The 140,119-nt window shown below is 49.2% G+C and overlaps 6 protein-coding genes across 10 annotated transcripts; 1 reads left to right on the top strand and 5 right to left on the bottom strand.

The window, feature by feature from the left end:
* Positions 1-36,736: 36,736 nt before the first annotated feature.
* On the bottom strand, positions 36,737-62,206 carry ALS2CL (ALS2 C-terminal like). Its single transcript, XM_024245423.3, has 26 exons — positions 62,129-62,206; positions 57,850-57,977; positions 56,606-56,804; positions 56,127-56,192; positions 55,491-55,656; positions 54,818-54,949; positions 54,035-54,154; positions 52,499-52,557; positions 52,296-52,362; positions 51,168-51,364; positions 50,068-50,133; positions 49,540-49,638; positions 49,286-49,447; positions 48,470-48,581; positions 47,250-47,327; positions 46,339-46,469; positions 44,937-45,110; positions 44,730-44,826; positions 44,335-44,492; positions 43,708-43,776; positions 42,655-42,828; positions 41,431-41,473; positions 39,907-39,968; positions 39,651-39,800; positions 39,219-39,315; positions 36,737-38,797 (listed from the first exon to the last, which is right to left on the bottom strand). The coding sequence occupies exons 2-26, from the start codon at positions 57,950-57,952 to the stop codon at positions 38,717-38,719; spliced, it is 2,862 nt and encodes a 953-aa protein (XP_024101191.3). The 5' UTR covers positions 57,953-57,977; positions 62,129-62,206; the 3' UTR covers positions 36,737-38,716.
* Positions 62,207-62,916: 710 nt separating this feature from the next.
* Positions 62,917-78,876, top strand: TMIE (transmembrane inner ear). 2 transcript variants are annotated; one of them, XM_054551135.2, is made up of 4 exons: positions 62,917-63,104; positions 73,747-73,864; positions 77,076-77,225; positions 77,529-78,876. In XM_054551135.2, the coding sequence occupies exons 2-4, from the start codon at positions 73,813-73,815 to the stop codon at positions 77,636-77,638; spliced, it is 312 nt and encodes a 103-aa protein (XP_054407110.1). In that variant the 5' UTR covers positions 62,917-63,104; positions 73,747-73,812; the 3' UTR covers positions 77,639-78,876. The 2 variants fall into 2 exon arrangements, with proteins under 2 accessions (XP_054407110.1, XP_009237377.2); XM_009239102.4 differs by lacking the exon at positions 62,917-63,104 and adding an exon at positions 69,804-70,059 and having other exon boundaries at positions 77,529-78,867.
* A 906-nt stretch (positions 78,877-79,782) lies between these two features.
* Positions 79,783-86,024, bottom strand: PRSS50 (serine protease 50). Its single transcript, XM_024244978.3, has 6 exons — positions 85,437-86,024; positions 85,155-85,355; positions 83,256-83,418; positions 81,901-82,184; positions 80,568-80,734; positions 79,783-80,149 (listed from the first exon to the last, which is right to left on the bottom strand). Exons 1-6 carry the CDS (start codon positions 85,540-85,542, stop codon positions 79,913-79,915), a joined length of 1,158 nt encoding a protein of 385 aa, XP_024100746.2. The 5' UTR covers positions 85,543-86,024; the 3' UTR covers positions 79,783-79,912.
* Positions 86,025-86,064: 40 nt separating this feature from the next.
* Positions 86,065-106,308, bottom strand: PRSS46P (Putative serine protease 46). Of its 3 annotated transcripts, XM_063722107.1 has the most exons (7): positions 104,668-106,308; positions 102,366-102,543; positions 101,940-102,199; positions 100,993-101,156; positions 87,622-87,721; positions 86,567-86,594; positions 86,065-86,471 (listed from the first exon to the last, which is right to left on the bottom strand). In XM_063722107.1, the coding sequence occupies exons 1-7, from the start codon at positions 104,747-104,749 to the stop codon at positions 86,393-86,395; spliced, it is 891 nt and encodes a 296-aa protein (XP_063578177.1). In that variant the 5' UTR covers positions 104,750-106,308; the 3' UTR covers positions 86,065-86,392. The 3 variants fall into 3 exon arrangements, with proteins under 3 accessions (XP_063578177.1, XP_054408165.1, XP_054408167.1); XM_054552190.2 differs by lacking the exons at positions 86,065-86,471; positions 86,567-86,594 and having other exon boundaries at positions 87,299-87,721; XM_054552192.2 differs by lacking the exons at positions 86,065-86,471; positions 86,567-86,594; positions 87,622-87,721 and adding an exon at positions 95,598-96,090.
* A 4,149-nt stretch (positions 106,309-110,457) lies between these two features.
* PRSS45P (Putative serine protease 45) lies at positions 110,458-119,275 on the bottom strand. Of its 2 annotated transcripts, none has more exons than XM_054552186.2 (6): positions 119,104-119,275; positions 116,983-117,009; positions 113,012-113,159; positions 112,235-112,509; positions 111,280-111,449; positions 110,458-110,950 (listed from the first exon to the last, which is right to left on the bottom strand). In XM_054552186.2, exons 1-6 carry the CDS (start codon positions 119,210-119,212, stop codon positions 110,717-110,719), a joined length of 963 nt encoding a protein of 320 aa, XP_054408161.1. In that variant the 5' UTR covers positions 119,213-119,275; the 3' UTR covers positions 110,458-110,716. The 2 variants fall into 2 exon arrangements, with proteins under 2 accessions (XP_054408161.1, XP_054408162.1); XM_054552187.2 differs by having other exon boundaries at positions 119,099-119,248.
* A 2,078-nt stretch (positions 119,276-121,353) lies between these two features.
* On the bottom strand, positions 121,354-125,266 carry LOC112132656 (serine protease 44-like). Its single transcript, XM_054552185.2, has 6 exons — positions 125,157-125,266; positions 124,788-125,012; positions 124,428-124,584; positions 123,796-124,058; positions 122,874-123,034; positions 121,354-122,305 (listed from the first exon to the last, which is right to left on the bottom strand). The coding sequence occupies exons 1-6, from the start codon at positions 125,257-125,259 to the stop codon at positions 122,069-122,071; spliced, it is 1,146 nt and encodes a 381-aa protein (XP_054408160.2). The 5' UTR covers positions 125,260-125,266; the 3' UTR covers positions 121,354-122,068.
* Positions 125,267-140,119: the final 14,853 nt, after the last annotated feature.

Here is a 140,119-nt window from a genome sequence, read left to right as displayed (position 1 = left end):
CCATGTGTCCATTGTGCCACTCTATTCCATATACTGGTGACAGGGTGGCTGATGACAAAAGCTGGCTAATGTCAGGAGTTCCAGTCATTTTATCTACTTAGCTCTTCAGTGCCTCTTCCTTGGTGAGAGCTTTCTGAAGGGCTTTAACATTTAACACAAAAATCTCCACATTTTATTTCAGGTCCCTGATCAGCCAGTCCTGCCACTGTCCATTGCTCAGGAATCCATATATATTCTCAACTCAAACCACTTTTCCTACCATACAAACTGGGTGACCCAGACGTACTGCTTAACCCAACTTCCAATGGAAAGATAATCCCTCTCCACTGTCTTTCAAGACCAACCAACTGTAATGCATGCATCACCCACTTCAGCTTGATCATACATTTCAAAATGACTGATCTGTAAATCTCCCTTCAACCTTTTCCCTCTTTTCCTCTTCCTTCAGCTCCCTCTAACCCAATGCAGCCATTGGTGCTGGCTGGGTATAGGTGACCTGTGCATGCACTTAGTCGTGCCTCCGATTCTGTTCAGGCTCAGCCTCACATACACTGTCCCCATCTTCTGATGGCTGCTGCTAGAACTCCCTGACTTTATGACTTAGCAAGTACACAGTGCCCAGCTCATAATGGGCAGTTCCAGTCATATGGTGACTTGGTGCCCCGTGGTCAAGTGTTTTATAACACGCCAATAATTGTTTCCCAAAAGTTATATAATTCATGGCTGTGGATGATACAGATGGCCTTGCCTTAGACTCCCAGGTGCCTGTGTTGTGCTTCTCCAGCTGGGGCATGCCATAGAGCCACAAGGCATCTTTTTCCACCACTGAAACATCCAACACTGTGGCATCTACTGAACCATACGGCCCAAATTGCAAAACCATCATCTGGGCCTGCCATAAAGACTTTGTCTGTTCTAGATCTTACTCAAGGCTTTCAGCCTTCCCTGTCACCAGTATATGGAATAGAGTGGTATTCCTAGGTGTGGAATGTGTTGCCACCAGAAACCAAAGAAGATACGAGATGCTGTATTTCCTTCCCTGTGGTAGCAGATGCATGATGCCCCCCATATGCCTGTCTCAGTATTCCCTGACCACAGGACACCAAAGAACTTCACTGAAATCGCAGGTCCTTGAATCTTCATAGGGTTTATCTCTCACTAAATGTGGAACTAATGTGTCTTAACAAGGCTTCCTGTGTACTAGCCCTCTTTTGTTAGTTCTGACTGATCAGCATGATGTTATCGATATAACGATTTTCATGTGATGTTCTCTGGTAGATCTGGACAATCCAGATCTTGTTACACTATATTATGACAGAAGGCAGGAGAATTCACATGGCTGTGAGGCAAAACCATAAATGAATATATTTGTCTAGTCTACCTAAATGCAAACTTTTTTTTATTCCTTTTCCTATTTGGAAAGGAAAAGAATGAATCCACCATATTAATAACCACATACATGTTCATGAGGTCTTATTAATATGCTCTAGCAATGATATCACATCTGGCACAGCAGCTGTAATCAGGGCTACTATTTGATCAAGTTTGTAGAAGTCTAAGTTTACAGAATCCACTCAGTTTCTGCAGGGTCCAGACTGATGAGTTCAATGGAGATCCAATAGGGAATACCACCCAGGTCTTTAGTGGTGACACTAATCATCCTCAGGATGTGATATTATTTTTTATTTACTCTTGTGGCTGGGAGGACTGTTTTAGAGATTTCCATGTGGCTTTTTTCACTAAGATAGTTCTTATCCCACAGGCCAAAGACCTTGTGTTGTGATTACTCCAACTGTGAAGAGACCAATTCCAATTATGCCCTCAGGAACTGTAGAAATGACCACTGGCTGGCTCTCCAGATCCAATAGGCCTACTGTAAACTAGACTTCATTTATTGAAGCAAGGACTTCACTTATTACCTGGACCTCATAAGTCCCCACTCTAACAGGAAGACCATAATGGTGCTTTGGGTCCCTGAGTATTAATGTCAACTGAGACCCTGTGTCCAATAGCCCTCAAGATGTCTAGGGATTCTCCTTTCTATACAGTCATCCAAGAAAATGATCATATGTTCCTTTGAGAAGAATTGGGACAATCATTACAGTATATACTTGCTGTGGTAAACGAAATCTTCATCCTAGAGACTCAGCAATCTCTTGAGTCGACAGAATCTGAAAATTAGCTATTGTTGTTTTTCAGTCTTCTAAAATCCACCCTAGCCATGAGTTTGACCTATCCCCTGGGATTTTTGCCAGGGTGTTAAATCTCCTGTTTCAAGACAGTGCCTTCAAGTCAATGAATTCTTTCTTACCCAGCCTACATTCCAACCTTCTTGAATAAGCACATTCAAAATTCAATACTAATGATAATCCTTGTTCCCAGCCAGCTAGCTAATTCTTTCAACTCCTTTGGTGGGTAATTTCTTTCTTCTCTTATCAGACACACCGCAGCTCCAGTCAGGTTATGCTGGGATTTAACACTAGTCATTGGACTGGCAACCAGGAAAGAAAGTAGGATAGATAAATAGGGAAACACCTATTGTCTTGTTGGGGAGAGGGCTCTTTAGTATCTTGAGCATAGCGGGAAGTGCTAGCTCTTACTAGGGAAGGGTAGGCCACCTCTGCAAGTTCTATGTGTTTGGGGATGGGGGTGGGGTGGGGTGGAGTAGTCTTCAGAACTCACATCCTCAAAGACATTAATCCAGGTACCCCCATCCCATATTTCAGTACCAGGATTCCCCAGCCAAAGTCCTCACCTTAGCATAAGGGAGCTGCTTTGGCAATCAAACTTCCTGGACTTCTGTGGCTCTATCAGATCCTAGGTCAGCCACTCAGCTGTGTCTGGTGTCCTACTGCAGGAGATAAGGCCTCTCTGTAAGCTACTAAATATGTCCTTTAACTCCAACACTTAGCCTTTAACTGCTAGTTAATGACACTCAGTTTCTCCTTATCCTCTATAGGACATCAATACAACTCAACAATAACCATACAATGCCTGTCTTTGTAGGCACTTTCCCCCCATATATATCAACCTGAAAGACTCCTGTTAGTATTTCATTGTCATATCTGGGAATGAACTATCTCAGTTTTTATTCATCATCTGGGAATGTCTTAATTTCTCCTTTATTTTTGAAGGATAGTTTTGCCAGATATAGAATTCTGGACTGATAAGGATTTTTTTCTTTGAATACTTTGAATATGTCATCCCACTATCTTCTGGTTGCCATGATTTCTGATAAGAAATTGGCTGTTAATCTTATTGAGCAGCTGTCCCCAATATTTTTGGCACCAGGGACCAGTTTCATGGAAGACAATTTTTCCACAGACCAGGGTGAGGGAATGATCTGGGGATGATTCAAGTGCATTACATTTATTGTGCACTTTATTTCTATTATTATTACACTGTAATATATAATGAAATAATTATACAACTCACCATAATGTAAAATCAGTGATAGCCCTGAGCTTGTTTTCCTGCAACTAGATGGTCCCATCTGGGGGTGATGGGAGACAGTGACAGATCAGCTGCCATTAGATTCTCATAAGGAGTGTGCAACCAAGACCCCTCATGCAGATTTCCCACTCCTATGGGAATCTAATGCTGCTGCTGATCTGACAGGAGGCAGTTGGTAATGCCAGTGATGGGGAGTGGCTGTAAATACAGATGAAGCTTCACTCACTTGCCTGCTGCTCACCTCCTGCTATGTGTCCCATTTCCTAACAGGCCACAGAAAAATACCAACTCGTGGCCCCAGGGTTAGGGACCCCTGTTATTGAGGATCTCCTGTATGACAAGTCACTTCTCTCTGGCTGCTTTCAAGAGTCTCTCTTTAGCTTTGGCTTTACTCAGTTTGATTATCATGTATCTCAGTGTGACTCTCATTGAGTGTATTCTACTTGGATTTCATTGAGTTTCGTGGATTTGTAGATGTATGTTTTCCATCACATTCAGGAAATTTTTGACCAATTACTTTTTCAAATACTTTTTCTTCCCTTTTCTCTCTTTCTTTTATTTCTAGGTCTCTCATAGTGTATATGTTTGTATGCTTGATGATATAACAAAGTTGCTTAGGCTCTGCTCATTTTTCTTCATTTTTTTTCTTTTTCCTCCTCAAACTGAATAGTTTCATTGTGCCATATTCAAGATCACTGATTCTTCGTTCTGTCTGCTCAAATCTGCTGTTGAAACCCTCCATCAAATTTTTCATTTTAGCTATTGTACTTTTCAGCTCCAGAATTCCTATTTGATTTCTTTTTCTTATTTCTATCTTTTTGTGTTTTGGGGGGGATTTTTTGAGATGGGGTTTCACTATGTTGCCCAGGGGCTAATCTTGAGACAGACAGACCAAGCCTGGACACCCAGCTGCAAAATTCCAGAGATTACTTCAAGGCAATTAGTTAACAACCCAGCCATAGTTGAGATGACACCAGCCCATGATCCAGGTAGACTGGGACCTAAATAGCCACCAGAACAAGACACACAGGCATTCTACTCAGCACAATTCTTGCATGCCTTCCTTATCAATGTTTCCCATTTTAAACCCTGCCTTCCCCCTGACCTCCACCCAAAATCAAAATGGTTGCTTTGGATGGAATCCAGCCACTTCCCCTTTACTAGTTTTGGTTAATAAAATCACTTTCTTTCTACCAGACCTTGTTAATTGGACTCTGCAAGCAGTGAGCATCTAGACCTGAGTTCGGTTACATAGGTAACATGTATTTAAATGTTTTTGATAGACAGACACCTGCAAAGCCAGACCAAGGGGATTAAAACAGAGGTTAGCCTCATATCAATCCCTCACAGATTGCCAGATAAGTCAAAAAGCACAACCAGAATTTTTTAAGAACAAGATCTGTATTGCCACCCTTTCCAGCAGCAGGAGGCTGCCCTAGGAATATGGGCCACCTTTCTTGTGGCTGTGGCTGAGCTGGGGATAGTAAACACTTAAGTAAAAATGCCACAACACTCTGTTGCAAAAATTTAGCAGCTTCCTTCTTCATTAAGCACTCACCTGGCTGTTCTGTTTTTGATTAGATTCCAGAATTCAGAAAAAAAGTTGATTGTGATCATTTTTGCTACTTGGTAATTGCTTCACTGAAGGGACCAATTCTTGGAGCTCCCTACTCTCCCATTTTCATGTCACTCCCTTAATATATATAGTCACATTCCTAAGTGATCACACCTGCAGAGTATTCCTTTCCACAGGATGTCCTGTCAGGTCACCACCAGGGAAACCTTTAGCAATTGAGCTGTAACATTTTTCCACGAATTACCTGAGCCTTTCTCACCACAGAGAGCAGCATTCTCCTTGCCTGCCAGATATTGAGTGAGCCAGTTCCAAATCCCCAGCTCACTGCCTGCTGTCTATACATTAATTTGTGTCTGCCAAGAAACAGACATCAAAATGGGATTAGATATAACAAATTTTTGGAGATAAGGGAGCAGAAGAAGGTGGGAGAAACTTCAGACCATACATCAGATGTGAAACCTGTGGGACAAAAGAGAGAAGGGAAGATGATTGGATAGGAAGAATCTTTTTTTTTTTTTTTTTTTCATTTTCTTAAAGACAGGGTCTGGCCCAGGTCTGCCACATAGGCTGGAGTGCCAGTCCCAATCATAGCTTATTGCAGCCTCAAACTCTTGGGTTCAAAGGATCTTCCTACCTCAGTCTCCTAAGTGGCAGGGACTACAGGCATGCACCACTGAATCAGAGACAGAGTTTTGCTGTGTTGCCCAGGCTGGTCTCAAACTCCTGGCCTCAACGCATACTCCCACTTTGGCCTTTCAGAGTGCCAGGATCACAGGCATGAGCCACTGTGCCTAGCCTTTAGGAAAAATCTTATACTGCAGCACTGTTTCAGAAATATGCACCCAGGGCAATGAGGAGTCTTCAAGCCAGAATCACCCACTGCATGGATCCAGCATCTCACCAACACAGGCCTGGCTTAACACTCCTGCCACATTCAGTGCTTTGCTGGGAGCAGCCGGCCGAAGCATGACCTCAGCACAAGTGGAGGGGTTTATCTTACTCAGAGGGGCAGCAGGCGAGACCATCAGTCAAGCAGGCTGTCCTCAGAGGAGATCACAGCAATGCATTTTCAGGGTCATCACAGATTTAAATGTTTGTTTTTGGGTTTTGCTTTTTTGTTTTTTGTTTTTGTTTTTTTTTTTGAGATGGAGTCTTGCTCTGTTGACCAGGCTGGAGTGCAGTGGCATGATCTCGGCTCACTGCAACTTCCGCCTCCCAGGTTCAAGTGATTCTCCTCCCTCAGCCTCCTAAGCAGCTGGGATTACAGGCACCCACCACCATGCCCAGCTAATTTTTGTATTTTTAGTAGAGACAGGGTTTCACCATGTTGGCCAGGCTGGTCTCGAACTCCTGATCTCAGGTGATCCACCCGCCTCAGCCTCCCAAAGTGCTGGGATTACAGGCATGAGCCACCACACCTGGCCTAAATGTTTTACTTTTTATCTCTTTCTAGCAACAACAAAGTCATAGAGAATGGCCTTATACCGCTCTCAAAGTAGACAGCAGAATTATGCAACTTTCTTGGTCTGGTGGGTATTTTTTGAAGTACAGATAAGAAGTAAAGTATTGAGCTTCAGGATGAAGACATGGTCCAGTTGAGTTAAGCCTCAGGCATTTCTGAAAAATTGTTTTACTGTGCTCTCTTAGAAGTCTGATGAAAAATCAAATATGGAAAGGAAAAAAAAGTCTTCTTCCTCCCATTCTTCTTGTTTTAACATGCCGTATATCCACTGGGTTCTTCCCCTCTTGTTAATGGAAGTTTGAATGTCTATGATGTAAATTTCACACTGTTCTCCTTTGAATTACTTCTAGTCCACAAAAAACTGATCATCTTTCCTCTCACATTCAGAACACATGTAGTCCTTTTGATCTTCTCCTACGTGAAGAAAGCCAGTTTCTATCTGTTTATTAGATGGTACCCAGGGAGGCCTCTCAGGCTGTAGGCATGGTGTTGTTACTGCTGCGTTTTGGCTGGACCTGGGTGAGCCTGTTGGTCTCAGATGACATGAAAGGTGAGCAGTGCCCCTGGGAGCTGAGAAAAGAAATGACCTGGAGAGATATCTGCATAGCCTTCATGAAGAAGATGCCTATTAATAAGATATATCAGAGTCCTATGGACATTAAATTTTTCATCAGCCTCATAGACCTACCAGCAACTGTAACTACTGTTTACGGTAATACCAACTCACTAAGAAGCCTGTTTTACTGGAAATGTAGTTTCAACCATGAGGAAGGTGTGCAGCATAACCTCACATTGGGATTTCACCATCAATGAGAAACCAAACTTGCCTAACATTTTCCAGGGAAGTTTTGCTTTTTCACACATGAAAAAACCATGAAATTCCAGGTTTCAAACAATTTCTACAAACAGTTAACTCTTTAAAATACCCAGATGATATTTTCCTTAGTCAGCAATGGAGCTTTCTTTTTAGTTGCACATGTTCTGAATTTGACTATGAAGTTTTGCAGGGGATGTTCACTAAATGCTTCCTTGGAGGCCATGCCTCTGAACCTTCTTGTCATGACCATGTCTGACTCCAGACACCCTGTGTACAATGCTGCGTGTACTTTCACCCGTGGCTTCCTACAGCCCCTGTTCATAGTGAGAGAAATGGAATCTGTGGCTACGGCAGAAAGTTAAGTGTTTCCCTCTGGCAAGTAAAGTTTTTCTAAATTGTTTGATTCCCATTTTTGTCTAGTTGGCCAGAAAGCCTATAGGTTTTCTTTTTTCTTTCTTTTTTTTTTAAGAAGGAATCTTGCTCTGTTGCCAGGCTGGAGTGCAGTGGCGCGATCTTGGCTCACTGCAATCTCCACCTCCCAGGTTCAAGAGATTCTCCTGCCTCAGCCTCCCGAGTAGCTGGGACTACAGGCACGCACCACCATGACTAGCTAATTTTTTTGTATATTCAGTAGAGATGGGGTTTCACCATGTTGGCCAGGATGGTCTCGATCTTCTGACCTCATGATCCACCTGCCTCAGCCTCCCAAAGTGCTGGGATTACAGGCATGAGCCACTGTGCCAGGCCAAGAGCTTATAGTTTTTCAACAAAATAATCATTTGTAGGACTTTTTCAGAGCTCAAAAGGAGATCAGATTGATGCAGGGCAAGTGAGCCCCAAAACTGGGGCTTAGCCTGGGTGGGTTCTTGGCTTTGCCTGCGAAAGGATTCAAGGGTGAGCTGGTGGTGGTAGACAGCAACTTTTACTGAAGCGGCCGTGTATACAAGCAGCAGAGGTATGACTCCTTGTGGAGCAGGGCTATCCCATAGGCAGTGTGTCAGAGTGACAGCTCAGAGATAGGTCTGTAGTCATATTTAGACCTACTTTTAATTACATGTAAATTAAGGGGCATATTATGCAGAAATTTCTAGAAAAGGGGTGGTAACTTCTGGGTTATCAGGTCATTGCCATGGAAAGGGGTGGTAACTTCCAGGTGTTGCCACAGCAATGGTAAATAGACATAGCACACTGGTGGGCATGTCTTATGGAAAGGTGTCTCCATCCCATTCCTAGTTCCTATTTTAACTAGTTCTCAATTTGGTCCAATGTCTGAGCCCTGCTTCCAGAATTGAGTCCCACCTCCCACCTCAAGATGAAAGGGTAAGTTTTATTTTTTCTTAGTTATAGGAGGATCCACATTTGTTTCACTTTTTAGATGAGCTCTAGGTCTATGCCAATGTGGTAGCCATGAGCCACATGTGGTTCCCTAAATTTAAACTTAAATTTAAATTAAATAAAAAAATTAAGCTCCTCAGTTGCAGTCGCCACATTTCAAGTGCTCAGTAGGTAAAGATGGGAGTGGATGCCATCCTGGACAGCACAGGCACAGGACCTTCCCATCACTGAAGAAAGTTTTGCTGGACAATGCTGTTCTAGAACATCAGTCACCTTGATATGAACATTTTCAGGTGGTAATCTTCGTCAGAAAGAACACAGTTCTTCTAAATGATTTAGAAGACCAGGGTCAGGGTCAGGGTCGTCTCTGCTACACACAGCATTCCCACACTTGCCTGCACTACTCTCTTCAGGGTGAGGATGTCTCTGACTTTACCCATGAGATCTTCAGGTGACTGAGTTAGAGGGATGAGCTCCTTAAGCTTCTCCTTTGTGTAAGACATCCTTTGGAATCCTTTACAAAATGTATCTCAATTAATCCTGTACCATATTAGGAAGTAGTTATTATTATTCTCATTTTACTGATGAACTATCATCTGGCTCTGAAAGAGTGCGTCAACTACGTAAATTGCAGGCTGAGGTCAATGGTTACCTTCATTTCAATCTCGATGTTGATAAATACAGACTGTTTGCCCAGGGCTACTTATCCTCAATAATGAAGGTGCCACTGACATTTAAATAAACATTTACATATCTATAAATATGAATATTCATGTATGTAGTAACATAAGGTTTTCGTTTGAGTGTTTCAGATATGACATTTTTCTCCCTCCCTCCCCCCAGATTGTGGCACAATATAAACACAAATTTTCTTTTCCACATTTAGGACTAAAGGAAGCAGTGATTTTCCACAGGTCTAGAGAGTAAAATACTCAAAACTGTGGATTATTCCACATCTATGTAGACTATAGATGACCACATGCTAGTAAGTGATAGAAGGGGGATCTGAAGTCAGGTCTGAATCTCAGCCCTGCTCTTTCCACTGCGAAACAGAGTGCCTGGAAGAAACACTGCACAGCATGAACAAAATGTCTGCAAGTCTGAATGATTCCAATGCGCCAGTCTGTCCCGTTGAGTTGAAGGTGTTTCAATGGGTTTTATTATTCTTTAGGTGTGATGAGGCCAAGATCAGGAGATGACTGCTATTGAAAACATAGCTTATCATGCCCACAGGTCCCAAGAGAGGGAGCCTCCATGACGCCATGGTGGGACCACATGGGGAGGCACCAGGGTCAGTCACAAGGCAGAGAGGCTGGGGAACTGTGGGCAAGAGTCTGAGTTGTGTTTTCTGCAGGAAGAAATGGGTGAGGCAGGGTGAGTAGGTAATCGCAGGCTCTGGGGCACAGGTGCTGTCCTTGGTTGTCTGGTACCTGGCCCTGAGGTGATTAGGGTAGGAGGATGGTGGCCTGGAGTATGAGAGCCCAGTTAGTAAGGTGGTTGTGTGTGGACTCTGGATTGGTTGGTTTGTATTTGGAAAGCACATTCCTGGGAGGATGACTCCTCCCTAAGGAGGGAGAGGAGGCAGTGAGCAGGGAAGGGCCAAGGCTGGGTGACTCAGGCATGTCACAGGGTTGTCCAGAACAAGGTGGATCTGGCGTACGCATGCAGAGCAGATGTTAAGCTTCCATTTATAGAAACTAGAGACGTGGTTGATCCAGAAGGGCTATTTCTGAGGCTTCACCCTTCGCTACACTGCACAGGCATCCCCTTAAATGCCAGTTCTGCAGGTATCAGAAAAGAGGACATCCTCGTTCCAGGAGATTCCTGTGTACAAGGTCTCCCCAGAGCTTGGCCTTCCAGAGGGTCTGTGCTTTCCCCTCCTGAAGTAGGCCTGGGATTTCCATTTCTAGCCTCTGAAGCTGACAGGCTCTGTGTGTGACGGGCACCCATTCCAGGGTCCTAGTGGTCTCAGCACACACAGGGCTCCACTTCAAATGTGATTTGGTAAGTGCTCAAGTCCTGAATGTCCTCCATGACCTTGGAGAGAAAGAAACAGGTTTGGAAAATCCTGCCTTATTCCCAGAGTCAGCATTTCACCTGCACACTTCCTTACACTTTAGCAGGCCCTTTTACGCTCCTATTTTCACAATAATTATCATAATAAATATGTAATACAAACATTCAAATAATGCAAAAAAACATAAGAAAGTAAAAGTTTCTTTTATTGCTTTAAAATTACTATTTATTGTGTACTTATCATGTTCAGTCTACTTTGTATATATCATCCCATTTATTACTTGCAACAATTCTACATAAATGGGCATTATTATTCCTATTTTGGAGATAACAACAATGAAGCACACAGGGTTTATATAATCTACCCAGAATGTCTGCCAGACACCAAAATCCATTCTCTTAACCATTGCACTGTCCTGTGTTTCATTCTCACTGAATTTACTCTTATGCTTTCTCTCTTTGGCTCTGTCGCTTATGGTCTTTTCTCTCCATCATTTGTTTTGGTACTCCCCATACTATTGTTTTATAGTGGCAATATCATTCACATACCATCAAATTCACCCTTTTAAAGTATAAGATTTAGTAGCATTTGGTATATTCACAACATTGCGCAATTATCCCCACTAATTCCAGAACAGTTTTAGCATCCCCCAAAGACGCATTAGCAATCACTCCCCATTTCCCCCCATCCCCAACCCCTGTCAGTCACCAATCTACTTTCTTTCCTTGTGGGTTTGCTTATGCTGAGCATTTTGTTAAAATGGAATCATACAATATGTGGCCTTTTGTATCTGGCTTCTTTCACACCATAATATTTTCAAAGTTTACCCATGTTCTAGCATGAATCAGTACTTATTTTTTGTGGCTGAATAATAATTTATTGTATGAATATACCACATTTTGTTTTAGGTGACATTTGTGTTGTTTTCACTTTTTGGTTGTGATGAATATGCTTCTATGAACATTTACGTACAATTTTAATGACAGACACCAAACCACAGATCCTGAAAGCTCAGAGAACACCAAACAGGATAAATACCCAAAAAACCTATACCTATACATATCATATTCATTTGATATAAATATGATTCATGAAATCAAAGATATAGAAAAAAATAGTGAAAGAGGCCAAAGGGAAAAAAATACCTTAACTATAAAGGAACAAAGATAAGAAAGAATTACATCAACTGCTCAGAAACCTTGCAAGCAAGAAGAGAGTAGAGTAAAATATTTAAAGTGTTGAGAGAGAGAAAAATCCACTAATCTAAAGTTCTATACCTTGCAAAACTATCATTCAAAAGGAAAGGAGAAATAAAGACTTTCTCAGACAAACAAAAATAGGGGGAATTTGTTGCCAACAGAATTTCTTAACTTTGTAAGAAATATTAAAATAAGTTATTGCACATCAGAGAAAACTGAATAAAATTTTAAAAATTTAATGTAAAAAATAGAAGTTATTCAGAGGAAAGGAAAATGAGATAGGTCAGAAACTTAGATCTCCATAATGGAAGAGCATTGAGAAAGAAATAAGTGGAGATAAAATAAAAACTTTGATTTTTCTTATTCTTTTTTTTTTTTTTTTTTGAGACAAGAGTTTCGGTCTTGTTGCCCAGGCTGGAGTGCAATGGCGCAATCTCAGCTCACTGCAACCTCCGCCTCCCAGGTTCAGCAATTCCCCTGCCTCAGCCTGCCGAGTAGCTGGGATTACAAGCATACGACACCACGCCTGACTAATTTTGTATTTTCAGTAGAGATGGGGTTTCAGCATGTTGATCAGGCTGGTCGCGAACTCCCAACCTCAGGTGATCCTCCCACCTCGACCTCCCAAAGTTCTGGGATTACAGGCATGAGCCACTGCACCCAGGTATTTTCCTTATTCTTAATTGATATAACAGGAAACCATTTGTTCAAAATAATAATAGCAATGCTGTATTTGATTATGTATGTGAAATGAATGACAGCGCTGACGCAAGGGACAAGAGGGAGGAATTAGGATTATTTTGTTATTATAAGGTACTCACACTACCTTGAAGCAGTATAGAATTATTTCAAAGTGGACTTGGATTAGTTGTAAATGCATATTGCAAACTCCAGAGCAACCTTTTAAAAAGTAAAAAAATAAGTATAAATGATACATTAAAAAAGGAAAGAAACTGGGCTCATATAAAATCCTCAATTAAAACCACAAAAGGTAGAAAAAGAGTGAAAGACAAAACCGAAATAAAAAAATAGAAACCAGTAACAAATATGGTATATATTATTATTAATAATCACATTTTTTTTAAGAGACAAGGTCTTGCTATGTCACTCAGGCTAGAATGTAGTAGCAAGATCACAGCTCACTGTAGTCTCGACCTCCTGGGCTCAATTAGTCATCCCGCCTCAGCTTCCCAAGTAGATGGGACTACAGTCATGAGCCATCACACCCAGGTAATTCTTTTTTAAAATATTTTGTAGAGACAGGGTCTTACTATGTTGTCCGGGCTGGCCTTAAATCCTAGCCTCAAATGATCCTTCCACCTTGGCCTCCCAAAGTGCTTGGATTACAAGCCTGAGCCACAGCACCTGGCCATAAATAATCACTTTAAATGTCAATGATCTAAATACACCAATTAAAAGACAGAGATTGTTACAGTGGATAAAAAAATAATGCCCAACTATATGTTGTTTCTAAGAAATCCACTTTAAATACAAAGACATGTATAGATTAAAAATAAAAGAATGGAGAAATTCTTTTATTTATAAGAATGGAGTATGCTAACACTACTCAAGAGAACTTGAGTAAGTATTGCCTTTGCTCCTCTGTAAAAATTCAGTTAACTATATCTATGTGGGTCTATTTCTAAGCTCTCGATCCTGTCCCATTTATCTATTTTTCTCTCCTCTCACCAATACCACACTGCCTTAATTACTGTAGCTTTATAATGTCTTTTTTTTTTTTTTTTTTTAAATGGATTCTCACTCTGTCACCTAGGCTGGAGTGCAGTAGTGTGATCTCAGCTCACTGCAATCTCCACCTTCTGGGTTCAAGAAATTCTCGTGCTTGATTCTAAAGTTTACATATCAGACAGAGCAGACTTCAAAGCAAGAAAAATTATCAGAGATAAAGAGGGCATGACATACTAATAAAGGGGTCAATTGTCCAAGAAGACATAACTATCCTTAATGCGTGCACACCTAATAATAGAGTGGCAAAATACTTGAAGCAAAAACTGACAGAACTGCAAGAGAAATAGATGAATTCCGTTAATATAGTTGGACTCAACACCTCTCTATCAGAAATGGACAGATCCAGGTCATGAAGAGATTTATCATTTGTCTGATGTATCTGGGGTGGGGAAAAGAAAGAAAGAAATGGACAAATCCAGCAGGCAGAAAATCTGTAAGGACATAGTTGAATTGAACAGCACCATCAATCAACAGGATATAATTGACATCTATCAACTACTTTATCCAACAACAGTAAATACACACAAGATCACATGGAATATTCACCAAGATAGACTACATTCTAGCCCATAAAAAAAGTCAGCAAATTTAAAATAATAGAAATAGCAATCAATAACAGAAAGATAGCTGGAAAATACCAAAGCACTTGGAGATTAAACAATACACTTCCAAATAACACATGGGTCAAAGAAGAAATATCAGGAGAAATTTTAAAATCTTTTGAACTAAATTAAAATGAAAATACAACTTACCAAAATGTGTGGTACGCACCAAAAGCTGGGCCTACAGGAAAATTTCTAGTATTAAATGCATGTATTAGAAAATAAGAAGGATCTAAAATTATCTAAGCTTCCACCTTAGAAAACTATAAAAAAGAGCAAATTAAATCCAAAGCAGAAGAAAATAAATAATAAAAATTTTAACAGAAATCAAAGAAATTGAAAACAATTCAAATTGAAATAAATGTACTGAAAACAAGGAAATCAACAGAGAAAAATCAACAAAATCAAAAGCTGGTTCTTTGAAAAGATCAATAAAATCAATAGGCATCTGGCCAGCTAACTAAGAAAAAAAGAGAGAAGACACAAATCAGGAATAAAAGAGATGACATCACCATAGATCTTAGAGACATTAGAAGAATGAGAAACAAATACTATGCCCACAAATTTGATAAGCTAGATGAAATGGACCAATTTCTTAAAAGACACAACTACTGAAACTCACATATGTAAAAATAGACAATCAAAATAGGCCTATATCTATTAAAGAATTTGAATAAAAAATTAATAACCTTCAAAAACAGAAAGCACTAGGCCCAAATGGGTTTACTGTTTAACTGTACACCCAACATTTAAGGAAAAAATAATACTAATTCTCTACAATCTCTTCCAGAAGATATAAGCAGAGGAAATAGTTTCTAACTCATTCTATGAAGCCAGCATTTATCCTAATACCAAAACCAGACAAATAAATTACAAGAAAAGAAAACTACAGACCAATGTCTTTCGTGAACATAGGTGCAAAAATCTTCAACAAAATATCAGCAAATAAAATCCAACAATGTATGAAATGAGTCACACACTACCACAAACTGGGCTTTATCACAGGTATGCAAGACTGCCTCAACATACAAAAATCAATTGATGTAATCCATCAAATCCACAGACTAATGAAGAAAAATCACATGATTATATCCATAGATGCAGGAAAAACACTTCACAAAACCCAATACTCATTCACGATAAAAACTCTCAGCCAACTAGGAATAGAAGAGAGCTTCCTTAACTTGATAGAGAACAAGAATTCAACTTGATAAAGATATACAAGAAAACCTACAGCTAACATCATACTTAATGGTGAGAAACTAGAAGCTTTCCTGCTAAGATCAGGAACAAGGCAAGGATATCCCTGATATCCCCTTTTCACCACTCCTTTTCAACATCATACTGGCAGTCCTAGCTAACGCAATAAGACAAGAAAAGGAAATAAAAGGTATAGAGATTGGGAAGGAAGAAATAAAACCATCTTTGTTTGCGGAGGGCATGATTGTCTGTCTTTGTAGAAAGTCTGAAGGATTTGACAAGTCTATGGCCTTACCACCCTGAATGCACCCAGTCTTTTCTGAAAGAGTTCACACACACCCACACACACACACACACGATCCTCCTGGAACTACTAAGCAATTATAGCAAGGTTGCAAGACATAAGATTAATATGCATAAGCCAATCACTTTCCTGTATACCAGCAATGAACAGTGGAATTTGAAATTAAAAACACATTACTATTTACATCAGCAATCAAAAAAATGAAATACTTTGGTATAAATCTAACAAAATATGCACAAGATTCAGGAAAACTACAAAAGCCTAATGAAAGAAATCGAAGAAGTAAATAAATGGAAAGATACTTAGTCTATGTTTATGGATAGGAAGACTCAATATTATCAAGATGTCAGTTCATCCCAGTTTGAACTATAGAGTCAGCATAATCCCAATCAAATCCTAACAAGTTATTTTGTGGATATGGACAAACCAATTCTAAAGTTTACATATCTAAAGGCACAAGATCCAGAATGGCCAACACAATATTGAAGGAGAACAAAGCCAGAGCACTGATACTACCCAACTTTAAGACTTACTATAGGTCAGCACAGTGGCTCATGCCTGTAATCCCAGCACTTTGGGAAGCTGAGGTTGGTGGATCACCTGAAGTCAGAAGTTCAAGACAAGCCTGGCCAACGTAGTGAAACCTCGTCTCTACTAAAAATACACGCCTGGGACTACAGGCGTGGTGGCGTGTGCCTGTAGTCCCAGCTACTTGGGAGGCTGAGGCACGAGAATTGCTTGAACCTGGAAGGTGGAGGTTGCAGTGAGCTAAGATCACACCAGTGCACTCCAGCCTAGGTGACAGAGTGAGACTCCATCTCAAAAAAAAAAAAAGGCATATGATAAAGCTACAGTAATTAAGGCAGTGTGGTATTGGTGAGAGGAGAAACAAATAGATAAATGAGACAGAATTGAGAGCTTAGAAATAGACCCACATAGATATAGCCAACTGATTTTTTACAGAGGAGCAAAGGCAATACAATGGAAAAAAGATAGTCTCTTCAACAAATGGTGCTGAAACACCTGGACATTAACATGCCAAAACATGAATCTAGACACAGGCCTTACACTTTTTGCAAAAATTAAAACAAAGTGGATCACAGACCTAAATGTAAAACTGTGAAATTCCTAGAAGACAACATAAGAGAAAATCTAGATGACCTTGGGTATGGCAATGACTTTTCAGATACAATCCACGAAATAAATAATTGATAAGCTGGACTTCATTAAAATTAAAAACTTCAGCCTGGTGCAGTGGCTCATGCTTATAATCCCAACACTTTGGAAGACTGAGGTGGGAGGATCACTTGAGCCCAGAAGTCTGAGATCAGCCTGGGCAACAAGGCAAAACCCCATCTCTACAAAAAATACAAAATTTAGCCGGGTGTAGTGGTATGCGCTTGTAGTCCCAGCTACTCGGGAGGCTGGGGTGGGAGCATCACCTGAAGTCATGGCTGCAGTGAGCTGTGATTGTGCCATTGCACTCCAGTCTGGATGAAACCCTGTATCAAAAAAAAAAAAAAGATTTAAAAACTTCTAGCCGGGCGCAGTGGCTCACACCTGTAATCCCAGCACTTTGGGAGGCCGAAGTGGGTGGATCATGAGGTCAGGAGTTCGAAACCAACCTGACCAATATGATGAAACCCCGTCTCCACTAAAAATACAAAAATTAGCTGGGTGTGGTGGTGCACGCCTATAATCCCAGCTACTCAGGAGGCTGAGGTAGGAGAATTGCTTGGAGCTGGGAGACAGAGATTGCAGTGAGCTGAGATTGCGCCATTGCACTCCAGCCTGGGCAACAGAGTAAGACTGAGACTCCGTCTCAAAAAACAACAACAACAACAAAAAAAAAAAACCAAAAATACCTTCTGCTTTGTGAAAGGCACTGTCAAGAGAAGAAGAAGAGAAGTCATAGACTGGGAGAAAATATTTCTGCCAAATATATGCCTGACATAAGACTGTAATGCAAAACAAAGAACTCTTTAAAAAACAATAAGTAAAAGAACGGTTTGATTTAAACATGGGCAAAAGACCTGAAGACACCTCACCAAAGGAGAATACAGATGGCAAGGGGTTTATTTCTGGGCTTTTCAGTCTGTTTCATTGGTCTATGTCTCTGTCTCCATGCCAGTACCACACAGAGAATTTTTAGGGCAGTGAAACTATTCTGTATGATTCTATTAATGATGGATCTATGTCATTATACATTTGTCAAAACCCACAGAATGAACAATACTAATATAAATTTTAGACTTTGGGCAATAATGACATGTTAATGAAGGTTCATCAGTTGTAACAGGCACCATTCTGGTGCATACTGTTAATAGATGGGGAGGCTATGCATGGATAGGGGCTAAAGGTGTGTGGGAACTCTGCACTTCCTGTATACTTTTGCTGTGAACTTAAAACTACTCTAAAAACTATATATGTGTGTGTGTGTGTGTGTGTGTGTGTATTTTGAGACAGAGTCTAGCTTGCTCTGTTGCCCAGGCTGGAGGGCAGTGGGGCATCTAGGCTCACTGCAACCTCCGCTTCCCAGGTTCAAGCAATTCTCCTGCCTCAGCCTCCCGAGTAGCTGTGATTACAGGCACCTGCCACTGTGCCCAGCTAATTTTTGTATTTTTAGTAGAGACGGGATTTCATCACAGTGGCCAGGCTGGTCTTGGACTCCTGACCTCAGGTGATCTGCCCACCTCAGCCTCCCAAAGTGCTGGGATTACAGGTATGAGCCACCACACCTGACCAAAAAAATAAATCTATCTCTTAAAAGTCTAATGAAAAGCTGATATGCAGCCAAGAATACGAAAGATGCCAGTGAGTTGCCTTTTAATCCATAAAAATTAATTAGGTATTATCATCATCAACATTTTTCTAAACAGAAGTTAAATGTTGCATCTGATGTTAAATGTTGTTGAAGTAGCAGAGTGAGGCTTTAACTCTTAGACTATGTGATTCCAAATTCCCTGCTAGCTCAATAGCATTGGAATAGCATGAGATTTCATGAAAAATGATGAAGGCAAGTAAAGGCATCCTTTTGCTAAGGAGTAGAAAGTTCTACCAGAGGGATATCCAGGAAGCGAGGAAAGCCAGAGGAGATAAATGTGGCAGCCTCAGCTGGTCAGAGAATAATTCCCAAAGGAGATGATGCATGTGCTAAGAGTTTCTCAGCAAGTAGAAATGAACCTGTGGAACTCAAACAAATCAGCAAGAAAAAAAACAAATAATTCCATCAAAAAGTGGGCAGTGGATAAGAATAGACAGTTCTCAGCTGGGCACGGTGGCTTACGCCTGTAATCCAGCACTTTAGGAGGCTGAGGTGGGTGGATCATGAGGTCAGGAGATCAAGACCATCCTGGCTAACACGGTGAAACCCCATCTTTACTAAAAATACAAAAAATTAGCCAGGCGCGGTGGTGGGTGCCTATAGTCCCAGCTACTCAGGAGGCTGAGGCAGGAGAATGGTGTGAACCTGGAAGGTGGAGCTTGCAGTGAGCCGAGATCGCACCACTGCACTCTAGCCTGGGCAACAGAGTGAGACTCCACCTCAAAAAAAAAAAAAAAAAAAAGAATAGACAGTTCTCAAAAGAAGATATACAGTCAACAAACACATGAAAAAATGCTCAACATCACTAATCATCAGGGAAATGCAAATTAAAACTACAATAACATACCACCTTACTCCTGCAAGAATGGCCATAATTAAAAAGTCACAAAACAATAGATATTGATGGTGTGGAAGTAGTGAAAAGAGAACACTTTTACATTGCTGGTGGGGAAGTAAATTAGTACAACCATACTGTAGAAAACAGTGTGGAGATTCCTTAAAGAACTAAAAGTAGATCTACCATTCAATCCAGCAATCCCACGACTGGGTATCTACCCAGAGGAAAAGAAGTCATTACATGCAAAAGACACTTGCACACGCATGTTTATAGCAGCACAATTCACAATTGCAAAGATATGGAACCAATCTAAATGCCCATTGACCAACAAGTGGATCAAGGAAATATGGTATATATACATCATAGACTACCTCTCAGCCATAAAAAGGAACAAAATAATGTCTTTTGCAGCAATTGGATGGAGCTGGGGGCCACTATTCTAAGTGAAGTAACTTAGGAATGGAAAACCAAATACCATATGTTCTCACTTATAAGTGAAAGCTAAATTATGAGGACGCAAATGCATAAGAATGGTATAATGGACTGTGGAAACTTGGGAGGGAGACAGTTGGGAGAAGAGTAAGGGATAAAAGAACATATACTGGGTACAGTATACACTGCTTTATGGATGCACTAAATCTCAGAAATCACCACTAAAGAACTTATCCATGTAACCAAAGCCCACCTGTACCCAAAAAACTATTGAAATAAATATAAAAACAAATCCATTGAAGAGGCAAGCTGGATAGCTCCCATTTAGCCTTTTAGATCTGCTCTACACCCTTTTACATCTCTCTCTGTTACCAGATTCTGGGGGCCTCTAGCTCCAACCTGGGTGCAGCATATGGAGTGGTTGTTTTATTCTGGGCCGCCCAGTGCCAACACCAGCACATACACCAGCCTCTGCAGGGGGCCCTCTTTCAACCCTTCTCTCATCTGTTTCTCATTAAAGTCCTTCTCTGTTGCTCCATCAGGGCTAGTAATACTAAGTGTCTCATCATTATTGCTAGCCGCAGGGTGATTCCTCTCCTTGTTAGTTTCTCTAAACACAGCCCACACTTTTGGAAAGATGCCCTATGGTTCCATCTATCAAGAGGACCATCTGTCTCCTGCTGCAAACTTGACCAATACAGAATAACATTAAAATCAGAAGAACAATATTAAAATCAGCTAGGCATTGAGGAGTGAATGGGCATGGAGAATTAGGGTAAATTCTGGAACAGGGGTCCCCAACCCCCTTCACGGTACTGGTCCATGGCCTGTTAGGAGCCAGGCCACAGAGCAGGAGGTAAGCAGTGGGCGAGTAAGCAAAGCTTCGCCTGTATTTACAGCCATGCCCCATCACCAGCATTACCACCTGAGCACCTCCTCCTGTCTGATCAGCAGCATTAGATTCTCATAGGAGTGCAAACCCCACTGTGAACTGCACATGCAAGGGATCTAGGTTGCAGGTTCCTTATGAGAACCTAATGCTTGATGATCTATCACTGTCTCCCATCACCCTTTGATAGGACCATATCTACTTGCAGGAAAACAAGCTCAGGGCTCCTGCTGACTCTGCATTCTGGTGAGTTGTATAATCATTTCTTTACATATTACAATGTAATAATAATAGAAATAAAGTGCACAATAAATATAATGTGCTTGAATCATCCCGAAATCACCTCCCCGCCCCGCCCCTAGTCTGTGGAAAAATTGTCTTCCACAAAACTGGTCTCTGGTGCCAAAAAGGCTGGGGGCCACTGTTTTAGAAGATTCATATGGCAGAATTATAGATTACAAGGTTTAATAAATGCCAGGATTGTGGCTGGAAAGGAGGGTAGAAGTCAATTCCAGAAGGTGCCTTTCCTGTTGTGCAGTTGACTCAGAACTGGGATGCTAGAAAGTTGCTCTGTGATTTGTGGGGGGAATCCACGCTAACCACAGGAAATCACCCATGACATTTGCAAGACAGAAGGAAGGAGAACCTGAACTAAGGGGTGCTAGCAGAACTGGACAGGAGGTAGTGCGGAGAAGAATTATTTACATGTTGAACCAATGGAGTTAAGAACTAAATGTTGGACCTCTTTTTTTTTTTTTTTTTTTTGGTGGAGGCAGGATCTCACTGTTGCCCCAGCTAGAGTGCAGTGGTGCAAACAAGGCTCACTGCAGCCTCAACCTCTTGGGCTCAAGTAATCCCCTCACCTCAGCCTCCTGAGTAGCTGGGACTACAGGCACATGCCACCATGCCCAGCTAATTTTTAAAATGTTTATACAGATGAGGTCTCACTATGTTGCCGAGGCTGGTCTCAAACTCCTGAGCTCAAGTGATCCTCCCACCTTGGCCTCCCTAACTGCTGGGAACTACTGCACCCAGCCTACTGGGCATTTTTTAATGCCCAACCTTAGCAAGGCATCTGCCTCACAGCAGACACTCAATGACTAGTTTCATGCGTGTCCGTGTGAAGAGACCACCAAACAGGCTTTTTGTGAGCAATAAAGCTGTTTATTTCACCTGGGTGCAGTTGGGCTGAGTCTGAAAAGAGTCAGCAAAGGGAAATAAGGGTGGGGCCGTTTTATAGGATTTCGGTAGGTAAAGGAAAATTACAGTCAAAGGGAGTTTTTTCTCTGGTGGGCCGGAGTGGGGGTCGCAAGGTGCTCAGTGGGGGTGTTTTTGAGCCAGGATGAGCCAGGAAAAGGACTTTCACAAGGTAATGTCATCACTTAAGGCAAGGACCAGCCATTTACACTTCTTTTGTGGTGGAATGTCATCAGTTAAGGTGGGGCAGGGCATATTCACTTCTTTTGTGATTCTTCGGTTACTTCAGGCCATCTGGGCGTATATGTGCAGGCCACAGGGGATGCGATGGCTTGGCTTGGGCTCGGAGGCCTGACATTCCTGCCTTCTTATATTAATAAGAAAAATAAAACAAAATAGTGTTGAAGTGTTGAGGCGGCGAAAATTTTTTGGGGGGTGGTATGGAGAGAGAATGGGCGATGTTTCTCAGGGCTGCTTCAAGCGGGATTAGGGGCGGCATGGGAACCTAGAGTGGGAGAGATTAAGCTGAAGGGAGGTCTTGTGGTAAGGGGTGATATTGTGGGGATGTTAGAAGAAATATTTGTCATATAGAATGATTGGTGATGGCCTGGATATGGTTTTGGATGAATTGAAAAACTAAATGGAATAAGAGAAGGAGAAAAACAGGTATAAAAGGACTAAGAATTGGGAGGACCTAGGACATCTGATTAGAGAGTGCCTACGGAGGTTCAGCATAGTCCTGCCAGCAAAGATTATTTATTTACTTCAAGAGTTAAGAGTGGCAGTTTGGGGATAGCAGGAGGAGATATCAGCTGTGATGGCTTGGAGAAACAGTGTAAACCGGCAGTGTAAACGAGAGCAGGGCATGTATGAGTAGTTGAGAATGGTGAATAGGAGTATGACTAGACAGAAGATAGTAGGGATGACAAGTTTTTTTTGGGGCACAGTCTAAGTTGGTCTGGTGTCAAATGAGACTGGGGCCTAATAAAAAGGAGCATCTATACAGGAGCTTAAATGGGCTGTAACTTGTAGCATTCTGAGGACAGGCCTGAATTCTGAGAAGTGAAAGTGGTAAAAGTATTGTCCAGTCCTTTTTAAGTTGGTAGCTGGGCTTGGTGAGGTGTTTTTAAAAGACCTTTAGTCCATTCTACTTTTCTTGAAGACGGAGGACCGTAAGGGATATAAAGGTTCACTGAATACTAACAGCCTGAAAAACTGCTTGGCTGATTTGACTAATAAAGGCTGGTCTGTTATCAGACTGTATAGAGGTGGGAAGGCTAAACTGAGGAATTATGTCTGACAGAAGGGAAGAAATGACTGTGGTGGCCTTCTCAGACCCTGTAGGTAAGGCCTTTACTTATTCAGTGAAAGTGTCTATTTAGACTAAGAGGTATTTTAGTTTCCTGACTCAGAACATGTTGAGTAAAGCTAATTTGCCAGTCCTGGGTGGGGGCAAATCATTGAGCTTGATGTGTAGGGAAGGGAGGGGGCCTGAATAAGCCTTGAGGAGTAGTAGAAGAATAGCAGATAGAATAGCAGATGGAACACTGAGAAGTTATTTCCTTGAGGATAGATTTCCATGATGGAAAGGAAATGAGAGGTTCTAAGAGGCGGGCTAGTGGCTTGTACTATAGCATAGCCTGCCTTTGCTGGTGTGTGGTGATTAGGCCTGGTGGAACTGCCATCAATAAATCAAGCGTGATCAGGGTGAGAAACAGGGAAGAAGGAAATGTGGGGAAACGGGATGAACATCATGTGGATCAGAGAGATGCAGTCATGAGGGTCAGGTGTGGTATCTGGAATAATGTGGGAGGCTGATTGAAGTCCGGGCCAGGAACAATGGTAATTGTGGGACTTAACGAAGAGTGAGCACAGCTGAAGGAGCCAGGGAGCAGAAAGTATATGCATCAGGTATGAGGAAGAAAATAGATTTTGGAAGTTATGAGAAATGTAGAGAGTGAGTTGAGCATAGTTTGTGATTTTGAGGGCCTCTAAAAGTATTAAAGCAGTGGCAGCCGCTGCACGCAGACATGAGGACTAGGCTAAAACAGTAAGGTCAAGTTGTTTGGACAGAAAGGCTACAGGATGCAGTCCTGGCTCTTGTGTAAGAATTCTGACCGCACTAACCATGCCTAGGAAGGAAAGGAGTTGTTGTTTTGTAAGGGATTGAGGTTTGGGAGATTAATTGGACACGATCAGCAGGGAAAACATGTGTGTTTTTATAAGAATTATGCCGAGATAGGTAACAGATGAGGATGAAATTTGGGCTTGACTGAAGCCTTGCGGCAGTACAGCCCAGGTAATTTGCTGAGCCTAATGGGTGTCAGGGTCAGTCTAAGTGAAGGCAAAGAGAGGCTGGGATGAAGGGTGCAAAGGAATAGTAAAGAAAGCATGTTTGAGATCCAGAACAGAATAATGGGTGGTGGAGGGAGGTATTGAGGATAGGAGAGTATATGGGTTTGGCACCACGGGGTGGATAGGCAAAACAATTTGGTTGATAAGGCACAGATCCTGAACTAACTTGTAAGGCTTTTCTGGTTTTAGGACAGGTAAAATGGGGGAATTGTAAGGAGAGTTTATAGGCTTTAAAAGGCCATGCTGTAGCAGGCGAGTGATAACAGGCTTTAATCTTTTTAAAGCATGCTGCGGGATGGGATATTGGCGTTGAGTGGGGTAAGGGTGATTAGGTTTTAATGAGATGGTAAGGGGTGCATGATCGGTCGCCAAGGAGGGAGTAGAGGTATCTTATACTTGTGGGTTAAGGTGGGGGGATAAAGAGGAGGACGCAAAGGAGGCTTTGGATTGGGAATAAGGGCGGCAATGAGATATGGCTGTAGTCCAGGAATAGTCAGGGCAGCAGATAATTTAGTTAAAGTGTCTCAGCCTAATAAGGGAACTGGGCAGGTGGGGATAACTAAAAAGGAGTGCTTAAAAGAGTATTGTCTAAGTTGGCACCAGAGTTGGGGAGTTTTAAGAGGTTTAGAAGCCTGGCCGTCAATACCCACAACAGTTATGGAGGCAAGGGAAACAGGCCCTTGAAAAGAAGGTAATGTGGAGTGGGTAGCCTCCGTATTGATTAAGAAGGGGACGGGCTTACCTTCCACTGTGAGAGTTACCCGAAGCTCGGCATCCGTGATGGTCTAGGGGGCTTCTGAGGCAATCGGGCAGTGTCAGTCTTCAGCCGCTAAGCCGAGAAGATCTGGGAGTCAGTCAGAGAGCCTTGGGCCAAAGTTCCAGGGGCTCTGGGAGTGGCTGCCACATGAGTTGAACAGTCCAATTTTCAGTGGGGTCCCACACAGATGGGACGTGGCTTAGGAGGAATCCCGGGCTGCGGGCATTCCTTGGCCCAGTGGCCAGATTTCCGACACGTGTAGCAAGCTCCTGTGGGAGGAGGTTCTGGAGGAACGCCTGGCTGCTGCGGTTCAGGCGTTTGGAAGTTCTTGTGTGCTGGAGATGTGGCTGGGTTTGTCTCACAGTGGAGGCAAGGAATTGCAACATTTTTCTATTATTGTACACCTTAAAGGTGAGGTTAATTAAATCCTGTTGTGGGGTTTGAGGGCCGGAATTTAATTTTTGGAGTTTTATTTAACGTCGGGAGCAGATTGGGTAATAAAATGTATTTTGAGAATAAGACGGCCTTTTGACCTTTTAGGGTCTAGGGCTGTAAAGTGTCTCAGGGTTGCTGCCAAACAAGTCATGAACTGGGCTGGATTTTTATATTTGATGAAAAAGAGCCTAAAAGCTATCTGATTTGGGATAAAGAAAAAGGAGCATTAACCTTGACTATGCCTTTAGCTCCAGCCACCTTTTTAAAAGTAAATTGCTGGGCAGGAGGGGGAGGGCTAGTCATGGAACGAAACTGTAAGCCGGACCAGGTGTGAGAAGGGGAGGTGATAAAAAGATTGATTATAGGGTGGAGGAGCAGAGGCTGAGGAAGAATTGGGACCTAGCGAGGAGCAGCCTGGGGAGGAAGGGAGAGGTCAGATGGGTCTGTAGAAAGGAAGATTAGAAAGACTCAGTGACGCTTGGGGTTGGGACTGAGGGGACAGGCGGGAGGGAAAGAAGGAAGATTTGGGACGAGTTGCACTGGGCACAGAGACTAGGCAGGGACCGATGTGTAGAAGAATGCCTGGACGTCAGGCACCTCAGACCGTTTGCCTATTTTACGACAAGACTTATTTAGATCTTGCAGGATGGAAAAATTCAAAGTGCCATTTTCTGGCTATTTGGAACTACTGTCGAGTTTGTATTGGGGTTAAGCAGCTTTGCAGAAGAAAATAAGGCATTTAGGTTTGAGGTCAGGTGTGAGTTGAAGAGGTTTGAAGTTTTTGAGAACACAGGCCAAGGGAGAAGGAGGGGAGGAATGGAGGGTGGAAGGTGCCCATAGTGAGGGAAGCAAGCCTAGAGAAAAGAGAGAGTAGAGAAACGGAGGGAAGGGGTTCGGGGGTTCTTACCTTCCAGAAAAGTGGGAAAAGGGGTTGGGGCACAGAGATAAGAGGTCGGGGCACGGAAATAAGGGATGAGGTGCAGAAATAAGGGGTCGGGGCATGGAAATAAGGGATTGGGGCACAGAGATAAGAGGTTGGGGCACAGAAATAAGGGATTGGGGGTTCTTGCCCCCTAGAAAAGTGGGACTTGCCGCTAAGGGAGAAGGGGTTGAGGGGTACTTGCCCTTCTCCCAGAAAAGCGGGACTTGCCGCTAAGGGTGAAGGAGAAAGGGTTGAGACAAGGAGAGAAGGGGTTGGGGTACCTGCCCCTTCCCCAGAAAAGCGGGACTTGCCACTAAGGGTGAAGGACCAAGGCAGGCGTCCCTGCGTGGTCTGACACCCTTGAAACGTGGGTGTATAATCAGAGAGGCGTCCCTGCAATGATTAAACACCAAGGGAAGGCTGCCTTCCCAGTCTGTGACCAGCACTGGAGTTTTGGGTCCACGGATAAAACGTGTCTCCTTTGTCTCTACCAGAAAATGAAAGGAATTGAAATTAAGAGAAGGGAGAGATTGAAGTGTGGCGCCAAGATTGAAAGGAGAAAGAGGTTGAGGGATAGTGAGAGAGGTTGGAGAAGAGAGTAAAAAGAGGCCGCTTAATGGATTTGAAATTGGTGAGATGTTTCTTGGGCTGGTCAGTCTGAGGACCTGAGGTCGTAGGTGGACCTTTCTCACAGAGCAAAGAGCAGGAGGACAGGGGATTGATCTCCCAAGGGAGGTCCCCCAATCCAAGTCACAGCACCAAATTTCATGCGCGTCTGTGTGAAGAGACCACCAAACAGGCTTTGTGTGAGCAATAAAGCTGTTTATTTCACCTGGGTGCAGGTGGGCTGAGTCCGAAAAGAGAGTCAGCGAAGGGAGATAAAGGTGGGGCCGTTTTATAGGATTTCCGTAGGTAAAGGAAAATTATAGTCAAAGGGAGTTTGTTCTCTGGTGGGCAGGAGTGGGGGTCGCAAGGTGCTCAGTGGGGGTGCTTTTTGAGCCAGGATGAGCTAGGAAAAGGACTTTCACAAGGTAATGTCATCACTTAAGGCAAGGACCGGCCATTTACACTTCTTTTGTGGTGGAATGTCATCAGTTAAGGTGGGGCAGGGCATATTCACTTGTTTTGTGATTCTTCAGTTACTTCAGGCCATCTGGGCGTATATGTGCAGGCCACAGGGGATGCGATGGATTGGCTTGGGCTCAGAGGCCTGACAACTAGCACCTGGTGAATCTAGTCCAGTTGCGCCTTGATCTCCACCCAGCAGGTTATCAGTATTTGACTATACCAAACATTTCATTTAAAGAATGCTTTGAGCCCGGGCATGGTGGCTCATGCCTGTAACCCCAGCACTTTGGGAGGCCGAGGCGGGCAGATCAGCTGAGGTCAGGGGTTTGAGACCAGGCTGGCCAACATAGTGAAATCCCGTCTCTACCAAAAATACAAAAATTAGCTGGGCGTGAGGGCGCACACCTGTAATCCCAGCTACGTGGGAGGCTGAGGCAGGAGAATCACTTGAACCCGGGAGGCAGAGATTGCAGTGAGCTGAGATTGCGCCACTGCATTCCAGCTTGGGTGACTGAGACTCTGTCTCAAAAAAAAAAAAAAATGCTCTGCGTGCCCGCCTGTAACCAAAAATAAATATTAATTGCTGAGTTATTTTTCTGTGGAAAAACTACTCATCTGCTTGACATTGCTCTTTCACCAAGGGGCATTCTGTTGTTTCACCTCTGCAATTTAAAATTTCTAGTGAAATTAAATTCTGTTACTTGTGGCTGTGTACCATCTTAAACTATCATTAATCACAAAGACAGATAATACCAAGGAATGATTTCAATGCCGCACCTCCAAGCAGCGGAGAACTGCAAGCTGGAATCAGCCTCTGCCGAGGTGCAGACCCCAAGAGACAGCAGCATCTGTGTAGAAACCAAACACATGCATTTGTTTCCTCTGTGTTTATAGAATTGCCTTCCGTTTACAGTCATTGATGCTGGATTTCCACGTACACAGGGATATGAAGTTTCCCATTTTAATAGATTCCCATTTTTAAGTAGAAGTACAGAAAAACTCTAAAAGTTAAATGATGAATAGTAGGTTTGGCAAGGACTGTTCTGTTTACCTAGTGCTGCACTAAAAAGCCATCCCAAAACAATGGCTTGAAACAATAGCCGGAGTTTATTTTGCTCAGGAATCTGGGGCTGACTGGGCTGCTAGGCAGCTGTTGCCTGGGGGCATCTCTAAGGTTCCAGTCCATGGAGGCTGCAGTCACACGCGAGTGTCCTCACTGACGCGCCCAGTGTCTGGGCTGGTAAGACTCCAGGCACTGGATGCTGGATAGGCTGGGCCTACTGGGTCTCTCTCTCTGAGGTGTCCCCACATGGCAGCTCAGGGCTGCCAGACTCCTAGCATGATGGTTAAAGGCTCCCAGAACAAGCATTCCAGGAGAACTGGCAGGACCTGTGTGGCTTTCTATAAGCAGCCTCAGAAGGCACTTGGCTCTCTCCTGCTGCAGTCATTAAGGGCCATGGTTTAAGGTGAAGTTCGTGGCCTCTGCGTCTTGATGGGGAAAGTGTGGAAGAATTGGTGGATATGTTTGAAAGCCACCACCAGGGCAGAAAAAAAAATACTGAGAGGCTGAACATTAGGGGATATGGGGAAATGCCCCTGCAAGTTTTGAAAGTCTTTCTCACTTGGGGTTTGCCTGACCTCCCTGCAACTCATTTCTCAGCTCTCTGCATTCTGGAAAGTCAGGCCCTTCTACCTCTGGGCCTTTGTCTCTGCCTTCCCCCCAGCCAGGCAAGCCATTCCTCCCTCTGGCAAATTCATTCTTCAAGATCCAGTTTCATGGTGCTGTCTGCTAAGACAGGGCCTCCACCTCTGCCGTCTTCCTGCTGTGACCACACACACTAGGCATATTTTCCAGACTCTCCAGCAGGACCGGGCACACAGGAAACCAATGACCACTCACTTCCCCAAGGTCACCTTTCCTCAGAGGCACTGGCAAGACTCACTCTGTAAGCACAGGTTGATTTCAGCTCACCTGCTGTCACCCGTGCTTGTCCCTGGGGATGCCTTAGCCAAACCTGAAAAAAATGCAGGAACTGGTGATGAATAGTCCTGTGCTAGTGCCTGAGACAGGCCAGGGGCCTCCTGCAGCCACTTGTCCGCACTGCTCATGTACAGATGCGTGGGTGCACCTGCTTGCTCGTATGTCCGCCTGGTTTGGCTGCGTGGCAGCAAGGTATAAAAGATCCTTTCTGGTTTGAAACAGTGGTTCCCTGAGGTCAAGGTATCTCCCATGTGCCTGCTGGCCCCTTTGTCTCTCCTCCAGTTCTCTCTGCTGCCCCTTAAAAGGGCCCACCACATTTCCCACGAGGATCAAAGCAGTTGTGTGGGAAAGAAGAGCTTGCCTCTGAAGGCAGGCCTTGGAGATGGCCTCTTATTGATGGTGCTCACCCCTTCCTCATGGTCCTGTGCTAACGAGGCCACACAGACCCAGAGTCCTCACTGCACCAGGCACCGCTGCCCCAGCTCCAGGCTGCCACCCTCTGGGCTCTAGCAGCTGGGGGTGCAGAGAGCACCTGGCTCCTCAGGACACAGAGGAAGCACCTCAATGCTCCCCTGGGCAGCTCGGCCATGCAGGTCCTTTCAAGCTATCAGAGCAGGGAAAGATGTCACTGTCCCCAGAGGAGACAGTGGGCAGGGTGCATCTGTCCCAGCCATCAGCAACCTCCACCCAAAGGCACCCCATGCACTCCAGTTAGCTCTGTCTTCACATGCCCTGGCATGGGCTGCAGCACTGCTCTGAGCCCCGAGAGCCGAGGAAGACAGCCAAATCCCCTGGGGCACAAGGTCACATGGCCCTGCATCTCAGTCCCCATTGCCCAAGCTGTGACTTCCCACTCCTGTTCCCTGCCCTCCAGGAAAAGCCACATGTTATACTCACCCTCACCTGCACCTCCCTTCACCCCTGGGTCTGGAATTGCTGGTGGGTCCAGGGATGAAGGGTTTCCCACTGAGCACACCTTGGGTGTGGACTTGATGCTTCAAATCCTCCTTGCTCACTTCTCGGCTTAGTGCTGGGGCAAACAACCTGAAAACCGACCTGAGTCTCCAGGAGTGCTGCCCTCCCCCACTCCACCTCCAGCACAGAGGGGACCAGTGGGTCTTATTTCCATTGGAAATTTCACTGCTGGGTGGTTTAGAGTCCTTGTCATTCTCTTCCCTGTCCTAGGGCATGGTCTGTGTCTTACTGTTTCAATTTGGAGCAGGGTCCTTAAAGGGGCAGGGTCATGGCTCCCCAGCCTCAGGGGTGTCATCAATAATGTTCTGGGCCAGGTGTGGTAGCTCACGCCTGTAATCCCAGCACTTTGGGAGGCTGAGGTGGGTGGATCACTTGAGGTCAGGAGTTCAAGACCAGCCTGGCCAACATGGTGAAACACTGTCTTTACTAAAAATACAAAAATTATCCAGGTGGTGCATGCCTGTAATCCCAGCTACTTGGGAGGCTGAGACAGGAGAATCACTTGAACCTGGGAGGCAGAGGTTGCAGTGAGTGGAGATCATGCCATTGCACTTCAGCCTGGGCAACAGAGTGAGACTCTGTGGCAAAAGAAAAAAAAACAGTGTTCTGAATTATTCAAGCCCTGTCCTGGAGTCAAACTGAACCCTTCCCTCTAACTCCCCAACTAGCGCCACACTGAGGAGCAACAGCTGCCTTGAATCCCCCACTGTTCCATTCACTAAACTAGATTAGATGGGGAGGGAGAGGGTGTAGAAGGTGCTGGGGAGCTGCAACCTCATTGTTGTGATTCATTCACTTAATGGATCTTGTGCAGAGCACAGTTCAAGGCCCTGGGGATGAAGTAGTGACCAAGACAGAGAAGGCCTCTCCCCAGGCACCCAGTCCAGCAAGGAGTGGGGGATTTAGCGAGGAGAGGGTATCAGTGAGGACAAAACGTGCTCAATGACAGGATGCAGGGAGAGGGCAGAGGCGGCAAACGGCGGGTCAGGGAAGCCTCTCATGGGAAGCACTGTTTAGCCTGGAACCTGAAGGACAAGAATGAGCCTGCTCCAGGGAGAGTGAGGGCCAGGCAGAGGACACCAGTGCAGGCCCATGAGGTAGGAGAGGCTCAGGGGGCTCCAGGAACATCAAGACAGGTGGCAAGAGTGATGAGAGCACAGAGAGGAAAGGGGGTAGGAGTTATGAGGGGCTGGCAGAGGGATTCCAGGGTGACCCCAGGGACCGGGCCTGTGAGTCAAGAGAAAGAGGCTGGATTGATTCTAGGCACTGGGAAGCCATGGAGGGATGTGAGCAGGGCTGATTTCATGAAGCTGCCTCTGGCTGCAGTGTTGGCACCTGGCTGGGATGGGGGCGGGAGAGGCAGCAGGAAGACCAGGGAGGAGGCTGGGGCAGGAGGTGTCCAGCTGGGAGGGTACCAGGGCCTGGAGAAGGGTGTGCATGGGCACGGAGAGAAGCAGATGTGCCCAAGACCCACGTTGCCTTCAGGCTGACAGAGGTGCTGATGGAACAGAGGTGGGGGTGAGGAGAGAGGAATCCCAGATCAGAGTGCTCAGCACTGAGGGGTGCATCTCAATCAGGGCCTGACCAGGGATGAAGGGAAGCTCTGAAGATGGGTGAGGGAGGAGTGTCAGATCTCCGTTAGGAAACGGAGTGGAGAAAGGGCTGTGACTCTGCACAGCTCCCTGGGAATCTTGCACGTATCCATGCAGGCCACATAAGCAAGGCTCAACTGCAGTCCAACCTGTGTCTCAGCTGAATGCCCTGCAATTCCTCCTGCAGCCAAGGGAGCTAAGACTTGGGAGAAGCCACTGAGAGGTCTTTCTCAGCTGCAGGCTACAAAATTGTTTGGCTGTAATATGGAGGCAGCTCCTAAATGGCTGAGTGACCCTCTGCTCACACTGTCATCCGATCCCTCTGGGTTAGAGTCAGACTGTGGGATGAGGGACAAGGGAGCTGACCTCCTGCCCATTTAGCTTCTGCTGTTCTCATAAATAATAAACTGTCTAAATCCACATGGGCTCATTGTCTCATCCCTGGCTGGATGCATGGAAGTGCGCCAAATCCACCAGCAGCTACAATCATGTAGCCACCCATGTTGTCGCTTGGAAATGGCTTCACAACATGGAAGAGTTGGTCCCAAATGTGGGGCCAGTAAGGGTACAATGCCTTTCTGGAGAGAAGACAGAAAAGGCCCATGTGGCCGACCAAATGAAGAGATGTGGAAGACCCCAGGATCGCCCAGGCATGCTGTCACCCAGGGAGGGTGAGAGGAGGGGGACAGGGTACCCCTCTGTCCTACCTCCTGAGGAATGTTTGCAGGCTGAGTAGCAAGAGGAAGAATTGAAACCAGCCACCCAAATGCTGCCCCTCCTGATGTCCAGAGAGTTCTTGGGCTCAGGGAGATGTAAAAACGAAAACAAAAACAAAACCACACAGGATGAAATAGAGGAGGAGGCTGGGTCAGGGGGCCTGGAAAGAGACAGCAGCTCTGCACATCAGCCGATGCTGTGACTCCTGACTGCAAGGTCTGCTCCCAGAGGGGAGGGGCCACAGTTAGGACAGTGGCCGGTGGGACAAGCACACACCTGGGAGCCCACCAGGCTTCGCCTGCCCAGCCACTTGGTGGCAGTAAAGCAGCATAGAATAGAAGAGGGCAGGGGCCACAGCACTAAAGAGCTGGAGAGGAAGAGGTGTGTAAGGAAACCATCCAGCAGCTGTGCGGACTGCCCTCCCCAACCAATTAGTCCTGAAGGACCTTGAAAATTATGAGTGTGCGTGGCGGACAATTACTCAGCCTGGAGTCGGTTGCAACAGGATGCTGGCAGTCAGCAAAGGTGACCCCTGGTGTTCTGAGTACAGCAGTCACTTGACAGACAGGGCCCAGCACACCCCGTTGAGTGGCAATTACTGGCTTGCAGTTGGGTGTAGGTAGACACTGAGCTCCCCATGCATGGTTCCTCCCAGGCAGCCCCTTATAGGGTGGGTCTAGAGGAAAGACACCAACACAGTGGACACTGCCCAGCAAATGTCTGTCATCAAGTGACAGGGGGACAGCCAAGAAAGGAGGAAGCCAGGCATCAATGGACTCTCCCACCAGCCTGAAAAAGTGGCCAATCACCCGCCAGGCGCAGCTACCCCAGACCTGGGGTCTGCACCAGCACCTCAGTCTCCTTGTGAACTTCACCACAGCGCAGTCCCTGAGGAGGCCTGGGCCTGATTCACAGACAGATCAGCCAAGCTACAGGACCCACAGAAAAAACTGATGAAAGCTGCATATGAAGAAAGAAGTCTGTCCAGGGGCAGTGGTGCAGGCTGTGGTGCTTGCCCTGGAAACTGCCCCCACCAAAGTTCACAGCCAGTGGGCTGACCGTGCCGTCTGGCACTTGACAATGGAACAACTGGATGTCAAGTCCTAACCCTGGTTGGGACAAGCATTAGGCTGCAGATTGCACACGGCCCAGGGCCTCTGAAAACCCAGGGAAAAGGACCCCTTGGCAGTGAACGTCAGTGAAACCAACAAGCTGACCAATTCTTCATAGCCCAGGTAAGCATCAGAGCCACCTGGATACACCATCACACGAGGCCTGGCCATCTGTCTATAGCTCAGGACTGGGGCCCACGTCAAAGGCTAGTGAGGCCAGCACACGAGGCCAGGCAAGCCTGCAAGTGTACCAGCTCCACAGTCAAGGGACAAAGTGACTCCAGTGCACACAGCGACCTGTGCACTCCAGTACACTGACCTGGCCAGTCCTGGAAAACAGACTCCATGGACCCCTTCCCCTTCTGCCAGGAGCACCACTGGGTGCTGATGACAGTAGATGCCTTTCTTGGGTATGACACAGCAATTCCCATCTGCGGGGAACGTGGGCCGTGCTGCTTGACAAGTCCTAAATGTACTGCTGCATATCTGAACTCCTGGAGCACATCCAGTCAGACAATGGTGCCGCCCTCATAGCCAAGAGAACCAGCAATAGGCAGCTATCTGGGGGCTGCTGTGTGGGACATTTCATGTCGCCTACCACCCACAGACAGCAGGTGCCTTAAAAGATGAACTAAAAAAAAAAACGAAAAGATAAGCGGACTCTAATTGTGGCAGTTCTCCAGGAGGGTACCACTCATTTAAATAAAATATTTAGTTATGAGGTAGGGAGGGGGAATAAGAAAAGACCCACACTAGCTGTGAGAGACCCTGCTGCATAATTCATCCTCCTCACTCTCCTCTGCCCATCTCCATCCCTGCATGGAGGAACCTGGGCTACTGACCCGTGGGCTGCAAGGCGGGGGTTGGTGTGGGAGATGCTAATCCGGTCACTCTTACCTCCTGGCTCTGTGGCACTGGGCAGTTGTGGATATTGATGATAATGATCATGATCATTATCTCAGGAGTGATCACTCCTAAGATGGTGCTGCTGGCGCAGCCCGCATGTCTGGGATGATACATAGTAATCACCTCCAGAAGAACCCAGCTGGACACTGTGGGTTAGGAATGGTGAGGATTTCGAAAAGCGGAGCAGCTCCGCTGGAGGAGAAGGAACACCTTAGGCTCCTGGAGGCATAGAGAGGCCAGACCATTAGCGTCTTTTGATTCTCGCCTGCAGGACACCTGGCCCACCTGTCATCTCAGAATGCTGTGGTCACCTTGTCCCAGAACATTACCACTGCCCTCAGTCTAACTCCTGGACACCCATTCTCTCAAGAGAGCCTCAAATGAGAGCTGTTGACTTTGGAGGCAAGACAGCCCCCACCAAAGCAATGAAACATGATTAATTTTCCAGACACTGATGAGGCCTCCCTTAGCCTCATCTTATTATTGCTGGTACCCTTCTGCCAAAACAAACGAACAAACAAACCAAACACTCTCTTGTGTGCTTTTCACAGATCATAGCTACTGCTCTGAATTTAATGAGCCACTGGACCTATCATCCTCCACCTGACTCTGACGACTGGACCACACACCCTCATTTCTACCTCTTCCCAAATACTTTTGGACGTGAGGGGCCAGGCGTCAGCCAGGGGGCATATGAGAAGATCACTTTGGGAGAAACTTGCCTGTCTTGAAGGCAAGGAACAGGGACAGGTGGCCAAACACCTGGGCTCCAGCTCTGCACCTGGTAGTGCTGGAGTCGTGCAGTCACCCAGCCTCTGGTGTGAGGCCATGTGGGTCCAGTCCAACATAGCTACTCAGCCTCCTATTTATTGGGGACAGAGTGTGTGCTTCTGCTTGCCCCTGAGGGCCTAGGTTTCCTGGGTTGTGATTCCTGGGGCTTTGGTCATCAGGAAGTTGAGATAAAGTCCATAAAGTGCTTAGCCTGCACATGGGTCCTCTTCAATGCATCCAGAGCCCAAGCAGCATCTCTTGCCTGCCCTTTGCAGCAGAGGGTGCTCCTGATGGCAGAACAGGGTGTCTGGGCAGCTTCTTTGCTTACAGACAACAAACAGGACCCAGTTAGGAAAAGGACTTGGCCAAGGTCCCAGAGAGACCAAGACCTGGCAGCCTGGACCCCATCCCAGGTTCTCGCCCGCAGCAAGAGTAAATACCAGAGTATGTGTCTGTACAACCCTTGACAAAGCCAACCAGAAAAGCCCTGACCCGATCTGAGTTTGACCTTGACCCTTACTCTCACTCCAGTCCCTAAATCTAACTTGATACTGACCCTGACTTCAACCCTAATCCCTAATTCTATCCCTCACACTGACTTTAACCCAGACCCTCGCCTTATCCTTTCCCAGGCGGCCATAAGAGGGCAGCCCCTGTCCCCTGCTGGGCCCCAGTGGTCAGCCGTCCCTCTGGGAGGGCCTGGGACTCAGCCCTTACAGGAGAGGAAACTGCCTGAGTCCGTGAATGGGCCGTGTCTTCCTGGGCCTCTCGCCACTCTGTCCCAGGTGATTGTGAAGTGCCATTTGGGATTGATTAGGAAGAATCTTACCACTTCCTCAAGATCACGGCTGAAGAGCAAATCCTCATCCCGGGAAGGAGGTGGGAATTGGAATGGTGGAGGGACTGGAGCTGGGCCCTGCCAGGCTGCTCTGAACATCACTGAGATCACTGAGGTGCTAGGGTCCCTGCTGGCCAACCCTGCCATCCAGAGACCAGGCACCAGCGTGCTCTCTGGGCAGACAGGGACTCCTGCAGCAGCTGGGAGAGGTCACCCCTGGAATGTGGACTGGGCGGGTCTTCTGTACATGAAGCACTCACTGCAGTGGCCAGGCTCATCTACAGGAAGGACTCCTGCCTGCCTGCCTGCTCTGTGGGTTTTGTTGTAAGGGTCTGATATAGCCCTGTCTGCCCTTGGACTCTTCCAGGACCCCTTTAAAATATTGCAGCCCCCAAGGCTCTGTCCAGATGCTCTTTTTTATTTATTTATTTTATTTTTATTTTTATTTTTATTTTTGAGGCAGGGTTTCATTTTGTCACCCAGGATTGAGTGTAGTGGTGCAATCTCCACTCACTGCAACCTCAACCTTCCAGGCTCAGGGATCTTCCCACCTCAGCCTCCCGAGTAGCTGGGACCACAGGCACACACCAACACACCCAGCTAATTATTTTATTTTATATTTGTAGAGACAGGGTCTCACTATGTTGCCTAGGCTGGTCTTGAACCCTCAGGTTCTGGCAGTCTTCCTGTCTCAGCCTCCCAAAGTGAGCCACTGTGCCCAGCCAGAGGCTCCAGTTCCACTGGTGTTGAGTGAGGCCTAGTGAGAGGGTGGGCAGAGGGCCTTGTTGAATCTGAACTGCAGCAAGGGCTCGCAGATCTCAAAGGAGGCAGGGAAGTGTGCTGGGGTCCCGTCAGCATCGCATGAACTCAGGGATGGCTGCATTTGAGGCCAGGGTCAGGCTGTCCTCACTTGTCAGGGGACAAGAGCTAGCTGATGCCGATTGAAAAGAATAGAATCCTAGTGAGCTGCCCCAGTCCCGGTAAGCATGAGTGCCTGTGCACCCTGCATATCCTCGCTCTTCCTCAGTTCCACCCCCTTCCTGGGAGTGTTGCAGGCTCTTGGCAGAACCAGAGCCCGTGCCCTGCATTTGGGCTGGCACACTTAGTAGAACCAGCCAGAGAAATGCTGTCCCTCCTTCCTGGGGAGGTGGTGGCAAACAGAGGCACCAAGGCTCTCTCTGCCCACTGCCCACATCATCTCTGGGATTCTGCAGCTGCCCTCTGCCCCAAGGCTACTGCCGGGGACTCAGGTGTGGCTGGGCTTTCCAGAGCCTCCCTCAACCCTCCCCTCACAGGCTGAAGTCAGTACTTCATTTGGGGGAGCCACACCCAGAGCCAGGAGCCTGACTTGCTCAGGGCCTAGGGAATGGGACCAAGAGTGATCCAGCTTCTTCTCCAGAGCTGCACCCTGCACAAATCCACCCTCTCCTTACGCTTTGCCCTGGACCCTTTCAGAACACATCACACTGCCTGTCATCATGCATCTCCTGCTAGGGCAGAGGGAGACCGTGCATGTCACCTGGCACAATGTGACAGAAGAGAAACTGTGTGGGGAAGAGAAACTGAGGCCCAGCAGGAATAAAGCTGCCCCAAGACCCAGCTCCTGCCTCTCTTGGTCCCACCCTAGAACCACTAGTTTAAATAAAGTCCTCCCCTCCCAAAGGTACTCCTGCTCCCCAACTACAGCAGGGTCCTGGGTCTGAGGGTTTATTGGTCAGGGCCCAGGCAGATGTCATGTGCCCCTGTTGTCCCCACGCAGGCCTACAGATGTCACAGGAGAATGATTTACAAGCCACTTGGGGCCTGCTGGCAGTGAGGGTTTACCCATCCCCCGCCCCAGCTTGTTCCAGTGCTGCCGTTTACGTCATGGGTACATGGACTGCAGTTCACGGACCTCCAGGCCTATTCTGTTGACTGCATACCCAGCGAGGCTTAGAGCCTGCCAGAGGTCAGTACAGCCCAGCAGACTAAAGTCAGTCTTCAAAAAGGACCCTGGAATTCAGCAAAATGGATGGAAGGTCCTTTACAGCGTACTCACTCCACCATTGTACAGATGGCAGCACTGAGGCCCAGAGAGGCTCCGGAACTTGGGAGAAAGGCTCAGGCTAAGAGAAGCCAGGGGCTCCTCACCCTCAGCCTGTGAGCTGCTGCAGATTAAGGGGTCATTGGAGATGGGCTAGTGGCCAAGGGAAAACCACCATGTCCAGGGCCACACCCATCACCCCTCACCCTCATCCCAGTCAGGGCAGCAGCAGCATCTTCCTGTGCAAAACAAAATGCTCATCTCCTCCAAGAGCTGCTTCCAAGGGCCTGTCCTGCCCCTTGCCTTGGGTAATGAGGGACGGGCCGGCAGTGCCCTGCTCAGCTCTGCAGTCTGTCCAGGAAAGGCCAAGCTACCAGAGCTCTCTGGAGTGCCAGTGGCCAGGTAAGCGGTGCAGCCTCATGTCTTCTTTCTGGATGTGCTCGTAACAGGACTGGCGGGAGAGAGGCAAGGCTGAGGCCAGTTGACCTGCCTGATCCCAACTACATGCACAGGATCTAGGGCCCAACAGCTGTGTGCACCCACCTCCCAACCCAGAGGAGGCGTGTCTCTAACTCAGCCCTCAGCCAGTCTGCAAGGAAAATGGGGCCCTTCCTCTCCCACTGTGCTTGGGAATGCAGCCTGGAGCAATCATGGCCCCAGGGTCCCCAGGGCTGGGATGCACTGTGGGACCCCTCCCTGGCTCCTTTAATAAGGGCAGGATCAGGGACACTTTGAGGACCCTTCCCAGAGTCACACATGAGCTGTGAATTTGAGCTCCCTCCCACGATGGTGCTATGATGTCTGGGAAGGGAAAAGGGTCTGCCTCAGGGGCCAGGGCATTTCCATCTCGGTCCACAGCCCCTGTCCCTCACCTCCAGGGCAGTGAGCAAGAAGTCATACAGGCCTCCTGTGTGGTTGGGGTCCATCATGTCACGGATCAGATGGATCTCGGCTCCCAGGTGCTGAATTCTGGAGAACACCGCCCCACCAAGAGAGCGAGGGAGACAAGGAGAAGAGGGCTGTCGTGGACAGGCAGCTGGGGAAGGAGCCCTGGCCTGGATGGCTGGACACCTAGGGTGTGGTCCTCACTCTGCCTCTAGCACCCCAGCACCCTGGCTGGGACCCTCCCTTTTCTGGGCCTTGGCTTCCCCAACTGTACTGAGAGAAGCTGCATCCATAAACCCTGGGGTTCAGAGGTGTCAGAAGATATTGTGGTGGAGGGTGGGACCCTGCCCCTGCCCCTGCCCCTGCCCCTGCCCCTGCCCCTGCCCCTGCCCTGCACCCCCAGCTCCTGTCTGCCTCACCGGGCGCGTGACACCACGTAGATGAGAAGCGGCAGCAGGTCGTCCATGGGCAGCTTGTACTCCCGGCCCAGCACCCGTGACACTGTGCCCTCAATTTCCCCGTATGTCCTCTCCAGCACCTCCAGCTTCTCCCGTGGGTCCACCGTGGTCCTGCAGCAGGGTAGCTGGCTCCAGGTCAAGGCCCTTGATTCAGTCCCAACCAGGAGCACCCCACACTCTGCCTCCGGACCCCCAACCCACTACGGCTCACACTCACATGATCTTCTGCAGGCACTCGGTGGCTGACAGGAAACACTTGTCCCTGACCAGGGAGTACCTCTGCATGGTGGAGGGAGTGGGGTGGATGAGGCCATGGCCCCCCAGCTCTGACATGCCCTCCTTCCCAGGGCCAGGCCTGAGTCCCCGGCCACCCTTCCCTTCACTGCTGGTTTTAGTGCAGCCCCACCCTTAGGGCTGAGTGACCCAGGGCAAATCACAGCTCCACTATGGGCCTGAGTTTGAGCAACCATAAAACGGGGTGCCTCAGTTTGTGCAACCATAAAACGGGGTGAATAGTCTCCAGGAGGTTGGGAGGGTCCAAATGGATAAGAAGATAATAATCATAACAGGCACTGGCCACTGGGTGCCGCCCAGTTCTGAGTGCCTATGTCGATGGTTCTCAAACCCAAGAGCTTGGTGAAACACAGGTTCCCGGGCCCACTCCCTGCGTTTCTCACTCCGTAGGTCTGAGGCGGGTCCAAGAATCTGCTTTCCTAACAGGTTCCCAGATGATCCTGATGCTTCCAGCCTGGCAGGCACATTTTAAGAATAGCTGCCTCATGTGCCCACTTCACCCTCACAACAATTTTGAGGTGGTTCTGGCCAAGCTCACACCTGGAATCCCACCACTTCGGGAGGCCAAGGTGGGTGGATCGCCTGAGGTCAGGAGTTTGAGACCAGCCTGGCCAACATGGTGAAATCCTGTCTCTACCAAAAATATAAAAATTAGCCAGGCGTGGTGGCACGTGCCTGTAATCCCAGCTACTTGGGAGGCTGAGGCAGGAGAATCACTTCCACCCGGGAAGCGGAGGTTGCAGTGAGCCGAGATCGCGCCACTGCACTCCAGCCTGGGCGACAGAGCAAGACTCCATCTCAAAAGACAAATAAATAAAGGCCAGGCGTGGTGGCTCATGCCTGTAATCCCAGCACTTTGGGAGGCCAAGGCAGGCGGATCACTTGAGGTCAGGAGTTTGAGACCAGCCTGGCCAACATGACGAACTCCCATCTCTACTAAAAATATAAAAATTAGCTGGGCATGGTAGTGAGCGCTTGGCAGGCGCCTGTAATCCCAGCTACTCGGGAGGCTGAGGCAGGTTAATCGCTTGAACCCGGGAGGCGGAGGTTGCAGTGAGCTGAGATCGCACCACTGCACTCTAACCTGGGCGACAAAGTGAGACTTTTTCTCGAAAAGTAAATAAATAAATAAATAAATAACATAAGAACTTTGAGGTTGTTGTAGTGTTGGCTCCCTTTTACTGATGAGGCAACTGAGGCACGGTGCACGAGCCTCTTGCACACGGTCACACAGCCAGGTAAGAACCTGTGTTTGAGCCTGGTGGTTTTAGGCCAACAGCTTTCCTCCACCACACTGGAAGGTCAGAATGACGGTGTCTCCTCCCTACCCACCCTGCCCCTCCCAGCTCCTCTGCAGCCTCCGCCCAGCAATCATGAGGCAAAGGGCTCCTCAAAGCCTGCAGGACCTCTGGGGGCCCCTGGCTTGGGGCTCTGGCTTCCCTCTCACCTGATTGCTCGTCAGCGTGAGGTCCTTGAGGGGCCACAAGTGCCTGAAATTGAAAAAGTGAGACAGGAGGCTCTGCCTCGACAAGGGGCAGAGTCTGAGGTCAGAGGGCAAATGCCCTATGCCACTGTGTCCCCCGGCAGATCTGGGTCCTGGAAAGGGGAAGGAGATCAGCCTAGGTCAAGGGGAAGACGGAAGGATTCCTGGAGAAGGCAGAGCTCCGGAAGCTCCAGGGAGGTGAGGGCGGCCCAGGGGATTGTACGAGCTAGGTCATGGTGACCAGCAGAGAGGGAGGGGTGAGGAGACTGCACTCCATCCAGGAGGCTCTGCTGAGCCAGCACAGGGCTGTGAGCAGGGGGATGCAGCCCTTATGCAGCAGAGCTGGAGGCTGGTGTGGGGAAGCGACACTGAGGTGGTGACGGAGGCAGGGCACGCTTGGGAAGCACTGGCAGCCAGGTCTCTAGGCTGGTGGCTGGTCAGATGCAGGACGCAGTCACCAAGATAGAGGAAGAAACAGGGATTTGCAGGGTGGGTGGGAAGCACCATCCCTGTGTAACAAAGGAGACCTGGATGTGGGAGCAGAGACAGTGCCCGTGCCCTCTACTGGGGACAGTGGGGTCACTTGTGGCATCAATGGATAGATGGGACACTGAAAAGAAAGGACATTTTGGAGACTGAGGGTGGAAGGGAGGCCCTGGGGTGTGGTAAACACCTCCCGACGTGCACCCAAAGCAGTCCTCAGTTTCCCTTGAGGGACCTCCTCTCCCCTACTCTCAGCCCAAGTGCTCAGAGCAGGTGATCTTGCCCCAGCCTCAGCAGTGGATATTCAGGCAGGCCTGGTCAATCACGGCTGGCATTCAGGGGTGGGCTCAAGACCCAAGCCAAGCCAGTGAGGGACTTCAGGGGCTCTGAGGGAGCTGTTGGAAGGCAATGCCAGCTCCTGTGGGGACTCTGGGAGTGGAGCTGGGAGGGTATGAACCTTGAGTGGTTGGTGCTTATGGTGTTTGTCACCACAAGGGGGAGCCTCAGAAAGACCAACAGAGAGAAATGAAAGGTGCTTCCCTCTGTCATTCAGTTGAACACCTAGATCCAGCCACACCTGAATGCATAAGCTTAGAACTTGGTGGGTACATGCACCTATCAACCCCAGCCCCACCTTTTGGCTGAAGACAGTCTGAGTCGAGTTTGAGTCCTGGCTAACACGGCACGGGGGAAGGGAAGGCTTACTTCTGCACATCCAGGAACTCAAGCAGTTGGGTATCAGGAAAGAGGCTCAAGTTGGCAATGCCCTGGCTGTAGAAGCTGTCCTCCCGCTCATGAAGCAGCAGGTAGAGCGTGAAGAGCTCTGAGTAGAAGCTGGGCAGCATGAGGGGCAGCACCAATCCATGTACCTGGAGGTCCCTGATGGAGAGACCAGAACAGGTTGGGATGAGCAAGGTGGGGTCTGGGATTACTACTTGGAGTCTCCTCTCAAAGAGCTCCTAGTTCCACAACAAACAGTGTCCCAGCCTCCAGCCTCCTCCTCCCCAGAAAACCTTTTCCAAGCCTGTTCTCACTCATCATTTGCCCAATTCAATTCATAACTTCATTCCCTCCTTTGACTTTGACAACCAAGATGGCAGGTGGGGCAGGAGTTGGATCCCCATTGGACTGAAAGCAAAACCAGGGCCCCAGATGGACCAGCAACTTGCAGCCAAGCTCTCAGCAGCCATTCCAGGCTGATTCAGTTCCACCTCCTGGTTTGCTGTGCTAGGACTCCGGGCGGGGAGTTCTCCCTAATGTCTAACTCCATTTCCCTTGCCTCCTGCAATGCAGTGACAGGAAGGCCTCTCTGATCAGGAACACTTTCAGGTCTGGAATCTAAAGGCGAATTATAAGGTTTGCTCCAGGGACTGGGGGAGACAGATTTCATGACCCACCTAACTCCTGTATAACCTCAGGCTCATCCCTGCCAGCCCTCGGTTTCCCCATCTGTGTGCAGGGAGAGGAGGGTGCCTCGGGGAGCTACTCACCTTCTGCATGCGAAAGATGAGATTGGGATCATACATTTAGAACAAAGATGCATTCAATGCATTGTAGCAGTGCCCCATCCCTGGTTCCTCACAGAACAGAGGTCATGGGTCATTCTAATCCACAAACGATCAATGCACAATGCTTGGTCAATAGAGTGAATGCCCAGCACTTCCCCAGAAGCACCTCTTTTCCCAAGGGAGGTCCTAGGAGCAGACGCATGAGGCCTCCCTGGACTCGGCAGGCCCCAAGGAGACCTGCGCCAGTCACCTTGTCTCTGTGTCTTCATCCTCCTCCAGGGCCTGGCCCTTGTGCTCTAAGGCAACTCGCAGCAGACCCCTGTGAGTCAATGAGAGAGAAATGGTGTGGCTGCCACTTCCCACAGAACTGGAGCTCCACCACCAGTCAACAAAGGCAAGAGCAGGTGGCCTCTCAGAACTGTGGACATGGCCTGCAGGGTTCATCCTCTCAAACCACAGAAGTTAGAAGGCTGGAGCTCCAGGATGTTATCCTGAGAATCCAGCAGCAGAAGGAACTATAGTATCTAAGGCTTCTATTTGCAGTGTTTCATGGGGTCACAGCCCAGCCTGGGACTGCAGGTGTGTTCCGAGTCCAGGGCCAAGCTCAGCCTACAGTGGGGTGAGAGTGCCCCTGGGGTCAGAGTCAGCCCAGGGCCTGGTTGGGTCTTGGACTCTAGCTGAGGGCTGCAACTGGGCCTTTGCTCTCACCTCCCCACCCTCTAACCCTTTTGCTCAGCAGCTGCACACTGACCAAGCCTCTGGTTCGTTGTTGAATCAGACACTTGGCATTCCTCCCAAATGCAAGGCAGAACTGATGCCTGGAAAGGGCACACTAGTGTCACAGGGCAGTAGCTGTCCCGTTTGCCACGGAGCTCACCTGTAGGCAGCCCAGAGTTCCTGGGCATGCTGCTTCACCTCCTCCTGGGCCAGCTCCTGCAGGTGCTTATTGGCCCCGACACCTGCGTAGGTAGCCTGGAAGGTCAGCATCAGTGTCCGGAGCAGCTTTCCCAGGGGGTGCAGTGAGTTGCTCAGAGCCTGGGCCAGTGCGTAGGCAACAGAGAGAGACTAAGCACCAGGGTCTGGAGCACAGCATGCCCACACCAGCCTCCCAACACTTCTCCCATCTCATAGGCGGGAACACAGGTCCTCCAAGGACAAGGGACCCACAGGCCTGTCCCCTTCAGTCAGCACCCTGCTATGAAAAATGGGAGCCCTTCCCCACCAGGGACAGTGAGAATGTCACCCCCTTGGCCACCCCGGCAGGGCTCTCACCTTCCTGAGGTATGGCTGCAGGGCCTTGGGCTCCCGGTGCTGCAGCAGCTCCTCCAGGATGTCTTCCATACCGCCCACACTGTCCTCGGGGTGGGTCCTGGGCACCACGCACAGCGTCCCTCACCCACACCTGGGCCCAGCCCCCTCCCCCCAGGAAGCCCTCCCCGGCCCACCCTGACCTGTGCATGCGCACACAGCCGGCCTCACCTCTCACAACACAGGTAATCCTGAGACCTACGCAGCTCCCTGGAGCTCTGCACGTCGAAGCCCAGCAGGGCCTCCTGCAGGTCCCTGGGGCAACCAGCACACACAAAGTCCCGGAAGGGGCTGTAGACTCCCTGCCAGCGGCTTTCCACGGGAAAGGCACCCACGCCCAGCTGCCTGCGATGGGGATGGAGGGTGGGTGATGGGGCAGGGAGAGATGGAGCTGAGGTAGGCAGGACTCTGCCCAGGCCCTTGGAGGGGTGGGGGTACCAGCCTGGCCCAGGATCAAGCCCCAAGAAGGGTGGATTGAACCATGCAGAGGGGGCTGACCTCCACAGCTCCAGGAGGAAGAGCAGCAGAGAAAGGGACAGAGAGAATCTACCCTGCGACGAGAAGACAGACAGAAGCATATGGAATCCTGCAAAGATGGAGACAGAAAGGTGGACAGATCTGGAGGCCAAGCCAGAGAGTGGGTCTTGGCTCAAGAGAGACCAGTGCCCAAAGTCTGGGATTCCCCTCTAAGACATCCCCCTCTGCCCTCCCTTACAGCTGGTTCCTTCCTGCGGTTGATCCCACCTTGGCCAACAGGCTGGGGCCTGGCTGCGCGTGTCTAATGGAGCCCTGCACTCCAGTGTCATGCTCATAGGCTACACGCAGCCCACACCCACACCCGGGCTGGGGCCTGCCCCTAGGGATTGCTGTCCACTCCCAGCTCCTGCTGTCAGGGAGAAGAAGCATGCAGGGACAGCCAAGTAGTCAACTGTACTCCCTCCCACATCTGAAATGCTGCCTGGGACCACTTCCCATTAGAACTGCCACCCACACAGATTCCTTCCTCTGTGCAATACTGAGTCTTCCTCAACAGACGCAACAAGAGTAACTGTTTTCCAAGGAGGAACTCTGTTCCTACAGGAAAAGAAGTCTATCGTCCTCTGAAATACTCCTTGATAATGACTGTGATTCCACTTAGCAAGTTTCCTTCTTTACCTTGGCTGCCAGGAAACTCAGAGCCAGGCTTAATGATCAGTTGTAAAGGCTGTAGGACATGTCTACCTATCCCTTTCTTTTAAGGTTAACACATGCCCTTATTTTCTATTTTTTTTTTCCTGTATGTTTGGTTTGTAAACCTTATTGTATCCTTTCGAGATAAAAAAAAAAAAAAGCAAGACCTAAGCAAAGCCTACAAATAATATTTCTCTCCAGTTTTGTGGTGTACCGCATTATATCCACACAGCCCCTGATTCCAAGAGTCTCTGACTGGAGTTGTACACCCTGGGCTCTCTGAACTCTCTAGAGGGCTAAGAGGTGGGTGCAAAAAGGCCCCTCTGAGGAGACCTGAGTCTTTGGCATGGAAACACAGACACATCCCCAGATAGGCCCAGAGCCAGAGGGGCCAGGCACTCACCTCTTGCAGGTGCTGCTCGGGTCCGGTGGGAGGGCAGCCGTGTCCAGCACACCCTGTGTGTGCAGTCCTCTCCCTGCTCCACTGCCAAATGAGCCCTCTAGGGTGAAGCCATTGGGGAAGGTGACCTTGCCCTGGGAGTCAGGAGAAGGAGCAGGGATGTCTGTCTGCCCAGTTACCCTTCCAGCCAATCGTGACAGGCCACATGCCTGTCCATCAGTGTCAGAGAGGCTAAAGACTGATGAATGCACTTCCCGCCATCCATTCAAGCTGCCCATGCTGAGGGGTTCATAATCCTCTACGCCTGCCAGAGCCCCCCACCAACAGCTGTGCCCACATCTCAGGGGCTCGCTCGCCTCTGAGGTAGGAAGAGGAAAGAGATGGAGGGGCTGGGGTGGGGGTAAGCCCAGGGACAGGCAACGCCTGAGGAGGTCGGTGTCTTGCCACATGGGGCTGTCCCATTCACAGCAAACCAATCTCCACCCCTTTGCTCCAGTCATTATGAAACCAAAACAGCCCCTACGTTTCCAAAGACCCCAGCGGGGACACACTGCCTTTTCCTGGGTTAGCTCAGGGAGGCACACACTGAAGGCCAGTGCCTCCAGGGACAGCTGCTCTAGGCACTGGTACTGGTGGAGGGTGTGTATTCTGAACTAGGAGGGTATGGAGGGACACAGCCAGGAGACCACCAGTACCCTCTGGATAGCAGGCAAGGCCACTAGTCCCCTCTCACCTCACTCCAGAATCAATTGCAACTCTGTGGCAGGGTGGAGTCGCTGTGCCCACTCCTTGGCTCCAAGGGAGGTGGGACAGGCCCTCCCCTACCTGCCCCCAGCCCTAAGTCTAAGTGGGGAGATTACAGACACCAACCAAGGCCTCGGCAGGGTGTGGAGGGGGGCCTCGGTTGTCCTCACCTTCCCCATGAGGGTCAGGTCCCTGGTGAAGGTGCCCTCATACAGGGAGTCGTCTTCAGAGAGGAGGATGCCTGGGCCCTTGGGGAGAGGAAGCCAGGGAGGGTAGAAGCGGTGGGTGAGGAAGGGCCAGGAAACTCGGGATGGAGAGAGATGGCCAAAGAAGGGAGGTGTGCCCTGACACATGGGGAGAGGGTCCCTGAGCCTCATCACGCCCCACAGGACTGTACCTAATTGGGACTCTAGCCTTTGGCCTGCTGAGCACCAGCCCCAAGGACCCCATTCCTGGATTTCCCCAAATAACACCCTCCGCCCTGGCTCCTCACCCCAGCGGCTTCTTCAGGAAGCCCTTGGGAGCTCAAGAAATGTGGGGCTTTCTCTGAAACATCCCTGTTTCCCTGCTTGTCACTGGCCCTGGGAACGGCAGAGCTGACCAGGCTCCCTTGCCCCATGGGCTGCTAGGAAGCTCAGAGCCAAAAGGGATACAATTAGTGTTCAGCTTATTTCCAAATCTATTTTGTGTACTTATTCTTCCCCTTGTCTTCCTCTTTCCTCAAAGGCCTCCTTCAATCCTTTCTAGAATGAAGTAGAGCATAAACAAACCAACAGACCATAATAACAAGAACAGCCATCAGGCCAGAGCCCCACATTCCCCAGGCACCTGGAAGGGTGTGGGTGAGGCAAACGTGGGAGTCCCAGGCTTGGTGGCCAGGCTTAGCAGACCAGGGTGTGAGTGTCAGCTCTGCCACTCAGTGAAGGTGACATGGAGCAGGTCCTCTGATCCCTCTGAACCTCTCATTTGTCATTCACTAGGGACACACTGGGGATAATAATGACATCAACCTGCAGGGCTCTTGGGAGGATCCCACAAGATCAGAGTGGGAGCTTAGCCCAGAGCCAGGTGTCAAGTTAGGACTCTATGAATGTCAGCTAATGCATCATCATGAGTAAGTGCTCCATTCTTGCTAGTTCATTGAGTCTATGGTAAGTATTCTTAACCTGAGTTGCTGATGGGGAAACTAAGGTCAGGCAGAGCAGGGATTGGCCAGGGCCAGGGGAAGTGGGTGGTAGAGCTGGCTTCCTGCCGAGGTTCTGGCTTCCTCCGGCACCCAGGAACACAGCCCCCTTTCCCATCCCTCCCTGAAAGGCCTCAGCTCAGCCTCAGGGCCCCCAGCGGGAGTGGGGTGCAAAGAGAGGGATAGCCCAGGACATACTCCACTCACCACCGTCTTGTTCGCCTGGAAGGTGCCCTGGTAGCAGACGCCTGCCTGGGTGACCATGACCCCTGGGCCGTGGCGCTGACCAGCCTGCCACATGCCAATGTAGCGCTCACCTCTGGAGGGAGAGGAATGTGGCCAGAGTTGGATCAGACTCATTCCCATGTACCTCCTGGGCACTCTGCTGGCACAGAGCGGCAGGGAGTGCAGATAAGGGGCAGTGACATCACCTGAATCCACTCAACAGACACAGTGCCAGAGAGGTCAGGACCCCCAAGAGGAACAAAGAGTGGAGGAGGGAGGGAGGCAGCCTGGGAAGGGCATCTGGGAGGCTTCTCCGTGGAGGTGGCAGGAAGGACAGGTGGAATAGGAGTGTGTGCAAAGCCGTGGAGGTAGGAGCACATGATGGATACGTGGGGACTTCAGTGGTCCAGAAAGGCTGGAGGGGTGCACAGGAGACGCAGCTGGGGTGAGGTCAGAGAAGCAGACGAGGCCGTGATTGCCAGGCCAAGGATCCAGGGCTTTATCACACAGCCCAGAGAGCCAGCAAGGGCTACAGTTTTTAGACGTGACAGAGCAGGGGGTCAGAAATGCCTCTCCAACACCATGAGAAGGGGTGAGGGGCGGGGGTGACCCTGCAGTCAGCGTGACCAAGATTCCCTCAGCCTGAGCCTCCGTGGCAACCAAGGGACTGGAGGGGAAGTGAGGGGCTTAAGAGAGACACAGTGGGGGACACACAGGAGCCTGTGTCCTGCAACAATCTGGTCTGTGAGGGCCCTGTCCACCCCTCTGTCCTGGGAGTGGTGGTTGCAGGGTGCTCACCTGTCACCATCCTCCTCAATGCCATAGCCGCTCCTCTGGCCCCTCTCCCAGTGGCCCGTGTACCTGAAGGGCTGGGGGGCCTGCGGACCACTCTCAAGGACCCCAAATCCGTGCCGCAGACCCTCCTGGAAGTAGCCCTTGTACACCTCGTCGGTGCTGTACCTGGGGAGGGCCATCAACAACGAACTCTGCCTCATGGAGCTCGGCCCAGACGATGGGCCCAGCCCACGAGCCCCCCAGCCAGGGTCACTTACTCACAGATGCCGTAGCCACACATGCTGCCTTCTCGCCAGTGGCACTTGTAACAGTCGAACTTGTCCTCAGAGGCCTGGGGCAGCAGGCGGATGCCGAAGCTGACAGCATGGTTGTGGGGGTGGGGATCAGCCCTGACCTGAGACGCCCATCACACCTACTCCATGCCACCCAGGAGTATCCCTGTCCCCAAGGAGCCTTCCGGACAATGGGGAGACTCTCAGAGACCCTCAGCCTTCCTAGTCTTCAAAGGGCCACTCTCAGGACCCCTCCCTCCAGCCTGGCCCCGTGCACCTTGGAGCACCTTTTGGCCTGTACCACTCCCTCCGAGACCTCAAGCTGAGACGGGCCCCCTATTCAGGACCCCGGTTTCCCTTTGGTACGGTGGGGGGAGCTGGACCAGATTGTCTCTAAGTTCCTGCTTGAGGTTTGGGAATTCAGGATGGGGCCGGGCTGGCGACCACAGCAGGGGAGGAAAGCACTCCCCAGCCCACCGCACACCTCCCAGCAGTAGCCCCAGCCAGCCTTACCCATGCTCCAGGCCCTGGCAGAAATTCCCCACATGATTCCGCCCATCCGGCCATTTCAGAGTTCCCCTGGAACACAGTGGAGGTTCACGAGCCTCAGGCCCACCCACCCCTCAGCAACCTCGGCCACCTACTTTCTCAGATGCCCTCCCTTCCTCTTCCCTTGGACTGGGCTCCCTGCACCCACCCAGCCCTCTTGTCTGAGCTCCAAACATCCCCTGCAGAAAGCCCCTTTAGCCCTTTTCTACTCCTGGCCCAACTGTACCAGCAGCCTCATGGGGCACACTCACCACATCCCATAGGGAAAGCCCTGGAGACATCTAGGTTCCCTTTTTCCCTTGACCAACAGGAAGCTCAGAGCTAAGCATCAAGCTCAAGTTTAATGCTAGTCAGTGGGGTTTCTACCATCCTCCTCCCCACTTCTGTGTTTTTTCTGTCCTTTTGTTCATAAGTCTTATCGAGCCCTTTCTGAAAGGAGACAGGGTATTAGAAACTAGCGGAGGTGCTTGAGAGTGTAGCCTTGTGAGTCCCTTCTGCTCTCTGGGTCTGTTTTCCCAGCTGTGGCATGGGGTGGGGCCACATGGTCTATAAAGTCTTGCCCGTCTGTGGGGTCACACAGACCTGTGATTGAGGCCGGCTCACCCTATCACTTGCCCTGAGACCTTGGGCAGGTCATGCCCATCACTAGGCCTCAGTGTCTGTACCTATGAAATGGGTAAAAGCACTCCATACAGAGCGTCTTTATGAGGACCAACGGAGATAGAATTTGTGCAAGCCATTTCACCACCGCCAGACAATGAGGTACAGATGCGAGAATTATTCTCCCACCCTCCTAAGAATGGAATGGCACCTGCAGGCTCTAAGGCCAGCGCGTGGTTGCTGCCCCTTGTCCTCTAGCGTCACCATCAAGACTTTATTTGGCACAGACTGTCTCTGGGCCAGGCCCAGTCCAAGAGGACTTAAGAGGGACTCTGAGAATTGACTGTCCACAGAGAGTAACCGCTCCTGGTACATGTCCTGAGACAATTAGGTTTGTGTGCTGCTCTCTGCCCCCCAGACCCCCAAGGAGTCCCACCTTGCCACCCAGAGCTCCAGCCACTCACTTGCCGTGGGGCCGGCCCCTGCACCACTCGCCCTCGTAGGTGGCCTGGCAGAGCCGGCCCTCTGCCTGGAAGGTATATTCTGCGCAGCGGCAGGCGGGAGGCTGGGAGGGCTCCAGGCCAGCCCCCAGCACAGGGAAGTCCTTCTTCCCACGCAGGGCCTGGTGAATAGCCTGGGTCACCTTCCACTGCCAGACTGCCTGGTGGGAGGGGGGACATGGGGAAGGGGATCACTGCTGCTGGAGGCTTTCCCTCCAGGAAGCCTTCTGGGGTAGCTCCAGGTACCACCCCCTCCACCCTCCACCCCCTATGCCGTTTTGTCACCTTGGGGACCCTTCGACTGCTTCTTGCTACTCTCTGGGGCCCTCCACCCAACCTGAGATCCTCCTCTGCAGTTTCAGGGCCTGCCCAGAGGGGCCAAACAAGACCTCAGGGCAGGGATCAACACAAGACCCAATTCCGTCTTTAGAAAGAAAAATACCCTGTTCTTTTTGGCATTCTAATGCCTGACCCCGATTTACTCTGACCAGGTCCCCAGAGGCCTGCCAGACACTCACCGGCACTCCTGTGGGGCCCTGCAGGGTTGCATACTTCTGCCCTCTTCCTACCCTGTCCTCTGACCCCGCTCCCGCAGCTCACCCACACTCACCCACACTCACCCACACTCACTCACACTCACCCACACTCACCCACACTCACCCTCACTCACTCACCCACACTCACCCACACTCACCCACACACCCTCACCCACACTCACCCACACACCCTCACCCACACTCACCCACCCTCACCCACCCTCACCCACCCTCACCCACCCTCACCCTCACCCACCCTCACCCACCCTCACCCACACCCACCCACACTCACCCTCACCCACCCTCACCCACCCTCACCCTCACCCACCCTCACCCACCCTCACCCCCACACACTCACACTCACCCACACTCACCCACACTCACCCACACTCACCCTCACCCACCCTCACTCACACTCACCCACACTCACTCACACTCACCCACACTCACCCACACCCACCCTCACCCACCCTCACCCACACTCACTCACACTCACCCACACTCACTCACACTCACCCACACTCACCCACACTCACCCACACTCACCCACACTCACCTGGCCCTGGGAGTCCTTGGCACAAAAGGAGAACTCTTCTTCGGGCGTGAGGAGGTGAAACGTGCACCTAGACAGAGGTGACGAGTAGGCCCCAGCTCTGTCTAGGAGGGTGGAGGGGCCCAAGCCAGAGTCCCAGGGTGTGGGCAGGTGTCATGGGGGTAAAGGGAAGAAGGCCTGGGGTGTCAGCCGAGGGGGTTGCTCACCCGTCCTGCCCAGGATCCACCCACACCAGCTTCAGATCAAAGGTGTGGACGTTGTGGCCCTGGAAGAGGATGGACACAGGCGTCATCCAGAGCCCAGGCCAGATGCTCACCTACCCTCTGGCCAAGGCTTGCCCCAAGCTCAACTTTGCGTGGCCACCGAGGCTATTCCACCCAGCATGTCCGGGACTGAGTCCCTCTCCCCTCTGGCTTGTTCCCCACCTCAGGGACAGCTCCTCCAGGTCCTTTCTACCCCAGGGCTTGGCCAGGAACTCAGAACCAGCCTCTAGCCCCCTGTGGCCACAAGAGTGGTCTGGAAATGAAGCTGGGACCTGGTCAACCCCTGCTGGAAACCTCTCTATGGCTCCTACTGCCTGGGGGCTGATACAGTGCGGAGCCTAACATTTAAGACCTCACAGACCACTACGCCATCACGGCCACTCCACAATCACACCTTCATGAGCTTGCCCCAACCTCTCCTCACTGTGAACCTTTGCTCATGCTGTTCCTTCTACCTGGAATGCCATCCTGCTCTGAGAGCCAGAAAAAAAGCCCCTTCCTGTGGGAAGATTTTGTGTAGCAACTTCCTGCCCGGCCCAGCCAGGCCAATCACTGCTCCATACCAGAACGGGGAGGAGGTGGGAGGCCCAGGCCTAAGGGGTGAGGAGGAGCTTGCCAGCCGCAGGCCATGGACAAGAGATGGCCCACCGGACACAACAGCATGTGCAAAGGTCCAGCGGCGGGAGAGGGCTAGCACAGGGAAGGGACAGTAGCTCATCAGTGTACCTGGAGTGGAGTGTGAAGTTGGGAGTGGAGGGGAATTCAAACTAAATCAGAACCAACCCCAAAATCAGGCTTCAGGGGACGCAGGTCTAGGCTGGGCAGCAGCTTCCTGCCAGGCCCTGGCCACCTGTCTGCAAGGGGGCTCCAGGCCAACCTTCTAAGGGGTAGAGAAGACAGTGCTGTGGACCTCACCAGGACAACGTGATTTCAGGGGGGATGAACCACAGTTGGTGACTGGCCATGTAACAATTCCCAGCCTCAGGCCTGACTCCCTTCTGACTTCCACAATGCTGAAAGCCCAGGCGCTGCTCCTGTAGGGTACTTTTCTCTAGAAGCCTTCTCATCCAGCCCTCCTTAGTCACCCCTCAGTCACCCATGACTTTCTGTCTAGGGTTCCTCTCTCATTTGAGTATAACGGGAACTAAGAGTTGCCTGGTGTCTACTGTAGAACAAACTCACTCGCAATGACCCCCACATTCCAGATGGGAAAACGAAGGTGAAGACATGTAACCAAGGACACCAGCTGGGAAGGGCTGAAGCCGGGACAAGCCTTGGACAGCCTTTCCCCTCAGCCCATGCTCCTCTGGGGAGAGCTCCAGTGGACCGCCCCTCCCCAATACAATGCCTTTCTGTCCCTGACCATCCCTCCAAGCCCACTTTCTCAGTCCCAGCAGCATGCCCCTTTACTGCTCCTTTTCCAGCCAGACCCCAGAACCCTACTGTGGCCCCAAGACCTTGGGTCAGCCCCACCCCAACCTGCAGCAGGACAAGGGCATCATCAAAGAGCAGCACACGCTCAGCCCGCAACGGTGCGACCGTCACGGGTACGTCCTGGCTGTCCTGAAGGAGTCTGTGATCAGGGGTGCAGAGCACATCCTGGTGGGGCAAAGAGGACAGTACAAGGCTTAGGCACCTCTGTCCTGCAAGCTGCCAGCCACTCTGCCACCTCCCCCTGTACCCCAGACACCTCCCAGAGGCCCCCTCCAGTAGACCTGGAGTGGACCCTGGGTCAGTGATGGGCAGAAATGCACTGATTATACATTCCTGGCTCTCTTGAAGCTTCAGTGTCCCCTCCCACACCTCTGTGCCGTGGCCCCAGCCATGCCCCTATCAGTCCTCTCCCAGTACTCGGCCACCCCTGCCTCCCTTCCGCAATTCTTGTTCCTCTACCTAGTCTCCTAATTCTCCACACCAGGTCCAAACCTCAGGGCACAGGGGATTCTCCTCCCTGCAGGGGCAGTCCATGCCATGGTGGGCAGTGACGCAAGGGTGTGATCGGTGACATCCCCAGGGGAGAGGACCGGTTCTGCTGATTGCCTCTTCCCTAGGCCAGGTCAGGGCCTGGCCCAGGACGTGCTCAGCAGACAGATAAGAATGGCTGGACAGAGGGACCTTACGGCCACCTGCTTCAGCCATCACTCCCCCTTCCATATAGGGAAACTGAGGCCCGGAGAATACAGCAAGCAGCTCAAGCCCCCCAACAGCTCCATGCCCAATGTGGAACCCCCTCCCTAACTGCCCCTCAGGCCCCCAACTCACCCTCGGTCGGCCTCTCAGGGTGTGCCAGAGAGCCTGTGTGGCTGCAGCCTGGTCCAACGCTTGCTTCATGAAGGACTGCAGGTTCCCAAAGAGGGTGACTGCGTTCACCACCAGCTCCCGGGTTGGGTGACGCTGAAGGGGGACAGGGCAGCCAGTGAGAGGAGAGCTTATTGGAATCTTCCCTAGCCCAGTCCTGGTCCCGGCTGGTAGGGAGGCCTGAATCTAGGCCAGACTGCCCTTTTCTCCCTGACAGCTCCTCTTCTGCTGGTGGGGCAGGGGGTGGAATATGAAGGTGCTTCCCCAGCTTGGCCCTGGGCCCACGTGTCCTCATTCCCAGGACGTGATGGTACCCCTGCTCTCTGGGTCTCTGCTGGCTCTACCAGGGCAAGGCCACGTGCCTCAGACACCGCAGGGAAGGGCAGTGCTGTCACCCACTAAGATTCCCTACGACAGAACCATGTCTTCGGACCCCCTCCTCAGGGCTGGACCATGTCCCCCATGTCCCCTGAAAACCCCAGGACAGGCCTGTGACTCCCTCAACCATCTCCAACCCCCCGGCATGGCTGAGTCCTTCTTGTACTAGGGTTCCTGAGTATAGGCTGAGCCCCCTGAGTCTGGGCCCTATCCCTCCCTTCCCTCGGCTTCCCCACATGCTGCTGCCCCTGGTACCCACCTCCCCAATGGTGTCCCCGAGGCTCAGCAGGAGGATCACGTACTGTTGGACGTGATGGGCGAGTGGCTGGTGGAGGGCCTGGCCCAGCGATGCGCCCACCGAGCCCTCTGAGCTCACACCTGACAGCAGCTGCCGCAGCGCCTTCCGCTGGCCCCGCCAGTACTCGCTGCGTGTAGAGAGGGCCACACACCACCTTCACCCCTTCCTCCATTCCTGCACCCACACCGCCACCTCCCTGCCCCAGCTAATCCCCCCAGATCCCAGGGCCAGCCCCAGGCCCAAAACCTCTACCCTATCAGATCAACACGGTACCTGAGTTACCCTCACAGGTTTAGGAGCAATATCTCAGAGTGGGAAGGGATTGCTGATCACAACCATCCACCCTGAAGGGATTCCCCTCCTTCCCCGCCCCAAGGCCAGCCCAGCTAGAGTGGGTCTGGATTCTGCTCCTGGCCTCACTGGGCCTTCCCTCTTTCTCTTCCAGTGTGGATCAGTGCAGACTTGTAGAGCCAGGAGTCCTCCAGGATGAGTTGTGGGCTATGACACCTGCTGCTCTGGGGAGGGGGCTTCCCCAATCCCACCCTCACTCAGGCACTCCCACCCTGTCAGGGGCCAGTGCACCAGCCCTGTGCTCACCTTCTCCTCTTTGCTGCCTTCTGGAAGGCCTGCACCACCATGCAGCTTGTGTAGGACTCGATGTACCTGCAGGCAGCACAGAGGACACCCTGCAAACCCAGTCCTCAGCCCCAGACCTAAGCCCCTGGTCCCTGGGATCCCCAGATCCCACCCACTAATCAGCTGCAGCCCTGAGGGCCCAGACAGTGGCCTGGCTCTGGGCACTGGAGACCTCAACTCCTGGGCCAACAAGACTATTCTAACATACAGTCTCTCTTCCCTGGGAGGCCCCAAGCCTCAGGTCTGGAGTGTCCGAGCCTGCTGTCAGGCGAACACCCAAGCCCAGGTGAGGCTGACCCCAGATGAGCACCAACCATGGACTGAGCCCAAACCTTTGCCTGAACCTTGACCCATGTGAGCCCCAACCCCAGGTGAACCTTAATGCCAGGTGTCACTCTGACACCAGGACTGAGCCCCAGCCCCACCTCCAGTGGTCTTACTCTATGTGGGCCTGCAGTACACGGTCAGCACCTCGCAGCAGCAGCAGGGACTCCAGACCGGTGCAGTCCGGGTGACGCAGCCTCTCCTGCAGTGAGTGCAGACTTTCCTCCGTCACCTCCCAGAGTTTCTGGGAGCTCTTGTGCAGCTGTTGCAAGAGCCTCAGGCACTCTCTGCCCCAGGGATCCAAGGGCTCTGGGGCTGGGGAAGGAGCACAGTCACACTGTGAGTGGAGGACGTGGGCTCCATCTCCCAGGGAACATGCAGGGGCCCCGGGTGTTCACACGAGGGCCACCAGCACCGGCCAGCCCTGGAGCTGCAGCAGGGTCTGCATCCCTGGGATCCGCAGGACAGAATTGGTGAACCCTAGAGCTGAGCAGGGGAAGGGCAGGCTGGAGCAGTGGGCAGCATCCTCGAGGAGGAAACAGGAGTACACACCCACCTCCTCACTAAACAGGGACAACTCTGACAGCCTCAGGGAACTAAGTACATACACGAATTTCCCCCTGGCTCTGGGCTTCCTCATCCTGAACTCCTCAGATCCAGAATGTGGAGTCCACAGGGTCACACAGTCCTCTGCCATTTCACAGATGCACAGAGGCACCTGTCCGAGGCCTCACAGGTGAGAATTAAACTGGAAGTAAAACCTAGGCACCCTGTTCCAGTCAGTCTTGCTCCCCTCCCGGCACCATCAGGTGCCCTAGGTGGGAGCAAGATGAAAATTCAAGCAAAGGGCAGTTTCCAGGCTTTTACCCTGGGAAAGGAGGAATTCCATCTCTTTGCACAGCCTGGTCTGGGCTACAGGTAGGTTCATGGCCTGGCCCCTCAGCGTTCCTTTAAGAAAGGAGCAGTCGGACCTGGTGCAGTGGCTCATGCCTATAATCCCAGCACTTTGAGAGGCTGAGGCGGGTGGATCTCTTGAGGTCAAGACTTTGAGACCAGCCTGGCCAACACGGTAAAACCCTCGTCTCTACTAAAAATATGAAAATTAGCCAGGTGTGGTGGCAGGCACCTGTAATCCCAGCCACTCAGAAGGCTGAGGCACAAGAATCGCTTGAACCTGGGAGGCGGAGGTTGCAGTGAGCCAAGATCGCACCACCTGCATCAGAAGATGCTGATACCAGGTGTCACCACTCCTATCTGAGGTTGAGAAAGCTGTGGCTCAGCGAGTCCAACAAGGTAGGACTCCTGTCCCTGGGATCATTCCTCGGTGCCCTTCCCTCCCCACTAGAAAGCCTAGACTCACCGGCTGGGAGCAGGGGCTGGAGGACAAGGCTGTTGACACGGGCGAGGGTGGCTGAGAAGACCTCCTCCAGCCGCAGCAGAGCTGCCTCCTCAGGGTTGCACATGGCCAGGTGCTGGACTCAGGGCCTCCTAGGTAAGGCACAGGTTACAGCTAGATAGCACAGACAGGAGCAAGGCCAGTGCCCATCCTCTCAGGCAGGGTGCCCAGAAGCAAGGTCCATGACCACCCACATCAGAACTGAGCAGTGAGCCCAGATCGCCTCAAAGGGGAGTTCCTCTGTTCTGCTCCCTGCCTGGGCCCAGCTGAGGGGTCCTTGAAGGAGAGAGAGAGCTCAGAGCTGCCAAGGGAAGCAACCCTTTCTTCCCCAAAGGGTAGATGTTCTTTAAGCCCAGTTTGGCCTGCTCATTCCTCTGCTCAAATACCCACCATGGATCCCAAGTGCCCAGGATAGTATTAATGGTGCCCTGGTCTTAGCCTCCTTTCCATCAAGTCTCCCTTCAGGGATTCTGCAGTCTCTATAAACAGGGCCATGCTGTCAGAGGATCCCAGCCTTGTCCTCTAGCCCATGGTTCGGTTCTCCCTGTCACCCAACCGGGCTGTGTAAGCAAGGAGAGTTTTGGAGGTGTGGGGGAGTCTGGAGGCCTCCTGCTACAGCCATGAAGGATGGGCAAGAAACAAAAAGGAAGACAGGACCCAGCAGGCAAGTGGGGGAACCCTGAGAGTAAAGGCTCGTGGGTGTGAGGGCCCAGCCTCTGAGGGTGGCCCACCAAGCAGCACCCCAAAGGACCACAGCTTCACTGTGCCTCAGTCAGCCATGGACAGCCATGGAGGACTTTAGAGCAAGGTAATGATGGGATCCAAAGTCACATTTGGGGAAATAAACGTATGACAGACAGTTGCAGAGGAGATGGTGCTGGGCAGTGAGAGAGAGTTCAATGTGGATGGGAGCCTGGACCCTCCATGGTCCCCTAACCAGACAGAGGGATCACTGATCACAACCATCCACCCTGAAGGGGTGCCTGCTGGATGGGTGGGGGCCCTTGGGGTGAGCAGGTGGGCTTGAGCCTTGAGATTTCCTGCCCTAGAGTGAGGGACCTTCCAATCAGGCAGGAATCACCTGGGAATGCGGTGTCCTGCCTAAAGGGAGGGGCGAAGAGAGGCCTGAGCTCAAACTCACCCCCACAGCCAGACTACAGCCTCTACTCCAACAAAGCCCTCCCCCACCAGACCCTGGTACCCTCACTTGGCAATGTTCATCTGCCCAAATGACCTGATCAGGTATCTGGGGCGAGAGTTAGAGGGTCTTTTAGCCCAAGACCCGCAGACTGTCTCTCTCCTTGTCTCTGACACGCTGAGGCTTTGGAGTTAGCCAACCTGTGTGGGGCAGGGGACATAATCAGGGCAGCCAATGATGGGCAGGTGACACAGGCAGACCCAACAGGGTGAGTGGGAAGGGGTCTCAGCCCTCCCCTCTCCACCCTGCCCCGAGAGTGCCATGGGGGCATCCCAGGCCCCTGGCAGAGCCTACAACTCCCAGGGAATTGGCTCTGGAATGGAGTGGAGCGAGTCCCTCAGAGCTCTGGCCAAAGGCCCGGGCCAGGCATTCCTGCCCCACCTTTCCTGCTACTGCTGCTTCGGGAGGGTGAGGCTGCAGAGGGAGAGGCAGGAAGGGGAAGCCACCGGACACCCAGCTGCAGCTTCTGTGCAGCAGCTTCTTCTCCCTCTGTGGGCCCCTGAGGCAGACCCAGGCCCCCAGGACACAGGGGGCTCTAGGTCAGCTCAGGCAGACCAGGAAAGCCCAGCCAAGGGAATAGGGTGCAGCCAGGCCCACCTAACTCTCACGCATGTCTCCCGAAACTGCTGGAATGAAAAGGCCCTTTGGGGGTGACCTTTCCACTGTCAGCTGGCAGTCAGCTGGGGTCAAAGCTAAGAGGTGAGGATATCCAAGGCTGGTTGGGGAGGTAGAAGAAAGGGTGAGGCTAGGATGGGAGATGCAGACTAGGAACCAGATCAGTGCAAGTTGAAAAGATACTGCAGTAAATAACTTGCTGCTAGGAAGACTTGAACACCAACATCCCTACACTCTCCGGGGGGTCAGCACCACGACCCCAGCCAGCACCATACCTGGGCAAGGAGCTCTCTGACCCTGGAGATAACCTCTCCTCCTCAGGCTTCCTGTCCCTCATCCCCACTGCCCAGTCTCAGCTGCTCCCCCAGGTGCAGCCTTCACCTGGCTGCTCAGCCCTGGACATGCCTCAACTTATCCACAGCCTTACTCCTCTCTGTACCTCAGCCACCCCTCTACGAAATGGGGGTTCAACCAGATCACAGCATTTTTTTTCTTTTTATTTGTATTTCTTTCTATTCTTTTTTTTTTTTTTTTTTTAGAGATGGGATCTCACTATATTGACGAGGCTGGTCTCGAACTCCTAGCCTCAAGTGATCATCCCATCTTGGCCTCCCAAAGTGCTGGGATTACAGGCTTGAGCCACTGCGCCCAGCCAAAGCAGATCACAGCTTTTCAAACTACTTAAGTCTCCCCTCAAAAGGACAAACAGGTGGAAGGGGGCTTCTCTGGGTGTGGGGATCTGGTCTTTAGACTCCCCATCCCACAAAGCAGCCTACGACCACTGGGGTGAGTCCTCCAGACTCAAGCTGGCAGCTGTTAATCTGAGAGTCTTCCACATCTGTGGCCCCAAACGGATCTATAACCCTGGGAAACTGAGTCACACCACCCAGAGGAATGGGCAGAGGGTAAGCATGGCTGGTGAGGCAGTGGGTTGGGGGAAGGCTGCAGTGGAAGCTGGGATTCTGATTAGGTGACCCTGACGGGCACAGCTCCCAGACTAGGGAGTCTGGGGCTTCATCCTGGAAGTGATGAGGAGAGTGTAAGTGCAGAGGTGAGGCAGCGTGAATGTGCATGAGTGTGCACGTTTGCAGAGCAGGAGGAGGAGGTACTGAACTTTAATATGAGGAGGATCCTGCAGGAGTACCCCCCTCCCCAACCCCTGTCCCATCCCTAACCTTCCCCCTTCCAGTCAAGGGCATAGCTTCCTCACCCTATCCCTCCCTCCAGTTCAAAGGTTCCTTAGTGGCAGGCTGTGCCCAATGTACAGACGGGGAAACTGAGGCCCAGGAACAATGGCAAGGTCCAGAGACCCTATCTGTAGAACTTGTGCAGGGCTCAGACCCAGACTTCTGGCTCCAGCCCACCAGGTTCACCTAGCTAGACGGCTCAGAGAGGGTGGGCAACTCACCTGAGGCACAGAGCAAGATCCTGGCAGGGCCCTGCCTCATAACTGTCCCCGGGCAGCCCTGACACTCACCACGGGATGGGGTGGAGTGGGGTGGGGCAGGGTGAGGACAGAACTGGCCAGTCACGGCGTGCCCAGGTGAGTCAGCGGCTGCCCCTGTGGCGCTCTAACCAGTAGCCAGACCTGGTCTCTCCTCTGCATTCCTGGCCTCTGTCCACGCTGGGTCCCTCCCGGGCAGGGTCACTGGGGTCTCCCCTGTCCTCTCCCGGGCCTGGCTCCTCAGGCCCCTGACACACCTTGTCATGACACTCACTCACTCTGGTATTTCCTGGTCTGAACAGGCAGGGAAGTTCTGCTTGCTGTGGAGGCTTTTTCATGGGCTGCCGTGGAAGCCCTTTCGTTATCCGGTGCCCAGTGGGGGAGAGTAGAGAGACGCACTGCCCAAGGGAGGGGGCGCTGAACTGTCACACCTGATCCCTCAGTCTCATGCTCGCCTCTCCCCGCTGCACTCTTCCTCGGCCCCTCTTGTCCTAGACAAGCACCCCACCCTGCTGTCGCGTATGTCCCAGCTTCCCTTCCTCTCCCTGCCCAGGCACACACTCAGTCGCTGGAGTTTCCCAGACCCGAGCTCCTGTTCCGGCCGCCAGGCATTTGCCATGCCGCTCCCATGCGAAAAGGCCACCTCCTGGAATCCCAAGTCGGGCCCTTCCGCCCTAACCAGCCGGCGTCACCTCCTCCTGGCAGTCTCTCCTGCTGGCTGGGGCCCCGTGGCCCTGGCACCACGGCTCAGGTCAGGCCCGGGGCGCTGCCCCGAACCCGAGCCGGCTAGCAGCCAGGCAGGGAGGATGACGCTGTGAGCGGGGGGTCTTACGAGGGACTCGGACGGCCGGGGGATGACTGCCGCCAGGACCAAGGAGCTGGGCGGGGACCGCAGCAGCCGAGGAGGCAGGAGCCCCCACCTGGACGGGCTAAGCGTGGAGCGCAGACACCCGCCCGTAGACGCGCGCCCTTCGTCGCGCCCTTACCTGAGCGCCGTGGTTGCCCCCCGCGCCGGGAGTGCCTGCTCGCACCCTCCTCGCTCGCACCCCCACCCTGCCCCCTGCAAGCCCCGCCCCCTTCTCCCCGCCCCGCCCCGCCCCGCCCCGCCCCGCCTCCGGGTGTTGCTCTGCAGTTGCGGGGGCCACGGGCGGGCCACGGAGGAGGTGGCGCGCGGCATTGATCCGTTCCGCCGCCCCAAGCCTCTCCTGAGGCCTCCCTCTGGCGTCCCCCGAGATCCGGAGGCCCCTGGGACCCGGCGCGGAGAGGAAAAGTGGGAGACTTAACCCCTCCGCCTCCTACGCACCCACGCGCACACTGAGGCTCGCCTCTCGCGCCCCGCTTCCCCTGCAAGGCTCCGAGGCCGCCGCGCCACCACCTCGCCCCGCCAGTCAGTCGCTCTGCGAGCCTGTGGTGCAGCCCCGTGACCTCCCGGGTCTGCCCTGAGTCACAGAAGCTAGCACACGCGGAGCGCTGTGTGGGTTCGTGGAACTTGGAGCCGATAGAGGGGTATACTGAGGCGCCCTGCGACCCCCTGGGCTGGGTGTCCACGGCCGGCCGCCCCTCCTGTGCGACCTTGGGGAAGTCCCCTTTCCTCTGCACTCCTGAGTCTCAACAGGCCTAGTAGAGCATGAAGCCGGCCGGGTGTGCTTTGTGCGAAGGCCTGAGACCTTGGAAAGGGTGGCTGAAGACTTATCTGGGACAGACCCCCCCAGGAGCGGGAGGGAACTTAGTTCAAACCTGTAACAAAGAAGCCCCCCGTCAGCAGCCTGATTCCCCCTCTGGCCACCAGGCTAGTCACCCATTGCTCTCAGTGGCACTCAGGTTCCAGTGAGGAGGAGGCTCAGGGTCCAAGGCGGCCATGGAAGAGCAGAAAGGGTGGCCCACCAGCCCCCTACTCAGCCCCCTACTGAGGAGGTGGGAGGCATCCCCCAACCTGCCAGGCTGAAGAGACCCCCAGTGGAGGTAAGTGGGGGCCTGGGGCCTGCCAAGCTCATCCCCTGGCTCCCTTGGGTTGTCGCCAGGTGGGAGTTTACCGTCTGCCAAGCTGCACATCACCCCTTGGAGGGTCTCCAGCCTGGGACCCTTATCTGAGTGACTGCAGGCCCCAGTGACCTCACCCTCTTGCCCCACATTGCTCTCCTCCTGGGTCCCAATCCTGCAGAGCCGCCCCTTCCTGCTTCTCCATCCCTCCCCACACTGCCAAGGCCCGCCCTAGCTCTGGCCTCCCCTTTTCCAGCCTTGTTTTCTTGCCCCCTTCTGCACCCCCTGCTGCCTGAGGGGCTCCACTCCCAAAGGCCCTGCTCCTCTGGTCCCTGCCTGCTAGAGGTGTTGCTGTGTTGGTGGGTGGGGGCTGCCTCAAGGAGGCCTCTGGTGAGGTGTCCCTCTGGCCCTCTGGGAAAGCCTCCCCTCCCCATGCCCTCCACCCCTTGGCTCTGGACCTTGGCCCCCACCCCCCCTTCACAGCCCTGATGGCCTGCGGGACTGTCTGCTGGGGCACTTGGCTCCCTGAGTCTACAGCACAGCCTGGCAGAGCCACCACCCCAGCACGTGGAATGAACTGAGGCTTCAGGTTCTAAATAGGCCTCCAAGGTCTTCCCTGTGGGGATCCTTTGTGCCTGTGGGGCAGTGGGAGGTAGCGGAACATTCTAGAAAGAGACCTGGTATGGTGCCTTGTGCTGCCTTCCTCTTGCTGTGTGATCACAGGCAGTGTGTGGCCTCTCTGTGGCTTAGTGCCCCTGCTGGTGAAATATCTTACCTGCACCTCCTTTTCGGGGTTATGTGGGACTCTGAGAGGAGGGGTACGGTGGGTTCAAGGGGCTCCTTCAGGGATGAGCATGGTTTAGAGGATCTATGGGTCCCCTAGAACATGGGTGTGGGCCACCAGGCATCCCTGGGGCTTGGGAGGGAGGCAAGGGCTGGAGAGTGGCCATGGCCTCAGGAGGAGCATATGGCCTCACCACTTGTGACAAACAGGGACAGGTGGGGCGGGGCCCCAAGCAGGACAGATCTGATCTTATGCTAGGTGTCTCTGGGCCTCACTTTCATCATCTCCACGTGCAGCTGAGGGAAGGCAGTGCTGCCTGGGCTCGAGCAGGAAGGGAAGGGCTCCCACGGCTTCCTCCCTAGAGCCCAGACTTCCTGTTCAGCCACATCTAGGGGAATGGGAAGGCTGACTGAGCTCTGGGCGGCAGACCAGTCCTTCCCCCATTCCCTGGGTGACCTCATGGGCATTGCAAGCCCAGTTTTCCTATCTGCTAAATGGGGCAAGACCTGCCCAGCCTCTCTTCCAGCTCATTCTTGGCTTGGGGCCAGGTAAGGCCTCTGGTAGTGCCCAAAGGACAGCCTCTGCTGAGTCCACCTGCCTTCAGTCCCCTGCAACACAGCCAAGGGCCCCTGGCCAATCCCACCACAGATGTGTATACCCACCCACACCACTCCCACACCCGCTGCACACAGATACAATTCCACAGTCAGGGAATGGGTGGGTCCCTGTGCCACATGGACCCATCTACCATTGAACCCACTGGTAAGGACTCCAAGTTGCACAACTCTAGTGGCAGCCCTGGGTACGCATGTGCAGATCGTGTGCCCATCCACAGGGACACAGACCTGCACACTGCTCCAGGGAACACACACGTATATGAATGGCACCTGTGATTTTGGAGCCATTGAGACTCATACCCAGCCACACAAAAAGCTGCATGCAGAATGCACACGCACTCCCATGTGCACCAGTGCCTTAGTACACAAAGCACATGCTCAAGCACACGCAGGTCTGACACAGGCCTGGCCCAGCCCCACAGCTATTCTGAGCTGAGCCTGGGGCCGATGAGGTCAGGGACAGCCAACTCCCAGCAGGCCCCAGCTGCTGTGGCACAGGCCTAGGCTGCCCAGCTCCCACCCCCACCCTAGGCTGAGTCCCTGGATCCTAGCCTAGCTTTGTGACTGGGGGTCCTCATTTCCTACCCCCAGCTTCCCCAGAGCTAAACTTTAAGCCCTGGGATTTCAGGCTCCAGGAGAGAACATTCCACAGGGTCCTCTGGCCACTACCCCCTGCCTTGCTCACAGCTTCCAATTCAGAGGCCCTGGAGGCTGGACTGGGTCGCTACAGGAAACTCGCAGGAGCTAAAAATAGTACAGGAGGGAGAAGCAGGGATCTGCAGACCAGCATTCACAGCACCATGTATGGAGGGGATACTGTCTTCCAGGGAGCAAGGCTGGGGGACTTGGAGTCCAGAGCTCCCCAACCCCAGATATGATGGGCCCAACTGATTTTGGGGTGCAGGGGGATGTGGAGGCCTCCTAAGAAGCAGAAACAGTACTGGGCAGTGCCCTGGGTTGGAGGCAAATGCTGAGTTGGAGGCCATAGTTCCTGTGTGACCTTAGGCAGGGCATAACCCCTCTATGAGCTTAAATTCCTCACTGAAAAGCCCTCAGAGATGTAAAGTCCCTCAAAGATGGGGGGAAAAAAACCCCATGTAGTGTTAGGTATTGATTTTCATCCTCGGCTCCTGGCTCATAGCTCCCATTGCCCTTGTTACAGTCTTTGGCTATAATGTGTCGGGCCTCAGGGCAGGCCCCAGGAAACGGAATCTCTCTGACCTTCTCCTTCCCTGCTTTCACCTGCCCCAAGCCAGGACCCTAATTTTCCCACACCTTTCTGATTGCGAATCTTAAGACCCTCCCCAGAGAGGGTCCTGCCCTATACTCTGGGAGGAAGGAATGCAGATGTCGTGAAGCCTCCATAAACCCCAAGAGGACAGGGTTCAGAGGGTTTCCGAATAGCTGAACATGTGGAGGCTGGGTGGCATGCCCAGGAGGGCATGGAAGCTCCACACCCCTTCCTCCATATCTCGCCCTATGCATCTCTTCATCTGTATCCTTCGTAATACCCTTTACAGTAAACCAGTAAAAGTAAGTCAGTGCTTCCCTGAGTTCTGTGACCCACTCCAGCAAATTAAGCCCAAAGAAGAGGTTTTAGGAACCCCAACGTGGAGCCGGTTGGTCAGAAGTTCCAGAGGCCAGACTGGCGACTGGTGTCTTGGGGCTGGATGGGCAATCTTGGGAACTGAGGCCTCAGTCTGTGGGATCTGACACTATCTCCGGGTAGATCATATCAGAATCGAATTGGAAGGCACTCGGTGTCTGCTGCTTGGCGTTTAGGGAAAAAACCCACACATTTGATCACAGAAGACTTCTGTGTAGATGATTGTTGTTGTGTTGGTGTACGAGCAGAGGAAAAGATACAGTTTGAGAGCGTTTTCAAAACTACTTTAACTTTCAGGATGTTTGCCTTAATGTGGTGTTTAATACTGGAGAATTGGAAGCAATGGAAATGTCCAACAATAGGACAGAGATCCAACAAGGTTTTTTTGTTTCTTTTGTTTTGTTTTGTTTTCTTTTCTTTTCTGTTTTTTTCTTTTTTTTTTGAGATGGAGTCTTGCTGTCGCCCAGGCTGGAGTGCAGTGGCGCCATCTCAGCTCACTGCAACCACCTCTTCCTGGGTTCAAGCGATTCTCCTGCCTCAGCCTCCCGAGTAGCTGGAACTACAGGCAAATGCTACCAGCTAATGTTTTGTATTTTTAGTAGAGACAGGGTTTCACTGTGTTAGCCAGGATGGTCTGGATCTCCTGACCTCATGATCCGCCCACCTCAGCCTCCCAAAGTGCTGGGATTACAGGTATGAGCCACCGCACCTGGCCCTTGCTGAGTTTTTATACAGTGTAGTATCACACAGACTTTAACAAGAATTATAATAATTATAATGACTAGCATTTAATGAAGGCTTGTGATATGCTGGTGCATGATACTGAATTAAAAAAAATAGAGATGGCATCTTGCTATGTTGCCCAGGCTAGTCTCGAACTCCTGGGCTCAAATGATCCTCCTGCCTTGGCCTCCCAAAGGTGTGAGCCACTGCACCTGGCCCATGATCCTGAATTATATCTGTTTTACAGGTGAGGGACTGAAGCTCAGAGAGGTTAAGTAGCCCACCTGAGGGTTCACAGTCATCAGTATGCTCATGTCCCAGAAACCTTAGTGCAGTTTTAAGCTTTAACAGCTTCAGAAGTTAGGACATATAAAGCTATGAATTTACCAAAATATTTTTTGGAAAGTTTGTTTACATTCTCTTCATGCTACTTTAGTTTTGTGAATTTTGAATGACCTAAGTTTCTTCTTTTTTTTCTTTTTTTATTTTTTATTTTTTATTTTTTAGAGAGACAGGGGTCTCACTATATTGCTTAGGCTGATCTCAAACTCCTGGTCTCAAGCATTCCTCCCACCTCAACTTCCCAGTGTTAGGATTACAGGCATGAGCCACCACACTCAGCCGACTTAAATTTCTTTCAGTCAACTTTCACCATCTTCAGAGGGCACAAAAGGAAACTTAAACTTTCAAATGATGTTTCTTTTTTTTTTTTTTTTTTTTATTTTTTTGAGACAGAGTTTCGCTCTTGTTGCTGCCCAGGCTGGAGTGCAATAGCACGACCTCGGCTCACCGCAACCTCCACCTCCCGAGTTCAAGCGATTCTCCTGCCTCAGCCTCACAAGTAGCTGGGGTTACAGGCATGTGCCACCACACCCAGCTAATTTTGTATTTTTAGTAGAGATGGGGTTTCTCCATGTTGGTCAGGCTGGTCTTGAACTCCTGACCTCAGGTGATCCGCCCACCTCGGCCTCCCAAGGTGCTGGGATTACAGGTGTGAGCTGCCGTGCCTGGCTAAATGGTGTTTCTCATACATTTGTAGCTTTATACTTCTGAGATTATTAAAGCTTAAAACTGCACTGAGACTTTTGGGACACCCTGCTATTTAAGTTCAGTCAGTTTGATTTTGAAGCCCGTGTGATAGTATTTGGCTGTGGTGGGGTCAAGGAGGATTTAGAGTACTTGAGTTGGTTAAAAAAAGTTCTGGGTACAAAAGTATACCAGAAATAGTGTACTGTAAGATCTCAGCTGTGTTCAGTAGTCTGCAGAGAAGTGGAACCCACGCAGAGCAGTGGCCATCTCAGGGAACACTGGGAGACACACATGATTGTATTTTCTTTCAGATTTCTTCACTAGGCTTGCCCTACTTCTTGGTGGATGGATGAACTTTACAGAAAACAGAAACAGCTCTCCCCTGGGCTGAGCTGTGATTGGGAACCTGTAAGCAGCAGAGCGCTGCCTGTCCTGCTAAGGAGAGCCAGCACTCCCATATTCATTAATTCATATCATCCTCACATCAATCATGGGAGTCTCGCCGTCCCCATGCCATGGATAAGAAACAGAAACAGAGGAGTAATGCTTTGCTCAGTGCATTACTGACAGGCTCACTTAGTCCTCACCCTGTCCAGCCTCCCTGACCCCATGTCCCGAGGGTGACCTCCCTGACTGGTCAGTGTGGCTTTCCCTAGCCTGGCCTGTGACCAGCAGCATGAGGAAGTGGGGATTGGAGTGCTGCAACAAGTGATTTGGATTTTATCAGAGTTCCTGTTTGCCTGGCCAGGGCATGCCTGGGGAGGACTGGGTGGCCCAGCCCACTCAGTCCCCAGACTTTGCCTCCCACTGTTGAGCGTTTCCTTGATGGGTCTCCTGGGCCACAGTCCTCCTCCAGCAGCTCTCGTTTTCCTGCCTGGCTGTCATCTCCAGGCCCTGACACTGGCAGGTGTCCGCAGGTGGCCCTCTGCTCCCTGCTGCAGCCTGCTGTGGTCCTTTCCCATTCATGGCATGTCCAGGCCAGAACCTCACAGGGCTCTGGAGCCACAGGGTCTCCCTGGTTCTCAGGGCAGGCCTTGCTGGGCCATTCCCAGCCTGCGCAGGCCTTCACCAGTGCCCCTGGTGATAAGGGTTCCAGGGGCCCAACACCTGGGCTGCTTCTCCTAACACTCAGCAGCAGGAGATAAATAAGAATAGAAGGAAGGAAGGAAAGGAGGGAAGGGGAGTCTACCAACTCCAGGCCTCCCCACTCCTCCTCCTAAGTCTTCAGCCCCTCATCCAGGTCTCTATATTTCCTCAGCACCTCCCTCTGTCCCTCAGTTGTCAAGGCTCAACATGGGGTCAGGGCCAGAGTGCAGTGTGGGTCAACTTCAGCGTGACGTCAGGGTCCTGGCTTAGACTGAAGTCAGAGTCAGTGTTCAGGGTAGGGCAGAGATTGAGGGCAGCTAGGGTCAGAAAATGGTCCTCCAGCCCTTCCAGGGACAGCCCACTTCTGTCCTGTGGGGCTGAAGATGCTGGCTTCTTCTGGAACCCTCCATAACACTGCCGGCTGGCAGCTCTGACCATACCATCCCCTGCTCTCCAGCTCTGGTGTCCAGGGTGACCAGAGCCGCCTCTGGGCAGGAAGCCAAGCCAGAAGCCCAGGACATCCGTGAGCGCCTGTCACCATGGCAACCCGCCCGCTCTGCCCCCCCAAACTCAGATCTAGTATATTTTTCAAATCCAGCATGACAGAATGGGAAGGGCCTCCTAGATCAGCAGATTCCAGCCCCACCCCCTTGTCCCAGATGGAGAAACTGAGGCCCATTTGCAGAAGGGAGGGGGACCTGTTGATTAGGGACCTGGCCCCAGCCTGTCCTACCTCCCGCCCACCCCCACCTCAGTGTCCCTGGGGATGCGGAAGGTGGGGGCAGGGAGGGGGAGCCTGCGGCCCGATCTCCCGGGAAGGAGGGGGCGGGCCCTCCACCGCAGCGATGGCGGGGACGGGCGGCGCGGGAACCTGACACCGAGGATGAATAAATGATGCTCACTGACTACCCGTGGCCACCGAGCGCCGGCTGGCAGGGGCAGTGACCAGCGGCCGGCCCGTTCGTCCCTGGGCTCCGCAAGCGGCGCGGTGGCGCGAAGATGGCGGGGTGGCCGGGCGCGGGTCCCCTCTGGGTGCTGGGCGGCGCCGCACTCGGGGTGTGCCTCGCGGGGGTTGCCGGGCAGCTAATAGAGGTGAGGCCGCGGCGCGGAGGGACTGGGGAGGCTGTCACCCTCCAGGCAGGGGGCTGGGGGAGAGGGGTCGCCTTTTTGATCCGGAGCTTGTTTGATCCCTTACTCTTGCCCTGAGAGATCCAGTCTCCTGGGCGATGCAGCCCTGCCCCAAGCCCTGCCAGGCTGTGAGAGAGACTCAGCCCCACTCTTAGGGTCCCTGGTCTGATGGAAGGGCACAGTCCCCGATTTCTGGAACATTAGTCTGACGGGGGAGACTCACCTTGACCTTAGGGATTCCCAGCCTGACTGGGGACACAGCCCTGCCCAGACTGATGGGGGATACTGGGCCCCCATCCTCCAGCCTTTGGTCTCACTGGCAGGGAGGTGCACAGCCCTGGGTTTCCTGGACCTCTAGTCTCATGGAGCACATCCTGGACCTCTAGTCTGATGGAACAGACCCTGAATTTAGGGTCTTCTGGAGGCAACAGCCTCTATCTCCAGAGATGCTCCAGGGACCCCCATCTAATGGAGGGGGAGACATAGCCTTAAGATGGAGATGAGAGCATTCCAAGTTGGAGGGTGGGGGCAGCAGGATGAGGAGACCCTTTACAGAGAAGGCATGTGGAGCACTAGGTCCAGAGGGGCAGGCAGGGCAGGACCTAGGGACGGGGGAGTCTGACTTGGTCCTGGTGATAATCGGGAGCTTTAGAAGGTTTCTGCTCAGGGACGAGTCATGTTGAGTTCTGGTTTGGAAGGAGGGTAAATTGGGAGCAGGCACACAGTGGGAGAGGTGGGAGGAGCTGCTGAGATAGCACAGAAGCAGGTGGAGAGGATGGCTGGGGGAGAGCCCTGGTGGAGAGCCTGGCTGGGGCCAGGAAGGGTGGGGCCATCTGTAGCCTCCCTAACCCACTTGTACCCCACTCCTGCTGAGCCTGAAAGGGGAGCCAACGAGGGAGCTGGCAGACCAGACCTAGAGTTCTGGACTGTGAGGCCAGAGGGAGAAGGCCCAGGAGCCAGGGCCAGGGAGGAGCAGGGGATGGAGGCTGTGCAGGCAGGGGCGGACCAGAGGGAGCAGGAAAACAGAAATGCAAGAGGCAGGGAAGTCCTGAGGGGCGGGGGCTTGGGGACAGTGTGGGATAAGGAGGACAGAGCCATGGGGAAGTCGTTATGGGGGGACACAGCCCTGAACTGGAGGGTTTGATGGGGACATAGGGACAGAGCCCTGGACCCAGATGTAGCCTGTACCTGCTGTTGCCCAGAGGGCGTGACCACAAGGCTGGGCTAGAGTCAGGTGTCAGCTCCAGTGTCCCTGTAAGGGGAGCTATGCTGGCTTGAGCCCTGTGAGGCATACTTGGGCCCCTCACAGGCTGCCCTGAGGCCTGGGTACAGAAACTGAGCTGGCCTAGGTGCAGACAGAAAGCTGGGGGTGGGGGTTAAGTCAGTTCTCAGCCAAGGACTCTTCTCCCTCACCCCCAGGAACTCATCTTTTCCCAGTTCAAGGGAAATTGCATTTGGAGGCCATCTGCCTGACATCTGCCTATAGCCTGAGCAAGGCCCTAGCTCTTTCCTCACGGAAGCACCAAAGACATGGGCAGGGCTGGGGGCCATGTCACCACCCACCTTGGCCGTGTGTAGGTCACCATCACCCTCCATCAGCCCATGAGGCTCTGAAGGAGGTGGGGGCCTCCATGCTCCAGAAATCAGACCCCAGCAGGGCCCACCATGAAGAGAAGACCAGCTGTTATCTGCTGCCGTCCACCCAAGACCCCTATCAGTGAGAGTAGGCCCAGCTCCACCCACATCAGGGCTGGGGCAAGAATGTGTAGGAAGTGAGCTGCCTTGGCTCAGAACCTGAAAACTTTGCCATGGCCCTCAGAGTCTTCTAGTCAGTCATACAACCAGCCGGGCCAACACATTGGGCCTTAGAATTAGTGCAGCTGCCACCACCAGGCCCCTAACCCTAATGGCACAGACATGTCCCTGACCACACCCACATGCCCGCCAACCACACATGTGCCCAACCTCACACATGTGCCCAACCTCACACATGTGCCTAACCTCACACATGTTCCCCAACTTTACGTACATGTCTGACCCCACACGTATAGCCGGAGGACAGTACTGAGGAATGGTGTCTTCTTGTCAATAGCTCACCCTGGCAAGGAGAAAAGAGCCTGAGAATCAGGTACCAATCCCAGCCCACAGATCCTCTGGGTTACCTGGGACAGGTTGCTGATCCTCTCTTGAGTTCTGAAACCCACACTGAAGGGTGGCATTCACTAGATGAAGAAGTGCCTGGCTCATGACAGATGCCTAATCCATGTTTATGGACCTGGGGGAAGAAGGGCTGGATGGTCGAACTACAGGTTGCCTTTCTTCTCAGAGAACCAGAAGGGACTTCTCGTGTCTGTCCTTATTTGGTAATCAGTGGACAACATCTCGTTCATATGCCCCAGGGTTCTCTCTCCCTCAGAGGACAGACCCCTCTCCCTGTCCCTCAGCCACACTAAGTGACAGACATGGGGTCATATCCATGTCTGGTCAGGGACAGATCTTACTCAAATTCTACAGTGTGGGTCCATGTCCCTTCAGACCTAGGCAGGACTGTGTCCCCTAGACACCCAGGGTAGAGCTGTGTCCCCTAAACACCCAGGGCAGGACCGTGTCCCCTAGACACCCAGGGCAGGACTGTGTCCCCTAGACATCCAGGGAGGACCGTGTCCCCTAGACACCCAGGGTGGATCGTGTCCCCTAGACACCCAGGGCCAAGGTCATGTCCCCTAGACATCCAGGGCCAGAGTCATGTCCCTAGACACCCAGGAGCAGGGTTGTCTCCCCTCAGACCTGGGCAGAACTATGTCCCCTAGACACCCAGGAGCAGGGCTGTGTCCTCTCAGACCTGGGGCTGGGCCATGTCCCTTAGATATCCAGGACGAGGCCATGTCCTCTCAGAACTGGGGCAGGACTGTGTCCTCTAGACCCTAGGGCAGTGTCCTATACCCTCAGTCCCCCAGGGCAAGGTCATGTCCCCTGGAAAGTGGGAGTGTCTGGCTGTGCTCTATTCAGGCTTGCTACAGCTGCACTTCTGCCTTTTGGCCTCCAGGTGTCACCACAGCACTGCAGACCTTTTATTTATCTGGTGCCTGTCCTGTGGACACTCTGTCAGACAGCGTCTTCTGTTCAGAGAGTGACTCCTAGTAGGGTAGGCGACCAAAGGAGGCCACCTGGCAGGGTTCCAGGCCAGCTGGCAGAACTATGAGGCCCGGACTCCTAGCTCCACACCCCACCCTCACTGGGGAGATGTGAGAGCAAAGCCAGTTAGCCAGCACCCCCCAGGCCTTGCCTTGTCTCTGGCCTTGGTCCTGAGACCCCATCTGCCTGGGTGGAGCCCAGGACTGGAGTAGGAGGGTGTGTTCATAGGGGCCTTGAACCTGGCCAGGACAAGCCATCCACATTTGCTCCTCCAGGCCTTGGTTTCCCCAAGCATCAACCACCCTCCCACTTCAAGTCCCTGGCTCTGCTCAGTTCTCTTGCTCTAAATCTGGAACTTTCCAAGGTCTAAGGTGTTGGTAGCGCATGCTTAAGAGAGTTGATTCTAGGAGATTCTGATATGCTTGGGCTGAGTGTTTGCTGAGACCTGGGCCTTTCTCAGCCAGTTCCAGCCAGCTGGCCTCTGCCTAACTCACTCCCCTCTCTCCTGACCCACAGCCCAGCACGGCCCCGCCCAAGCCCAAGCCACCCCCGCTGACCAAGGAGACAGTGGTGTTCTGGGACATGCGCCTGTGGCACGTGGTGGGCATCTTTTCGCTCTTCGTGTTGTCCATCAGTGAGTAGCTGTTCCCTTCCCTCTCCACCACACTGCAGTGGGAACACAGCACCCCCTGCCCCCCAGAGGGCTCGGAGCAGCAATTCCGGGCAGTGCAAGTAGGCCAGGCACCCGCAGGAGACCCACGGTGGTTTCTGGCACCTCCTGATCCACACAAACTCCCCATGGAGGGCTGACAGGCCGGTGGTGACCTGAAGTATTCTGCTGGACCCAGGGAGGTAGCCACATGGCAATTATGGTAATTACAGGGAACTCCACTGAACCAAGGACTGGGACGAGGACGTGTCATTTTTCCCTATGGCTGGCCTCCTGATGCTTTTCCTGCAGTTTGGCCAGCTTAAAGGCCCACACCCAGGGGCCCCAGCAAGGCCATCCTCCACTAGAGGCTCCCCAGACGCCCAGCAGATGTGGCTCCCAGGCTTCGATCCCTGCCTTGTCAAATACCATTTTCCGGGAGTGACTCACACCCGCCTCAATTAAAAGCAGGAAACCCATTCCTCTCCTGGGCTCTGGGAGCTTCTTGATGCAAAGTCGCAGCAGAAATGGGCTTGGCCTGCTCCCCTTAGACCTCCTCTCAGAATGGAGGTCTGGAGTTGGGGAAGGGGACAGAAAGGCACAGGAGACAGAGGCCAAGTGAGGAGGCTGCCATGGCACAAAGCAGTCTGACAGAGGTTCCCACGAGGCAAAAGCAGAGTGTCGGGGGGGATGTAGGCAGAAAGGGAGAAGCAGCCCATTCCCCTGCAAAGGCGTCACAGAGGAAGGTCCTCTGAGCTGCAGACCGGCGGGAGGGCAGGTGGGGTTTTGCAGGAGGGAAGGCTGGAAAGGCATTCTGGGAGAGGGGATAGTGTGAGCAGAGGCTGGAGGAAATGCAGCCTCAGGCAGGGTCTCAGATGACCCCAACTGGACATTTGCTGAGTGCACCCTGGGTGGGGAGGTGAAAGCTGCACTTCATCCCAGCCAAAGCTGTCCCGGGATGAGGTGCCCCAGAGAGCTGGGTGGCCCACAGAGAGCCCACCCAGATGTGAGGGGCTCCAAGGAAGACGTGACATCTGATTTGCATGTGCTTCTCCTGGCACCAGAAGTGCCGTCCCAAGAGAAAATATCTGCCCTGCAGAAAATCCCTGCCCCCGCATCTGAGCAAGAGCCTGTGCTTTGTTTCCAGCCGAGGCTGAGAACCAGTCAGGCATCTTCATGGAGGCCCCACAGACAGACAGGTGTGCCTGCAGCCTCAGACAGGTATCCAGAGAGGGAAACAGCCCGCTGCAGGGCTTGGGGGTCATCTGCCCTACAGGAGCCACAGGCGCAGCCTAGGATGCAGGTCTGTGGAGCAGCAGGGAGAGCACTGTGGGCCTCAAGACACAACAAAGGTGCGTGGGGCCACATGAGAAAATTGCAGTGTCAGACCCCAAGTGGCACTTGGACATCAACCACACAGACCATCTCTAACCCCATTTCCTAGAAAGGGTAAAGGATAGTCCCAAGACACCTGAGCAGCAGGCAGCACTTGTTACCTTCCATTGCCGGATCTAGGCAGTGGGGGCAACACAGCTCCCTCTCCTGAGGGGAAACATTTTTCTTGCTTCCCATTCTGCTTGGGCTGTTGTTATTGGAGCATCACCCCCAAAGCCCTGCAGGAGAAGGGGCTGGGGCTAGATGGGGTGCCCCTGGAGGTCTCCTCCAGCCCCAGGGACTTATATCCCAAGCCCCTGCCTGGGCCCTGGAACTTGACCCAAAGCTCTTTGCATCTCCCCTTCTTTGAAGAGAAGCAACCAGGCCAGGCTGTGCAGGGCAGGCCTGAAGTGAGGGGCGGTGTTTGAGCCCTGCTCTGGCTGCCATCAGCTGCCCACTGAGCTCCTTTGGAAGCCCCAGCCTCCCAGGGCCTGGGACCAGCCTACATGGAGCCTGAGTGGGCATGGTCCCAAGGAGGTTCCTGGTGGGGTGGCTAAAAGAGGTGGCCTAAGCCAGGAGGGTTAGGATTGGGTACCAACTTCGGGTCTCAGGCATGAACACAGGTTCTGGAGAAATCCAGGACCCAGCTTCTTGGATAAGGCCTGCTGTCTGCTCAGGTCCACCCCTGGACAGTCGGATCTATAGCTGGGGCCCTTGTGCAGCACCCTCCTCCAAGTGTATGCCTGGATGCTGTTGGCTCCCCAGTTCATTCACTCTAGAGTCCAGTCCTGTTCCCAACAGCAAAGGCTTTGAGATCATCTCATTCATTCATTCATTGATTTTTTTCTTTTATTCTGAGCCTGGGTGAGACCTAGTGGGACCACGATATTTGTCTGAAGGGGTTCTGACTTGGTTGCATAAAATGACCCCAGAAGGTGCTCCAGTCCCGGCTACATAGATCTGATCCATCTTCCCCAAAATAGACCTGGCTAATCCTCCGCGGGCCCTTCTGCCCCCAGGAGTCTGCCAGGAAGTTATGTCTGGTCATCTGATTTATAATAGGAACCAGCTCCATACCCTCTCCTAGGGCTGGGGCCAAGGTGGTCAGGCTGTGGGGGCCTTAGAAAAATAAACTCAGTCCAGCCAGGTCCTGGCAGCCCTGACCTGCCCTACCCATCACTAGACAGGCCAGCTCCATGCCCTGGCCCAACTGGCGTGGGTGCAGCTGCCCTCAGCCGGAAAACCACTCCTGAAATAACTCCGTCTGAGGTGAACGCCTCAGGGCAGGGTCTGTGTCCTCTCATGGGCTCCCGCCCTAGCCAGGGAGAGCCCAGGGATGTCCTCAGGGAGGCTGAGGAGGACATGCAGAGCCACGTCCTCTCATGACTGAGGCAACTTTGGCCTAGCTCTCAGCGGCGTGGGAAGGAGAAGCTAAGTTGCACACCCGGAGGTCTGGGTTGGAAGTGCTGGATGGCCCCCGGGAAGCTATGGCTTAAGTCATGGTGCAGACCTCTGCCTTACCCTTCAGTGACTCTCAGTCTAGTCAGAAAGACCCTCAGGACCAGGACTGGCGACATAATTTAGCCAGGGGCCCTTCCAAGCACGGGGAGCTGTGCAGCTGCATGAAGTCAGCCCTGCTTAGGAAAGCCACCTCGGTCATCATAGGGTCCACAGGGGCTTTGTCAAGATGCTGAGCCTCCTGCCAGAGTCTGGTGGGTGAGACACATGCGGGTGGATGGGGGCGGGCCTGAAGGAAGGCGGATGCCATTCCTGGGGTGTCTGAACCCCAGCCCCAGCCAAGCCTGCTCTGTCCTCCCTACAGTCATCACCCTGTGCTGTGTCTTCAACTGTCGTGTGCCACGGACCCGGAAGGAGATCGAAGCCCGGTACCTGCAGCGAAAGGCAGCCAAGATGTACACAGACAAGCTGGAGACTGTGCCACCCCTCAATGAGCTCACAGAAGTCCCAGGAGGTGAGTTGGCCCTGGCTCAAGCCCTGCCGCGCCAGCGAGTTCCTCAGTCCTGCTGCCTGGTGTCACCCTGTTCCTCCGCTCTAACCGCAGCAGGTTCAGGGAGGGGCCCCAGCCCTGCCCCTGGAGACCAGAGCACAGAAATTGGTTGGCATGAGGCAAATAGAACGATGAGCCTATTCTCCAGTAGGAAGAAGGAAGAAAAAGGCAGAGTGTAGGAGGTTCTGGGGCTCTTCCCCTCGGGACAGTCAGACCCCAGGACCTTGTCTCACCACTATCATATAGTCTCTTCCCCCTGCCCCACAGAGGATAAGAAGAAGAAGAAGAAGAAGAAGAAGGACAGTGTGGACACAGTGGCCATAAAAGTAGAGGAGGATGAGAAGAATGAGGCCAAGAAGAAGAAAGGAGAGAAATGAAGGCATCCTGGACAGCTTGGGTTGGCAGGCCCTGGAGCTCAAGCCGTGGCCGGGGTCCAGGCATGTTGGACTCTGAGCTCATTTGGGGACCACAGAGTCTGTGGTCAGAGGGGGAAGCTGAGGCCCATGGCCACATCCTCATGGCCCATCAGGGGCAGGAACCAGACAATGTAGTAGGTATCCTGCCCCCCAGCCTCGGCTTGGCTCCTTTCACCCCATCCACATGGGTACTGTCTCGGCAGAGGTGGTCTGGTGCCACCGTCCCTCTGCAGATACACTGCTCTCCCCACCCAGACCTGCCTGTCTCCCACCCTTTCTGCCAGGGATGGCAGCGGCTGTGAAGGAGTAATGGGATATGCGGTTACTTCGGCCACCCTTTCTGGCACGAAATGGCTGAAGTGCATGGGTCAGGGTGTGAGGCCACACCCAGACTGGCCATGAGGAGGCAGAGAGGGTCACTGGGGGACATTGTGGCAGCAGGAGGGACTCTGTCTGGCCAGGGAGGAGCCCCGATGGTGAGGAGACTTCCCCAAGCCTGGCAGGGGATCCAGCTCAAGGGAGTGGGTAGAGGTAGCTTCAGAAATGGAACCCCCAGCCCAGCAGACACCAAGCTCAAGGCAATGGGCTACCCTCATTTCACACATCGTGATGAAGCTGAGGCTGCTGCCAGGCCCGGCATGAGGCCCTGAGGCTCAAGCTCGGGGCTAGGGGCTGCAGGGCTAGGTCAGGGGTACACAGAGCTAAGGCCAATGGGCTACAGGGTGCAGGAAAGAGAGCTGGAGTCTGGGCCCCTCTTGGGAATCAGAGTATATTTAAGAAGCCAAGGGGGACCTCGGGCTGTTCTGGTGGCCCCTTCTATGCCCAGCTGTGCTGGGAGGTCCCAGGGCCCTAGAAGATCACAGCAGGGCCTTCTGCCTGCTGACCATAACGGTGCCAGCTTCTTTGCAGCTTCCTCTTCTACCATTTCCCACTACGGGCACCTAAAAGAAGCATCTCTGACCAGAAGACAAAAGCCCAAATCGCACCTGGGGGAGGGAAGATGCACAGAGGCACTTCCAGTTGGCATCAAACAGACTAAGGCTCTGAAACCTAGGCCTGAACACTAAGGTCTCGAGACACCAGAGGTTTCTGAGCCAGGAGAGCCTGCTGGAAAAGCAGCCTGCAGAGATTTGTGAATAAAGCTGATTGCCTTCTCAGAGCCAGGCCTAGAAAACGGCCTACTGAGATGACCCCTCGGGATGCGCTATTCCTGGGGCATTTATGTGGAGGGTGATGCAGCAGTCACTGTACAGGGAAGAGAGTGATCCAGGCTGATGAGGAAAGCGCATGACATGGGGTCTTAGGAGCAGTGAGGGGCAGAGCCATGGCAAAAGGCCCCGCCATGGAAACTGAGGACTCTGACACCAGATGGAGGCAGTTGACTGACCTCTGCCCTTGGGGGTCCAACCCATGGGCTTCTCATACATAGGGGTGAAAAAGGCCATTCTATTTATGCAGAATTTTCCTATGTGGCCAGGCAGCAGAAGTCCAGAGGAGTAGGGGCCACTCAGGGTCACACAGAGCAGCAGTTGCTGAAGACTAGGGGAAGTCCAGGCCTGGGCTCCACCTGCCCTTCCCCTGACATGGGGCCACCACTAGCCTCTTATGGGCAGGCCTGGCTGCTGATGGTTGGAATAACGTCTGACTCCAGTGGGTGTCTGTCACTGTCTCCAGACAGGAGACAGAGATAGAGGGTCAAAGTTCACTATGGCTCTTTGGGGCAATGAAAGGCTGTGATTTCTAGCCTCTTGCCAGAAATCAGCCAAAGTCAAGGAAAGCCCGACTCCCACAGTTATCACAGAAAGAGCACCCACTTTTCAGCCCAAACAGCTGCACCCCAGCTGGGTCCTGGCGGCCCCAGCTTCAGCCTGGGTGGTATGTTCCAGGCCCCTCGATCATCTGACCCTAATATCACCCCTTCACACCCCCTCCACCTTCTGCGGGAGCCACCCCGAACCTTTGAATGGGGGCAGATCCTGGAGGCTCTGCAATTTTCAGTGTAAACTGCCTGGAGTTCCCCACCTCACCCTTATCTGGTTCACCTGTGGACTCCCAACAGAGCAGGCCCAGGAAATGTGGGGCCTCTGAGGCCGGGGAAGAAGGAGGCATGGAAAACAGTAATGTTTAATTGAGCACCTCGTCTCCACCCTGACTCTCAGGGCTGTGAGAGCTGCACCTGCAGCAACCTGGGCACGGAGGCAAGGGGGGCCCCCAAGTGAGGGAGGGCACACGGAGTCAGAGGGCAGCAAGGAGGCTGAGGGGCAGTGGGAGTGCCAGGAGCAGGGTCCTGGATGGGGCTGGCAGGGCCAGGGCCTGCCCATTGAGGCAGTCCCAGATCCAGTGTTGGTAGGAGGAGACCTGTAGGTAGATGGGTGGGGCCTCGCTCTTCTGGCAGCCTGCACCCCAGCTCACCAATCCCACCAGGTACCACGTGCCCTCCATGGAGCAGACCAAGGGCTCTCCAGTTAGCTCCTGCGGGAAGGGTTGGGGGAGTAAGGGTCAGGGAGGCCAGGCGAGGCCAGAGATGACCCAGCTCCAGGACAGGCAGGATGTCCTCACACCACACCTCCACAGCCCTCCAGTGCCAACATAGGTGAGAAGTGCTCCAGACCCAGGAGATCTTCCTCAAAGGGTTTCATCCCCTACCTCTTAACACCCACCCTCCATCTCCCCACGGACCCCCCACTCCTTTCACCTCCAACAGCCATCCCCATTCCCAGCCCCCATCTGTTTCCTCCCAGTCTCCCCCGACATCCTCCATCCCCATACCCCAGAGTCCTGCCCACCCCCTTCCCTTTCCCTACCCATCCTCCACCCTTCCACTCTCCCTCCCCAGATGCCTCTACCCCAGGTGCCCCTGAAGGCAAGTGAGCGAGGAGAGGCCGCTCACATAGCAGAACTGCTCCCTGCGGGTGTCCTCCGCACACATCATCTGGGACTTGATGATCCGAACCAGAGTGGGGATTTTGGTGAAGTTGTGGTAGAAGTTGTCACACTCTTTGTTGTTCAGGATGATGACTTCCTTCTCCTGAATGGTCCGGAACTGAGGCCACATGCCTGTGGGACAGGGCCCCATTTAGGCGCGGCCACTCACCGCTGCCCACTGCCGCCAGCCTCACCTCGTCCTCTCTCCACTGTTCCCCACGTCCCACCTTTTCTGCTTTAGCCACACACCCCTGCCCTCGTTCTAGCCCATACCCATCTAGGGCCCTCAACACAGAGCCCCCGGAGCAGAGTGCCCCCAACCCAGCCTTGCCGGGCCTACTCTCGCTTCCTGCAGCACCCAGGCTACTGGGGCCCTTGACACCACCTCCACCACACTCGGCCTCTTGGTTTTTGCCACTCTTTCCCTCCTGAGGGCCTGCCAAGCTTCTCAGGGCCCAAACCTTCCTTCTCTTCAAGCATCCCTTCCCCCACAGACCTCTTTCCTGCTGAGCCTTCCCAGACCCCTCCATGGAGGCTAAGCACTGCTTCTTCCTCCTGCCTCCCTGAGTAGTGTGTCCCTGTCCCTGGCCTAAGCTCCTGGAAGACAGGAGACAGGCCACAGCAGGGATGACAAAGTCACCCCCAGGTCCTCCCACATGGGCTGAAGCCCCCTTGAGCTGTTTTGAGAGTAAGTTGGTTCCTTAAGGCCACAGGGAAGGGCATCTCTCTTATGGGCTGCGGACCCCCTGAAGGAAGTGGACAGTTCTAGGGTCCCCTGGATGTTCCTGAGAGAACACACCTGCTCTCTGGGCCTTGCTCCTGAATTGGGACGACAAAGAATTGAGGCCCACTGAGGGGAGGGGAAACCATGAGCTCCAGGTGCAGACGGCCCCGAACCAGCCATGTGGGCCTTCTGGGCAGCATTTTACAACACAGAATACTGCTCCCCCGACCTCAGGTGCTCTGCTGCAAGCTGCCAATATCTGGGCAGTGGGTGTGGACTGTGAGGTATTACTCTGTGCCTCTCTGCCTTCAAGGAAGTTCTCTTTACATGCCCTGGCCTGGCTCAGGATTCAAAGGCAATCAGGGTCCCCTGAGGCTGGAGCAGCAGTGAGGTGTTCCCCAGAGATCCTCAAGGGAAAGGAGACCTCAGAGATGAGAGCCTGGCAGGAAGGTCCTGGGAGCGGCAGGCTCCCTGGGGAAGGTGCCTCAGAAACATTCATCTGTGGTGGCACCCTGGCCTGCACCCACGTCCTTTCTCACAGCACCCGCCCTGGTCTGCGGAGGCTTTGACTCACCGTCAGCCTTGGAAAGTCCCCAGCCTGTCACAGTGCAGAGGGAATGGTCCTTCAACACATAGTCCATGCCAGGCAGGCAGATGGGCCACACGTACTTGCTGTACTTGAGTTCCTGCTTGAGCTTGAGGAGGCCGATGTCATTGGCCTGGCCCACCCAGGACCAGAACCGCTGGGCCCGGTACCTGCTATGCATAATGACCTGGAGCACTGGGACATCGGAGGCAGTCTGCGTCATCTGGTCAATCCACGGACTCCCCACCCTCACTGAGTAGATAACATCACGCCTAGGAGGGCCGTGAGGGGAGGCCATGATCAGCTCCAGGCCCCCTGTCCCAGCCTCCAGCCTGGGCCTTCCCCCACTCTGCTGCCCTCCCAGAAGATCCAGGAGGGGCCACCCACCCGCTTCAAGCCCCCTGAGCCTACTCCTCACCACAGACATGAACAGGGCCCTGCACACTCACTGTGTGGTCCAGTCCTCACGACCCTTCAATTTATGAAGGGGGAAACTGAGGCTCAGAGAAGCCCAATGAACCACTCAGGGCTGCATAGCTAGGAGGCAGTGGAAGGGATGCGGACCCAGTTTTCTCTGGTTCCAAACTCTACTCTCAGTCCATAGCATGGACTCTTTCACCCCATGCTGTGCCCTGGAGGAGGCAATTCCACTCCTTCCAGCTCCATGGAATGCGCCATGGCCTGGCTGTCTAGCTGCGCACCCCTGGGATACCCCTTGGAGTCTGTATGTTGGACCTTAGGCCTGGGACACATTTCACTCATCAGCTCTCACAGCCAGCACTCCTGGCCCCAAAACATCAGAACACTCCCTCTTTTGTCCCCACACCAACCAGGCACCCTTGTGAGCATCTATCTTCCTTTCTGTCTCCCCCACCAAGCTGGAAGGAATGATCCATCCCTCCTCTGCCCCCAGTGTCCAGGCCAGGGCCTTGCTCAAAGAAGTGTCAGAGACAGTTGATTGAAGGGAGAAACAAGGATGTGGGTGCAAAGGGGTGAAATGAAAGAACTAGGAGCTTCTTCCCGTGGAGAGGAGGCATAAGGCCAGACAAATGGCTTCTGAGCTTCCATTTCCCATCTGCGGAATGACTGCATGGGACCGAGAGGCCAGGCGAGGGGAGCGAACGGCGGGACACTGAAAAGACTGGAGCTCTGAAGGAATTTTCAGGACTCAGCCTCCACCTGCTTGGAGCCCAGGTGAGGCTGGGGCTGGGACTGTGGGGCTCTGCAGAGCACATAGCTGCCACTGCCGCCACCACTGCCAGAACAGCTGGCAGGGAGGGGGTGACTGGGCCCACAGCAGCTCCAAATGCCTCTCCACCCACCCCACCTCGGCCTTGACTCACCGGATCAGGCAGTGGGCCACAGTCAGCACCCACTGGGAGGCAATGATGGTGCCAGCACAGATGTGTGTGTCATTGGCCCGCACGCTGACCATCCAGGGCCACCGCCGAGCCATGGCTTCTGGGTCCCTGAGGGTGGGGTCCTGCTCGTAGGAAAAGCCACAGGCTGAGGAGGAAGGTGAGAGCTTGATGAGGGATGGATCTTTCCCTGTCCCTCCCCTCCCCCAGCCTGACCTCCTGCCTCTCCAGCCACTGGCCTGCACCCATCCAGGGGTGCTCCCTTTTCACCTGTCACCATGGAATGATGCTGTCCACATGCGGACTGGAGTCTCATGCCTCAGAAGGGTCCAAGCACTACCCAGATATCTCTCTCCCTGTTCCCACAACCTGGGCCCTAGAGCATCCCCAGCCGACCAGCCCAGTGTACTGCTGGCCCCTCTGCTGTCACCAACACACTCTCAGCTCCAATCAGATCCTTCACTAAGTTGTTCTCATTTCCACCTGGTTCCACCCTCACCATGTCCCCTACTTCAGCCAAGGCAGAGCTCTCTCCCTCCTCCGGGAACCCCTTTCTGTGGCTCAGTGAGAGGAAAGTGGATGCCCCAATAGAAAAATGGGCATAGCCCAAGGAGGAAATCCCAGTAGCCAATGACCACAGAAGCTGCTCCACCCTTAGTCTGCAGGGAAATGCAGACTGCTTCTTTTTCTCTCCTCTTCTTCTCTCTTCCCTTTTCCTCCTCCTCTGATGAGGTCTTGCTCTGTCACCCAGGCTGGAGTGCAGTGGTATGATCATTGTTCACTGTAACCTCAAACTCCTAGGCTCAAATGATCTTCCCACCTCAGCCTCCTGAATAGCTGGGACTACAGGCACACACCACCACACCCAGCTAATTTTTTTATTTTTTAATGTTTTGGAGAAACAGAGTCCCACTATGTTGCCCAGGCTGGTCTCAAACTCCTGACCTCAAGTGATCTTACTGCCTCAGCCTCCAAAAGCACTGGGATTATAAGCATGACCCACTACCTCCAGCCTGGAAATGCAGATTTCAATCACGATGAGATTCTGCTGTGTACCACCCGCCTGGCAAAAACGCAACATCTGTGACACCGAGTGTCAGTGAGGATTATCACCCAGAATGCCTACCCACGGCTGGTGGGAGTGCTCACTGCTGCAGCCGCTTTGGAAAACGGTTTCTCTAGACTGAAGATGCACATATCCAACATCCCAGGAGTCCCATTCCTAGTGTTTTCCAAATGGATTTGTGGATTGTAAACGTAAGTGGGCCGTGACCAGCCTTTTTAAAGGATAACATAGGCAAGAAAACATCGGCATGCACAGCACAGGGTACTGGAAGTCCTGTTTGGGTGACTTTCTGTGGCAGTTAAATGCTATGTGCTGAGTCCCAGTCCTATGTGGGTCTGTTAAACATGCCTGAAAGCCACTGGACAAGAGAACGTCTTACGTGTGCACCCTGGAGACACCACAAGAAGGCTCACACAGCCTGGCCCTGAAAGCTGTGCTGGAGATCTGGGAGGTCCCTGGTTGGGAGCCTGGGTCAGAGGCACCATGGGTCAGGGCCTGGAGCAGGGTGAGAGGCCACCTGCCCCACAGCCAGCTCAGGCGGGGCGGGAACACACAGCTGGCCCCAGGCCCCTCTGACTTTCCTGCCCCCTACCTCAGCAGGAGGGGAGGCCTGTGAGGACAAGACACCCAGAGCTCTGGGCCTCCAGACAGGACCAGGCCTGGCCCACAGGTGTTTAGTGCTCAATTAACACCTGTGGAAGGAGGCACTCCTCTATCCTGCTCCCCCCGTCCCTTCTGCTCCCCAAGCCCCAGCCAAGGTCCTTAAGACTCCTCTGTCACCCTCGTTGCCCCACGGAGTCTGCACCCCTGGTACTCACAGTGATATGGGTCGATTTTGCCTTCAGAAACTGGGGATTGGGTCTCCATGGTGGTCGAGAGCAGTGTGTGGGTGGTCGGGGCCTGCCGGAGAAGGCGAGGCCGGCTGGAAGGACAGGTGGCCTTGGGGACACACTGGACGCTCTGGTCGGCGGGATCAGCAGTGGACAGCGCCCCCGGGGCTTCCCCTGCGCCCCAGCAACCTGCGGAGGACGTTGAGCAGATTAGAGGTGGAAGGCGAGGGCCACGTCAGGCAGGTGGGGTAGGGATCGGGAGGGACTCACCGGCAGGCCTCAGCAACAGCAGCAGCAGCAGCAGGGCACCGGCGCGGGAGGGGGCAGACGTCCGGGGGCGCTGCCCGCGGGCCAGGCTCTGGCACCAGGGACCCATCCCGGGGTGGCAGCCGACTGCGTCTCTCCGGAAGGCGCTCCCAGTGCCGCCCCCACGACGGCGCCCCCTGTTGGCCGCATGCCGCGGCCTCTGGTGAGCTGGGTGGGGATGCTCCTAGTGCCCCGCCTGCGTGGCGCCCCCCAGGGGCCACCCGCCACGGCGCTCCTGGTGTCTGACCCGCAAGGGCGCCCCTAGTGACAGCCCTCCCTTACACCTCCCCGGCTGGGTACGCCCTGGCTGACCTCTCTCCTTGGCCCCTCCCTCTCCTCACTCCGCTGGTCCAAGCAGTCTCCTGGAGTCCCTCAACTTAACCTCGGCCGATTCTCAGACCTCCTCACCCCTGCAGCCCATTGCCCCGGACTGGCTCATGGTGTCGCCCCTCCCGCAGTGAGATGAAGACCAAACCTCAGGGGCTGGCATCCAGGATCTCCAAGTGACCCTACTTTCCCTCCAGCCCCTCCAGTGGGGCTTTGCCCAGGGAACTGAAATTAAGCAGATAGATGTGTTTTAAATAATGATTTTGAAAGACTGCTTCATTCTAAGCAACTACACCCCACCCCCACCCCATTCAGCAGATGCCCTTGCCCCACAGATCCATCTGCTTAGGAAAGAGAGCGCAGGCAAAGGGTCCCTCCACAGAGGAACACTGGTGCTTACCCCTGCGCCACTGTGGGATGAGGAGGTCACTTTGCACGTTACAATTTGGGGAACACATTGATGGTTCAGTGACACAGGAGGGTAATACATTTAAAAAGTCATGTGGGGTACTCAAAGCTGTTGGAAAATTCTAGCCTAATAGAAGATAAGGTGATCCAGCATTGTGGCATGCGCCTGTCCCAGCTACTCTCAGCTACTCAGGAAGCTGAGGCAGAAGGATCTCTTGAGCCCGGGAGTTCCAGTCCAGCCTGGGCAACATAGCACCCCCATCTCTACAAGAAAATAATTTTTTCTAAGATACCGTGAAAGTTAAATCAAGCCAGGATATTCTGACATGTGTCCAGGCTTGTGGTCTTGGGATACACACTTGAGCTGGCCAATCCATGCTCCAATCTCTGAAAAGACAGTAAATCACACCCTTCAGGTGCCCTGGGGGATAGGGGTGGCTGGTTGCTCAGCACCTGAGGACCACCAGGTCTGAGCAGCCCCTCATTCCTCACACAGGGGCAAGGCTCTGTTCTCAGCCTGGCTACCTCCAGTAGCCTTGCTCATGCTGCAGAGTCTAATGGAGGTCACCAAGGCAGCTCAGGAGCTCAGGGCACAGTTATCTCACACTTTCATTACCCAGGCAGGCACTCTGCCCTATCCCCACATCACCTACCTCTGCCAAAGAGGGAGGAGGAATTGGTCAGGCTCTGCAGACCCATGGAAGGATATGAAGGGTTGGGAGAAGCTAGTGGGTTCTGAAACACGGTCCATGATTGTGGGTCTGTGATCTGGCCATGGTGAGTTACTTGGGAAGAGGCCAGGCCTCGCAGGAAGGCCTGAGGGAAAGTGTCTGTCACATACCCGGGGGAGGGCCATGGGGACCTGGGGATTACTGGAGTGCTGGGATGACTAAGAAGGAGCTGCAGTCCCACATTTGGAAGAAGAGGGAGGGGAACAGTCTCCCAGGGTCACACAACAAGCACAAGACAGACACGGCATAAAGCTATCAGAGAAGGCTCAGCTTGAGAGAACAGCCAGGACTGCTTGGGGGTTAGGAAGGTTGTGAAGGGCTCTGGCCGAAGTCAGGAAGCAAGATGATCACTTGAGTGGCTCAAAGTTCAAAAGCATCTTCATTGAACAACAGAAAGTAACAGTGGCTCTTGGACCCTCCCCCTCACTCTGCCCTGCCATCCTGTGCAACCTCTTGTCTCCACTTCTGAGGGTAGAACAGATGGGAGGGAGAAGCAGCCCCCGGGAGGGACTGCCCTTGAAACACCGCTCACAGGAGCCACAGGGAGCCCAAGGAGCCCAGCAGAATATAACCAGTGAGGAAAACTGGGCTCAGGAAGGCAGGGCCAGCCCTACTGACGAACCTTATGTCAGCAACCTCAGTCCTGATCCACTGGTTGAAGTGGGCAGTGCTGGTATAGATACCTGGGAAGTGGCGCTGGCCACAACTAAAGCTCCAGCTCACCACTCCTATCTGAATCCAGGTCTTGTTCATTTGGCAGACAAGGGAGCTGCCAGAGTCAACCTGTAAAGAAAAGGAGGGAGGGCATAAGGATGGCAGCAGGAGGGCATCCCTGGCCTGAGCCCGACCCTCAGGATGAGCTCTGTGACACATAAGCTCTGCACTGGACCACGCCAGCCTCTGTCTTCATTTTCCTGCTAACTCTGACCCTAACTCCCCATCCCCTCCTCTGCCTTCCCCTTAAATCCTGGTGGTCTTTTTCTTTCCTGAAATCCTGCTTGCAGAGTGAGCTGTTTGAAATGCAAACCAGTTCTCCTCTTTTTGTGCAAACATGGGTTTACGGATAAGAATACTGTTTACAATGACATAAAACAAAAGGTCATAGCTGTTATTGCTGCTGATAGTGGGTTTCTTGTGATTTTTTAAAACTTTCTTTACACTCTTCTGTAATGTCAGAAAATTTTATAAATCAGAAAAACCACTCAATTCTATTTATTTTTAAAACATAATGCACACCAAGATTTACAGGACATAATCTAATGAAGAATGCAAAAGACTCTTAAGGAAAAAAGTAATAAACTGTACCTAAGGATATAAAAAAACACCTACATCAATGTACAGATATACTGTTGTTCAAAGCTGAGATAACTTAAAACAATGTGAAAATGTCAATTCTCAGCATTTGGCTTCCTGCACTATGGAAGACAAGATACCCTAATCAAATTTATTGCTAAAGATACCTACAAATGTGAGACTTTTTTAAAATTATGATTTTAAATGCATGGGTAAGCTAGCAAGAAAATAAAGACTCTTCAAAGTCCAAAACCTAAATGAGGGTTAGAATATAGAGGTCAGTAGAGCCCAGAAGACAGCTTTTGACCCAAGGCCCTTTGTCAAACACAGCAAAACTGAGCTTCAGTTTTCATAGCCTTGTTCATGGGTTCAGGAGACAAAAGACAAAACCCAGAGCCTAACTAAGGGGAGGAGCCTCAGAGTAGACCCCTGCAAAAAGTTATGCCTTCAAAAAATGACCACACCCTCACAGTGAGGGTGAACTGGAAACACTCTCATATGAACTCACAATATGACTTCACACTGTCTGGGTGGTTCAAAAAACCTGAACCAAGGATGGAGGTGGTTTAAAGTGGTGCTGGGATATTCACAATAGCAAAGACATAGAATTAGCCTAAATGCCCATCAAGGATAGACTGGATAAAGAACATGTGGTACATATATACCATGGAATACTATGCAGCCATAAAAAAAGAACATGATCATGTCCTTTGCAGGGACATGGTTGCAGCTGGAGGCCATTATCCTTAGCAACCTAATGCAGGAACAGAAAACCAAACACCATATGTTCTCACTTGTAAGTGGGATCTAAATGATGAGAACTCATAAACACAAAGAAGGGAACAGACACTGGAGCCTACTTGATGGGGGAAGGTAGGAGGAAGGAGAGGATCAAGAAAAACAACTAATAGGTACTAGGCTCAAAACTTGGGTGATGAAATAATCTGTACAACAAAGCCCCATGACACAAGTTTACCTGTGTAACAAACCTGCACTTGCACCCCTGAACTTAAAAGTTAAAAATAAGTAAGTAAATAAAGTGATGCTGGGTTGGTCATACCTGCAGGCACCTGGCTGAAGCAAATGTAGATTCTGCCTGAAGGAACCTATCTTTCAAGCCACATCTCAGAGTAGTCCTACAATTAACACTCTAAGGAGCATGTCCTCGCTCCTCAAAACATTGCACACCACACAAGGAAGTTGAGGCACCGTGAGCAAATGTCAGCCAGCAAAATAACCGGGAGCAGTCAGGGCTTTTGAGGCTTGAGATACAGGAATGGCCACGGGGAAACTTTAACATGCCCGTGAGGGCACTCTTTCTTAGATTTGCTGGTGGGTACGTGGATGTTGCTAATGTTATTCTTTATTCTCCATATATATTTTATAAACATCCTTTTGTCTATTCAATACAGAGTAAAAGCAATTAAAAATCATAACAATGTCAATTCTCCTTACATTAGTCTCTCAAAGCAATTCCAATTAAAACGCCAGCAGGATTTTCTCAGGAACTTGACAATCTGATTCTAAAATTGATATTGAAGGATAATAGTCCTTAAATTCTAGGATGGTTTTGAGAAAGGAGAGAAAATTGGAGAGTCAGGTTGGGGGCAGATTTGACCTACCAGATAGTTACACATATTTTAAAGCTATAATTATAGAAATATAATTAAAGATGAGAAAGCCATAATTATAGAAATAGTGGGGTACTGGCATAGAAACAAAAAAATAGCCCAGTGGGGGCCGTGGAGAACCCGTAACCCGATATCTACCCAGGAGGACACTTGACACATGTTACACAAAGCATCACGTCTGCGGGAAATGAGGGCTCTGCAGTAGATGGTGGCAACATTGTCTCACCAGAAGGAGAAAAGCGAAGTTGTATCCTACCGTAACAAAACTTCAGAGGAATTAAAACTCTGAATGTGAAAAGTAAAAATGATAAAGCTAATTAAAACATATAAGACCAGCACAGTGGCTCACACATGTAATTCCAACACTGGGAGGCCAAGGTGGCAGGATCACTCGAGCCCAGGAGTTCAAGACCAGCCTGGTCAACATAGTGAGACCCTGTCTTCACAAAAATAAAATTAGCCAGGCATGGTGGCACACACATTAGTCCTGGCTACTCTGGAGGCTAAGGCGGGAGGATCACTTGAGCCCAGGATTTCCAGGCTGTCATGAGCCCATGATCATGCCACTGCCCTCCAGCCTGGGCAACAGAGCCAGACTCTGTCTCTAAAATAAAAAATAAAACCAAAACCAAAATGCATATAGGACCATGTTTTTGTGACTTGGGATGAAGCATATTTTAAAAAATAAGATTCAAAACCCACAAACTGCTGGGTGCAGTGGCTCACACGGGTAATCCCAGCACTTCGGGAGGCTGGGGTGGGAGGATCGCTTGAGCCCAGGAGTTCAATATCAGGCTAGGCAACATAGTGACACCCCATGACTACAAAAAATTTAAAAATTAGTTCCAGCTACTCAGCAGGCTGAGGTGGGAGGATCGCTTGAGCCCAGGAGGTTGAGGCTGCAGTGAACCATACCATGCCACTGTGCTGTAGCCTGGGTAACAGAGCAAGACTCTGTCTCAAAAAAACAAAACAAAAACAAGCAAACAAAACAAACTCACAAACCTGAAGAAATGTGTTAGGCTTGATTACATAAAAACTAAGGTTATCTGTTCAGTGAAGGATACCAAATCTCAATGAAGACTGATGAATTAAGATAGGGCTCTGTCTAAAACAAACCAGAGGTCAATATTGAACATATCTGAGGACCTCTTGAAAATAACAAGCAGACCGGGCACGGTGGCTCATGCCTGTAATCCCAGCACTTTGGGAGGCCAAGACGGGTGGATCACGAGGTCAGGAGATCGAGACCATTCTGGCTAACACGGTGAAACCCCGTCTCTACTAAAAATACAAAAAATTAGCTGGGCGTGATGGCAGGCGCCTGTAGTCCCAGCTACTCAGGAGGCTGAGGCAGGAGAATGGCGTGAATCCGGGAGACAGAGCTTGCATCTTGAGCCAAGATCACGCCACTGCACTCCAGCCTGGGGGACAGAGCAAGACTCCGTCTCAAAAAAAAAAAAAAAAAGAAAAGAAAAGAAAATAACAAGCAGAGTGAGTGAGTGAGTTGGGGGAGATGTGAGGCTTCCATGGCCTCACCATGGAGATTACACCAGGCCAGCTTCCTGATCTCCTGGCAGGGCAAGGAACCCCATCCCCAGGAGCACCAGAGAGTGGGGGGCTCCTGAAGTGAGGTTTAAATTTAAATAGAAACTTTTAATGGCACAAGGCATTTCATAACTGAAAGTGACTAAAAATTATGAACTCTGCCCAAAATGACGTTTGGGGAAGGAAGGAAAATTTGACATAGGATATGCAGGGGCAATTATTTGAAAGAATAAAACCATTTAATGTGAATACCTTAACAAATTCAGATGCCTCAGTAAATAATTACAGGAGGAGATATGCAGCACAATATAATTTATACCAACTAAAACACACACAGCAACACTATGCATTCTTCAAAGACACAGATATCTTTAATTTCACTTTATTATCATTATGATTATGATTATTTGAGATGGAGTCTTGCTCTGTCACGCAGGCTGGAGTGCAGTGGCGTGATCTTGGCTCACTGCAACCTCCACCTCCTGGGTTCAAGCTATTCTCCTGTCTCAGCCTCCCGAGTAACTGGGACTACAGGCGCATGCCACCACGCCCAGCTAATTTTTGTATTTTTAGTAGTGACGGGATTTTGCCATGTTGGCCAGGCTGGTCTCAAACTCCTGACCTCAGGTGATCCACCCACCTTGGCCTCCCAAAGTGCTGGGATTACAGGCCTAAGCCACCACGCCTGGCCTAATTACACATATTAGACAGATTTGAGTTGATGTTCTTTTGGGGGGAAGGGCAAATGGAAGATGAAGGAGAAAATGAAGTCAGTGATAATCACACCAGCAATGATAGTGTGAGGGCCCTTGCCTGAGATAGGGCTGATGGGACTCTAGGGGCCCAGAGAAAGTAAGAACATGAGAAAAGAAGAGAGAGAGAGAGATCCACTGTAGGTAAGCATTCTCTCACCTCAGTGAAATAAAACCAGAGTTCAGTAACAAAATGTGAGTCACTCCACCAACAGGAAAAAAATAACTTTCAAAACGTTAAAGTAAAAACAAAATCTACAATTAGAATGTAGAGTAAAGAGAGCATCACATTTTGCATAGGATGTGGGCCTAAACGGCACACAGATTGTCCTGGTCTAAAGTACTTTTAATATCAAGCAAGAGAGAATAAAAATAAATTATTTGTTATTATCATCAATTATCACTGCACATTCAGCTCAAGACACTTGAAAAGGAATTAATAAAGACAAAAAGAGGATAGTTCATGTGTTACAAAGCAGAAAAATCATAGACTTAAGAAATAAAAATCAATAGCTTATTCTTAAAAAACAACACGGCTGGGCACAGTGGCTCATGTCAGTAATCCCAGCACTTTGGGAGACTAAGGCAGGAGGATTACTTGAGCTCAGGAGTTCCAGACCAGCCTGGGCAAAACATAGTGAAATCCTGTCTCTACAAAAAATTTTAAAAATTAGCTGGGCATAGTGGCACACGCCTGTAGTCCCAGCTTCTCAGGAGGCTGAGGCAGAAGGATTTCCTGAGGCCATGAGTTCAAGGTAACAGTGAGCTATGATCACACCACTGCACTCCAGCCTGGGCAACAGAGTGAGACCCTGTTTCAAACAAAACAACAAGAACAACAAAACAGATAAGCACCTTGTGACTCTTACCAAGAAAAGCAGAAAGAGAAGGAAAAATGGAAACACTTCATGATTTGAGTAGAAAAGAAACTAGAACACATCCAGGGAAAATATACTTTCTCAGAATCTCAAGACTGTTGACAATTTCCTCTTTGTGGATTTACACTCTGGATGAAATGACCTTTTTCTATGAAACAGAAATCATTTAAACAAATTTAAAGAGTGACAGAAAGCCCGACAAGTCCAATAACTATGGGCAGAACAACTTAAAATATTCCCCAAGAGCAACCACTCAAAGGAAAACAGGCTTATGTGGTTTCATAGGCAACTGCTATCCAGCGTTCAAGGAGGAGATAATTTGTGTTATTTCAAATGTTCCAGAACATGAACAAATATTTTTCAAGTGAAGCATCGTCCTGATACTATCACTTGACAAAGGGATGCCTTTCTCTCTACATACCTTAAAGTGGAGCCCAGCGTCCCTGGAGGAAAAAGTAAAAAGGTTGTGTGCGTTGTGGTGTGTGGACTGTGCCACGTGGTACCATTTGTTCCCCGGGCCCAGACCTTTCTTAAGCCCAGTGTTATCCATGTCTGGCCCAGAGCCCAGCATACGGTGTCTGTTGAATGAATAAATAAATTAAAGTGTGCTCCACAAAAAGATATTATGAATCTGAATCCAACAGATGAATGAAACAAAAGTACACCATAAGCAGGGAGGAATGATCTTGGAATGCAGGGTGCATGGACATGAGGAATCTGTTTAGGGAACAGACTCTGCACCCTGAGTTAGAGCAGAGAGTCAGAAAACACATGTATAAAGGAGAACGTTCTTTCCTGAAATCAAATGCTGTGGTCAAACAGAAAGGAATGGCTCTCCCCTCAATAGATGACAGGCCAAATCAACACCATGGCATGCTTGAGGGTGAAGTGTAAGAAGCACTTCCATCAAAGTGGGCAGCAAGAGAAAACACAGCTATGACTCTAGGTTGTTTTGGGGAGAGAGGGGGACTCAAAACAATAAAAAAGTAAAACACAAATAAAAGAGGTGAAATCATTACTAATTACAACTCATATGAGCATAGGCCTAGAAAGCTCAAGAGTCCACTAAAAATTCTTAGATATAATAAAAGAGTCAAGCAAGCTGAACTCCCAGATGTCTTCAACAAGAGGGGGAGTCTGGAGGATGGAAATGAAGAAAGCAAAAATGCAGGAAGTCTCTGGCCCCCTGCTAAGGAGGCTGTAGACACTGATTAACTACGTGATAATTCAATTTTAAATATATATGTGGAAAATACGAGGTGACCAATAGCAGAAGGAAATGTACATACGTAACTTCTAAACCGCTAGAGGATAAAAGCAGAGTGAAGAAAAAAAAATCAAACCAAAATGTAAGATGAGGGAACAAAAAAAATCCCCAGTCTTCTTGGTAAATAGATTAAAGAACAATCTCTCAGATGTGTTGAAAAATAATAGCATCCAGCTTTGTATTGTTTACAAGAGATACATCTAAAACTAAATGACACACTGTCTCATGGGAAATAATTTTTCTGGAATACGGTTCTGAATATTTGCAATTACACAAGAAAAAGAAATAAGAGGAAGACTTACAGGATTTTATTTTAGGAAAGAATGCTCAGCTTTATAAATATGTTTTCTGACTGAATGCTCTAACTCAATGTGCAGTCAGTTCCCTGAACAGATTCCTCACGTCATGCACATACACATTGGCAGGTGATGTATCTGTGGTCCACTCAATTGAAGAGAATCGGCTAGGTCCAGGAAGGTTGCTTATTACAAAGTATATACACAAAAATCTAAAATAAAAAAACAGAAAATACAACAAAAGAAAATATACCAGGCTGGGCACAGTGGCTCACGCCTGTAATCCCAGCACTTTGGGAGGCTGAGGAGGGCGGATCACCTGAGGTCAGGAGTTCGAGACCAGCCTGACCAACATGGTGAAACACCATCTCTAATAAAAATACCAAAAATTAGCTGGGCATGGTGGCGCACATCTGTAATCCCAGGTACTCAGGAGACTGAGACAGGAGAATGGCGTGAACCCAGGAGTCAGAGGTTGCAGTGAGCCGAGATCACGCCACTGCACTCTAGCCTGGGGCCACAGAACAAGACTCTGTCTGAAAATAATTAATTAATTAAAAAAATATATACACCACTCACAATAAGGACATAATATATAACATTTAGGAATAGACTCGGGAAGCAGCATGCAGTAACTACATGGAGAAAGCTACAAACTCCTGCTCTATAGACATAAAGAAATAGTGCAAAATAAAAAGTCTTTATTTCCCTAAAAGGATCTATTAATTTCCACCAAAATCCCCATGTGATTTTCTTTTTGACAACTTTATTCTAAGACTGTGAAAAGGAACATGGGAGAACAGCAGGTAAATTCTTTAAAAGATGGAGAATGAAAGAGGACTTGCATTACCACATAAAAAAGAATTCTAAAGCTACAATAATTTTCAGAGTGGTGGCGGCATAGAGATGTAAATGGTAGGAAGACACCAAAATAGGGTGGGAATTAGAATACAATAAAGGGGCATTTCTGATTCATAGCCAAAAAACGAGTATTCAACAAAATATTTTTATGTAACAGGCTACACATTTGGAGAAAAATAATACTGAATTTCCTCTCTCAATCATCCAGATGAATCAAAATTTAAAGTATTTAAAGAAAATTAGAAAATGATGAACAAATAATTTTATAATCTTAGGATAGGAAAGGTATTTCTTTGTTGTTGTTGTTGTTGTTGTTGTTGTTGTTGTTTGAGTCTCACTCTGTCGCCCAGGCTGGAGTGCAGTCGTGCGATCTCGTCTCACTGCAAGCTCCGCCTCCCGGGTTCAGGCCATTCTCCTGCCTCAGCCTCCCGAGTAGCTGGGACTACAGGCGCCCGCCACCATGCCCGGTTAATTTTTTGGGGGGATTTTTAGTAGACACGAGGTTTCACCGTGTTAGCCAGGATGGTCTCGATCTCCTGACCTCCTGATCCGCCCACCTTGGCCTCCCAAAGTGCTGGGATTACAGTCGTGAGCCACCGCGCCCGGCCAGGATAGGAAAAAAAAACCTAAAATCATGAAGGAAAATAATGATAGATGTAAACACATAAAAATTTTACATAACCTTATGGGAAAAAAAACCTACACCAGAAAAAAAGGGTAAATGAGGTACAAATAGAGTAAAATATTGTAAAGCATTTTACAATGGGTTAAAACTTCCAGTAACCCAAAGTTTTGGGGTAAATTTGTATTCTGAAATAATTTGAGACTTTCAGAAAAGTTGCAAGTATAATATTTTACCCAGATTCACTAATTTTGATGTTTTACCATATGTTTTGTATTATGTCTACAAATGTATGCATACATATACATATATATATATAAATGCTTATGAGGCATTTGAAATTAAGCTGAAAAAGACATAATGCTCCTTTACCACTAGTTACTACAGAATAGAATATCCAGAGTTTTTGTAAATCAACAAAAACAAAAGTAGTTTAATAGAAGAACATGGGCAAAGGACATGGAAAAGTGTAGATGGTACATTAAATGAAGCAAGCATTTTATTTGGACTTCCTTTGTTCTTTTAAAATTGATTTAGAAGGTGAGTTTTTCCTTGACCCCGGGTAAAAACTTGGGCAGAACCAGAACATTTTGCCCACTGTGGTTAACGTAATCGTAATCGCCATGATTATACCAAGTGTCATATGAACATCTCACTTCAGAAATCAGAATATTCATTTCCATATAATAATCACAATGTTAGACTTGATTTAAAGTAAAACTTCTCCCCATTGCCATCAGGGCTTTGGCAAGTAGGAGGCTTCCCTCCCTGTAGCTTCCACTCCTCCTACCCCATCTTACTAATCTGATCTTCCTAACCTGCCAAGGTAACAGCAGCAGAGTGGGAGGGAAAGAACTGTCTTAACCGCCCCACCCCTCCCCTCCAGGCCACTGTGAGCTCTCTGAGTCTGGAGGGATTTGGAGCTGACTCTCCCCCTACCTTGAGGGGTACGCATCAGGCTTTCTGAGTGATCCTGCGGGTACCTCTCCCAGTAGACTTGCAGTGTGGAACAGGCACCCCCAGCCTGCTCATCCCTGTCCCCTTAAAGGGAGAAAGGTGAGCTCATAGATGCAGTTCTCTCCAGAGAAATTCTCCTCACAAAATCACCTCCAACCCTACCCTCTGGACCCTTTGATACAGACATGTAGCCGAATATCAGTCACACAACTCTCTTTGAATTCTGATACTTACTGTATTTTGATATCTTTATTGAAACTTCCTACTTATCCTATTAAACAAGCAATTTACAGAATTTCTCAATGTCATGAAATAATAACAAAAATATAAGTTTTAGTCTACCAAAAGGACAAAAGTTAAAATAAAAATAATACCTAGTGCTGGTGATGATGCAGGAAAAGTCATTTATCTACTGTTGGTGTTAATATAAATGGATCAAATCTTTGGGAGGCTAATTTGCAAATATCTATTGAAATTTTAAATATATATACAACTGATTTTGTAATTACACTTCTAAAAAATTATTGTAGCTAAATGTTTGAACAAATGTGAAAAGGTATTCAATTTTTTTTATTCTGGCATAGTAAAAAAAATACTGAAATGAGCTCAAATATCTGTCAATAGAAGAATGGTTAAGTAGATTGTGGCATAGCCATATGAGAAAATTATTATTCAAGGAAGATAGAATATATTTATATGTATAGACCTAGAAAGAAGTCCAAGATATATTTTAAGTAAAAATGTAAAAGTTGGAGAATAAAATTTTATAACAGTCCTTTATTAAAAATCATAACCAGAGGCCGGGCACGGTGGCTTACACTTGTAATCCCAGCACTTTTGGAGGCCGAGGTGGATGGATCATCTGAGGTCAGGAGTTTGAGACCAGCCTGACCAACATGGTGAAACCCCATCTCTACTAAAAATACAAATTAGCTGGGCATGGTGGTGCATACCTGTAATCTCAGCTACTTGGGAGGCTGAGGCAGGAGAATCACTTGAACCCGGGAGGCGAAAGTGCAGTGAGCTGAGATCATGCCATTGCACTCCATCCTGGGCAACAAGGGCAAAACTCCGTCTCAAAAAAAAAAAAATCAAAACCAGAAAAAAAAAAAAAACTAATGTAGAATTTTATATGTATAGAAAGACGTATTAGGAATATAAACCAAACAATTTAGTGTAGAAATTTCTAGGTAGTTTGATTATAGGAAAGTCTCATTTTCTAATTTTGCACTTATGTATTACTTTTTAAACAAAATGTGTGCTTTTTTTTCAAAATCACAGAACATATTTTAAAATAAACTAGTGATGATGGAATCACAACAGTGAAAATTTAAGAGATGAATTTAAAGTTCAAATCAAATTAAGATTTTATGATCTTAAATGCTTTAAACACAAAACTAGAAAGAGTAAATCTTCTCAGCATATTCCATATAATTGATACCACTTTAGAACTAATTTTAAGACAAGGAAACTGAGCTGGAAATCAATAACAACAACAAAAAAACCATGCATAGGTCAAAATAAAATCAAAATAGAAATTTTATAAAATATTGTGGCATGAAACTAAAGCCATATTTAGAGGGAAATATGTAGACTCAAAAATTTGTATTGAGAAGGAAGAAAGAACAAAAATAAATTATGTAAGTGTCCAACTGAAAAAAACTACCCGTTGTGTTTACACAACCTTGATATATGAGAGAGGTAGTGACAGCCAGTGCAGGAAATGACTTTTTCAATAAATAGCATTAGGAAAATTGGTAGTCCACATGAGAAGATAAATAAAAATAGATTCCTATCTTACACCATTCCCAAAATGAATGCCACATGGTTTCAATATGTGAAAACCATAATTTCCAAATTCTGAGGGAAAAAATATAGGAGAATGTCTTTATGACCTTGGGAAAAGGAATGATTAAATAAGACACAAAAAGCATAAATCAGAGACATGATATATTTGACTAAAATAAAACCTAAATTGCTGTTCAGCAAAGTACAATACAAAAAAAATAAAAAGATAAATGGAAAACTGGGAGAAGATTTTGCAATATACATAATGAACATAGAATTTGTATCCAGAATATTAAAAAATAAAAAAATGAAAAAGGAAAACAATAGTAAAATGTCCAAAGTATATGAATAAGTGATTCATAGAAGAGGAATCACAAATAGTGAATTAACATACGAACTGCACAACCACATTCGTAACTAGGGACATGCACACTGCAACCGCAACGGGTACTATTTCCCGTCCATTGGAATGGAAAACATTTTATAGTCTGACAATACCAAACGCTGGCAAGAAATGGAGCAAGGAACTCTCAAATACTGCTGTTAGAATATAAATTAATACGATCACTTTGGAAAACAATTTGACCATGGCTATTAAAGATGAACGTAAATACAGCCTATGATCCAGCACTCCTGTGCAGATACATCTTGCTGAGAAATTGTGGAACATGTAAATAGGGAGGTGTGTGTGAGAATACTTAGAGCAGCAGCAGAGTTTGTGATATGAAAAAATTGGAAACTCTCTCAATGTTAATAAACAAGAGCTTGGGTAAATTGCGGCATATTCACAAAAGAGAATATTGTAGCGCATTTAATGCATAAAACCTGCATGTATCCATATGAATAAATCTCAAAACCAATGTTGAATAGAAGGTGCAAGTGGCAGGTGGCAGAAGTATTCATTCTGTGCTTGCAGAATGAATGTCACTTATGCAAAACAGGTTCTGCCCGCACATGGCCCACATCTGGGCGTGTAGCTGATGCTCAGAAGTGATAAACTAACCTGAGAAGCACTGCCATCACTACTTTCATTGTGGACAGGGACAAGAGTATTTCACCCTTATTTTACAGACTAAATGGAAGCCCAGGGGAAGGAGATTTTCTTTTCTTTTCTTTTCTTTTTTTATTTTACTTTAAGTTTCGGATACATGTGCAGAACGTGCAGGTTTGTTACATAGGTATAGTGTGCCATGGTGGTTTGCTGCACCTATCAACCCATGATCTAGGTTTTAAGCCCTACATGCATTAGGTAGTTGTCCTAATGCTATCCCTCCCCTTGCCCCCTACCCTCCAACAGACCCTGGTGTGTGTTGTTCCCCTCCCTGTGTCCATGTGTTCTCATTGTGCAACTCCCACTTATGAGTGAGAACATACAGTGGTTAGGTTTTCTGTTCCTGTGTTAGTTTGCTGAAGATCATGGCTTCCAGCTTTATCCGTGTCCCTGCAAAGGACATAATCTCATTCTTTTTATGGCTGCATAGTATTCCATGGTGTATATATACTACGTTTTCTTTATCCAGTCTATCATTGATGGGGCTATTTGGGTTGGTTCTATGTATTTGCTATTGTACATAGTGCTGCAATAAACATACATGTGCATGTGTCTTTTTTTTTTTTTGAGACAGAGTCTCACTCTGTCACCCAGGCTGGAGTGCAGTAGCACAGTCTCGGCTCACTGCAACCTCCACCTCTTGCGTTCAAGCGATTCTCCTGCCTCAGCCTCCCAAGTAGCTGGAACTACAGGTGCGTGCCATCATGCCCAGCTAATTTTTGTATTTTTAGTAGAGACAGGGTTTCACCATGTGTGCTGGGCTGGTCTCCATCTCTTGACCTTGTGATCTGCCTACCTCGGCCTCCCAAGCATTTGTCTTTATAGTAGAATGATTTTTATTCCTTTGGGTATACACCCAGTAATGGGATTGCTGGATCAAACGGTATTTAAAAAGTGAAGAAACTAGATACTGGTGAGGCTGTGGAGAAATAGGAACACTTTTACACTGTTGGTGGGAATGTAAATTAGTTCAACCATTGCGGAAGACAGTGTGACGATTCCTCAAGGATCTAGAACCAGGAGGTTTTCATAAGGGGTCCCAGTGCTGTGTGAAAAGAAAATGCATGACTCATGAAAGCCTTCTCCTGCCCCAGTCCACAAGCTCCGCACCTGACAAGTGTCCAAGCCCCATTCAGAGCGGGCACACAGCACATCATTCCCGATGAAGCCCTTCTTGTCCTTCAAGAAGAGGAATCGGTACCGCTGTTTGCAGATGTCATTGTTCACGATCCTGACAGCCACCTCGTGAAGACTGTAGGGGGTACTTGGGGTCACTGAGGAAACAGAGAGCCAGCCTTGTCATCCCCTCAGCTTTTCGGCACATCCGCATCACAGAGTTGTCCACATTTGCTAAGGTGGGAGGGACGACCATTTCCTGGGATGGTGATTGATAAAGGCCCCAGCCCGCAGCCTAACTTTTGAAACAGCCCAGCTCATTAAAAAAGACTACGCAAAAGTGTCCCAAGGGGCTTGGAGTGATATCCAGGCACCAAAGGACAAGTAGGACAAGAGGGGATTTCTCCAGGAATTCAGGTTCTATGAGGGTGAAGAGCTCAGCTCTGCCCCATGGCCACCGGCAAGGTGCCAAGACCCTAGAGCCCCAAGACGGCACCCCCTGGAAAGCAGGACCCGACAAAGCCTCCCAGATTCTAGGATCCAAGGAGAGCACCAGCAGGGGCCAGACCTCCAGGAATTTGGGGGTACCTCAGGATAACCAGTACACAAGATGGATAGAGAAGCCTCAATACCTCAGTATGTCCTGAGATTGTGGCCCTCATGCCATTAATGGGAACTCCATTAATAACCAAGAATTCACTTCCTGCCATGCTGCAGGGTAAGCACTTGGCATTTCATTTAACTCCACTTTGGGAACTGAGGTCCATGCAGGTCACATGTGTCTTTTACACTAGAGCACTGGGTATATCTTTGTATCAAGAGGTCAGGAAATGTTTGCTGCCTGAGTGAATGAGTGAATAAACGAATGAATGAAGGAGCCCGTGATGGGGCTGTGTTCTGAGGAGGCGAGTGTCTTGTAACCTCTGCCAGCCTTCACTCACCTTTTTTCCCTGTAGTTCCCCAGCCGATTACCCAGCACAAGCTTCCAATGGATGGCTTGAATTTGATGTTAGGGAGGCAGACAGGCTGGACAAAGGGGGACCACGAGATGGAGTCCCTGAGCTTTAGGAGGGCAATGTCCTGAGACATGAGATTGCTGAAATCCTTATGAATCACCATGCGAGTGAGCAGGAGCTGAGTGCCATTTCCTGGGAGCTGGTGGACTCCCACCATCACGGAGTACAGGCTGGGGTCCTTGGATCTGCAGGACCATGGGTAAGAGGCAGGTCGCCAATGGTAAGGCCATAAGGGAGGAGACAGGCCCTGAGCTCAGGACCACCCAGCCAGGCCCCCTGCTCCCAGATCCCTAGATTCACCAGGGACCCCCCCAGGCCAGAAAGCAAAGTCCCCAGCCCCCGCTCACTGACCTCTGCAAGCAGTGCGCAGCCGTGAGGACCCACTGGTGGTGGATGAGGGAGCCACTGCAGATGTACGTGCCCAGGAAAAGGATGCTCACCTGCCATGGCCACTTGCCTACCTCTACCAGCTTCCCCTTCACCACCCTGCAGGACACGTTGGTCTGACCGCAGGCCCGGAGCCAGGGCCCTGAGGAAAGAGGATCTCAGGCAGCAAAGGGCAGCCCTCACACCCCTGGACACAGCAGATTTGAGACAGAGAGAGCTGCCTTCCAGCTCTGCCATAAGCAGCCACTGCCACACGCACATGTGAGAAGGGGCTTTTCCCACTGCCTCAAAACTGGCAACCAGTCGGGCACGGTGGCTCACACCTATAATCGCAGCACTTTGGGAGGCCAAAGTGGGTGGATCGCTTGAGGTCAGGAGTTCAAGACCAGCCTGGCCAACATGATGAAACCCCATCTCTACTAAAAATACAAAAATTAGCCTGGCGTGGTGGCATGTGCCTGTAATCCCAGCTACTCGTGAGGCTGAGGCAGGAGAATTGCTTGAACCTGGGAGGTGGAGGTTGCAGTGAGCCAAGATCATGCCACTGCACTCCAGCCTGGGTGATGGAGCCAGATCTATCTCAAAAAAAAAAAAAAAGGCAACCAAAGGCCAGGGTCACCACTGCACTCCAGCCTGGGTGACGGAGCCAGACTCTATCTCAAAAAAAAAAAAAAAAAGGCAACCAAAGGCCAGGGTCAGCAGGTACCCCACGTTCTAGAGTTCCCAAACAATGAGGACCAGACAACTCCTCCTGGGCTTGTTATAAGCCATCACCCAGGACTCATCCTTGCCCGTAGTTTACACAAACAGATGGTTGGGGGAGAGAAGCAGAAGAGAGAATCACCACAGGGGTGAGCTGTCAGCCAGGGGATAGGTGATGGGGCACAAGTCAGCCAGGCTGCCTGTCCCCAGTGAAGAGTAATGTCACACTGCACTGCTCCAGGGGCCACCCATGCCCCTGGAGGTGCAGTCCTTGTGATCGTGTAGGGAAGTGAGTAGAGATGTGTGTCCATTCCCTCCTTGACTCTCTGGCCCCAGCAGCAGGGGTGAGAAGAGAGCAGGCTGCACTGAACCAGGTGTGAGATGGAGATTTTAAATGGGCCCAGTCTGGATTGCTACAGGTATTTACTAACTAAACATCATAAAGGATAAGAAAGGGAGAAAGTCACACCAGTAATCACAGAGCTTTGGAAAGCCCAGGAGGGAGGATGGCTTGAGGCCAGGAGTTCAAGGCCAGCCTGAGCAACATAGCGAGATCTTATTTCCACAAAAGCAAAATTAATCAGGTGTGGTGGCTCACACCTGTAGTCCCAGCTACTCAGGAGACTGAGGCAGGAGGATCACTTGAGTCCAGGAGTTCAAGGCTACAGTGAACTAGGATTGCACCCTCCATCCCAGCCTGGGTGACAGAGCAAGACCCTGTCTCTAAAAAAAATTTAATCTTTTTTTTTTTTAAATATGGAACGCTTCACGAATTTGCATGTCATCCTCTTTTCACCCCCAAAGAGTCTATTGAACACAGGTATTGAATTCTGGCTACAGCACTCGCAAACCACTGAAGCTCTGTGAGTCTCAATTTCCCACTGTGAAATGGAATGCTGGTGAAGCTCACCTCACAAGGTGTTGCGATCTCACTCAGTCTCAGCCACGCTGATACAGAGTGGGCACTAAGCCTCACTTCCTCATCATCGCAAGATGGGGTCTCCTATGACTGTGCCTCCCAAACAAGCTCACTTGTTCCATGGATGTTAGTGTTAGTCTGTTCCTTTTTTTTTTTTTTTTTTGAGATGGAGTCTCACTTTGTCACCCAGGCTGGTGTGCGGTGGTGTGATCTCAGCTCACTGCAACCTCCACTTCCCAGGTTCAAGCTGTTTTCGTGCCTCAACCTCCTGAGTAGCTGGGATTACAGATGTGCACCACCATGCCCAGATAATTTTTGTATTTTTAGTAGAGACAGGGTTTTGCCATGTTGGCCAGACTAGTCTCAAGTGATCCACCCTCCTTGGCCTCCCACAGTGCTGGGATTACAGGCATAAGCCACTGTGCCCACTGCGTTCCCCCTATTTTTAATAAGGCTCTTCCCTCCTGTCATGGTCACCCTGGAAATTGGAACTGCCCTGACACCGTTTGGGTCCCCAGTCTGCTGAGGATGTGCCACCCACCAGGACATGGACACACCAAGGCCCGTCAGGCATGAGGACAGCCCAACACAGGCACCCGGCAAACAGACCCCTCTGGCCTCCATCCCATGTCCCTGAAGCCTTACCTTCAATATATGGCTGATAATCTAATCTGGCAGAAGAAAGCGGAGATGTAAGGCTTTGAAGATCCCCCGGCCCACAGGCCATGGCAAGCGGGTATCCACTCCTCAATGCTCCTTCTAACGGATGTGGAGGCAGAGGGGGTGGGGCACCTCCACTATGCCAAGATTCTAGAACTCATGCTTTGTGTGTTCATGACTGTGGGGAGTAGGCATCTGCCCCAAGGTTGGAGGCCTACCTGGCTGTGGCAGTCACAGGACTCTGAGAAGGAGGCAGTGTGGTCATGGCAAGGCCCTGCCAGGGCCACAAGGTGATGCTGCTGTCAGGAACCTCCCTGGAGTGGTACTCCTGGTGCTCGGCCCGTGACAGTGCCTCCTGGGCCCAGCTCTCTGCAGTGTACCCTATGTCCAGCCTTGGCCTTGATGGTGCCCCCGGTGTGTAGTTCTGAGCCTGTGACAGTACAATGTGCCTGGCTCGTGACAGTGCCTGGTACCTGGCCCATGAAGCACCCTAGTGCCCAGCCCAGGCTCCTTTGTGAACCCCCTCTAACGCCTCCCTGGAGGTGTGGAAACTGAGGCACTGAGAGGGAGATAACTAGTTCTTGTAGTATGTGATGTGATTGAGGTGGAACTGGAAGTTTCTTTTTTCCCTCAGCGTCTGTATTTTCTTTACTTTTCTTTTTTTTCAGACAGGGTCTCATTCTGTCACCACGCTGGAGTGTGATGGTGGTGAGATCATAGCTCACTGCAGCCTCCACCTCCCAGGCTCAAGCAATCCTCCTACCTTAGCCTCCCGAGTAGCTAGGACCACAGGTGTGCACCATCATGCCTGGCTAATTTTTTTTAAATTTTTTGAGAGACAAGGTCTCACTGTGCTGCCCAGGCTGGTCTCAAGCTCCAGGGATTACAGGCATAAGCCACTGTGCTCAGCCCAAGGTCTGTATTTTCAAAGGAAAGAGCTCCTGGGTTGAGGAAATCTAGGTATGTTTAACCTGGGAGGGTGGCTTCCTGAGAGGAAGCCACTTGCAGGCTTGGGTCTTCACAAATCAGCAGAATGAATGACATCTGGGGACACCTCATCACCACTCCCCCGAGGTCTCCCCTCCCAAGGATCCCAGGCTCCTCACACTGTCCATGCAGGAAGCTCCTGCTCCACCCTGCAGCCAGTGCTGCCAAGGACACGGAGTGACGAGGTTGTTCACACACTGCTGGGGAGATAAACTGACATGACCACTATAAATGACTGTTTGGAATCATTTAGCAGAGCAGAAAGTGTGCCTACCCCACAACCCACAGTTCCACTCCTGGCTTCATGCCCTAGAAACTGCACAGATGCAGCAGGACAGGTGCAAGAGACTGTTCACTAGCAGTGCTGCTGGGAAGAGTCCCAGCTGGAAACTATCCAACTGCCATCCAAGGTGCAACAGCTATGCGGAATCTTCAGCGGCGGTGAGAATGGATGAGCTGCTGCTACACCTAGCTGGGAGGTGACGCTCATAACCCTTTTCTGAGTGACAGAATTCAGATACAAAAGTCAGATACAGTCTGTGTACTGTATGAAATTAAAAAACAGGCAAAACAAACTAATTTTAGAGCTATATGGTAGAAAATCAAGGCAATTATTATCTGTACAATCAGATTCCCTCCAGGGGGAAAGACATAGAAAGGGAAAGAGGGAGAAAGAAAAGAGAAACTTCAGAGAAGAGAAACGCTATCACTCTTCTGCCTTTGCAGAAAATAATTCTTTGGGGGAAACAACCAATCAATAAAACAAAACAGGATAACTGAATAAAGATCAGGCATATCTGTTATCACAACCAATGTGAATGCATAAAATTCTACTTTTAAAATAAAAAGATCCTCATGTTGGGTAGAAAAAAACCCATCCATATACTACTTATTAAAGACACACCAAAAACAAAGTGGCATAAATAAGGTGAAAGTAAAAAGATGTGGCTGGGCTTGGTGGCTCACACCTGCAATCCCAGAACTTTGGGAGGCTGGGGCGGGTGGATGGCTTGAGCCCAGGAGTTCGACCCCAGCCTAGCCAATGTAGTGAGACCTCGTCTTTACAAAAAATAAAAAAAAATGAGCCAGGTGTGGTGGCATGCACCTGTGGTCCCAGCTACCCGGGAGGCTGACATTGTGGTGAGCTGAGATCACGCCACTGCACTCCAGACTGGGCAACAGAGTGAGACTCTGTCTCAAAAAATATTAATTAAAAAAATTAGAAATTAATAAAATTTTTAAAAGATAGGCAAAAATATATTTATATGCAAGCAAAAGTGGCAATGGCAATGTTAATCTCTAAAAATGATTCAAGGCAAATGATTTAAACAGGAAAAGAAAGCTATTTTGTGTTGAAAAAGGCACAAATTGCAATATGTAACATCATAAAGTTCTGTCCATCAATAAAATAACATCAAACATATGAAACAAAATCAATCAGCAACACATGAGAAACTGGAAAATCTCTCTTGCAGTGGGAGAGTCTTCTCCAACTCACTCTGTCCTTGAGAGATGGAATAGCTATAAACTACTAATAAAATAATACTAATAATTAGAGCAATACATTATTAAAAAACCTTACTGGGTGTGCCCAAGGCAAATTCATAACCTTAAAGATATTTATTATTGAATAACAGAGAATGAAAATAAATGACCTAAATACTCAAATCTAAAAACTATAAAAAGTAGAAAATAAACCAGAGGAAAATCTGAAGGAAAAAAAGTACAAAATATAAAATTGTACCTTAATCAATTAGAAGAACTGCCAAAATTAAGAATGAACTCTGATCTGGATCTTTGAAAAAACAAGTAATGTTACACAGGACAACAGGCATGTTTTATATTGATAGGGTGTAACCCACTAAGATAATATAGCAGGCATGAACCCTGTATTCCCAACAACACAGCTTTGAAACATAGAAAGCAAGAATTGTGCAAGAAGAAATAGGCAAATTCTTAAGTTTTGCAGAAAACTTCTTAGAAATCAACACATTATGTAGCCGTAAAATATGTCAGGTGTTGAGATAATTTGAATAACACAATCAACAAGCCTGATCCAATCAGTTATGGCTCAAACTTCGTTCTAAAACACACACTTTTATTTTAGGTTCAGGAGTACATGTGCAGGTTTGTTACTTAGGTAAACTTGTGTCACGGGGGTTTGTTGTACAGATTATTTCATCACCCAGATACTACGCCTGGTATCCAACAGTTATTTTTTCTGCTTCTCTCCCTCCTCCCTTGCATCACTAAAACCAAGGAGGCTCCAGGAACAATGCTGCTGTTGTTCCCCTCTATGTGTCCATGTGTTCTCATCATTTAGCTCCCACTTAGAAGTGAGAACATGTGGTATCTGGTTTTCTGTTCCTGCATTAGTTTGCTAAGGATAATGGCCTCCAGCTCCATCCATTTTCCCGCAAAAGACATATCTCATTCTTTTTTTATGGCTGCATAGTATTCCACGGTGTTTGTGTAACACATTTTCTTTATCCAGTGTCATTGATAGGCCTTTAGGTTGATTCCATGTCTTGGCTATTGTGAATAGTGCTGCAATGAACATTTGTGAAAACACACACTTTCATTTCAGACGCACAACACTCACTAAGACTAACCAAATACTAAGCCACAAATAAAACCTCAAAAAATTCAAAAATGCAGAAATAATTAAATTCATACACAGCCGTGCATCACTTAATGACAGGGATACAGTGTGAGAAATGCATTGTTAGGCAATTTCATCACCATGCAAACATAAGACTGTGCTTACACACGCCTAGATGGTACCTATATATTTTCATGTATATGTATTTTTTCATCAGGAAAACCAAATGTCCCAGCACCATTAGTGAATATCAGTCATTCCTTTACTTGTCTGCAATGTCACTATCAACTACCATATATCAGGTTTCTATATATGCTCCATTATAATCTTATGGGACCACTCTTGTATATGTGGTCTGTAATCTACTGAAATGTCATTATGTGGCATATGACTGTAGTGATATAGAGAAAAAGAAGCCCTCATTCCTCCCGAGAACTACCCATCAGGAAATTAAATAACACCCTTCTATATAACTCTTGGGCTAAATAAGAAATATACTGTGAAATTATAAACAATACAGAAATGAATGACAATGAGGCCAGTACATATCAAATCCTGTGAAATATGGCTGAAGTGGGACTCAGAGGAAAATTTACGGAATTAACTGAAAATACTAGAACACAAAGAAGTCTAAAATAATGAACTAAGCACACTACTCAAGAGGTTACAAAAAGAGCAATAAAATAATCACATGGAGGCATCCACTTCTCATTTTGGTATATTTTCTTCTACCTTTTTTCTTAAAAAAAGATTATGAGATATATAGATATCTAGATATCTAGATATATAGATATATAGATATATCTAGATATATAGATATATAGATATATCTAGATATATAGATATATAGATATATCTAGATATATATAGATATATAGATATATCTAGATATATATAGATATATAGATATATATAGATATATATAGATATATAGATATATAGATATATATAGATATATAGATATATAGATATATATAGATATATAGATATATAGATATATATAGATATATATAGATATATAGATATATATAGATATATATAGATATATAGATATATATAGATATATATAGATATATAGATATATATAGATATATAGATATATAGATATATATAGATATATAGATATATAGATATATATAGATATATAGATATATAGATATATATAGATATATAGATATATAGATATATATAGATATATAGATATATAGATATATATAGATATATAGATATATAGATATATAGAGATATATAGAGATATATATAGATATATATAGATATATAGATATATAGAGATGTATAGAGATATATAGAGATATATATAGATATATATATAGATATATAGAGATATATAAATATATATATAGATATATATAGATATATAGATATATAAATATAGATATATATATATATATATAGATATCTATATCTCTGGAGACATATATAGATTTTTTTTTTTTTGAGACAGAGTCTCACTCTGTCACCCAGGCTGGAGTGCAGTGGCGCAATCTCGGCTCACTGCAAGCTCCACCTCCCAGGTTCAAGCCATTCTCCTGCCTCAGCCTCCTGAGTAACTGGGGCTACAGGTGCCCACCATCACGCCCAGCTAATTTTTTGTGTTTTTTAGTAGAAATGGGGTTTCACCATATTAGCCAGGATGGTCTCGATCTTCTGACCTCGTGATCCACCCGCCTCAGCTTCCCAAAGTGCTGGGATTACAGGCGTGAGCCACTGCGCCAGGCCTATGAGCAATAATTTTTAAGAAAAAAATGTAGAAGAAAATATACCAAAATGAGAAGCGGATGCCTCCATGTGGTGGGACTCCAGAGGAAGTCTGCTTTCTTTAGGCTCGACTATGTTTTCTAATTTTCTACAATAAACATGCACTACTTTTATAATTGGTTTTAAAAAAAAGAAAGCTGCTTTTGGAGTACTATTGTGAGTCACTCCTACTGCAGCCTAAAAGCCTGCATGTTTCAACTGTTCCCTTAACAGCATGCCCACTTTACAGACAAGGAAACTGAGGTCACAGGCCCAGACCTTTTCCTTAAGCCCCAGCACTAATGATACAGCAAAAAACAGCAGTCCCCACTCCAGAGAGCCTCCTGGCAGACTTAATTCCAGGAAGCTCTGCCATCCCACCCACGGCCAACCCCCAGGACTACCCCAGAAAAGAGAAAAGAGTCAGCTCAAGTTTGCACATGTTTAATCCCTGCTCTCCTGGTCCCAGATTCCAGAATCCTTCTAGGCCACACTTCCCTTCTCCTGCTCACCCAATGCCTAGTCATCCACCACACTTCTCCTCACCGGGATGCCAAAGCCAGACCCATTCTCCCAGGGGTTACTCTTCCCCACCCTGACTCTTGTTGAAGATGGACACATGACCTTGGTCAAACCATCTGGCCCCACTCAGCAGAGGCAAGGCAGGAGGAGGAAAAGGTAGGGAGGTCAGGAGTCCATCTGGGGCTGCAGCAGCCAGCACAGGAACAGGAGGCAGGCAGAGGCGCAGGGACCTGAGAAGGCTCCATTGCTCATTTGCTTCTTGATCCATTTGGTGTATTTGGTGACGCGGGTGTACACGCCTGGATTCTGTGCCTTTGCGCAGGCCTTTTCCCAGGACAACACCCCGGCCAGAATCCATCTGCCCTCAACTTCACAAGCCAATGGCCCTCCAGAATCCCCCTAGGCAAAAAGAGAGGAGTGATGGAGGCTGTGAGTCCAGCTGGGCCTGCTGGGCCCTGGGGACCCATGCCCACCCTCTGAGCTCTGCTGGGAGGGTTTTCACTCCTCCAGGACCTCACTACTTGGGGTCCTCTTTTGGCTCCTCAGCTGGGACCCACACCCCAGAATCAGGGCAAACGTCGGCATCACAGGGGAAGGAAGACAGGAGCAGAGCACTACCGGGTGATGGTAAAGGAGGGAGGCCGGGCCAACCCCGCCCCAGGGAACTGCCTCCACCTGGGAGAGGTTCCCAACAGAAGCAGAGCTACCAGAACCTCCCAGAAACTCACATAGCACAAGTTTTCTCCATAATTGGTGGCACAGATCATGTCCCCCAGGACAAGGGGGACAACTGGGGGGAAGATGGACTTCTTGTAATGCCGGTCACACCTCTTGTTGTCCATGATAAACACCTCAGCCTCCTGCAGCTCTGGGGTCAGCGTGGAGTTGGCTGTGGAGCCTAGCAGGGTGAGCAGTGACCTCTCACTCCACCCAACCCTGACCTCTGTCCAGGGTCCTGTCCCCTTCACCCTGGAGACTCAGCCCAGCCACCGCCTGTCATACCTCCAAGCCCTCCCCTCCTTCACCGGCCCCTCCCCCTGCAGTGCAGGCCTTGTCTGAAAAGCCCCCGCCCTCGAAGGCTCTGAGTCCAGATCTCCTTCTTGGGAAACTTCTGCTTCTGAACCAAGCCAGCCATAACTCAAGTCTCAGTGCAGCCACTTCCAATCTGGGGCCCAGCCCCGCGTTGCTTCCCTGCAGACTCTCAGCTCTGCTGGCACCGCTGCTCTCTCCACCTTCGTTAACACTCTCTCCTCCTCCAGGGCCTCAAGGCAGTCCCTCTGCCCAGAGCTCATTCCAGATCCCTCCCAGCTGGATCTCAAGACCACCAGACAAGAACTTTGCCTTGTTCTCCTCAGCCTGTGCCCACACCCACACCCAATCATGACTTCCCTCCCGGCAGGGCATGCATTTCTAATCCCAAGGGCTGGGTGCCGACACTCAAAGTGTGTCAAGTGAAGGAATGAGTGAATGCCCAGCTCTGAGCTTCTATAAGACACAAATGGTCATGCCCAGCCCAGGCACTACCAGGCCTGAATGAGGTGTCCACATAAACAGTAACAATGGTCACCACATGAGGAGTGGTCCTAACACATTCAGAGAACCAGGTCCAGCAGGAAAGGCCCCAGAAGGAAAGGAGTGTGCTCTTGGTGGTACCGCACCCACCCCCCATCCCATCCTGCTCACCTGAAAAGCGCTGCTTAACCTGGCTCCAGCCAGTCACCCAACACTGCGTCCCAACCTTCAGGTTGAAACTGGGCTCCGGGAGGCAGATGGGCTGCACGTACTCACTGAAGGTGACAGGTGTTTGAAGGTGGACAAGCGCAACATCACCCATGATGAAGGTCCGGCCCCAGTACTTGGGGTGCATAATGATGTCCCTCACAGGGACCCGGAGGGCCCTGCTGAAGTTCATGGGCTGCAGCTTGGAGGTGCCAAGCACCACTGAGTACTCTTTGGTGCTGTGGGAAACAGAGAGCCCCACCTGGTAGGTATCAGACTCCCAAGCAGGAACACACTCCTACCTCCCTGCGGCCCTATCCCTTTAGCAGGAGTCCTGCCTCCACCCAATCTGCCTAATCCAGACTGAGGGCACTGAAGGTCGGAGAGCTGACTGCCTCCTCATTCATCATTCAAATTGATTCAAGGTGGCCTGGTCTGTGTGTTGTGCGTGCAGGTGTGGAAGTGTTGGTGTACACATATGCTCTCATGCATGATGGGGTAGGGGGCGTGTTCTGGGTTTTCCTGTTGCTCAGCTTAGGGTGCAGTCTTTGTTGCTAGGGGCTCCTGCCCTAGCTCAGTCCCTGGCCCCCAGGAGACCCCGAACACAATTCTCACTTATCCCAGGTGCCCTTCCCATTCCCTACCTCCCTCCCACACTGTTTCACTCAGGAAATGAGGAAGCTGGGTTGGGCCCATGGTAGCTCGGGGTCTCCAAGCCCTGGACACATGGGCCACACTCACCCTTGGATGCAATGGGCCGCAGTCACCACCCAGGTGGGGTCGATGAGGGCCCCTCCACACACGTGCTCATTTTCCATCCGGAGGCTCACCTCCCAGGGCCAATGGCGGGTCATTTCCAAATCCTCCGACCACCAGGGCTCACCACAAACTTCAGGAAGAAGTGTGCCAGGGAGACACAGGAACCACATAGAGGAGGATGAGAAAGACTGAGACCTAGATGCCCTACAGGGCCAATTTGCACAAAGCTGTAAACTCAGGGCCTCTTCCCATTTCAGAGATGGGGAAAGTGAGGGTGAGAGAAGGGCAATGGCCTGCCCAAAGGCACTGAGCTTGACGGAAAGTGACAGTGACAAACGTAAAAAGTATCAAGGCAGAGGCATGGAGAGAGATTCTGAGTCACAGGGAGCCTTCAGCCCAGGACCTCAAAACAAAGGCAACCAGAGAAGGAGCCCCAAGGCAAGAAATGCATTTTCTTGCATCTGGGGAAGTTCCTCCGCCACTTCTGAAAAGCTATAATGCTTGCTGCATTTCTTAGATGCAGAAGGCCTCTGTCCCCTACGCTGCTCAGAGTCAAGAAAAGCTCCTGACTTCCGTGTCAGAAGTTTTCACACTGAACATTCAAAGTGCCAGCAAGGAGACCCCAGAGGCCCCTCACTCACAGGTCACATACTCAGTTTTCACACAGTTCTATCAGTCAAGTTATATGGTTGTATGAATGTATGAAGAAACACAGATGCAAGCATTCTAAATAAAATAGTAGCTAACGTTGTATTTTTAAAAAACAATGCACCATGATGATTAAGGATTGTCCCAGGAGTGCAAGGGTGGTTCCACATTGAAAGAATTCTCAGTGGATTCTCCACATAAAAGGTTCTAACAATCTGAAGACAGAAAGACCATGTGCTTTCCTCCACGGACACAGAAAAAGTCATTTGAAAAATTTAACACATATTTATGACTTACAAAAAAAAACCCTCTTACTTAAACTAGAAATAGACGGAAAATCTTTAACTTTACAAAAGTTAGATATACCCCAAACTTACAACAAACATCACACAACACTAAAGAACAGGCAGAAAAGAACCTATCCCACCAGAGACCAGGAATAAGGACACTTTGTGGAAGGAGGGCAGAGGAAATAACTGAGAGAACGCAAGGGGGCTGCTGGGTGCTGGTTTAGCCTTTTTTTTTTTTTTTTTTTTTTTTTTTTTTGAGACAGGGTCTCGCTCTGTCACCCAGGCTGCAGTGCAGTGTCACAGCTCACTGCAGCCTTGACCTCCCAGGCTCAAGCAATCCTCTCACCTCAGCCTCCCAAGTCACTGGGACTACAGGCAGTTGCCACCATACCTGGCTAATTTTTAAAAAATTTTTTTAGAGACAGTCTTGCTATGTTGCCAGAGCTGGTCTCAAACTCCTGGGCTCAAGCAATCCTCGCACCTCAGCCTCTCTACATACTTATTCTACTTTTTAACCTGGGTGGTGATAACACAGGTGTGCTCACTGTGTGACAATTCCTTCAGCTGGACCTTCATAATTTGTGCATTCTTTTGGAATGCATATAATACTTCAATAAAACAATTTCCTTTTAAAAACAATAATGTTTTTTTATCCCAGCACAACCAACTAGAAAATATACTGAAGTAAGATACATTTTCAGCAGCAAAAAAAATGATAAAAGTTCATAGGAATTAACTTACCTAACACCACATAAGACTCCTGTGGTAATAAACTTAAAACTCTAATAAAGGACACAGAAAATGATCAGCATAAATGGCAAGACAGTCCCTGCTCTTAAAAGAACAGCTAAGGCCTGGCGCGGTGGCTCACGCCTGTAATCCCAGCACTTTGGGAGGCGCAGGCAAGCGGATCACAAGGTCAGGAGTTCGAGACCAGCCTGGCCAACATAATGAAACCCCGTCTCTACTAAAAATACAAAAAAATTAGCTGGGCGTGGTGGCGGGCACCTGTAATCCCAGCTACTCGGGAGGCTGAGGCAGAAGAATTGCTTGAACCCAGGGGCCGGAGGTTGCAGTGAGCCAAGATCACGCCACTGCACTCCAGCCTGGGCAATAGTGCAAGATTCCATCTCAAAAAAAAAAAAAAAAAAAAAAACAGCTAAATATTTTAGATGTAATTTTTCCAAAATTAATCTATAAATTCATTTTGTAAGTTAGAATTTTTAAGAAACTTGATAAACTTATTCTGAAACTGAAACAGAAAAACAAAGGTCTATGAATAGCTCAGTCTTTGAAGAAGCACAGCAAAGAAGGGCCATTTGTCCTAGCAGATATTAAGACACATGTGAAAGCCATAATAATAAAAACAATGTGGTACTGTCACAAGGACAGACAATGGAAAGTGACAATGGAAAAGAATAGAGAGCTTGAGATTGTTTCATGTGCTGCACAAACTTGATGTAAATAAAGGAGCCACCACAATCACTGGGTAAAAGAAGGACTGTTGAGCACACGGTGTTGGGAAAACTCGCACACTATAAGAGAAATAAGAAAACCAAAACTGGATTCCTTGCTAATAGCACTTGAAGATCTAAAGGTAAAAGGTAAAACTGTAAGATAAATAAATCATATGACATGGGGTAGGAAAGGACTCCTTAAAACCTCAAACACAAACCATAAAGCATAAACTGATTAACCTGATTATATCAAAATCGAGAGGTTTTGGCCCAGGAGCAAAGTTAACAGACAGAGGACAGATAGGGAGGAAATATTTGCAATATCTAAAATGAATACAAGACTTTATGCAAGAAACTTTAGGAAAGCAACAAGAGAAAAAAGAGATAATAGGCAAAGGATAGAGACAAGCAATTTATTAGAAGAGGAAACTCAAGAAGCCAACAACATATTGAGACATGATCAAACTCAACAATAATGAGAAAAATGAAAATTAAATCAATAAGTGATTTTTCAATCTATTAGACTGGCAAAAAACATAAAAGCAGGATCACACTAAGGGTTGGTAGGTCTGTGGCAACCTATACACCTTCATGCACTGCTGAAGTAGGAGTTTGGAGAACTGACCAAATTAGAATATGGATAGTAGATAAAAGTATGGTATCATTGTAAACTTTTGAAGTTGTTAAGTGTACTGTGGTTATGGAAGAGAATATTCTCAGAAAATACATACCAAAGTATTTAGCAATAAAGAGCCGTGCTGTATGTTACCCTCCACTGATTCTGAAAAAAATTATATATGTGTGCATGTTCCTTGTACTACTTGTATTTTTGCAGTGTTTTGTAAGTTTCAAATTATTTCCAAATTTTAAAAATGTCTTAATGAGGCTGAATTAAAAGAAGTGAGAACAGAAAGAGATACAGAGAACATACCACTTATGTAAATTAAAAATACATGCACACAAGACAGCAATATGTATTTTTAGAAGAGCCCACACAAACAGAAAGATCCCCAAGAAAGATTAAGCGAGTGGAGAAGGGGAATGGGAGTGGAGCTTGGACAGAAGCAAGGATAACTAACTTAATCCATCAGTCATCCATTCTATAATGAATTAGGGTAGAGTTCTGGCAGGACCGATGAGAATGGAGGCCCATAAACTGAAGAACAGGAGTAACCCAACGCTCCATGCCTAAGGTGTAAGGAAAAAGACAGGAAACCCAGAAGAGCTGGGCTCTGTTGACACTGCCACAAGGCCCAGGAAGCTCTATCTGCAACTGAACGGCTTCGAGCTCGAAAGGTTCTGTGTGCAAAAGGGTCTAAGATGAGGCCTGGGCTGAATTCCAAGAGGCTCAGCATTCCTATGGGAGGCCAAGATCCTCTTTACTCTAGGCTGTTAGGTCTGTATGTTCTGGTAGCTGCAGGCTGTTCTTTAGAAAACAGACCCCTTAGACCAAATGCCTGCTTCCTACAGACCCAGAACCACTGTCTATGTGACTCCCTTCAGACATACCCTCCCAAGAGCTTCAGCTTTTCCTGCAGCAGGGTCTCACCCTACCTACCTGGATTAGTTGTGTCCTCTTTATAACCTGGAGGAGAAAAGAGGGACAGAGATGAAGCAAGCATTCATGACAGGATGACAGCAAAGAGGTGCATTTTTAAATTAGTTCATTCATTCATTCACCAAATAGGTCCTAATCTCCCACTCTGTTCCCAGCCTGGAGCCAGAGGCTGGGGAGACAGAGGTGTGTCAAATAGAGCCTACTCTCAAGGAATACAGTGTCCAGCAGGGTGGACAGAGGTAAATACAAAACCACCTGCATGAGATCAGTGCAGGGACAGGGCGGCAGGCTTCAGGGGAGCCCAGAAGAAGTGGTGGACAGAAAAGATCACTTCAGTGGGAGGAGGGCTTACTGTGCCAGGTGTTAAAGATGAGAAGGTAAACAGAAATGAAAAGTGATGATCACATTCCTTGCAGGAGAAACATCATCGTGTATGCCAGACTGCAGAGGATGAGGGGCAAGACCTGTGATGGCAAGAGATGAGCCAGGGGAGGAGAGTCAGGCATCAGTCATGAAGGCCTCGAAAGCCTGGCCAAGAAGCCAGGGTGAGACCCTCTGGGAAAAGGGAGATCAACAGAGGTATGACTGAGCCAGGCTTGCATAGGCAGCCCAGATATTAGACAGGAAGATGACAAGACTGAGGCACTGAGATCCCACCAGAGGCTCTGCAGAACCAAGGCAAGAAATGAGAAGGTCTGAATGAGGAAGTGGCTGTGAGAACAGACACAGTGAGCTGTGTGGGGGACTTAGGCACATGGGTGGGTCTAGGATCACACCCCAGTTTCTGGTTTTGGAGAAAAGTGGCTGCCATCCACTTAGTTAGGAAACAATGAGAGAAGTCAGTTGGCAGGAAGAAGAAGACCTCAGCATTGACCCCAAGGGGTTGAGATGTTTCTAGGCCTTTCAGGTAGAGATGTCCAGGAGGCAGCTGCACATCCAGACAAGTTTTATGAGGCACCATCGCATAAATGGCAGCTCAAGTGAGTTCACCCAGGGAGGAGTTAAGAGGGGAGGAGCAGGAAAAAGAGAGCAGCTTAGGGGACACCAACACGTCCGGGATGAACAGAGCAGGGTGGCATGGGACAGACACAGAGGAGAGGGGGAGTTACCCTTGAGGTAGAGGAGAATCAGGAGACCACAGAAAATGAAAGAGGAGGGGGTGGTACAAAGGCCAGGGATGATCAGAGTGGAGAGAGCCCAGGAAGGAACAAAGGGTTAAGTGGGGAGCGAGGAGGCACTGGCAGGAAGCATGGAGGGAAGACATTTGGGAGGTCTGGCAGTGAAGGGGCAAGAGATGGGGGAGAAAAATCAGCAAAGCGAAAGCAAGAGGATACGTATAAGAGAGGATGGTGGAGGGAGTGTCGCACAGGGAGAGCCCACACAGCAGGGCACAGGTGAGCCGCTGGCCCTGCACCAGAAGCAGGCCTCTCTGACTCCTAAAGAAGTAGGTGAGGGTGGTGTTGAGCAGTCCAGTTTGGAGGGGCCCCTGTGGGTTTGGGGATTGGGTTCAGGAAGACAGCACCCAAAGCCTGTGTTTTCTGAGGGAATGACGGGCTGCTAGGGAGGCAAGCTGGGTTGAAATAGATGATCTGGGAAGAAGGTGAATTTTAGAATATTCCTGTAGTGGATGGGGACCAAGAATTTTCCTGGGCCAAAAAGCATGTCCAAGTGGGGTCTCCAGTGGGGCTCAGCTCCATGAGAAGATCAGAGCGGGGGGTGGAGGGGGAGCCTATGAGAGGCCTGAGGGCGGCTCGGGTGGTAGGGACATTAGCCACGGTGTCCAGACTGGCAGCGAAGGAAGAGACTGCCAGTGGAGGAGAGTAGGCAGGGGTTCCCCGCACCGCTGGTCCAGGGCGCTGTAGGACAGGTGTGCCCTGACGGAGGAGGCAAGAGGAGGCAGGAGTTTAAGATCCTGGAATCGCCCTGGCGAGGTCCTGGGCGCGAGTAGTAGAGGAGAGCTGACCGCGGGGTGCGTGGGCCGCAAACATCCCCCACCCAAGAGTAGGCAGCCACACCCCTGGGCCGGTCCCCGGCCTCCAAGGCCAGGCACGGAGCCGGAGGCGGAGCAGGGCTGGGGCCGGGGAGAGGGAAGGTAGAGCTGCGGAGGAGCGCCCACCTCACCCGAGCTCAGCGGCAGCAGAAGCAGCAGCGGCAGCAGGACGCGGCGGCTCAGGACCGAGGGCCTGGAGGTTCCGGACCCCACGCCGAGGCTCGACCGCGAGACGGCCATGAGGCTGGGGAGGTGCCACCTGGCGGCTGCGGAGACGGTTCCCGAGAGCCCGGCACGTGCCTGGCGGCCGCACACGTGACCGCACTGTAGCACGTGATGGCGCCGGGAACTCCTGACAGCTCCCCGCAAAACTGGCGCATTTCCCTCACCTCTACCTCCTGCCTGTTCTTGAGGACGACCTGGGAGTCCTGAGTCTGTGATTGCTCCCAGGGTGGCGGGCCCCATGAAAGCACCCCCAAGGGTTTTAAGTTGGTGACAATGCCCAGAGAACCTGACGGATGAAGGTGCACCGCATCCCTGGACTACTAATGGCATCCTGTTGCCCAGCCTCTGACTACACCCTTGGTTCCCTGGTCCCAGCGCACTAGAGAGTTTCACAATTACTCTTGGTTTGAGAATCTGGAAAGATGGAGAAAGCACAAAAAAGGAAAAGAACCGTAAGGCTATGGAATCAGAGAAGATGTCTTTGAAAAAGTGATATTTGAGCTGGATCTAAGACTACTGTAAAATAAGGACTCTTGGGGGAGACCAGAGAAAGGAAAGACATGTGTCCTCTTCCACAGACAACCAGTAAGATCGTGGCAGCTAAAAGGAATGGTGGCTTGTGCCAGGCCTTGGGCTTCCACAGGGATTTTTTGCAGAAGAATGCTGTCTTTGGATCTGCTAGGCATGGCAGAGATTGGGAGGTGATCAGCTGGACTTGGAGCCACATTCCCTCCCCAGCCTGGCACCTAAGTGGGTCCACATGAATAGAGGTGATGTGTGCCACTTCCATGCCAAGGCAGTCAACAGGAGGTTGCTTTTTCTATTCTTGTTAATGCAGAGCATTGCTTCTCAAAGTGAGGTCTCCAGACCAGCAGTATTAGCATGAGCCAGGAACTTAGAAATGTACATTCTTTAGGTCTTTCAGGTAAATGTACATTCTTGTTAGAAATGTACATTCTTTTAAGGTCTTTCTACCTGAAAGACAGAGAATGTAGGCCCTGTCCCAGACCTACAGGATTGAAAACACCAGGGGTGGAACCAGGAACCAGTAATCTGTAATTTTGTTTTAAGAGATGAGGTTTCCTCCTGTCCCCCAGGTTGGAGGGCAGTGGCATGATCATATATCTCTGCAGCCTCAAACTCCTGGGCTCAAGACTTCTTCCTGCTCAGCCTCCAGAGTAGCTGGGACTACAGGCACAGGCCACCATGCTATGGTGCTCAGGCTGGTCTCAAGCTCCTGGCCTCAAGGGATCCTCCTGCCTCAGTCTCCCAAGTAGCTGGGATTATAGGGATAAGCCACTGTGCAGGCCAGTAATCTGTATTTCACAAGCCTTAGGGGATTCTGATGCAGGTAAAGCATTAACTACAGGACTGAGAGCAAGCCACGAGATGGAGAAAGCTACCTACTGACCAAGAACACTGTAATGGGATGTTCTAGGGAAAAAAAGTTAAATTTGTTTTATTAATCTATGAATAAATCAGTGGTTTCTTAAAGCAGGTAGTGCTATATTCATTAAGAGACTGGGTTTGATGTAAGCTCTCAGTCTCTCGGCCTCAGCCTTCCTCAGGCAACAGAAGGGACTGATACAGACTGTCCACTGAAGCCCACCCATACCTGGGGGTTAAACATTCAACCTTAGAAGGGCAAAGGGCAAGAGGTTGGGAGGGGGTTGATCAGTAGCTAGACAGAGAAACTCCAGGACACCAGACTTTGTAATGAGGGGAGAGAATCTATGTATACTACAGTGAATCTCTCTTGCCCTTCTCCCGGTGGGAATGCATATCTTTGGTAACCAAGTGGGAGGGAGCAGCAAGGAGAAGCAGTAGATGAGGAGGAATATTTCTCACACCTGAACTTCACTCCTGGGCCTAGTTCCAGTGTCTCTTGATCCCCTATCCCTAACTGTAGAGACTGTTAAGCTCAACTACAGAGCTCCCTGCAGAGATGCTGATGGATATAACAGGCACACAGGGAACAAGACCCATTGGCTAAAATCATCCCTAGAGCTCATGTCTGAGGAGGCAAGGCCTCACCTGTCCTTCTACATCTTAATAAGAACCATAAATAGCTTCCTTAGTTAAATGGGAAGCCAGTTCTCTATAGAGTATGTTATATTCAACCAAACTCCCCAGTGAGCAGAGCTTCAGAAACAGGAGACTCTCCAAACATTTATTCAGTTGATTTATGAAAACTCCACACTTCATAACTGCCTCAACACAACTTGTGGTGTCCCTGAAAGTGACCACTAGGGCACTGAGGAAGCGGCTGCCAAGAATGGGTTGCTCCAAAAGCACTAGTGTGGCAGAGGCTGTCCACTCACAGATGGATCCACACTGGGCTGCAGGGGAACTTCTCCCAGCCCCAGACAACTGAGCCAGAGTGGAAGTCCCAGGTCTCACACGTCTGCAGGGACCTGGTAATGCCTCCTTCACTCTCTCTGAGCAATCACCCAGCTGGCTGGTTTCACAAAGTCTCAGGTGGGAGCCCTGAAACCAGAACCACGTCTAACACTTGCTTCACCATTGATGATGTATCTTCTTTGATAGATGTTCCTCCAGATATTGATGAGTCACCGTGGCCTACCTGGCAGGGCAGCTGGCCCTCTAGCTGGAATCGGTTCACACCCTCCTTCCCACCAGCCAGAGCACAGCCCTGGTGCAGGCATGGCTGAGGCAAGTGACCAGAGCACCAGGCAGGGGCACTTTCCAGGCCCCAGTCTCCCTGCCATGCTCTATTGTACAGATCTCCAGAAGGCCCATGGATTCCAACTGGGATTTGCGGAAAGGTCACTGAGAAGGAGTGGGAAGTTGGTCAGAGGAGACACCTAAGTGTGAGACTCAGAAACAGCAGAAGAGTGGAATGGGGTCTGATCACAGGGTCACCAGGATGCCCAGGGGCATCACCAGACACACGACTAGGATGACGAAGTCTGCTGAATTCAAACAGGAAGCTTGTCTCAGGTGATCAGTAATCCATTTCTTGTAGAAATTAACTTCTGTGTAAACTCCAGGGTATCCTTTGCGACCGCAGCCAACGCCCCAGCTCACAATCCCCACCTGGACCCATGTGCCATTTAATTCACAGACCAGGGGCCCCCCAGAATCTCCCTGGAAAAAGAAAGACAGTCACTGTAGGAAAGAAATAGGATCCACATCAGAGCAGGCTAATTGCACTGCAATGCACTGCAGAGCTAGGCACTCAGGGGGCTTCCCCAGGAACCCCTAAGACCCTCCTAGCCTTAGGTATCTGTCAATATGAGATCTGAGAATTGACAATTTCCAATAAACCAAAATCATGTACCTACTAAAAAGGCGTGTTCCAAAAAACGGAATATACCTAATGAAATCGTGCCTACTCTGAGACAATAATGAGTCAAGTGCTTACCTGAGTACACTGCCTGTCACAAAGAAGGGGCTCAAAACATGGAACATGTATTGTTGGTGGGACCTGCCTGATTCACCCCTCCTCCCACTCCAGGCTGTGTCAGTTGCTCTCTCCTGAAGGATCAGGTAGGCTGCCCAGGAGAGGCTTGGTGGCTTGTCCTCACATCCTATTACCATGAATAAGGGTAAACAGAGTGGGGCTAGGAGATAACCCAGGCCCTACTGGCTGGGGATGAGGAAGCTTTCAGGAGACAATTGCAATGCTGAGGCAGCAAGATGCCCATGAACTGACCTGACAGGCATCCTTCCCTTGGTCATTATAGCCACAGACGGTCCCCCTCATGACCATTTTACTCTTGGATATACTCTTCTTCTTGAGCACCTCACGACATTTCTCATGACGCATAATGTTTAGCTCAGTCTCCTGAAGAACAAGTGGCATTGGTCCTGAAACTGCAAAGAGACAATTTACAAGAGAGTGGATCTTCACAAAGGGATAGAACAGGAGCCCCCAGTGCCCACTCTGAGTCCTGATTGGTGTGTTTAACACAACTGCCCAAATTAAAGGAAGTCAGGGCAGTGGATAATGTCCCCACTTGACATAGAAGGAAACTCGAGCTTAATGTTGACATGGAGAAAGGAAAGGACAAGAAGCAAAATCAAGACAGTAAAAGGAAAAACAGATCAGGAGAGGGAGAGGCAAGGCCTTGTCAGCCTGCAAAATGTCAACCAAGTATCTGTCACTCTGAGTATCAGCAGAAATGACAGGCTGTCCTGTGCATCAGTAAAGCATCTTTACTTTCTAGAGCAGGATCACAGACTCTTAGACAGGTAGTGCCTCTCCCTAAGGATAGGAGTCCCCACAGCCTCACCGGCAGGGTTGCTCTGGCTTGGCCTACACTGCTAGGGTGAAGAAGTTCAACCCATCAAGGCAGGTCCTTCTAGTGGGGGTTGGCTCCTATTGGCAGACAGCTCATCACCCTGAGCTGAAATTCACCCTGAAGAGAACCCACTACACCTGGCCCCCAAGCCCCAAGGCCCCAATATGACAACAGAAATTCATAACATAGTTGTTAAATTACTTCCTGGCAGCATCTTCTCCACCCTCCTCCCTCACCCACCTGCTAGAAAATGGCCTCCCTGCCTCTCCCAATAGCTTGCAGGCCAAGCCCAGCCCACCAGACTGTCCCACCTCAGCATCTTGCCTGTCTCACCACTCTCTGACACTCGGCCCCATCCAGTCACCCAGCACTCTGTCCCAGCTTCCACTTCAAAAAGCTTTTCGGGGAGGCACACAGGCTGGATATGTGAGGAATAATTCACAGAGTAGGCGAGCAGAGCAAGGGCAATGTCGTTTGTCAAAGTGGCAAAATCAAAATTGCCAGGAAAAACGATGTCTCGAACAGGGATCACCAGTGCCTCTTTGGAACCAGCATGCAAGTCAGTGTCTCCCAGCTTCACCTTGTATTCCAAATTACTATTGAGAGAAAAGATGGCCTTCACAGAGATCCTGGGGGAACGTCTATGCTCCCCTTCCACACCTTCCAGGTGCTTCCCAGCCTGGTCCCATCTTCCTATGCCAGCCAGCAGCCACCTCCCTCCCTCCAAACCACATCCCCCCAAGACCCCTGACCACTTTAGCCAGTGGTCCCCAGATCAACGGCGGCGGCAACACCCGGAAACTTGTTAGAAATGCAAATACTCAGGTCTCACCCAGACTGGATAAAAACTATGGGGCTGTCACCCCCTTTTACAGATGAGGAAGAGGAAGCTCAGGGAAGGGGACAGACTGGCTCCAGGTCCCACAGCCTGATCAGGGCCCAAGCTCTGAGCCCCAAACACTCACCTAAAGACACAGTGGGCGGCAGTGAGCACCCAGCGCCTGTCGATGAGGGAGCCTCCGCAGTGGTGTCTGTTGCTGGTCTGCAGGCTCACCTGCCAGGGCCACTTCCTGTTTGGGGCTGGCAATCCTCCAATTATCCTTGAAACACGGTGGCCACAGGCTGGTGGGCTCAGTAAAGAGAGGGGACTGGAAGTGAAGCCACTACCTTCCCACCACCCCCACCAGGCTGCCCAGGGCGGAGGCGGGTTATCCTCTCTCTCAAATCATCTAGGTCAGGGTCTGACCCTCAACCTCCGTGAGCCGGGCTGCGTCCTCTTTGACCTCCCCCGCAGGCCAGGACAGATCTAGCACCAGAAACAATACCCTGAGAAAGGTGCCTTCCAAGGTCGGAGATCCCGTCGGGTTCCAAGGCTTCTCCCACTGTAGATGCTGAAGTAACCCAGGATCCTGGAGGCCCTGCGGGTGCTGGAGACCCTGGAGCTACAGAGGTTTCTGGAATTTTGGGGAATTTCGGGTGCACAGGAGGCGTCCGGGCTTCTGGGCTTGCCGGGGTCATTCTGGAATCCTCCTCGGGTCGGTATGGCTCACCTGGTGAAGACGGGGACCCGCGGCGAACAGGAGCTGGCCTGGCGGCGCCTCCTCCGCGTCTGCCTATTCCCACAGCACCCCCACTGCCACCCCACACCCAGCGTGGGCGCAGCCCAGCCCCGCCCTGTCCACTCCCAGCCTCACTGAGCAGGGGTTGAAGGAGCTGAAGCCAGATCAGGAGGTGGAGGCTCAGGCGTGTGCCTCCACGGCCCCTGCGGAGGCCGTCCTGGGACGCCATGGGCACCATCAGTACGCCTCGTGGCGCCCCCTCGCGGCGGCTCCGCCCTGGTCCCGGTGTTGGCGGGAACCCGGTGTGCCAGCGGAGACCTGAGGCGGCTCTCGCGAGCCCGGGTCACTCAGCAAAAACTAATCCGGGTAGTGCTGTGAAGGAAGTGGCTTTCAATATGTAATTCGGCCTGTGAACCTTAAGAAAGAGATTTTCCTGGATTATCCAGTTGAATGTAATTTTTTTTTTCGATGGAGTTTCGCTCTTTTGCCCAGGCTGGAGTGCAGTGGCATGATCTCAGCTCACTGCAGCCTCCACCTCCCAGGTTCAAGCGATTCTCCTGCCTCAGCCTCCCAAGTAGCTGGGATCCCAGGCACAGGCCACCACGGGCAGCTAATTTTTATATTTTTAGAAGAGACGGGGTTTCACCATGTTGCCCAGGCTGGTCTCAAACTCCTGACCTCACGTGATCCTCCCGCCTCGGCCTCCCAAAGTGCTGGGACTCTAGGGATGAGCCACCGCGCCCGGCCCAAGTTGAGTGTAATCTAATCACTGGATACCCTTCAAAGCAGCAGAAAATACAGTCTACCCAGTGGAAGGTTTCAAGTAAAACAGAAAGAGCCTGTTTTTCTGCAGCCTGGGGTTCCAGCTACTCCGAAGGCTGCGGCTGAAGGATCACTGCAGCCCCGGGGTTTGCGTACAGCCTGGACAACATATTGAAATGCCATCTCTTTAAAACAAAACAAAACAACAAAGTATGATAAATAGAAAACACAAAACAAGATGGCTATAATCAGTCCTAATACAATAGCAATTGTGTTACATGTAAATGTGTTGGAAAAAAACAAACAAAACAAATACTTTATAATTAGAGAAAAAAGATATCATCCAGAAATATACTATATGAAGAGACAAATTTAAAACAAAAAGATACAGATAAATTGAAAAGGGGGGATAGAAAAAGAAATACCAAGAAAATCTGAAACACAAAGTAAGTAGTATAGCAATTTTCCTCTTAGATCATAGTATTTAAGGCAAGATCATGATAAAGGGACAAAAAGGAATCTTATTATATAAAGTAAAAATAAGAAATGACCAAGAAGATGCAGAAAAAAGCCATAATACACAAAGAAACAGGTGACCAATTAATGGGAGACTGGAGTTTTTGATATGTTCCCCTTAAGAAACTGCTGGATTACACAGACAAAATTAAGCAAAGATAAAGAAGATTTGACTATTAATAATCTTCACCTTAGCTATATAATAAATTTTACAACTGCCAACAGAGAACACTTGCTCAATGACCACTAAGGGAACATTCAGAAATGATGCCACGAAGAACAACAACCTCCAGAGAATCATTGGTATATAGATTCTGTTCTTGAGTCACAAGTCAATAATATTAAAATCAATTTTTAACATATCAAAAAATCCCATCTTTCTGAAACAAAAACAAAACCCTTCTGAGTGGTTCTCCTATAAAAAGAAAATCATGAGGGAAATAATGAACATTTAGAGGTAACTGCCAATGAAAACACTATATATCAAAGCATATGTGATGCAGATAGACCAGTCCCAGAAAGTAATTTACAGCTTTGACAAGATCAGAAAAGAAAGACTGATAGCAAATGAGTTAAACATCCAACTCAGAAAGTGAAAAGGATCAATGGAATAAACTCAAAGAAAGAATTTGCGATGAAGGAGAAAATAATGGAAAAAGGAGGCAGAAATCAATAAAGTAGCCAGGCACAGTGTCTCAGGCCTGTAATCCCAACACTTTGGGAGGCTGAGGTGGGAGAATTGCTTGAGCCTAGGAGTTCAAGACCATCCTGGCAACATAGTGAGACCCTGTCTCTACTAGAAATAAAAAAACCAGCAGGTGTGGTGGCGTGCACCTATAGTCCCAGCTACTTGGGAGGATGAGACAGGAGAATCGTTTGTGCCCAGGTGTTCAAGGATACAGTGAGCTATGATCAGGCTGCTGCACTTCAGCCTGGGTGATAGAGTGACACCCTCTCTCTTAAAAAAAAGGAAATCAATAAAATAGAGAAAAAATTGTGGAGAGAATTAGCACAATCAGAATTTTGTTATTTGAAAAGCCTAATAAATTAGACAACATTCTAGTAAGATTAAAATAAAAGAAAAAAAGCAAAATACAGAATGAAAAAGGGAAAGCAACTTAAAGAGATATTTTTAAATTACCTATGATATTTTTAACTATAAAGGAATATTGGCTGGGCACTGTGGCTCATGCCTGTAATCCCAACACTTTGGGCAGCTGAGGCAGGAGGATTGCTTGAGCCCAGGAGTTTGAGACCAGCCTAGGCAACATAGTGAGACCCTGTCTCTGAATCAAATAAAATAAAATAAATTAGCTGAGGATAGTAGTGCATGCCTGTAGTCCTAGCTACTCAGGAGGCTGAGGCAAGAGGATCACTTGAGCCTAGGAGGTTGAGGTTATAGTAAGGTATGATTGTACCACTTGCACTCCAGCCTGGGTAACAGAGCAAGACCCAGAAAAAAAAAAGGAGAAAAGAAAAAGAAAAGAGAGAGAGAAAGAAAGAAAGACAGAAAAAGAAAGAAAGAAGGAAAGAAAGAAAGAAAGAAAGAAAGGTTATTAAATGCTGACTTCTCCTTCTAGCCGTGGAATATAAAAAGACTGACGTTCCCACCTGAAACAACCAAAAATGAACAAACATCTGAAACAATAGTTTTTAAGATATTGGACACCCACCAAAAAAAATACAATCCCTAATAGATGGGAAACAAATGGTGTAAGCCCTGTGACTGCCTTAGGTTTATGACTTGAGAGAATTTCCAGGCCACAGTACAGAGAAGGAGAATGTAGGCAGAATCCAGCAGGCTCCCAGATGTGAGCAGGTATTGCTGAGAGGCCAGGAACATGGAGGCAGCTGTGCTGATAACATACTGCAGAAGAGAGAGTCGCACAAAGAAAGAACACAAAGATCTGCAGAGGCTCCCTGCTGTAGTTTGGATGTTTGTCCCCTCCACATCTCATGTTGAAATTTGATCCCCAGTGTTGGAAGTGGGGCCTAATGGTATGTATCAGGGTCATAGGGGTGGATCTCTCATGAATAGATTAATACCCTTTCTGGAAGAGGAGGAGTGAGTGAGTTCTCACTATATTAGTTGCCAAGAGAGCCGGTTGTTAAAAAGAGCCTGGCACATCCACGTCCCCTCTCTTGCTTCCTCTCTTGCCATGTGATCTCTACATACCAGCTCCCTTTTGCCTTCTGCCATGACAGGAAGAAGCCTGAAGCTCTCATGAGAAGCAGATGCTGGCACCATGCTTCTTTACAGCCTAGAGAACCATGAGCCAAATAAACCTCTTTTTCTTATAAATTATCCAGCCTCAGGTATTCCTTTATAGCAACACAAATACTCCCCCTTGAGTATTAAACTGAGTATTGGTCAGTGCATGTCTGTGAGGAAACGACCTGAAGCTAGAGAAATAACCACTGAAAAGAATTAGAAGTAACAATGCCTGGTGCTCACACAGGGCCAAGAATAGAGCCTGCTTCCATTAGTTGGACAAAGAAACTCAAGATTCACAGAGCCCTGGGTAGAGTATCCAGGAAGGTCTTGCCTCAGCAATGGGGAATAATTAGGCCTAGACTGAGAATTGTCCTGCTTAAAAAGTCTTAAAAGCAAGATCTGAAAAGATCAAACAGTTTCCAAGTAATTTAAATGCATCCCCAAACAAAGCTCAAGAATATTTATGAGAATATGAAAATATCAAACAGCCAACAAGGTAAAAGTCACAATGTCCAGTATCCAATCAAAGAATACCCAACATGCAAGAAGCATGAAAATACAACTGATAATGAGGGGAATCATCAATTAATCTTATCCTCTCCAAACTGACACAGATGTTAAATGCACAGGCAAGGGCATTAAAACAGTCATTATAACTTTAAGTTATACCTATACATATATATTCAAAAAGTTCAGGAGAGATATCTAAGATGAAAAATGACCCAAATCAAACTTCTAAAAATGAAAACTACCATGTATGTCAGAAACACACTCATGGGATTAGTAACATATTAAACTTTGTGGAAGAAAAGATTAGTAAACTTGAAAACCTAACAATTAAAAAAAATTTGACCAGGCACAGTGGCCCATGCCTGTAATCCCAGCACTTTGGGAGGCCGAGGAGGGCAGATCACCTGAGGCTAGGAGTTCCAGACCAGCCTGACCAACACAAAAATTAGCCAGGCATGGTGGTGCATGCCTGTAACCCCAGCTACTGGGGAGGCTGAGTCAGGAGAATTGCTTGAACCCAGGAGGCAGAGGTTGCGGTGAGCCGAGATTGTGCTGTTGCACTCCAGCCTGGGCAACAAGAAGGAAACTGCATCTCAAAAAAGAAAAAAAAATTCAAAATGAAACAGAAAGAGAGTGTTATAAAAAAAGACAGAGAGAGAGAACATCAGTGAGCTGTGTCCTAATGTGTGAGTATTTGGGCAAAAATATTTAAAGAAATAATGTTCAAACGTTTTTAATTTGATAAAAACTATAAGCCCACAAATCTAGTAAGCTCAATGAACACCAAAGAAAGAAACATGAAGAAAACTAAACCAGGCCAGGAGTGGTGGCTCACGCCTGTAATCCCAGCACATTGGGAGGCTGATGTGGGCAGATCACCTGAGGTCAGGCGTTTGAGAACAGCCTGGCCAACATGGTGAAAGCCTGTCTCTATTAAAAACATGAAAACTAGCTGGATGTGGTGGCACGCACCTGTAGTTCCAGCTACTTGAGAGGCTGAAGCAGGAGAACTACTTAAACCCGAGAGGCGGAGGTTGCAGTGTGCCAAGATCGTGCCACTGCACTCCAGCTTGGACAACAGAGAGAGACTCCATCGAAAAAAAAAAGTATATATATGTGTGTGTATATATATATATAAAACAAGTATATGTGTGTGTGTGTGTGTAAAACTAAACCAAAGCACAACTTAATCAACTTGCTTAAAACCAGTGATAAAGTAAGTACAGAAGAATAAAGATAAGGATGACAGTAGATTTCTCATCAGAAGCTGTACAAGCAGGAAGACAGATGAGCACCAATTTTTAAGTGCTGGAAGAAAAAAACTTCTAGAATTTTATTTCAAAAATGAAGGCAAATATAGATTTTTTTCAGGCATGCATAAGATGAAAGACTATCACCAGCAGACCTGCACTATAAAAAAGTTAAAGTCATTAAGACAGAAGAAACGCTATACCAGATGCAAATTTGGATTTACATAAAGAAATGAAGAGTGCTGGGAAAGACAACTACATGGGAAATATGTAAGATACTTTTCTTTTATGTAAATATCTTTGAAAGATAATTGAATTGACTATTTAAACAAAAATAACAATGTACAGTGAGGTTTGTAACACGTATGCAAGAAGATGTATGACAGTAGCACAAAGATCGGGAGAGAGAGAAATATAAATACGGTTGTGTGTGTGTGTGTGTGTGTGTGTGTGTGTGTATGTGGTTGGCTTTTTTTTTGCATTTTTTTGTTTGTTTGTTTGTTTGAGACAGAGTTTCGCTCTTGTTGCCCAGGCTGGAGTGCAATGGCACAATCTCGGCTCACTGCAACCTCCGCCTCCCGGGTTCAAGCAATTCTCCTGCTTCAACCTCCCGAGTAGCTGGGATTACAGGTGCCCGCCACCATGCCCGGCTAATTTTTTGTATTTTAGTAGAGATGGGGTTTCACCATGTTGGCCAGGCTGACCTCAGGTGATCCACTGCTTTGGCCTCCCAAAGTGCTGGGATTACAGGCGTGAGCCACTGCGCCTGGGAAATATGTTGTTTTCAACCTGAGAAAGCTAATTGAAAAAAAAAAAGAAAAAGGAAGAAAAAAGAAATATGTCATAAGTTTTTTATCCTAAACGTGAAGTGTTATAGTATCACATGCAGCTGCAAGAGCTACAAAGTTCTCCAGGATAACAGCACAAAGAGAAGACCAAAAGCCAAGTGGAGGAGGCAAAAACAAGGTATTACTGACAGAATTTTAAATCTCTGGTGCCCATAGCCACAAAAAAATTCAACTCTGGTAGCTACAACAACAAATTAAAGCACAGCCCACTCCTGATTAGAGTATCACAAATCTCTGTAATAACCACCAAGCAGAAGGAAGCCTGTGTTTTTCTCCAAGCATAGAAAATATTTATATTAGTTATCTCCTGATACAGTAACAGAAATGGAGAATGTCCAACTTTCAACAAAAATTACAAGGCAAATCACAAGGCAAAAAAAAAAAAAAACACAGTCTAAGAAAAAGCAATAATCAGTACTAGACTCAGATATGACATAGATGTTGGAACTGTATGTATATTTAGGAAAGACCTGAGAAGACCCTAATCTCTCACCTCCAGCTAGCCTTGAGCGTCTATGCATGTCAGAAACGAAAGCTAAGAATGCTTTGTAGTGTTGTAGACATGCCCCAACAAACAGAGCTCCTTAGCACAGGCTGGAAAATTTGTTGATTTAAGGCGTTTAAGAAAATCTCTAATTATTAGCTGAGCACTAAAGCTAACAAGCAGAGATTTCATGGCCATATATGACAAAGAAGAGGCTTACAGAGTTAGTTTAGAAAAGTCACTAACCAAACAAACAGCAGCAGCAACAACAAATAGCAACAATAACAAAACAAAACAATAACAAAACCTGAGGAAGGTGAGAATATGATTTCCATAGTTACAACATATAGTATTTAAACTGTTCTGTTAAAAAAATTATGTGACATTCAAAGAAACAAAAAAGTATGGCCTGTACCAAGGGTGGGAAAACAGGGAAAGAAGTCGAAAGAAACTGCCACTAGGAAGCCCAGAAGTTGAACTTACTAGACAAACAATTTAAGTAAGCTATTTTAAATGTGTTCGAAGAACTAAAGTATGCCGTCTACAGAAGTAAGGAAAGTATGAAAATGCCATCTCACAAAATAAAAATATTACCAAAGAGAAATGATTTTTTTAAATAGAAAATCTAGAGTTGGAAATTACAAACACTGAAATGAAAATTCACAGGAGGAGCTCAAAAGTAAACATGAGCTGGCAGAAGAATGAGTGAACTTAAAGTTAGGTCACTTGAGATTATCTACTCTGGAAAGCAGAAAAGTAAAATAATGATGAAAAATAAACAGGGCCTCAAAAACCTGTGGGACACCATTAAGTATGTCAACATACATATAATGGAAGTTCTGTGCAAAGAGGAGAGAAAGGGGGAAGAAAAGATATCTAAAGAAATAATTGCCTAAAATGTCTCGAATTTGATGAAAAACATGAATCTACACATCAATGAATTCCAAATAAAATAAACTTGAAGATATGCACATTTCAAAATTTTATAAGCAAAGAGTTGCAAGACAATGACAAAGAGAGACTCTTCAAAGCAGCAACAAGGAAGCAATTCATCACATACACGGAATTCCCAATAAGATTATGAGCTGACTTCTCATCAGAAAGTATGGGGTCTGAAGGCAGTTGGGTGACACATTTAAAGTGCTGAAAGAAAAAGACTGTCAACCAAGAATTCTATATGCAACTCAAGTATCCTTTAAAAATAAAAAATATAGGGATTTATGTCAGGGAAGATGGCAGAGTAGGAAATTCCAGGAATATAACTCCTTACCTAGATGACAATTGTATTGGCAGGAACTATTTGAAGTAACTAGAGTCTGGAGTCTATTTGAACCCTTACAGCTTCAAGGAGAAAACTTGGCTAGTAGATTAGTTAGTTTCTACCAATTTAAGCTTTAAACACCCCTTACTCCTATCCTCACGGCAGGCAACTATGCCCATGTTCCTGGTGCAGCTTACTGGAGCCAAAATGGGCAATAACAACCTTCTCCTCCAAGTAACAGGAGTCAGTGTTCTGTAACTTATTGCTGCTTCTGATCACTGAGGTGTAGGCACACAGGCTAGCCACCATTGATTCAACTGCCACAGGCTGACACAGTTTTCAGGGGATTTAAAGGAACCACACCTGCTTATTTGTTTGTATTTCTTTTTTCCCTTTTTTCCCACTGGGGAGCCAGAAGTTTAAGGATCCAGACATTTCAAAGCAACTGTGAGCTAGGCATGGTGGCTCACACCTATAATCCCAGCCCTTTGGGATGTCAAGGCAGGAGGATCACTTGAGCCCAGGAGTTTGAGAGCAGCCTAGGCAACATGATGAAACCCTGTCTCCACAAAAAATACAAAAATTAGCCAGGCATGGTGGGATGCTCCTGTAGTCCCAGCTACTGGGGAGGCTGAGGTGGGAGGATGACTTAAGCCCAAGAGGTAGAGGTTACAGTGAGCTGAGATTGTGCCACTGTGCTCCAGCCTGGGCGGTGGAGCCAGACCCTGTCTCAAAAAAAAAATTATTGAGTCTAAGGAACAGAAAGGAAAAAATAAAAATGAAAGGAAATAAAATATACACCAGGCCAGGCATGGTGGCTCACATCTATAATCCCAGCACTTTGGGAGGTCAGGGCTGGTGGATCACCTGAGGTCAGGAGTTCAAGACCAGCCTGACCAATATGGTGAAACCCCACCTCTACTAAAAATGCAAAAATTTGCTGGGCATGGTGGCACATGCCTGTAATCCCAGCTACTCAGGAGGCTGAGGCAGGAGAATCACTTGAACCTGGAAGGTGGAGTGAGCCAAGATCATGCCATTGCACTCCAGCCTGGGTGACAAGAGTGAAACTCCATCTCAAAAAATAATAATAATAATAATAAAATATAGACCAGTATTTCTTACGAATGAATTTAGATATAGACATTCTCAATAAAATAATAGCAAACTGAATCCAACAATAAATATAAAAGGTTATACACTATCAACACCATGACCAGTGGAATTTATCCTAGGAATGCAACTTTAGTATAACATCCAAGAATCAATCAATATAATATATCACATTAATAGGATTTTAAAAGACATAATTATCTCAATAGATGAAGAAAAAGCATGTGAAAAGATCTAATGCCCTTTCATGATAAAACATTCAACAAAATAGGAATAGAAGGAAATTTCCTGAACTTGATAAAAAGGCATCTATGAAATCCCCACAGGTAAAATCATACTTAATAGTGAAAAAATGGATGCTTTCACCCTAAGATCAGGAAAAAGTCAAGGATGTCTGCTTTCAGCACTTCCATTCAACATTGTACTGGCAGGTCTAGCAAGGTCAACAGACAAGAAAAATAAATGAAAAGCATCCAGATTAAAAAGGAAGAAATAAAACTATCTCTATTCAAAGATGAAGCTTGTATGTAGAAAATTCTACAGAATTTTTATATATATATATTTTTATTATTATTATTATACTTTAGGTTTTATGGTATATGTGCGCAATGTGCAGGTAAGTTACATATGTATACCTGTGCCATGCTGGTGTGCTGCACCCACCAACTCGTCATCTAGCATTAGGTATATCTCCCAGTGCTATCCCTCCCCCCTCCCCCCACCCCACAACAGTCCCCGAAGTGTGATGTTCCCCTTCCTGTGTCCATGTGTTCTCATTGTTCAATTCCCACCTATGAGTGAGAATATGCGATGTTTGGTTTTTTGTTCTTGTGATAGTTTACTGAGAATGATGATTTCCAGTTTCATCCATGTCCCTACAAAGGACATGAACTCATCATTTTTTATGGCTGCATAGTATTCCATGGTGTATATGTGCCACATTTTCTTAATCCAGTCTATCATTGTTGGACATTTGGGTTGGTTCCAAGTCTTTGCTATTGTGAATAATGCCACAATAAACATACGTGTGTATGTGTCTTTATAGCAGCATGATTTATGGTCCTTTGGGTATATACCCAGTAATGGGATGGCTGGGTCAAATGGAATTTCTAGTTCTAGATCCCTGAGGAATCGCCACACTGACTTCCACAAGGGTTGAACTAGTTTACAGTCCCACCAACAGTGTAAAAGTGTTCCTATTTCTCCACATCCTCTCCAGCACCCATTGTTTCCTGACTTTTTAATGATTGCCATTCTAACTGGTGTGAGATGGTATCTCATTGTGGTTTTGATTTGCATTTCTCTGATGGCCAGTGATGGTGAGCATTTTTTCATGTGTTTTTTGGCTGCATAAATGTCTTCTTTTGAGAAGTGTCTGTTCATGTCCTTCACCCACTTTTTGATGGGGTTGTTTGTTTTTTTCTTGTAAATTTGTTGGAGTTCATTGTAGATTCTGGATATTAGCCCTTTGTCAGATGAGTAGGTTGCGAAAATTTTCTCCCATTTTGTAGGTTGCCTGTTCACTCTGATGGTAGTTTCTTTTGCTGTGCAGAAGCTCTTTAGTTTAATTAGATCCCATTTGTCAATTTTGGCTTTTGTGGCCATTGCTTTTTGTGTTTTAGACATGAAGTCCTTGCCCATGCCTATGTCCTGAATGGTAATGCCTAGGTTTTCTTCTAGGGTTTTTATGGTTTTAGGTCTAACATTTAAGTCTTTAATCCATCTTGAATTAATTTTTGTATAAGGTGTAAGGAAGGGATCCAGTTTCAGCTTTCTACATATGGCTAGCCAGTTTTCCCAGCACCATTTATTAAATAGGGAATCCTTCCCCATTTCTTGTTTTTCTCAGGTTTGTCAAAGATCAGATAGTTGTAGATATGTGGCATTATTTCTGAGGGCTCTGTTCTGTTCCATTGATCTATATCTCTGTTTTGGTACCAGTACCATGCTGTTTTGGTTACTGTAGCCTTGTAGTACAGTTTGAAGTCAGGTAGTGTGATGCCTCCAGCTTTGTTCTTTTGGCTTAGGATTGACTTGGCGATGCGGGCTCTTTTTTGGTTCCATATGAACTTTAAAGTAGTTTTTTCCAATTCCGTGAAGAAAGTCATTGGTAGCTTGATGGGGATGGCATTGAATCTGTAAATTACCTTGGGAAGGATGGCCATTTTCATGATATTGATTCTTCCTACCCATGAGCATGGAATGTTCTTCCATTTGTTTGTATCCTCTTTTATTTCCTTGAGCAGTGGTTTGTAGTTCTCCTTGAAGAGGTCCTTCACATCCCTTGTAAGTTGGATTCCTAGGTATTTTATTCTCTTTGAAGCAGTTGTGAATGGGAGTTCACTCATGATTTGGCTCTCTGTTTGTCTGTTATTGATGTATAAGAATGCTTGTGATTTTTGTACATTGATTTTGTATCCTGAGACTTTGCTGAAGTTGCTTATCAGCTTAAGGAGATTTTGGGCTGAGACAATGGGGTTTTCTAGATATACAATCATGTCATCTGCAAACAGGGACAATTTGACTTCCTCTTTTCCTAATTGAATACCCTTGATTTCCTTCTCCTGCCTAATTGCCCTGGCCAGAACTTCCAACACTATGTTGAATAGAAGTGGTGAGAGAGGGCATCCCTGTCTTCTGCCAGTTTTCAAAGGGAATGCTTCCAGTTTTTGCCCATTCAGTATGATATTGGCTGTGGGTTTGTCATAAATAGCTCTTATTATTTTGAGATACGTCCCATCAATACCTAATTTATTGAGAGTTTTTAGCATGAAGGGTTGTTGAATTTTGTCAAAGGCCTTTTCTGCATCTATTGAGATAATCGTGGTTTTTGTCTTTGGTTCTGTTTATATGCTGGATTACATTTATTGATTTGCATATATTGAACCAGCCTTGCATCCCAGGGATGAAGCCCACTTGATCATGGTGGATAAGCTTTTTGATGTGCTGCTGGATTCTGTTTGCCAGTATTTTATTGAGGATTTTTGCATCAATGTTCATCAAGGATATTGGTCTAAAATTCTCTTTTTTTGTTGTGTCTCTGCCAGGCTTTGGTATCAGGATGATGCTGGCCTCATAAAATGAGTTAGGGAGGATTCCCTCTTTTTCTATTGATTGGAATAGTTTCAGAAGGAATGGTATCAGTTCCTCCTTGTACCTCTGGTAGAATTAGGCTGTGAACCCATCTGGTCCTGGACTTTTTTTGGTTGGTAAGCTATTGATTATTGCCACAATTTCAGCTCCTGTTATTGGTCTATTCAGAGATTCAACTTCTTCCTGGTTTAGTCTTGGGAGGGTGTATGTGTTGAGGAATTTATCCATTTCTTCTAGATTTTCTAGTTTATTTGCGTAGAGGTGTTTATAGTATTCTCTGATGGTAGTTTGTATTTCTGTGGGATCGGTGGTGATATCCCCTTTATCATTTTTTATTGCATCTATTTGATTCTTCTCTCTTTTTCTTTATTAATCTTGCTAGCGGTCTATCAATTTTGTTGATCCTTTCAAAAAACCAGCTCCTGGATTCATTAATTGTTTGAAGGGTTTTTTGCGTCTCTATTTCCTTCAGTTCTGCTCTGATTTTAGTTATTTCTTCCCTTCTGCTAGCTTTTGAATGTGTTTGCTCTTGCTTTTCTAGTTCTTTTAATTGTGATGTTAGGGTGTCAATTTTGGATCTTTCCTGCTTTCTCTTGTGGGCATTTAGTGCTATAAATTTCCCTCTACACACTGCTTTGAATGCATCCCAGAGATTCTGGTATGTTGTGTCTTGGTTCTCGTTGGTTTCAAAGAACATCTTTATTTCTGCCTTCATTTCATTATGTACCCAGTAGTCATTCAGGAGCAGGTTGTTCAGTTTCCATGTAGTTGAGTGGTTTTGAGTGAGATTCTTAATCCTGAGTTCTAGCTTGATTGCACTGTGATCTGAGAGATAGTTTGTTATAATTTCTGTTCTTTTATATTTATTGAGGAGAGCTTTACTTCCAAGTATGTGGTCAATTTTGGAATAGGTGTGGTGTGGTGCTGAAAAAAATGTATATTCTGTTGATTTGGGCTGGAGAGTTCTGTAGATGTCTATTAGGTCTGCTTGGTGCAGAGCTGAGTTCAATTCCTGGGTATCTTTGTTGACTTTCTGTCTTGTTGATCTGTCTAATGTTGACAGTGGGGTGTTAAAGTCTCCCATTATTAATGTGTGGGAGTCTAAGTCTCTTTGTAGGTCACTGAGGACTTGCTTTATAAATCTGGGTGCTCCTGTATTGGGTGCATATATATTTAGGGTAGTTAGCTCTTCTTGTTGAATTAATCCCTTTACCATTATGTAACGGCCTTCTTTGTCTCTTTTGATCTTTGTTGGTTTAAAGTCTGTTTTATCAGAGACTAGGATTGCAACCCCTGCCTTTTTTTGTTTTCCATTTGCTTGGTAGATCTTCCTCCATCCTTTTATTTTGAGCCTATGTGTGTCTCTGCATGTGAGATGGGTTTCCTGAATACAGCACACTGATGGGTCTTGAGTCTTTATCCAATTTGCCAGTCTGTGTCTTTTAATTGGAGCATTTAGTCCATTTACATTTAAAGTTAATATTGTTATGTGTGAATTTGATCCTGTCATTATGATGTTAGCTGGTTATTTTGCTCGTTAGTTGATGCAGTCTCTTCCTAGTCTCGATGGTCTTTACATTTTGGCATGATTTTGCAGTGGCTGGTACCGGTTGTGCCTTTCCATGTTTAGCGCTTCCTTCAGGAGCTCTTTTAGGGCAGGCCTGGTGGTGACAAAATCTCTCAGCATTTGCTTGTCTGTAAAGTATTTTATTTCTCCTTGACTTATGAAGCTTAGTTTGGCTGGATATGAAATTCTGGGTTGAAAATTCTTTTCTTTAAGAATGTTGAATATTGGCCCCCACTCTCTTCTGGCTTGTAGGGTTTCTGCCGAGAGATCCGCTGTTAGTCTGATGGGCTTCCCTTTGATGGTAACCCGACCTTTCTCTCTGGCTGCCCTTAACATTTTTTCCTTCATTTCAACTTTGGTGAATCTGACAATTATGTGTCTTGGAGTTGCTCTTCTCGAGGAGTATCTTTGTGGCATTCTCTGTATTTCCTGAATCTGAATATTGGCCTGCCTTGCTGGATTGGGGAAGTTCTCCTGGATAATATCCTGCAGAGTGTTTTCCAACTTGGTTCCATTCTCCCCGTCACTTTCAGGTACACCAATCAGACGTAGATTTGGTCTTTTCACATAGTCCCACATTTCTTGGAGGCTTTGCTCATATCTTTTTATTCTTTTTTCTCTAAACTTCCCTTCTCACTTCATTTCATTCATTTCATCTTCCAGGGCTGATACCCTTTCTTCCATTTGATCGCATCGGCTCCTGAAGCTTCTGCATTCTTCACGTAGTTCTCGAGCCTTGGTTTTCAGCTCCATCAGCTCTTTTAAGCACTTCTCTGTATTGGTTATTCTAGTTATACATTCTTCTAAATTTTTTTCAAAGTTTTCAACTTCTTTGCCTTTGGTTTGAATATCCTCCCATAGCTCGGAGTAATTTGATCGTCTGAAGCCTTCTCTCAGCTCGTCAAAGTCATTCTCCGTCCAGCTTTGTTCCGTTGCTGGTGAGGAACTGCGTTCCTTTGGAGGAGGAGAGGTACTCTGCTTTTTAGAGTTTCCAGTTTTTCTGCTCTGTTTTTTCCCCATCTTTGTGGTTTTATCTACTTTTGGTCTTTGATGATGGTGCTGTACAGATGGGTTTTTGGTGTGGATGTCCTTTCTGTTAGTTTTCCTTCTAACAGACAGGACCCTCAGCTGCAGGTCTGTTGGAGTACCTGGCCGGCCGTGTGAGGTGTCAGTCTGTCCCTGTTGGGGGGTGCCTCCCAGTTAGGCTGCTCTAGGGGTCAGGGGTCAGGGACCCACTTGAGGAGGCAGTCTGCCCGTTCTCAGATCTCCAGCTGCGTGCTGGGAGAACCACTGCTCTCCTCAAAGCTGTCAGACAGGGACATTTAAGTCTGCAGAGGTTACTGCTGTCTTTTTGTTTGCCTGTGCCCTGCCCCCAGAGGTGGAGCCTACAGAGGCAGGCAGGCCTCCTTGAGCTGTGGTGGGCTCCACCCAGTTCAAGCTTCCCAGCTGCTTTCTTTACCTAAGCGAGCCTGGGCAATG

Source organism: Pongo abelii, chromosome 2, assembly GCF_028885655.2.
Source record: "Pongo abelii isolate AG06213 chromosome 2, NHGRI_mPonAbe1-v2.0_pri, whole genome shotgun sequence".
In the NCBI taxonomy this organism is placed as follows: Eukaryota; Metazoa; Chordata; class Mammalia; order Primates; family Hominidae; genus Pongo; species Pongo abelii.
Note: the sequence above shows the minus strand (reverse complement) of the source record. Positions and strands in the feature narration are given on the sequence as shown.

Excerpts from the sequence above, each read along its gene's own strand:
- TMIE (XM_009239102.4), top strand. The coding sequence starts at position 69,967 with ATGGCGGGGTGGCCGGGCGCGGGTCCCCTCTGGGTGCTGGGCGGCGCC. Across the intron at positions 73,865-77,075 it reads GCTCTTCGTGTTGTCCATCA|TCATCACCCTGTGCTGTGTC; the intron begins GTGAGTAGCTGT and ends TCCTCCCTACAG. Across the intron at positions 77,226-77,528 it reads GCTCACAGAAGTCCCAGGAG|AGGATAAGAAGAAGAAGAAG; the intron begins GTGAGTTGGCCC and ends CCTGCCCCACAG.
- PRSS50 (XM_024244978.3), bottom strand. The coding sequence starts at position 85,542 with ATGGGTCCCTGGTGCCAGAGCCTGGCCCGCGGGCAGCGCCCCCGGACG. Across the intron at positions 80,735-81,900 it reads GGGACTTTCCAAGGCTGACG|GCATGTGGCCTCAGTTCCGG; the intron begins GTGAGTCAAAGC and ends CCTGTCCCACAG. Across the intron at positions 80,150-80,567 it reads GCAGGGAGCAGTTCTGCTAT|GAGCTAACTGGAGAGCCCTT; the intron begins GTGAGCGGCCTC and ends CCCTTCCCGCAG.
- ALS2CL (XM_024245423.3), bottom strand. The coding sequence starts at position 57,952 with ATGTGCAACCCTGAGGAGGCAGCTCTGCTGCGGCTGGAGGAGGTCTTC. Across the intron at positions 45,111-46,338 it reads CCGAGCAGCACCTGCAAGAG|GCAGCTGGGCGTGGGTGCCT; the intron begins GTGAGTGCCTGG and ends TCCCCATCGCAG. Across the intron at positions 41,474-42,654 it reads GAGTTCCTGGATGTGCAGAA|GCACTTGTGGCCCCTCAAGG; the intron begins GTAAGCCTTCCC and ends TTTCAATTTCAG.
- PRSS45P (XM_054552186.2), bottom strand. The coding sequence starts at position 119,212 with ATGGCCGTCTCGCGGTCGAGCCTCGGCGTGGGGTCCGGAACCTCCAGG. Across the intron at positions 112,510-113,011 it reads GCGGCCCATTGCATCCAAGG|CACCAAAGAGTACTCAGTGG; the intron begins GTGAGTGTGGCC and ends TGTTTCCCACAG. Across the intron at positions 110,951-111,279 it reads ATGGAGAAAACTTGTGCTAT|GGGGATTCTGGAGGGCCATT; the intron begins GTGAGTTTCTGG and ends CTTTTTGCCTAG.
- PRSS46P (XM_054552190.2), bottom strand. The coding sequence starts at position 104,749 with ATGGCCTGTGGGCCGGGGGATCTTCAAAGCCTTACATCTCCGCTTTCT. Across the intron at positions 102,200-102,365 it reads GCTGCGCACTGCTTGCAGAG|ATCCAAGGACCCCAGCCTGT; the intron begins GTCAGTGAGCGG and ends ATGGTCCTGCAG. Across the intron at positions 101,157-101,939 it reads GGGAACTACAGGGAAAAAAG|TGACCCCAAGTACCCCCTAC; the intron begins GTGAGTGAAGGC and ends CTGTTTCCTCAG.
- LOC112132656 (XM_054552185.2), bottom strand. The coding sequence starts at position 125,259 with ATGGTGCCCATGGCGTCCCAGGACGGCCTCCGCAGGGGCCGTGGAGGC. Across the intron at positions 125,013-125,156 it reads GCTCCTTCAACCCCTGCTCA|GTGAGCCATACCGACCCGAG; the intron begins GTGAGGCTGGGA and ends CGTCTTCACCAG. Across the intron at positions 124,585-124,787 it reads TGGAAGGCACCTTTCTCAGG|CCTGTGGCCACCGTGTTTCA; the intron begins GTATTGTTTCTG and ends TGAGCCCACCAG.